Source organism: Rhinopithecus roxellana, chromosome 3 (genome assembly GCF_007565055.1).
Source record: "Rhinopithecus roxellana isolate Shanxi Qingling chromosome 3, ASM756505v1, whole genome shotgun sequence".
NCBI classification, from domain to species: domain Eukaryota; kingdom Metazoa; phylum Chordata; class Mammalia; order Primates; family Cercopithecidae; genus Rhinopithecus; species Rhinopithecus roxellana.
The window spans coordinates 172,274,224-172,417,497 of NC_044551.1; the positions used below are offsets into that span (position 1 = coordinate 172,274,224).

At 48.1% G+C, this 143,274-nt stretch overlaps 1 protein-coding gene and 1 non-coding gene across 9 annotated transcripts; both read right to left on the bottom strand.

Moving 5' to 3' along the window:
* Positions 1-33,978: 33,978 nt before the first annotated feature.
* On the bottom strand, positions 33,979-86,637 carry HRH2 (histamine receptor H2). 8 transcript variants are annotated; one of them, XR_004056439.1, is made up of 4 exons: positions 86,508-86,637; positions 60,700-62,296; positions 53,666-53,801; positions 33,979-36,932 (listed from the first exon to the last, which is right to left on the bottom strand). XR_004056439.1 is itself a non-coding variant. In XM_030927766.1 (3 exons), the coding sequence occupies exons 2-3, from the start codon at positions 61,773-61,775 to the stop codon at positions 36,740-36,742; spliced, it is 1,269 nt and encodes a 422-aa protein (XP_030783626.1). In that variant the 5' UTR covers positions 61,776-62,296; positions 86,508-86,637; the 3' UTR covers positions 33,979-36,739. The 8 variants fall into 8 exon arrangements, 7 of the variants coding, with proteins under 7 accessions (XP_030783626.1, XP_030783627.1, XP_030783628.1 ...); XM_030927766.1 differs by lacking the exon at positions 53,666-53,801; XM_030927767.1 differs by lacking the exons at positions 53,666-53,801; positions 86,508-86,637 and adding an exon at positions 64,237-64,336.
* LOC115896627 lies at positions 41,009-41,115 on the bottom strand. The gene has a single exon (XR_004056541.1). It is a non-coding gene; the product is annotated as a U6 spliceosomal RNA (small nuclear RNA).
* Positions 86,638-143,274: the final 56,637 nt, after the last annotated feature.

Below are 143,274 nucleotides of genomic sequence, written 5' to 3' on the forward strand. Positions count from 1 at the left end.
GGTATGGTGGCTTGCTCGAGCCAATGGGAGCCGGAGTGGAATAGGTGATAGTCACATCTGCCCCGCGACACCCTTTCCTTGCTCCTGAAGGGCTCTTGACCTTGTTGGCCAGGCTGGAAGATTAGAGAGCTGGCAATCAATCACAAGAGATTGTCCTTGGGCAGGCTAAGTGGGCCATCTGTCCTGGCTGAGTCCCAGGGCTGGGCCCATGGTGGAGGACCAGGACATGGCTGGGCCCAGCATGGAGACCAGAGTGTGAGCTGCACAGTCCAGCTCCCCATTATGACTGAAGGTGAGGGCAGGGGCGAGTGTGGAGGACATGACAACAATTCATACCTCAAAGGGTTCTTCTAAGAATTAGATGGTCAGAGATGCTTAAATGTCTAATATGGTTCTTGGAATCTGCTAATAATTGTTTTTTCCAAATCCATAATCAGTAAATGGGTTAATCTGCTGGCAGAGAGAAGCTTCAAACAAGCCAAGCTTTTAAACATTTATTACTCTTTCAGCTTCAAGGTTTTTCAAAAATTATTTTATGCTTCTTTTAAAATTCATCAGCTTGGGGCAAGCTGGCTGCCTTAATAACAGCACTAAGGAAGTGTTGATAAGGTTCTGCCAATAACAGGTACTTCTCCAGCAGGGGAGCAGCATCAGAATAGTTTCTGGAGACTCCCAGTCGGTCTCCTCTTTGGTCTTTGAGCAAGAGCAGACACCTCTAGACCCTCTTCCGTGGTTGTATCAGCAACCTTGATGTCACATGGACCCCACCTTCCCTACAGGAGACAGGGGAGTTGAATGAAGGTAAGCAAGGACCCTGAAGACGAAGGAATAGGCCAGAAACCCACCCTGCTCGTGCTCTGGATTTTGGGTATAGTTTGCGGGCTTAGATGATGAACTTTTCTCACTTTTCCCTCACGTTTGTCATGAGTTATTCTACTCTCAGGCATCACAGAGACAGAGCCAGGAGAATGCAGAGAGGGGAGGGAGAAGGCAGGACTCCCTAGCCCTTCCCTTTCATTCTGGTCTTGAACAGGTCATGGAATCCTGAACTTGGAAGAGAACTGAGAGGTTGTTCAACTGAGCTTGCTGCACAGGAAGGAGATCCTTGCCTGAGAGGTCTCCTGGAGGAAGTGCGGTCATCCAGGGCCCCTGAACACTTCCTTGGTGGTGGAGCTCATTACCTTGTGAAAGGACTCAAGATAGGGGAAAAACCAGTGAGTGAGCAAAGGGGAGAAGTGTGAGTTCCCATTTTGCCTTTGTGGCAAAGTGGCTACGTGGCTTTGGACAAGGTGCTTCCCCTCTCTGGGCTTCCATTTCCTCATGTGTCAAAGCAGAGGGTTGGACTAGCTGATAGTGATAATCTAGAAGTCATCATTACTAGGGTGCTTTTTATGCACTAGATTCTGAGTTAAGTGCATCACATAAATCATCTGTTTAACTCTCCTAACAACTCTAAGTTTCTCTGGAGAACCTGAGTGTCAATAAAGATCATATTAAATCTTAGGTATTTTGTGCATCTGAAAGTTATCCTAGCCACACTTTCACGTATTTGCAGACATCAGACTCTTGATAAAGAACAAGGAATTTCCAATTAGATAGAATATCAGTTAGGATTAGGTTTTGCTGTGACAGAAATCGCAAAGTAGCAGTGGCTTAAACATGCAAGGGTTCACTTTATTGCATAAAAGTAGTCAGGAAGCTGGCAGGCAGCCCCAGCATTCATCAAGGACCCAAGCTCCTTCCCTCTTTATGCTCTGCTGCATAGGACTCACAGTCACCACTGGTCCAACAAGACTCCTGGGACTTCGACTGTCACAGCTCCACTCCAGGCAGAAGGAAGAGAAAGAGAGGAAGGACAGAAAGCAGTGTACTTCTGGCTGAGTCCAGCCCCTTTAAATTATCTTCCTGGAATTTCCACAATTGACTTCCATTTGTGCATCATAGGCCAGAACACAGTCATGTGGGCACTCCTTGCTGCTGGGGGAGGATGGGAAATGTAGTCTTTTAACTGGGCACACTTCTACCCTCAATAAAATCTGGGCTTTGTTCCTAGGGAACAAGAGGGGAAGGAATACTGGCTAGCAAATGGGAATCCTCCCTGCTATAGATGTCTACATACAAAGGACTGTCTGCATAACAATAGCCTGACTAAGTAAACAATTTTGTAGTAAGCTTATGTAGCTGTTTGAACCTAGAACATAAGGGACCAATATCCATACCAGTTAGACTTCTTTCCATTTCAAGTAACAGAAGCTCATCTCCAACTGGTTTAAACAGGGACATTTATCAGTCCACACACTTCATTCCCAGAGGTAGAGCTGGCTCCAGGGTTGCTTTATTCGGCAGCCTAGCAACATCATCCAGCTTGGACTCTGTTTATCTACCTGTTCTCTTGTGCTTGGTGTTGGCTTCTTCCCCAGGCTGGAGGCAAATGGCAACCTTGTTTCTAGGAATCACATCCAAACCCAATCATATCCAGGTGAAGAAAAGAGAATATTATTGCCAGTGGCTCTTAGGAGCTAGACATGTTCTCAAGAGTTTCTTGTGCCTCAGTAGCACTGGATCATACATCTACTCTCAGGCAAAGTACTAGCAAGGGCAAAGGCAAGTAGACCACTTCCTGGGCTGGGATCAGCTTTCCTGAAGTTCATGGCTATGTCAGGGAGTAGTGGATACCTGAACAAAATTGGAATTGTGTGCATATGGGACAGAAGAGCAAACATGGCGGCAGGCAGCCAGCAGTGTGCACTCCAGCCTGGGAGGTGGAGTTAGCATCTCCATTTTGCAGCAAAGGGATTGAGGTTCAGAGAGGTAAAGTAATTTGTTCAAGGTTACACAGCCAGGAGTGGCAGAGATAGTGCCAGAATCAGGGAATGTCATTCCAGATCTGAGAAGCTTAGCATTGTACTCTGCAGCCATAGAAGGGAGAGGGTCTCAGCTGTCATTTCTATCCATGTTTCCCAGACTTCAGCCATTTGTTCACTACCTTTGTGACTTTCTTCTATATTTGCTTTCATCTGCACAATGACTTACTCAATATTTTATTGAAATAATAAAACCATTTTATTGTTGCTAAAAAAATTCACATTTTTTATGTAAAGAATTGCATCTGTAAAGGAAACTAAAGTACTGTCATAGACAGAAAACCAGTGATGCTTGCGAGAAATAGAAGGTACATTATAAAAATAAATACAATAAAAACAAGCACTCATTCTGTTCTACAGGGATACCATTACCCGATGAGCTGAAGGTCTGCTCTGTTTGTTCTTAAGGAGTGAGGAGAGCATTAAAGACTTGCCAGGACCAAGCTGAGGCTTCCCCTTTGATAAAATGAGAAGGAGCTAATGAGAGTGGGAAAGAGCCCTGCTTTCTATGCCTTTCAATGTCATTTAGGGCTCCTCATCTGAAATCATTCCATGTACCATTCTTTAGAAGAGAAACGTTAACTGCACCCTGAACAGTTAGCTGCTGCGGCATTACAAACCACGCCACTGACTCAGGAGCATACAACAAAAACCCCTCATTCCCAGAAAGCTGCAGGTCAGCTGATGCTCTGCTGATTCAGGCTGGAATTGACTGGGTGACTCTTCTGTCTAGGGTAGAACAGGGTTGGCAAACTTTTTCTGTAAAAGGTCAGAAAGTAAACACTTTAGGTGTTGTAGACCACACAGTCTCTGTCACAATGACTCAACCCTGCTGTTGTAGTGTGAAAACTGACACAGACAGACCAGACATAAATGAATAATCATGGCTGAATTTTGATAAAACTTTATTTATGAACCCTTAAATTTGAATAAAACGAAATTTTTGCATGTCATGAAATAGTATTTTTCCTTAGATTTTCTTCCAACCATTTAAAAATGTAAAAACCATTCTTTGCATTAGGGCCACAAAAAAGCAGGCAGTAGATGAAACTGGACTTGAAGATCATAGTTTGCTGACCCCTGGTCTAAAACAAAAGCTGTCGTTGCCTCTTCCAGGGCTGGCTTTATGGGTGTGGGCCTTGCACAAAGGAGGACCCACACTTGATTGAATGCTGTGCAGTAGCTGTCTTGAAATTTTTAATAATGTTTGAACACGGACCCTGCACTTTCATTTTGCAGTGGGACTTGCAAATTATATAGCCATTCCTGGCCTCTGCTCAAAAGATGCCTCTGCTCAAATGATCTCCCGACAGCTGTCTCACTGGCGCATGCTTTCCTCATGGAGAGGGCAGAGGTGCAAAGAGGCCAGTGGAAACACCTTGTCTTCTGACCACATTCTCTTGGCCAAGGCAAATTGTACGGTCATGGCTAAGGTCAAGGAAAGGGGAAATATACTCTGTTCCTTCAATGGGAGGACTCCAAAGTCACATAACAAAGGGCTTGGATACAGGGAGAGGTGAAGAACCAGGGCTGATAACGCAACCTACCACCAACTGTATAAGAGTGTGTTGATCCAGTGTGATGTTTCATGCCTGCAATTCCAACACTTTGGGAAGCAGAGGTGGGACGATTGTATGAGGCCATGAGTTCGAGACTAGCCTGGGCAACATAGTGAGATCACATCTTTACAAAAAGTTTTTTTAAAATAACTTGGTGTAGTGGCACATGCCTGTGGTCCCAGCTACTTTAAAGGCTGAGGTGGGAAGATTGCTTGAGTCCAGGAATTTGAGGTTGCAGTGGGTTAGAATTGTCCGGCTGCACTCCAGCCTATGCGACAGAGTGGGACCTTGCCTCTAAAAATAAAAAAGTGTGTTAATCATTCTGGCTATTTGGACAAGGGAAAATGTCAAAGAACTAATTTCCTGGTGCTCTTATCCATGAGTTTTATCAGTCCCTTGTTCGTCAGCCCAGGCAGAGTCAAGCCAAAAAATACTGTGTGTGTCCTGAGGTTGGTTTCAGGTGGTACCAGTACACGCATTATCGTTCTTTCCCTTCTATGGGAGCAGGTAGACAGCATAGGACTGATTCCACTTGTGCAGATGCAAGGAAGGGAACTAGGTGGCATTGCAAACAGAGGAGCCAGCATGCCAGTCTCCTCCCACAGTACTCAGCCTGCTCCCTTTCCTGGAAGCGCCCTCTGGGGGATCTCAGTACCTTGGATAGCACCTTCAGGCTGCAAAACTGGAAAAGAAAAATGTCTGGCTCACACTCTGCTTGGGAATTCTTTCTAGGTTTTAAACACATTTGAATAAACAGAGTGAGTCCATACACATATATCTGAGTATGCCACTGCCCTGCTTAGGATCCTTTCCTGGCTCCCGAGGCCCACGTTTGGCTTCACATTGTGGCCCTGTATGACCCAACCACAGCCCATTCAGAGTGAGCACCTCACCCTTCTTGGACACACCAGCAATCTTCCCCATAGAGGTCTTTGCAGCCACCATCACAACTTTGGAGGCCACACGTGTGATAAGCCAGTTCAAATACTTTTAAATAAAAATGGAAAATTACTGACTTATGTAACTTATATGGATTGGATATTTTCCCCGCCCAAATCTCATGTTGAAATGTAATCCCCAGTGTTGGAGGTGAGGCCTGGTGGGCGGTGACTGGATCATGAGGGTGGGAGTTTCATGAATGGTTTAGCACTGCCCCCTTGATGCCATCCTTGTGACACTGAGTTCTCTCGAGGTTTCACTGTTTAAAAGTGTGTGGCACTCGTGTCTCTTTTTCTCCTGCTTTCCCCAGATCATCCCTGCTTACCCTTTGCCTTGCACCATGATTAGAAGCTTCCTGAGGCCCCCCCAGAAGCAGATGGCAGCACCATGCTTCCTATACAGCCTGCAGAACTGTGAGCCAATTAAACCTCTTTTCTTTATAAGTTACCGAACCTCAGATATTTCTTTATAGCAATTTGAGGACGGACTAATATAGTAACTGAATATCTAGTGGAGGGAGCTTCAGACATGCAAAGTGCTTACAGATTGCTCTAAGAATATGCTTTCTTCTGTGTTGGCTCCATTCTCAGGCAGGCACACCCTCATGGTGGCCACTAGCCTCTTCTGGGGAAAGAGAAAGCCTCTTTCCTAAGCATTCCAACAAAGGTCCCAAGGCAGACTCTCACTGGCTGATTTGGGTCATGTGTCCATCAGTAAACCAATGGTTGTGGGGCATGGAGTGTACTGATTGGCCAAGCCTGGATTATAAACCCACTCCTGCAGTTTGGCAGTTTGGAGGATGGGGTAAGCACCACAAAATCCACAGGGACCAAGAGTTGGGGGTCCCAGAGGAAAATCAAGGTGTGGTTACCAAGTACAGCAAGGAACAGGGGCTGAGAAGCCACAACAATAGACATCCCCCACCCTTAGGGCTCTTTGTCTGAAACGCTTCCCTTTCTCCTCCTCCTAGCTCGGTCTCCAGTGCCACCCCCCTCTTTAAGACCCCTCACTCCACCCCAGAGCAAGTCACTTGTTTCTCTCTGTGTTCACACCATTCTCCACTGCCAGGTGTCTCTTGGGGCCACCTGTCTCCGGAAGATGCTGGTGAACGTGGCCGAATGCCTCGGTGTCAAAGCCTGTGCTTCCCTGGGGGCTGCATGCTCCTAGCCTGCCTCCCCTGCAGTCCTCAGCTCCCACACCTGTGGGTGTCAGCTCAGGTAGGCCTCTTGACTACTGGTGCGCACACCTTGCTATCCTTCCATCGCCACTGAAAAATATCATCATGCTTGGGATTTTGTGAGTTTAATAGCTTTACTGAAGACCTGAGGGAACACACAGCTCACAACAGCTTTCTGCCATGAAGCTGCCTCCCCACTTGTCCCCCACCCCCTTCTTTTTTTTTTTTTTTTTTTTTTTCCTGAGACAGAGTCTTGCTCTGTCATCCAGGCAGTGGCGTGATCTCGGCTCACTGCAACCTCTGCCTCCTGGGTTCAAACAATTCTCCTACTTCTGCCTCCTGAGTAGCTGGAATTATAGTTCATGCCACCATGCCCGACTAAGTTTTGTATTTTTAGTAGAGATGGGGTTTCACCATGTTGGTCAGGCTAGTCTCAAACTCCTGACCTCTTGATCTGCCCTCCTCAGCCTCTCAAAGTGCTGGAATTACAGGCATGAACCACCACGCCTGGCCTCCCCCACCCCCTTCTAAGAACACCTACTCTTCAGTGCAGCCTCCCGCTGGGCCCAGCCTTGGGGAAGTGGAGTTCTGCTCTCTCCCTCCCTTGTCTCCTCCTGCTTCCCTTGCAAGGCACAGACTGGCCAGGCCAGTCTGCACTTCCGCATCACCCTTCCCACCTTGCCTGCTTCCTTAACTCTGGTGACTCATTTATTTGTGGCAGGCTAAGGGTCTGTTGAGTCTCTCTCTTCCATAAGTAGGGTCTGAGCTCCTTGAGGGCAGAGCTTCATCCAGGTCATCTCTGTGTCTCCATTGCCTTAGACTGGGAACTGAGCACCTACTCAGTGGATGCTGAATTTCAAAACCAGTTTCAACAAAAGGCTGTATTTTTAAAAATCAGCAAGAATTTCTTTGGCTCTGCAGAAAGCACAAAGAGAGTGGGTGAGTGATGATTTCAGCAGAAATGCCATAGGACACACGGGTTCTCAATTATTTATGGGTCTGAGGAGACTGTTCCTAGAGCATTGCAGTACATTCTGAGGATGTCAGGGGAGAATGTGAGTGACTTTGTTCCTTGGAGTCCCCGCACCCCTACTCTGCAGATACCAGGGAGGGGGGCTTTGAGCTGCTTTCTGCAGCAGTGAAGAACTGAAGAGCTCAGTTCTGCTCCTTCCTTGTTACAGTTTCTCAGTGTGCTGGCAAGGGTGACAAGAGGAGGTAGGATGGCCTCTGGAGACAGAGGGGTCTGGGTTAAGTCCTCCTCTGCCCTGGGTCACTCTGTGCTGGCCATTTCCTGGGCTGCCATTTTTTCATCTGTTTGATGGAGATGAGCACCACCCTGTGACGGGGTCCCCAGGGCATTCAGGGAGGCAGAAACCTATGTGGGCTCACAGTTCCCCACTGGGTGCACACAGTAGGTGCTTGCATGGGTGCACACAGTAGGTGCTCACATGGTGGCAGGGGCAGTCCCACTCTCGGGTCTGGCTGAGCTGGGTCCAGCTTGACTCTGCGTGGTTCTGAGTTCTTCGAGTCTCTCAAGTGCAGAGTTTCTGAATGGAATTTTCAAGAAGATTCACAAAGGATTTGCTTTTCACTTGAACCAGAGGATAGAGGTTTTATAATTATCTGCAAGAGATTTCTTCCTGTTTATGTAAGGAAGAGTTGAAAGGTTTTCAGGCACAACTGTTAATGCTTTTCTCAAGAGCAGAGGCTGCATCAGTGCCAAGGACAGGGGTTGTGCTGGTGGTCAGAGACAATGGATGTGCTTTTTTCCAGGGCCAGAGGTTGTGCTGGTCCTGGGAGGCAGAGAGCATGCTGGTCCTGGGATAGAGGGTATGCTGGTTTGGGGCAAGAGGATGTGCTGGTCTTAGGGAGAGAGAAGGCATGCTGGTCCAGGGCCAGAGGGTGTATTGATCTTAGGGCCAGAGGATGTGCTGATCTGGGACCAGAGGGTGTGCTGGTCCAGTAAGACATACACAGCTTCCATAGTCAGAGGTCTTGAGCTTTCACTTTGTGCTTGGAGACCCCAGAAGTAGTTGGGGATGGAGGCAGCCTCTGTCTGGAGCCTGGTGTCCCAGGTTGCTGGCCTTGATTTTCACCACTGATTTCCTCTTTTGGATTCCTTCGAGGATGTTCACATGATGACTACAGAGCCATCCCAGTGTCTGGTACTACATAAGTCCTTAATAAATGATTGTTGAATGAATTATGTGATGGGGAAATAGTCTTGGACTTGGGGCGAGATGAAGCTTGATGCAGATTCTATGTGTGCATGGCTGAGTGTCTATTCCTTCTGAACATCAATTTCCTCCCTGGTGACAGTGGGTGTGTAACACCACTGGCAGTGCTGGGTGTTTGAGGCATAAACAATCACAGTTGAGCAAGCACCTAGCACACGCTGGCACTCGATCCATGGTGGTGTCTTCTCTGAGTGCCCAGCTGCCTTCTTCAGATTTCTGAAAATGAAGAAAGTCTTCATTTTCTTTCTTATTTTGATTTCCCCTAGTTCAGTAGGCTTTTTTCAGGTTTTAAAAAAATCATGGCAGGAACACTTAGCGTGAGATCCACCCTCTGAACAGATTTTTACATGTACAGTACAGTGTTATTGTCTGCAGGCACAGTGTTGCACGGTAGGTCTCCAGAACCTCTTCATCCTGTACAAGTGAACCTTTCTGCCCATTGAACAGCCCCCTCTTCCCCCACTCAGCTCCTAGCAACCACTATCTACTCTGCTTCTATGCATCTGACTATTCTTCCTTATTCTTCCCTAAATAAATAATGTTCCCCTTAAGTACTGCCTTCTAGATAAATAAAATGCTCTTACTTAATTTGATTGTTTTCCTGTTTGTTTAATTACTACCATTAAAATGTTAATGCTTTTTTGTATTTTCTCACGGCAAATGTGATATGTTAGTTCCATTTTGGGTTACTGTATTTGTCAAGTCTTTGACGTTTTGATTCAAATTGGCTTAAGTAAAAGCAGAAATTTATTGGTTTCTGTAACTAAATATTCCAGGGGGATTGCTTCAGCCAAAGCGGAGGCTGTGTTCAGACAATCCAAGGATGGTGTCAGGACCCCCGTCTACCTCCTGGCTTGCTCTCCACCATGTGGCTCTCGCTCGTGGCACAGAGGTCTTCACCCCATCCTCTCCTCTCTACAGCCCCACTGAAAGAGCCCTTCCCTCCATCGCAGACCCTCAGAGTCCCAGAACTTAGATCCAAGCACAGCTGAGGGAGGGTAACACGCTGGCCAGCCCTGCTGGGTCCATGCCTGGAGCTGGGAATGGGCTCATTCCCTTCCAGACCTCATGGGCTCGGAGAGGCAAGTGATGGATCGCTGAATGAAATCAGTGCTGGGTTCGTGGACGCGGAGGGGAGGGTTGTTATTCCTTCTGTTTTACTGGTGAAGAAAACACCCGTGTTCACTACTGTCCTATTGGCAGCTAACTTGGTCCCCTGTGATAAGCTTATTTCCTCTGAAAAATGGGACCTGGGCATTAAACTGTCAACTCCTAAAGCCCTTATGGAATTGGGGTGCTCGTGTTGACTTCTGGGCCTGTCCAGGGGCCTGTGTGGGGCCATCAGCGCAGGTGCTTGGGTGGGAGTGGGCAGGGAGCATCGGGGAAGGCTGAAGTCTGCTCTGTCCTGGCCATGCCCCAGGCACCCTCGAGGATCTAGTGCTGGTCAAGACCTGCCCTGGATCTTCTCTCCCTCATTTGTGAAATGGAAGCAAACAACTCCGCCCTCCCAGAGACATGGGGAGGATCAAACGAGGGATGAGCGCTTAGTAAGTGCCCAGTGAATGCAGAGTTGGCTCAGAACTCATGTAAACTCGGGGCAGGTCACGTCAGCTCTCTGAGCCCAAGCAGCTTCCGCTGTAAAATGAGATGATGACCCTGCATCCCAGGTGGGTCGGGTACGAGGTGCTCACTATGCCTTTGGAGACTGAAGGAAGAGGAGACTTCGCGAGCCATGAATCCCCCCAGTGCCGGGCGTCCCCGCTCCCGCCCGTGCGCACTTGCTGAGACCCTCACTATTGAAGTGAGGAAATGGATGCCCAGAGAGGTAAACTTACTCCCTCAAGATCATGTAATCACACAGCGAAGGGGCAGAGCCAGGCTCAGTTCCAACTGCTTCCCCAGGAATTGGGACAGTGCTCCTTATATAGTCCTAGTTACTCCAGACCTGGCTAAGAGCTGGCCTCTCAAGAGGTCTCCCCAGGGCCCGAGGCTGAGTGAGGGGCTCTCCTGTGTTTCCCCAGCTCCCTGGGCTCTCCAACCGGTTCTCACTACCTGGAATTGCAATTGTCTATCTACGTGTTTGTCTCCCCCACTGGACAGAGGATCAGGTCTGATGTACCCCAGAGCCCCCGGCCCTTGATATGCTGCTGGGGGTGAAAACGATGCTGGGTGAACATAGAAACAATGGCATGGTAAAGAGAGCTTCTGGTATCGCCCCGAGCTCTCTCCATTGGACCTTGAGCAGGGTCCTGCCCTGCTTTTGCCTCAGTCTTCTCACCTGTGAAATGGGAATAACAGCACCTCCCTAGCTGTGTTGTTGTCAGGATTAGAAACAGTGTAATAGTAATATAGTCATAATAGCAGCTGGCATCAGGTGATGGCTTGCTCATTTATTTCTTCCAACAAACTTTTAAGGCAAACACCAGAGACTCTCATATTTTACAGATAAGAAACCGAGGCTGGGAGAGAACTACTTTGCCCAGAGTTGCACAGCTGGAACCTACCGCATGCACAGTGGGAAGCTGATAAGTAGTGTCTAGAATAATAAAGAATGTTCCTGGGGTAACTGAATGAATGTGCCCCTGACCACATGGCCTCCCCTCCTCTGCCATCACAGGCCCCTGAGCCCTTGTTAAGCAGCAGGCTTGGCCAGGCAGTGCCCTGGTGAGTTACTGAGCTGGGAAGGCCAGCGTGCATGGGGGTGCATGAGTGTGCAGGTGTGAGGTGGCCTCTGGAAGGAGGGGGATTTGGAGTGGAGCAGAGGCCTTGCCAGGCAGTCCTGAGAAGCAATCAGGCTCATAAAGTCTGGTGTTTTCATCTGAAGAAATTGCTGCATCCCCTCCCAGTTCCCTGGCTTTTTGTTGCATCCCTCTCAGCAGCAACCCTTTCCTCTTGTGGGAAAAAGCTGCACAGCTGCCGGACCTGTGCCCTTCAGCAGCAGCCTCTCGCTGCAATGGAGCATTCACAGTGCGCTCCAGTGCAGGAAGGAAGGGTGGAGACAGGCATAGCGTGGGGTGGCTTAGCATCAAATAGGCTGGACTCAAGCCCCTGCTCTGACATTCACTGGCTGGCAGACCCTGTCCGAGTCGGGGTCCCTCTCTGAAAATGGGGACATGTCCCTGGGGGCTGCAAGCGACCAGAGAAGACCAGCAGCCCATTACCCAAGAGGTGAAAGACAAGGGGGCTGTGAGCGGCACCCTGGGCGAGGTGGCCGCCCTGAGAGCCTGGGACCCTAAGGTAGGGCCAGGCCAACCTGGGAGCGGGAGAATCCGAGCCAGTGATGGCTTCATTAGGAAGGTGGTGTTGAGCACAGCCTTAAAGGATGGGGAAGAAACTGGGTGGGGGAGGGCGCGGTGGGGAGAGAAGAGACACAGCAGGCAGCCTCAAAACCTTAGACCAGTGCCGGGGGCTGGATTCGTCAATACTTATGCAGTTGCAACAGCTAGAAATGGGATTAAGCTGATTTCTTCTTTTTTTGGTTCACATAATTGAGAAGTCTAGAGTTGGCTTTCTGCATAGCTAGATGCAGTTTTCCAAACGCTGTCATCATCTCTTTTCATCACTCAAGTCTGCTTTCCCCCTGTAGAATCTCAGTGGGGCTCTCTCTCAAAGCGGCCCCCAGCACCAACGTCTTCCCCCACAGCTCCAGAGTAAGTTCCAAGAAAGGTCTCTGCCCTGGCTCGGGCCACGCCCACCCCTGAGGGATGGGGGATGAAAGGTTCTGGTTGGTTTTGACTGGGTCATGGGCCGATCCTTGGGTTAAGAATGTACAAAAGTATTTCCATTAGGAAACCTGGGCTGCAGTTACTGGAAGAGAGATAGTGGATTTAGGGCAGGCAAAAACTACGTCCATGGCAGGGCCTGGTCCTGCTGTAATGCTTCCTGCTGCCAGCTGTCTCTATCATTCCTTCTTTTTTTTTTTTTTTTTTTTTTTTTTTTTTTTTTTTTTTTTTGAGACAGGGTTTCACTGTCTTCCAGGCTGCAGTGCAGTGGCATGGCTATAGATCACTGCAACCTCAACCTTCTGGGTTCAAGCAATCCTCCTATCTCTACCTCCTCAGTAGCTGGATCTGCAGGTACACGCCACCATGTCCAGCTAATTTTTGTTTTTGTTTTTATAGAGATGGGGGTCTCATTATGTTGCCCAGGCTAATCTTGAACTCCTGAGCTCAAGCGATCCTCCTACCTCAGTTTCTCAAAGTGCTGGTGAAACAGGAAAGGTTCCCTTGCCCCCCTCGCAGGGCGTACGATGTAGGTGTGGCTCGCTTCTTCCTTACCCCGCTGCTTAAACCTCTAGGGGAGCAAAGAGATGGTCAGGCTGTGGGGCTCCGACCCCACGGCAGTGTCTAGGGGTGAAAGTTGGCAGCTCCTGAAGCCCGAGTGGGCGTGTGTTACAGGGTGCTCTCTTAGTTCTGCCGTCTATAGGAAGCTTGTATTAACCAGCTCAATTAGACCCTGTACCTGTCACAAGGACGGAGAGCTCTCTGTATCCCGGGTTCTTCCTTGGTATAGTGGAAGAATGGGGTCACATGTGGGCTTGGAGAGTGAGTGCGAGGTTTGATTGAGTGGAAGCAGCTCTCAACAGATGGGGAGCGAGAAGGGAGACGGTTTTCCCTGAAGTCTGGCCGCTGGGCAGCCTGACTCTTCTCCGACGGCTCTTTCCTAACTCTGCGTCGTTCCCCCGGTCGCTGGCCTGCCGGCCTGCCGGTGCCTGACAACGTGCGCTCCCGCCCGCATGCTCTTGAGGACCAGTCTCTTGCGTCTTCTTCCGCCGATGTGTTCCTCACGACGTCTAGCCGCTTGTGTCGCTGCCTTGCTAGGGTCTCAGGTTTTCATAGGCCCAGAATGGGGGCGTGGCGGGCCAGGGTGGTCTGGAGAAATGCAACATTTGTGTGCGAAGGCAGAAGTGCCTGTCCTCATCTAGCTCTGTGCGGGTGGAGCCCTAGCCAGGGACCACACCCTCCTTTCCCAGCACTCCCGGATCACTGGCATTACACTCCAGAGCCAGCACACCCAGCCCACCTTTCCTTCAGACATGAGAGCTCCGGGCTTCCCTGTCACTGTCCTCTGGCCCTTTGCACAGATGCTCCTCATCTTGTCTGAGCTTTCTCTTGGTGACTGCCAGCATGAATGACCAGGTGTGGCAGGCTGAAGAATGGCCCCCGAAGATGTTCGTGTCATAGTCCTTGGAACCTGTGAATGTGTTTCCTTATGTGACAAAAGTGGCTTTGTGGATGTGATTAAGAATCATGAGCTGGGAAGGTGACCTTGACTTATCTGGCAGCCCTGATGTAATCACAAGGGTCTGTTCTTATAAGTAGAGTCAGAGAAGGGGAAGGGATGATGAGCAGAAGTGGGAGGGATGCAGCTGCTGGCTGGGGCCACCAGCCAAGGAATGCAGGCGGCCTCCAGACACTGGGAAAGGAAGGGCAATGCATTTTCCCCTGGAGCCTGCAGAAGGAATACAGACCAATTGCACTTTGATTTTAGCCCTGTGAGACCAATTTTGGACTTCTGGTCGCCAGTACTTTCTGGTCCTACCTCTGTGTTGTTTATAGCAATTAAGTTTGTGATCTGTTATGGCCGCATCGGATCAAAAACTTAATGGCTTCATACCTGACGTCTTACTTTCAGGAGATCGTGCTCCACACTGGCCTCCACTTTGTCACCCACAGATGGAGCCACCTCTCCCGGCTCGCAGCTGTCAGCTGGATTCAGGTCTTCCCTCCAGTGACCCCACTCCACCTGCTGGCTGGCCTGCCACTGTCTGGGACCTACCCTCCACCTTTCTCCTCCACGGGGACAACTCCCATACCTCTCAGCTCCAGTGTCATCTCCCGTGAGAAGTCGGATACGTGCCCCATCAACATCTTCTCAGCACCCTTCTTGGTCCAATCCTGCTGGGCAGAATCACGTGTTTCTCTGGTCTCTCTATTAGGTGGTGAACTCAGTGTATACAGATGACGTCTGCTTCATCGCTATTGCTGGTTCCCAGCCTGGGGCCTGCACACATCAGAAGCTAAGTCAACAATTACTCACTTGAATGGGCCACTAGCCATGTGGTGTGGGCCAGCGAGAAACCCCCAAAGAAAAGCGTGGGGCCTCCCTCTTGATGGCTGGCTGCTCACCCTGAATCTGTTTTTTTTTTTAATTCCTGGTTCGTGCCTCCCTTGGAGCGTGTTGGGTGGTGGGCTGAGTTCTGTGTTCTGGCCCATAAACTGGGCAGAAGTAACGGGTTCCCTTCTGGAGCTGAAGCTTTTAAGGAGCAAATATGTCCCTCATTTTCTTCCCTTCCTGAGTCTGGAAGAGATGAAAACAAGGTCCTTGTGCTCAAGGGGAGGTGGCTGCCAGGGGTGGAAGCCTGGTGTCTGGCTTACTGTGAAGCGAACCCTCCTACCACCCACGGCTGCAACCGTAGGCTTAGGACCATCAAGTAAAGAAGAAACCAAATTCTGATGTGCTGAGTCCTTATTCATTTTGGATCTACTTGCTTCAGCAGCTTATATTACTCTAATCAATACAGGAATTGGCACCTTGAAGCAAGGATGTTGCCATAACAACCTTAAATACATGGCACGGCCCCAGGGGGTGGACAGTGAGTAGCGAAGACTGGAGATCCCGGGTGGAAAGTGGGGGACTTGTGTGATGCAGCCGCAGCGCATCTGATGAGACATTCATTGCCTAAAATAATCTGGAAGGAAGACAAAGGCCAGAGAACCGGCAGCTCTAGGGGAAGAGGCAAAAATCCTGAAAGCTAGTGTGTGTTTCTGCTCATAGAAGCACACACTAGCTTTTGCTGCGTTTTGCTGCTTATAGCAACAAGAAAGACATGAGCTCAGGTAAGATTTGTGTAGTCTGCAAGCAAAAATGAAAGAAAATAGAAAGGTGGGGTCTCTCTGGGTGGGTTGGATTTTCTAGATTTGGACTACTGCATGAGCAAGTAATAGACTTCCATTGAGTTTGAGTGTGCATACACCTCTGGGTCTATTTTTCCAGCAGCTAGCATTGCCCTAACATAGGCAGCTTTGATAAATGCCACTTTTGGGTATAGCTAGTATTCTTCACATCCACTTTGGCTCAGTCTCCTATGGCAGGGAGGGGCCACACTGAGCCACCATTCCCTGGATGGACTGCCCTAGAATCTATGGCATCAACTGCAAGCAGAAGGCTGGGGTCAGAGGGCTGCAAGGTTCCCAATAAGCCCAGGGTCACATAGCTGATGAACTGGGGGAGCCAACTCAAGGCAAGCTTCCCTGGCTCTAGAAACGTGCTATTTAGTCACCTGAGATGTGTAGGGGCCTGTTTTTCACTGGGGCCTGGTGAGTGAGTGTGAGTGTGTATGCCTGTGTGTGTGTATGGTGATGGGTGGCAATTGAGTCCTCAGTGGCCCCAGTGTTGAGATTCTTTGTAAGTAAAGCACTGCTGGACAGAGGGACTGCAGAGGACAGGTATGCTTGCCCAGAAAAGTCTTTACTGATTGTAAAACTGGGGCTCAGAGAAACCAAGGACCTGCTGGAGGTTGCACAGCAAGTGGCTGCCAAGCTGTGATGAACAGCCAGGACTTTGCCTGTCTACAAGGAGGGCCTCCCTCCTTTACTCTTGCTCATTCTGCTCTGTCCTCCCTGAGCCTTGCCTCCCCCAATGGCTTTCACACACTCTGACAGCAGAATCCTGCCTGCTCCTTCTCACGTCTCTACCTTTCTGAGCTCCATGCTGCAGGGCTAGGACCAGGACCAGAATGGGAACCAATGTCAGGGGGACTGGAGTCCCAGCCTGGACTTGGTGTATTGAACTGTCATGAACTTGGCTGATCTTTGGCCATCTGGCCTCTCTGCCCACTTCACTGGCGGGACTTGCCCTTCTGTGTTGCATGTGACACTATCCTGGGGCATCCATCAAGCTGTCCTGTGCTCTCCAGGCCAGGCGCGGGGGTGGCCTGATTGCAGGGGCTCTGCATCATAGAGAGGCCACCAGAAGTCATTCATCACAGTGGTGGCAACTTGGCAGAGAGGAAAAGTGCTCTCTCTGTCCTGGCCCCCAGAGCTGCTCTGGTGTTTGGTAAGCTCAGACCTTCAGTTTTCCTTTATTTTTTCTGAGGTACCTGACATCTTTCCAATAAAGTTCACCCAAGTCAGTGTTCAGGGCTTGCAGCCAAATATGCAGATGATGCATCAACTCCAGATGATGCAGACAGAAACCCAAATGAATAGTGGGAAAGAATTTCCCAAAGCCATCCTCAAAGCAGTGCAGTGTGCGGTTTTTGATCACCTACTGTGAGCTAGCCACTGGGGTTCAGAGAGGCAGCAGTCCCCTTTACAGCCTGGAAAAGCTCACAGAGTGAAGGCAGGGAAAAGAGACAGTGGATGGACGGGGGCCAGTGCCCAGTGGCCAGGAGTCAGGGCTTGGGGCTCTGCTGTGTCCATTGTCTCCCATATTATAAACTTTTAACTATGAATTTGATTGGTACCCAGAAAGGTTTGGTCCTATTTCCTCTCACTCCCCTTAAAAAATAAAATCAACAAACCATTCAGGATGTCTTTAATAGAGACTAAATCAGAATTTTTCATAACCTCACTATGGAGTTGGCATTTGCAACATTTTCCCCCTAAAGCTAAAGTTGGGTTAATATGGAATCATTTGGAAATCAGACAGTGGACTAAATTAACCAATAACCAACCTGCGTTTGGCAGTTTGTCATTTTCAGGGAACCCTCGCAGGCATCATAGAAGCCTGCAGGTTAGAGAGTTATGACTCAAAGAGGGGAAGGAACATGCCTACATTCACTCAGCCAGGGTGGAAATGGTAGAGCTGGGGTTGATCCTGGATCTGCCTGACTCCTCAGATCCACTTTTCTTGTGTTTAATTGAAAGGGGTAGTTGAAACTCCGGAAGCCTTGGAATGCTGGCGCTAGGGGGAGACGATTTCTGAAGGGTTTAGGGAGGGCAGTTTACTCGCAGGTGCTGGCTGGATAGGCATTCGTGGTCCTGCACTGCCCCCTGGTGGATTCCCCGTGCCTGGGCTCCCCCTGGTTTGGAGACTAGCTGGGTGTTGAAGGCTGCTGGCTATGGGCGGGTTGGAGACCTCCCCGGTGCAAGCAACCCCTGCTTTGGGACAGCTGAATGTTTAAGCCTACGAGATCATAAAACAGATGTTCATGTGTTTGCTTATTTGTGGGAAAAGTGTTCATTAATTCACTTCCCTGCATTCTGCAGGTCGAAATGCTGATGACTCCGCACTGCCCTGGCCCCCAGCCTCATGGGAGGATCAGATCCCCAGAGAGACGCCCACTATGCAGGGAGATTGGACCATCCTAAGCTAAGCGCAGGGCGTCCTGGGGAAGGACAGGAGTGGGGAGCGGTGGGCGGGGCCGGGGAAAGGCTGTCTCGGGAAAGTAAGGGAGGGTAGATGGGACCAGATGGGGGAGGGGAGGCAAATCTGCTTTAAGACCAATGGCCCGAAGCTTCAGGGGACCCTTGTTTTCTAGGACTCTGGACTTCATTGTCCCATTTATCCTTTTGTACTATTTTTCTTCAGGAGATATACCCCAACTCATGTAAGCTTCAGGGCTCCACCAAGCCTGGCTCTGCCGCTGGACAGATGGGGATGCATGCGGAGGATGTGGAGCAGGCAGAGCCGCCCAGAGGACGGTATGGCGGGAGCCCTGGGCGAGTGCCCCACGGAACCTGCAGGGAACGGCAGAGGATCAAACGACAGAGGCCGAGGGGCGGGCTGGCGCGGAGGAGACCGGTGGCCTCCGTAGTGAGGACAGTGGGTCCCACTGGAAGGTTTTGAGCAAGGGAGTGGCCAGGCCCTGTGAGTGAGATAGGTCTCTATAGAACAGGAGCTCGCCCACAGGGGCCCCGGCCTTCCTCCGCCGAACAGTCGTCAGGTCTGAAACCAGGGTCTGCAGGGACCTTGCCTGGTTTCAGTCTGTAGAATAGGGACCATGCTGGCCGTGTAGTGCCCGAGGATGGCTGATTTTGGGGGCTGTGTGGAAGGAGTGGAGGGGCCTAATGGAAGGCATAGGCAGTGTTGTCAGCTGGGGGCTCCCCTTGTCCACCCTCATCTTTTCCACCATTACTTAGGAGAACCTGAGCTGTGCACTGGTGCAGCTCACCCAGGTCCAGGCCAGGCTGGGCCTCCTGGGCCAGATGTGCTGGGGAGGCCCGGGAGCTGGGAGTGGGCAGGTGGTGGGATCTAGAGGCTGGAAGTGAACATAGGAATGTAGGGGTGCTCTGAGAGGAGGACTGACCAGTGAGGGGGACCCAGCCCCAGGGTGACAGTGTCTGGTGCAGAAACAGTGCCTGGGGCAGGAGAGGACAAGGAGAGGGCCAGGACCCAGATGCCAGGGCCTAGGAGTCCACAGCTCATAATGTCGTAATTGTTGGCCGTTGGTAGCCCTGGAGTGAGCCAGGTGGCTTAGGAGTCTAGGGCTGGGGCAGAAATCCAATGGGAGGGGCCATTCTCAGAGCTGCTAAGCTTTATCGTCGAATGGAGGACTGGTCTATATCTGGCAGTCTGGTCTCTGGGACACAGGCCCAACCTCTTGTTCTCTCAAGAATAGGATTCCCACCCTGCCTGCAGCCCCCAGGAGGCAGCAGGAGGCCCCCGAAAGGCGGAGAGGAAACGCTTCTCTGGCCCAGCCTGGTAATTAGGTCCCTCAATTGCAATTACTTTTGCAATTAGCTCAGCTGGTAATTGGAGCTGGAGGTGGTAATTTCTGTCCTTCATGGAAGCTTCCTCTGAATTGGGCTCCGTTCATCTGTCCAGGATGCAGAGTTATGATCCTGGAGCACTGTCTCTCAGTGGGAGCTCTGAGTGCATGGCCCTGGGCTTGGCAGGTGATACATTTGGATTCTGCTAGAGCCCCTGAGGTGGGACATTTTATGTATGGCAAGGAGGTGCTTTGTGGGCTTCACAGTAAAGAGCAGGGTTGCTCTTAAGATTTTTGGAGTTTGGGAGGACTGTATCTTACATATCTAAATACTTACAAGTCAAAAATCAAGCAAGCTGTGGCAGGCAGCCCCTAAGATGGTCCTAGTGATTTTTGCCTCCTGATACTCCTGCCCTTGTATGACCACCTCCCCTTGAGGGTGGGCTGGCTGGAGACTTGCTTCTAACCAGTAGAAAACGACAAAAGTGATGGGGTGTCACTTCCATGACTAGGTTATACAAACTAGTAACTTCTGTTACAATCTTATGATGCCTCTTGGCATGCATGCCTTGATGAAGCAAGATTCTTTCTGGCAAGGAGCTGAGGCCAGCCTGGCTGATAGGCAGCCACTGACTGAGCTCAGCCACCAACCCTGCCCTAGTTGGGCCTTCAGATGAGACTGTAGACCCTAGGCTGAGACTTGATTGCAGCCTCCCAAGACACTGTGAAGCAGAAAACCCAGCTAAGAAGTTTCCAGATTCCTGATCACACAAATTGTGAGGTAATACATGTGTGTCATTTTAAGCTACGAAGTTTTGGGATCATGTGTTACACAGCAATAGGTAACTGGTACATAGACACATTATTAAATTAAATAGCTTCTATTTTTTGATCTTGAGAAAGTATACTTTTCAAACTACCTAGAAGGTCAGGTTCAAATCTAGAATCTTCGGACTCCTTGGAGTTCCACACCAGAACGTGGTATGGGGAGGAGAGCTGGACCTTGGCAGAAGGCCACCCTGCTCTGTGTCTTCCCACCTGGGTTCCATCCCATACACCCCACATCTTACACATGCCCAAGGGGGTCAAAACTCCATTCATATGCCCCCATAAGTAGCCACCCTTGGGCCTAGTCATGTTCATGGTCCACTCCTGAGAGGTTGGACATGGGGACAGGCCTGCACAGGCCCAAGAATTGGGTTTTAGCACCATTTGGCCAAGGAAATCTAGGGCCCCAATTCCTGCAAGTGTGATTTAGAAGGGGGCTGGGGTGCGCTCCAGGTGGCCACATCCTTTCTGCCCCATAGACCGTTGACTCCGTGGGGGCCACTGGAGGGACAGGGCCAGGTCTTCCAAAGTAGGGTCCCTCTTGCCTGGGTCTGAGGGTGGTCCTGGGAGGGCTTCCTGTTCTAATCTTCTCAGGCAGGGATGAGGTGTCTCCCGGGATATACCAGAAAAGAGGAGGATCCAATAATACTCAGCCCAGGGGCAGGGCTGGGGCCCACATCTGCTCCCTCTTCCCTGTCTTCCACCTTCACTGGGGCCTGACGTGTGCTAGGCATTTGCTGGCAAAGCGTCTGATGGACACAGCCTCCGGCTTCCCAGTCAGTAAGGAAGACATACCTTAGAGCAGAGCCAGTCCTTCTCCCCAAGCAGATCCATTTAATTAGAATTCATTGAACATATATTACAGACCAGGAACTGGGTATTAAGCAGGGAGAAATTTATCAGTATAGAGGTTATTAGAAAGCTCATGGATTGACAGCAGAGCTGGCCTGGCGGGGAGCTGGGGCTGCCCTTGGAAGCCTGTGCACCAGGGCGAGCCACTTACTGCCAGAGCCCACCACATTCTGTCCTGCACGGAGGAGCTTCTTCCTCCCTCCCTTTTAAAAATTGATTTAGAATAGTTGTACACATTTATGGGGTACATGTAATATTTTGATACATGTGTACAATGTGTGATGATCAAATCAGGGTAACTGAGACATCCACCACCTCAAATATTTATCTTTTCTTTATGTTGGGAACATTCAAATTCTTCTCTTTTAACTATTTTGAAATATGCAATACATTATTGTTAACTCTAGCCACCTTACTAAGTTATTGGACACTAGATCTTCTTCCTCTTATCAGACTGTATTTTTGTACCCATTAATCAACTTATCTTCATCCTCTCTTTCCCTCCCCTTCCCAGCCTCCAGTAACCATCGTTCTACTCTCTGTCTCCATGAGATCCACTTTTTTAAGCTCCCATGTATGAGTGAGAACATGTGATTTTTTTGTCTTTCTGTGCCTGACTTGTTTCACTTGACATGATGACCTCTAGTTTCATTCATATTACAGCAATTTCACTCTTTTTTGTGGCTGAATAATATTCCACCATGTATTGATATGGTTTGGCTCTGTCCCCACCCAAATCTCATCTTGAACTGTAGCTCCCATAATCCCCACATGTCATGGGAAGGATCTGGTGGGAGGTGATTGAACCATGGGGGCAGGTTTTTCCCATTCTGTTCTCGTGATAGTGCATAAGTCTAATGAGATCTGATGGTTTTATAAAGGGCAGTTCCCCCGCACACACTCTCTTGCCTGCGACTGTGTAAGACATGACTTTACTCCTCCTTTGCCTTCTGCCATGATTGTGAGGCCTCCCCAGCCATGTGGAACTGTGAGTCCACTAAACCTCTTTTTCTTTATAAATTACCCAGTCTTCCATATTTCTTCATAGCAGTATGAAAATGGACTGATATATATATATATATAATATAATATATATATAACGTATATATATATATAACATTTTGTTTATCCATTTATCTGTTGGTAGACTCAAACAAAAACTCAATAGCAAAAAGCCCAAATTATTTGTCTAAAAATGGGCAAAATATTTCTCAAAAGAATACATACAAATAACCAACAGGTATATGAAAACATGCTCAATGTCTATCATGAGGGAAATCCACATCGGAACTGAGGAAAGTGGAAATCACCTGGTGACCATCGGACAGTCCCAGAGGCAAAAACTCCTTATCTGAGGAGTTCAGAAAGGAGCAAAGACCACCTGGTGACCATGAGACAGGCCCTCCGGAGGCAAAGCTCCCTAGACCTGGAGAAAATCAGAAGTAATGAGACTTCCCTAGTATCCAAAGTCGGCATCTGGTTCCAGGCCTCTTTCAACTTTTATAAGTAACTAAAATTTCTATACATCTCTGGAAGGCCATACCAAAACTCATTTTACAACCCTCAGCTCCTGCCTTGAAGTCCATAGATGCCCCTAAGGGAAAATTCACTGCAGCGTGCTGTCTTCTTGCTGAGGTGTCCCGCTGCATGCTTTTGCAGCATTCTTCCTGTCTAATAAACTTTCCTTTTTCAAACTTATACTATTGTTGGTACTTTTTTTTTTTTTTTTTTTTTTATGAACCCACGAGTCGACCACTTCCTGGTGCTGGGACTCTGACCTTGCCTGGCAGAAACCACAATGAGATATCATCTCATCCCAGTCTCAACAAAAAGACAAAAAATAATGGGTGTTGGTGAGGATGCAGAGAAAAGGGAGTGCTTGTGCGTTGTTGGTGAGACTGTAGATTAGTACAGCCACGGTGGAAAATAGTATGGTGGTTCCTCAAAGAACTAAAAATAGGACTATCATATGATCCTGCAATCCCACTGCTTGGAGGAGCTTATTGCTAAATCAAAGTTGCTCAAGCCTTTGATTGGGATATTCTGTCATATGTCTGCACCCTAGGGGTAAAGAAGGCTGTGCAATGCAGAGGTTTGCACTCTACACTGGGCAAGAGGGCTTTTCAGGATAGAGGAAAGGATTTAGATGTGAGGGTGCTTCCCTACTGGGGCAGCCCTGATTGACAGCTGCTTGCCATGGCAATAAATACAGGGAATAACAAGGTAGCAGGAATCACCCAGCAGCAATGTACAAAAATGAAACATTTACATTTTCTTCTAATAACATGTCACTTTCGTTTCCTGAGACCACTGGTTTGGAAGAATAATGATGGATCTGATCTTGCCAAATAAAGGATTTTTAATCCCTTCCATTTTTAAAAGTCACATTCTATTTCAATTTGGGGTAAATATTTAAACAATCCCCGGAAACACCTCCACAGCCCTTGCTGCTGTTTATAATCTCCAGCCCAGAACTTCCTCCCCCTTCTCACTGGTTTGTCACCTTCCAGTCCTCTAGCTTGCTTTTTACCAAAAAAAAAAAAAAAAAAAAAAAAAAAAAAAAAAAAAAAAGCTGATTCCAGAATATGAAAAGAGGACTGCAGGATCAAAGCCAATCAGTGTTTCTATGTAACCATATTCAGCAGGCAGTAATGTTATGTCAGCTTGTGAATTGCAATTGAATTTAACACTTGGAAGAGTCATTTCAGGTGGTGTCTGGAAACATTTTAGTGTGTTGCTAAGATGTGGAATAACCCCCCCCAGGTTAAGGGGTCTGTATAAAAAGAACCTTCATCAAACATTAAACCACAGGAATTTTTTTTTTTTTTGACCTGGAAACCTTTACCATTTTGGTGACACATAGGATAAATTAATTTTTATTTACTTCAAAATTATGGGACCTTGAAAACATATATTTACTAAATACTAAATAGGTGCTAGATGAGTTATATGCAACCCTGACTTGGTCCTTGATCCCTTTTTACAGATGGGAAAACCAAGGTACAGATAAAGAAGTAACAGACCCCCTAAGGTTCCCTTAGAACTAGAACTGGAGCCAGAGCTCATATCTCAGGGTTTTGAGGCCCAGTGAGGAGTGTGGTTTCCCCTCAGCAAAGGGCCTGAGGCCTGCAGTTTGCATATCTGTGTTCTTCTCTTATCTGGGGTCAAAATAAAATTTGGCTTTGTAAACATTAATATGCTGGACCTGATTATGGTTTCAGAGCTGGGAGGACAGGGGTCTTAATCCCCACCCCACGGCTCTAAGAGCAATTTTGGCGTGGTTGAGAGTTTCTTGTGCTTGAGATGTTCTCCATGGCTGGCCAAAATTGATACTTCTACATTATCAAAATCAGTATTAGGATCTTTCAAGAAATAGTTTGTGACCTGTGGAGGTGGAGATATGAAAGCCTCAGTGAAACCTCTTCCTCGCCCCTTGGAGTGACCCATGATACCAGCTGGTCAAGGAATTGCTCGAGAGGCAGCTCAAAACCAGAACACAGGAGAGCAATTCTTTAAACCTAGAGTATTGTGTGCATGTGTGTGTGTGTGTGTGTGTGTGTGTGCACGCTAGGTTCTTACAGCCTGCAGCAAGGGTTCAACAAAGCCAAGCTGATTGGCTGGCCGTTGTCTCCAGGATAGCAGAAGGGGATGTCTATGAGCACACATCCTTGTGAAGATTGGTGGGCTGTGTAGAGGGGAGGCAGGTCTCCTGCTGCCTGGATGGACAGCTGACTAGCATCAAGAGCCCAGTGGCCCTGAGTGTGGGCAAGGAATCACACAGATGGCACAGCATCTTGGTGACAGAGGGAGCCAGGAGAGGACATGAATTATGTCCCACCAGATCCTGGAGAGGCAAGGTGGCCTTGGCAGGTGGAGTGGGGTGTCTATAGTCCTAGATCAATCTCATCTTGGAAATAGGGCAGATGGAGCCGGTTTTACATTAAGTAAAAATGATGCACAGAACATGCCTTCTACCTTTGTCCTGAAGAACTCCCATCAGACATTGTAACCACTCAGAATATCCCATATTAAAGATAATTTTTACATAATTGTGAATTGAGCTGAGCTATGGCTGACAAGCTATACTTTGTAGACATCTAAAATATTGCATTTTAGGCCCGGAGTGGTGGCTCAAGCCTGTAATCCTAGCACTCTGGGAGGCTGAGGCGGGCAGATCACTTGAGGTCAGGAGTTCGAGACCAGCCTGGCCAACATGGTGAAAGCCCATCTCTACTAAAAATACAAAAAAATTAGCCACGCGTGGTGGTGGACACCTGTAATCCCAGCTACTCAGGAGACTGAGGCAGAAGAATTGCTTGAGCCGGGGAGGTGGAGGTTGCGGTGAGCCGAGATCCTGCCACTGCACTTCAGCCTGGGCTACAAAGCAAGACTCCATCTCAAAATAAAAAATAAATAAATAAAAATAAAATATTGCATTTTGTAGATTTTAATCAAATGTAGACTCATTTTAAATTTGCATTTTTCTTTTCATACTTTAGAGGCTGTTTTCTTTTCTTTTTTTCCTTTTTTTTCCCCCAAGTCCCAAGTACCTTTGGAAGCTTCTGAAAATCTTGTGCTTATAACGTGTAATGAATAAAATGGCCCTGCCAGCAGGGGGAGTCCCTGCCCACTGGCTGTGGTTAGAACCCAAGATTTCATCGAAGTGTAATGTTCAAAAGGTTAAACACACGACTCATGCAAATAGATAGCCAACACGAAACACAGAATAATTTAACTCATTAATGAGAGTTCAAATAAGAATCTGAGAAACAGCCATAGACCATCACTGAAAGAATGTCTTGGGATAGGATTGCTGAATTAGACAAAAACAGGGTAATGTCCTACAGGACAGTAAACTATAACCTTTGGTGTGATCTCTGCCACTGTACAGAAATCATTTGCATTTCTAATGGGCCAAAAGGAAGCTATTTGCAACTTCTACAAGTTAACATGTAACTTTACAGAGTCTGGGTCCTAATCAATAGTAAACAGTAAGTCAAACACAGGGACATTCCCCTGGAGAATCAGATAGTCCTGGGCAGGCCTGCTAGATAGGTCCCCCCGTGTGACACTCAAAGGACATGCTGTCACCTTTTATCTTTATTCCTAAGTTTTGGGTAAAAGTTCTTAACAATAGAAAGGGGGAGAAAAGGGTTTTTCTAGGTCAAGTCTTTGCTGGGGTCAGGGTTCTCAGGGAGGTAAATGGTTTGACATTTCTTCAGAGCTATGTCTTCCAATCTTTGTTCAATATTAAACTAGCTGGGTCAGGGAAAAACTGATTTTTCTGTTAACAAAAACTATATACAGAAACAAAGTCACTTACCTGTTTATTTCCATGGTCACAATGGAGTCAGTACTCAGAAAATACTCAGCAAAACATTTCCCATTTTGTTTCGGTTTTTGTTCCTTCCTTAGTTTCATTTGGGGATTATCCAAAAATAAGTTACTGGAAGCACAGGAAAGAGTTTTAGCTCTAGAAAAGGCATTATTTTTTACTGGTAAGCAGCCCGATGGCATGAACTACTGGGTTCCTGCATTTCAGCAGAGGACACTGTGGGCCCCAAGCTTGCTCTGATAGCCCGTGTGTGGCACAATGTCCAGAGTGGGCAAATTCACAGAGACCGAAAGTAGATTCATGGTTGTCTGGGGCTGGGGAGTCATTGCTAATGGGTGTAGGGTTTCTTTTGGGGAAAAGAAAAAATTTTGCAAAGTTGCAAAATTTAGCAGTGATGGTTGCACAACTTTGTGAATATACTAAATACATTAAGTTGTGCACTTTAAAAGGCAAATTTTATGGTATGTGAATTATATCTCAATCAAAAAACACTCCAGAAAAGGGTCAACACAACAAGGGACTTTGGAAAATTCCCTAAAGGGTCAAGTGTGGGGATCAATGCACATTTCTCCAGCTATGAGAGGAGAATGATCCTGGAAACTGGAGTTACCATGTTTGTGGTTTATTTCCATGATGTTTCAGGGCTCCCCACCATCTGGCTGGCTCACACTCTAACTCAGCTTGGGCCCATCCTGTCTTTAGTGACATGTTTCAAAGGAGACAGTTTCCAAGAACTAAGAGGGTCCTCTCCCCTCTACTCCCCTCTATCTCTCGTACACAATGCAAGTCTGAAAGACTTAAAATCATTTGAACACCTGCTTAGATCCACCCAGTGCTTTAGCATTTTATGCTGCCTGGGACCTAAATCTTCAAACTGGACATTTCTATAGTATTGTTTCTGGCATTGGAAGGAGTCACAACCACAAGGAAAATCCACCTTAAATAATGTTGTCATTATGTATCGAATGCTTTTATTCATCATCTCTTAATCCTCACCACAACCTGTAAGGTAGATTTTGTTAAACTTGTGCAAACAAGATGGTATCTGTGGCCTCCTGATGCCTTGAGATCTGGACAAGGCTGGTTTGATCTCACTCATTCACTACCCTCTAGGAAGACCACAGCCTTCCCGAGATTCCAGTGACTTCCCAAAGGATCCAGAGTCTCCTGTTTTTTTCTAGCTCTGGAAACCTGCCTCCTCCAGGGTCCCTTCTGTTGTGGTCTATGTGGGCCCAGATGCCAAATTCCACTCCCTCTCCAGATTCCACACCCACTACCAAAGCCAAAATACTCATGAGTGCAATGGGTCTCTCCTGGAGATCTTTGTGCAGGAGGAGAGGTGGAGAAGGGTTTACAGCATATCAGTGTGTACAACTATAAAACGAACATGAGGCATTCAGTTTTCTTCCAAGTGTCATTTTGGGAATGTACATGGTTAACTTCATTCTGTCCCCATCTTAACGACTTTTATCTCTTTTCTCTTTTCTCATCCCTCCTCCTCACCACCTGCCACCCCAGACTGTACCTCACGAACTCCAAATTATTCTCCCACTATTATGCAGATAAATGAATTTTCAGATTCATCCAGGTGCTCAGCAGAACAAAGGGGACCTAGTTAACATTAAAGGGTCTTCTTTGGAAAAGGCAGTTTGGGTTATAAATAGCATAAAGAAAATGTCCCCAGTACCACCATGTCATGGATGAGAGAATGAGACACAGGGGCCTGTGTCAGTCACTTAGATTTCCCTCTCTGGCTCAGGCTCTAGATCAGATGAATGCTGGGTCCCTGGGAGAAGATCCTGGAGTCAACTCAGAATGAGCTCTGTCCCTAAGTCTCTAAGAGAGGTTCAATTTCAATGCCCAGAGCAGCCCTGCCTTGGCACTCAAATCCTGGACTGAGCTCCCAGGTTGGTGGAGGACCTCCATTGCTTTTGGGAAGGGGCAGCCTGCAAGGTCTTGACATTTGGAAGGCTCAGAACTGACAAGTCAAGAATGTACCATTTAGAGTTGGGTGTGTACATCTCATGGCTGGCAACTGCATCCATGTGGGAGCAGGGAAGCCTACATGGGCTAGATCAGGCAGGGCTGTGAATGTCAAGCCCAGGAGCCAGCTCTGCATTCAAAGGTAGTGAAAGCCACAAAGGTGTTTAAGCAGAAGAGCACTCAATGACTTGCACTTTGGCAGTAGCAGTAGCTGATGCTTATTGAGCACATGACATTGTCTAAGCTCTTTGGTTACATTGTGCTGAGCACTTTGCAGACATGACATCCTTTGAAACCTTCCAACAACTCTGTAAGATACCACCAATTTTCCCCATTGGTGGATGAGGGAACTGGAGTGTGACTTGTTCCCTCAGCTGGAATTCAATACCATGACCTGCTGGCTCTGAGATGCCCTTGGGGACACAGGGAGGTGTCCATAGACATTGGACGAGGAGGGAATGAGGACTGGAAGCTAGTGGGGAGTCCAAGAAAGGTAAGGCGAGGCCTGACGTAGGGCAATGGTGATGAAGATGGGAGGAGCGGGCTCACTAAAGACCCTTTCTGAGGTCAGGAGGCTCTTGGGACCTCTCTTGAGCACTGTAGAGAAACCCCAGTCAAGACAGAGGCAATTCCCAATCTCTCTGTATTTCTTTTCCTCTGAGGTCTGCCTGCTCTCTCCAGTTTCCCTGGAGGGGCGGAGGGAAGTGTGTGCGTGGTGTTGTCAGGGGAGAGGGAAATGGAGGAGGCATCCTCAGTGGCGTCTGCTCTGGGCAGGGGCCACATCCCACCCCTACTTTCTCCTCGAGGGGCTCCCCCAGAGTAACAGGGCAGTTCTGTTCCTGAGTCTACAAACTGGCAGCCTTCTGATCAAATGTGGCCTATAAAAAGGCTTGGTTGTTTCAGTATAGCATTTTTTTAAATTACCAACTTTTCAAAGAGAGATTTATCTAATTTATCCTCCTCCTTTCCCTTCTTTCCTCTCTCCCTCCCTTCCTTCCCTCTATCCACTTACTTTAACAAGTATACAGCATTTACGATGCCCCCAGCATCCTTCTTAGAGCTTTACAAATATTAACCCATCTAATATTCCTAAGAAATATCCAAATTTATGTCTTCTCCTGAAAAATAGACTCGGCCCACAGTCCCGGGTGGTAGCATCATCGTCCAGCAGAGTTGCTCTGGTCCGTTTTGGCCAAGGTCATATAAACATGTGTGCAATTAGCATGGCTGGGGTGGAGATCAACAGCAGGGACATTGGATGTAAATTGCCAGGCACCCTCTTCTGTTTGTCTTAAGCCAGTGAGCTTTGGTGGCCCCGAAGGCAACTGAATTAGACCCTCTGGGATGTCTGTGATGTGTCTCTTGGACAGAGGGATGTGCCAAGGGAGGAAGTAAAATGAATTAGTCTGGGAACAGAGACAGGGATCACTTTGACATGGAGGTGAGGCCCAAGCTGGGACTTGAATGATGCCTGGGAAGGGAATTCTGCAGCAGACATGACCGTGGAGTGAGAACATGTGTGAGAGGTTGGGTCCTTGAGCAAGAGAGGAGAGTGCGGCAAAGGGGAAGGGCTGTGAGTGAGTCTGGACCGTTAGGCAGAGCCAGACCACAGGGGGTGGGTCAGTGGTGATGGAGGTAGAGCACTGAGGGGCCCATAGCCAGGCAGTGCCAAGGCCCAGATTTGAGTCTTAGAGATCTCACTGTGGGGCAGGGTAGAAAATCATTGTGGTGTGTGTAGGAGATTGAAGACAACTTCAATAATGCGGAGTTGAGGATCTTTAAAGAACTCATTTCCAGACAGTTGGGGGACCCTGTCTCCATCCTGAGACCCTTGCTCTGCAGGGCTCTGGCGTCAGGCAGATTTCAGGTCGTATCTGGCCTGGCTTCTGTGGCGGATTAGACAGTCATTTACCCCTCACCTCAGTTCCACTGGAGAGTGAAGGGGTGGATTTACTTGCTTCATCCATGGCTTGGCCATGGGACTTGCTCTGGCTCATGGTGTGTTTGCAGATGAGATGCCCAGAAACTTGAAATGCACATGTGTTGCTGGGCTTGCTCTCTTATGTCCCTGCCTTTTCCCGGAGAAGAACATGGCTGGGTGGCCCTACTGGTCCCAGGAGAGCCTGGGAGACACCGGAAGCAATGCTGACCCATCCCAGCAGAGCCTATCCTAGACTAGCTGCCTACAGATGAATGAGCTAAGTAAATGTTTACTGTCACATGCCGAGAGATATTGTGGATGTTTGTTACAGAGCACTCCTGGAGCCATTCTTAGCTGATAAAGCCTCTAATAGCTGGGTGATTCGGGCAGGACTGGCTTCCTCCACAGAGATCCAAGGAGGAAGGCAGGACTTGGTAGAGCTCAGGGAGAGCCTGGGGTGAGCCTCAGGAGAAGTCTGAGTATTTCTTCTACCTACCTTTTCTGTCCTGCACTGGAAGTAGGGCATCTCTAGGAGGACTAGAAGGACTAGAAGGCACAGGTGGGATATTGAGGCTGTGAAGAGACAATTTCTTCCCAGTGTTGCTGGTGGGAGTGTGAACATGCTTTGCTTCTCTAGAAGGCTGTTTGGCAGCATGTATACTCCACATTCAGAAAGACACTTGCAGGTATACTTATGCTAAACACACACACACACACACACACACACACACACACACACACACACAACCAAAAAACCTGAACTTACACATGTGCATGAGACGATCAGCATATCAGTGTTTAAACAGCCAAAAAAAAAAAAAAAAAAATAGAAATAACTCAAATGTCTGTGGCTAGGAAGACAGCTAAACTGTGGGGTACCTACCAATACCAATGCCATAGAACACCTTCCCACAGCTAAAAATAATGAGGAAGATCTTTATGTGCTAGCATGGTTGAAACTTGAAGACATACTGTTGAATTTGGTTCCTTAGGTGCAGTATAACTTTCCTGTTAAAAAAAACCAAATAAATAAAACTGAACCAAATACCATACAGCAAACTAGGGTAACAGTGGTTGCATGGAAAGAAATTGCTAGGGAAAAAAGATGGTTGGCGGGGGTGTCAAATAAACTCTACCTTTCTTTGTAATGTTTCCATTTTAAAAAGAGATTGTATGTCTAGTATCAGTTATGTCCTTAACAATTAATTTCGAGATAAAGGTATAAAGAAAAGACGTGGACTTTGGAGACAAGCAAATCTGGCTGGAGCCCCAGCTATGCTGCTTGTATGGGTTGTTAATTTTGGAGTTGTTAACAGCTTGTGGGGATGCTAATCTCTACCTGGGATGGCTGGTTGCAGAAGAGACGAGCTGGTGCCTACAGAAGGGCTGACATCATGTCTGGGTACAGGAAGGGGCTCATAAAAGTCAGTGGAAAGTGACAGATGGTTTATCTGGGAGCCACGTGGCCCACACTGTGTGTCCCTTTGGGGCCCTATTTCCCTGGGAGTCCTGCCAGGCCCACCAGGTGCATGAGAATCTGGTAATGCCCCAAATGGCCCAGGCAGTGAGGGCTAAACTCAGGCCAGGTCAGTGCAGCGGCTTGCCCGGTGGCATCTCAGGACCTGAGAAGCACTTTGTGCTCTGTGACCTTGAATGAGGAGGTCAGGGATATGGCACTGACTTCTGCAAAGACCTCCAAAACATTGAGTTATGAGCCTAGGTCTGTTGACAGTTGGGGCAGTGGCAGGGTGGGGGTGGGGGGCTCCTTCCATTCACTCTGCAGGCTCGGGCTCCTGAATTCTCACTGGATGCTTGGAATTCCGGTGGGAAACGTGTGTCCCCAGCAATGTTTTCCTGCTTGTGTGACATGGGGAGAGCCACCTGAACTCCCCGAGCTCCATTGCCTCATCTGGACAATGAGGATGATGACCTCACCCTCGACAGTAGTCTTGAGGGCCACACCAAGCATGGTGAACTTCCGGGTGCTTTGCTGGGGCTCAGTTGCTGTGAGTAGAATGGGATTCTCCATCCCACCCAGCTCAGCTGGGATTAGATTCCAAACCACCCCTCAATCTGGCTACCAGGCAACTCCCCGCCACCCACCTTGCATCTAAACCGGGTTTAAACACCCCCTGAACCAGGGTACTCAGGAGCCTTTTCCTCTAGAACCTCACAGATGCTGGGTCCACTTTCTCCCACGCTCGAGTACCGCGCCTCCCTCCCAGCCTCAGCCACACCGCTCTCCACAGAGCTGGTTTCTTCCCTCATTCCCTTGTATCGTTTAGGTGCATGCCCATCTTTCAGGTGGGCATGAGCTTTGATTCCCTTGGGTTCCCAGATGTAGCCTGAGGTCTGCAGTGAGCAGATGCTCATAGAATGTTCCTGTCCACCCCCACCTGCTGCAGGGGCCTCACGATCTGCCCCCGATCCTCCCCCTGATCTATTTTCTCCACCGGAGCCTGAATGCTCTTTTCATAACACACACTGCATCATTTTAGCCGCCTCTGCTGAAAACCTTTCAAAGGCTTCCCGTGACTCATGGGAGGAGACAATTCCTGATGTGGCCGCCAAGCCTCCCGTCTGCCCATGGGGCCTGTTTGGGCCTCACACGCCCTAGTCTTGGTAGTTTCTCAAAGACTCTCTGGTCTCCTTCCCGCTCTACAACCCCATTCCCCTTTGCCTAGTTAGTGATCACGATTTTTGCTTCTCTGATTCCCACTGGTGGAATCTGAGCCTGCTGGCACAGGATTCTGGACGTTGTAGTTCCCAGGCCCCAGCCCTGGCTGCTTGCCTATAAAGAGCCCGGATATTCATCATACCCGTGGCTGTCGCTCAGGGGTTAACACTTCAGTTCAGGACTGCTTAGCATCATCTGCCAACCCAATTTACTACCTTCACCTTCCCCAAGTCTTCCAGCTTTGTCTTTTCTCCCCTGAAATATATATTAAAACTCATTTTCAGCAGAGCAGTTCCTGTACGTTTGATTTACACACAATCTCTTCTCTGCTTCTTGTGAAAATTTGTCAGGGTATGTCTTCGTGGGCTCTTCTGGAGGAATGGAAGCTCAGAATTCCACAACCTCTGGCCTCCTCCCTACCATGCTGGGGAGCACGGCTCACGGCTGACATTGCGGTGATCAAACATCATCCTCAACTCCGGCCTGCCCCCTTCCTTCCTCCTCAAAACCCTTTTGTTGGTAGCTCTAGGATTCATTCTTTGCATAAAATCCATGCATTTTCCCTTGACCTGGTTTTTGCTTGTGCCTCATCCATCCACCCACTCTCTATTGTGGGCTTGTTTGATTGGCAAGTTTTCCATTTTAAAGATGCCTCTTTCTCCCACATAAAAAAAGGTGTCTCTGCATCTGACAACTCCAGGAAGACTTACCAAGCTCCTCCCAACTACCTGGCTCTCCAGGTCCTTCTGATCAGCCCTTCCCTCACTTCTGGTGTGGCCCTTTAAGATAAAACTAGCTTCTGGAAAATGTCTTCTCTTTTTGAGGCAATTTTTAATTTGGCCTTTACCCCAGCATTTTATCATGACTCTTTTTCTAAATCAAGACACCGTATGATGAAGTTTGGGAAGCATTTCCTCACCAGGAAGTTAAAAAATAAAACCGTGAGGCAGCATCTGTTTCGATAGTTTTATTGGAACACGATGGTAACACAAACATGGATTTGGGGTCCCACCACAGATGTTCCTCCTCCAGGCAGCATGCACCCCACTTCTGCAGCCAGTAGAGGCTCCAGGAGGCCTGCAGAAGGCGGAGGCAGCCCAGAGACAGACGTGGAGGCGTCTTCTGCAGTGGCGGGTGGTGTGTTGGCCCCTCGGGCCAGAGCTCTGACCAGCTGAGTCTGTGAACAGCCAGACTGGTTTGTTTTCACTCGAGGTCATGTGGCCATGACTGGGAGACCTGCCTGCCTCAGACTCCTGGGAAAACTTCCAAGGAGGGGGTTCTGGGGATTCCAGAAGGAATTCAGCCAAGAGACTAAGCACCTCTGGGGGTCACCAGGGCAAATCCTGCCTTTAGGTTTATTGGCAGATACACTGCTGAAAGCATCTGTTTTGTCCACTCTCTGCACTCTCTTTTCTCTGCTCCTTCATCCAACACACATTTATTAAGCTCCTACCATGTGACAAACTCTCCTGCAGGGGTTAGACAGACAACGGGCACCAGAAACAGACAGGACCCACAGCCTCCTGAGGAGGAGAGACAGACAATATTCAAGGAATCACACCAACAGCGTGCCAGTGCCTTCCAAGGAGAGCTCTGAGGGGTGTGGCAGGGGCCTGGCCTGGTGTGAAGGGCCAGGGAAGACTTCCTCAAGGAAATGACATCTCAGGGCACTAAAATGGGCAGGAGGAGCCTTTTGTCGTGGAAACAGCTTTGAGCATGGAATGGGCAAAGCGAGTTAATCAAACTAAAAGGAAAAGAACAGCAGGGCCAGAGTGAAGTTGTAGAGGAGGCCTGGTGCAGGGAGAGGCTGGAGAGGGCCCAGCAGGGTCCAAGCACACAGGGCCCGAGGGCCAGGCTGAAGATGATTTTATCCAGCTGTGTGGCACGACCTGGATTGCATCTGCATGGCTCACTCTGGCTGTCGGATGGAGGGTGGACTGGGTGGGGGCGAGAGTGCTGAGAGGTGTTCCAACTGTCCTGATGGAGACGATGGTGGTCAGATGGAGTGACACAGAGTAGATGGGGAGAAGCCAGCAGATGGTGGAGCCAGGGCTCCATGAGGACCGAGGCAAAGGGAGGTGGCAAGGTGGACCCTCAGCCTGTGAAGCCCGGGCAGGCTTTGGTCTGAGAAAGGGACCTGGGGAACAGAGCAGGTGCAGGGGGAAGGCAGGCACGCAGCTGCAGACACGCTGAGGGAGAGCGCCTCTGAAACTCCCAGGTGGAGGTGTTGCGGAGGCGGCAGTGGGTCTCAAGCTCCTGGAAGGAGCCAAGCCTGCAGTTATAAATCTGTGAAGGATTTCGTAACCGAACCTCGTGCCTTGTAACTGGAGTTGTGAGTGCAGACAAGGTCACAGGGGGAGAGGTGCTGAGTGAGAAGAGAGGACTCTGGACTGAGCCTGGGGAACAGCCATATCTGATGGCAGCTAGAGGACGATGAGTTGCAAAAGGGACAGAAAAGGGAGGTCAGGGATGTTAGGGAGGGGGAAGACCACGAGGCATCTTGGAAACCAAGGAAGATTGAGTGTCAGGGGCCAGCCAGGAGATGCCACTGAGAAGCCCTGGGGGCAGAAGTCCCTCCACAGCCCCCTCTCTCTGGGGCTGGCACTATCCTGTCTCTTTGAGACACTTTATGGATCCTGTGAATAGGAACAGGGGGCCTACCCTCTTGGACAGGAGAATCAAAAGCTGCTTAGAGTGGTCAGGAGACGTGCCCAAGGTCATACGGCCACCAGAGAGTGCTGGGGGCCAACTCCATTCACAACCATTACAGTCCCTCAAGCTCCATTCCTCCCTCCATGAAGCCTGGCTGCAGACACTCTCCCCAGCAAGTCCACTACACACCACTTCTTGATGACAAGCACCAGAAAGGGTCATACTCTAGCAGGAAGGGACCCCCATGGCCTGGAGGTCTAAGCCTTGCTAGGAGGAAGGTGGCTGAGTCAAGGAAATATTTGCCCTCTCTCCTGAGAGGCGATGTAGTGCAGTGTCAGCGGTGTGGGTTTGAGGCCTGGCTTTTCACTCATCATCTCATTCATTCACCCATTCAACAAATACTTTTGCATGCCTCCTATGTGCTACGCACACTTTCTAGGTGCTGAGTGGCCTTGGGTAGGTCCCTTACTTCTCTGAGCCTCAGTTTCCATCTCTGTAAAGTTGGGGTGGTGAGTCTTGCTGTAAACTCATGTTGCTATAAGGGTTACAAGAGCTCATGCCAGGGAAGCACCTGGTACACAGTAGGTGCTCATGAAAAGCTATTTCCTTCCTGTCTCTATCTTTACCTTTCCTTTCCTTCATCCTGCAGAACCCAAGAGGGAGTGAGAGACCAATGCTTTCTTGCAATACCCTCTGCCTTGCTCAGAGGACATGCACGTTCCTACACATACGCACCCATGCACACACATGTGCACGCATCCCCGTCTGTCCAACCTTCTCTGCTCATGACTCCCAGGGCCAGCACCAACATGGGCTTTGAACCCATGGGATTCAGCCCACTCGGGCCCAGAGGAGTCTTGTGTGCCTGTCTGGGAATGCTGAGCACAGAATAGGCTGTTCCGCCCTAGGCCTGAGGACCCCACACCCAACTGTGTGTTCTGGGAGCCCCCCGACTCAGTCCAGGGTGAGTCCTTGGTGGCTTTGGAGACTGGGTCCTTAGGAGCTCCAGGAGTCACATCTTGGGGACCAGGAACAGTATCCTCAGTGTCCTGGGGCTAGGTCTAGACAGCCTCAGAGGGCAGCGTCCTCACCGCTTTCTGGGGAGGTCTCTTCTGTGGCTCCTCAGACAGTGGCTCCCCCGATGGTTCCTCCGAGGGGCCTCCCATGTGTCTCTGAAGGAACCTGAGCCCCCACAGGCTCTTGCAGCAGCTCAGGAGGTTGCTGGAGCACGTAATGCAGGACAGTGCTGGCTTCCTGAGGAGACACAAGCACATGCCAGGCTGAGGTGGCCGCAGAGCAAGGCAGGGCAGCCCAGGTTTAGCCTCTCGATTTTGCTTCTACTAAGTTAGGGCCTGGGAAGGGTGGGATGGGGTGGGGAGGGGAGGGGAACCGCCCTTTGCCACCCAGAGCAGCCTATAGGCAACAAGGACTTCTTCCCTCAACCCACAAGAAGGAGTATTCAGGAGACTTGCTTTCAAATCCCAACTCCACTTCTAACATGTTGTATGCCTATGGTCAATTTACTTAGTTTCTCTGGACTTCAAATGAAGATAAAAATATCCAGTTCAGGATTTTTGTTTTGTTTTTGTTTTTGTGTTTTTTGAGACAGGGTCTTGTTCTGTTGCCCAGGCTGGAGTGCAGTGGCGTGATCATAGTTCACTGCAACCTCAAACTCCTGGGCTCAAGGGATCCTCCCGCCTCAGCCTCCTGAGTAGCGGACACTATAGGTGCGTGCCACTGTGACTGGCTAGTTTTTTTAAATTGCCTTTTTGGCCGGGCGTGGTGGCTCACGCTTGTAATCCCAGCACTTTGGGAGGCTGAGACGGGCGGATCATGAGGTCGGCAGATCGAGACCATCCTGGCTAACACGGTGAAACCCCGTCTCTACTAAAAATACTAAAAATTAGCCAGGCGCAGTGGTGGGCACCTATAGTCCCAGCTACTTGGGAGGCTGAGGCAGTAGAACGGCGTGAACCCGAGAGGCAGAGTTTGCAGTGAGCCGAGATCGCGCCACCGCACTCTAGCCTGGGCGACAGAGCGAAACTGTCTCAAAAAAAAAAAAAAAAAAAAAAGCCTTTTTTTATAGAGGTGGGTTGTCACTCTGTTTCCTGGGCTGGTCTTGAACTCCTGGGCTCAAGTGATCCTCCTGCCTTGGCCTCCCAAAGTGCTGGGATGACAGGCGTGAGCCACTGCACCCAGCCCTCACTTTTCCTACTCCTGAAAGAATTCAGTGTTACAGAATACACATAAAAGTAAGCACACATAGGCTGTCTGGTAGTAGGAGCCCCGTCAAAGTGTGCCATTTCCGAGTCTTAGTGAGATGATTCCTGAGCATCTGCAGCATGCCCCGAGTTGGGGAAGAAGTTTGGGAGAAGTCTGAGTTACTCCATCTGGCATTCAAATCAGCTGTGAACACCTCGGCCACCAAGGGAATCAAGCGTACTCCTCCTTCTCCCTTCCACATAGAGGGAAGGGAACACTTGTGCCTTTAGTGTCCATCTGATGATAGCTGTGGGTTTGGAGGCCTGACTTTGAAAGGCTTTGTGAACAAAGACATAGCTGATATCTGCGCTTCCTTCCATGTGAGGGCATGTGCCGGCCAGGCCATTGCAGAAGGTCTGGGTGTGGCCCTTCCTCCCTGAACACCCCACCTGCACCTGGGCCTCAAGGTCATCCCTCTGGCATTTCAGAGCCTGCAGGCGTCCTTTACCGTGTTAGCAGTGTACATATTTGACCAAGCAGGCAGGTATTTGCCCTTGCATTAACATTCCAGATGCAGCCTGTGGCTCTGAGAAGGCAACTCTCATTGCACTCAGTGAAATTATCAAAGAACAGCTAGCTCTAGGCTAGGAAATAACCAACTCCCTTCTTCTAAGGGGCCTAAAAATCACTTAAAATAATGCTATTTTGGAAATACCACATGTTCATAGTAACAAATTCAGACCATAAAGATTAACTAAAATGAAAATAAACATCTCAAGTCTTCCTCTATTCAGTCATATCTCTTTGTTACATGTCAATTTACTCATTAAATATTTTTAAATGAAATGCATTAAGCATCCAAAGAGACGCTATATAAAACACATATACATGGCTTAAGGAATATTGAAAAGATTACCAGTGGAACCACCTGTCAGATTAGGAAACTGAACTTTACCAGCCCCTGATTTGTTTCAGCAAATATTTCTGTATCCCTAAACAATCTATTGTGTTGTTCTGCCTGTATTTCACTTGTATATACATAAAATCATGTTTTATGAACTTTTCTCTGTAGCTAACCTTTTGTTATAGTTTAACACTATATTTTTGATAGGTATAGCTGTAGCTCATTTTCACCGTTGTAAAGTATTTCAGGGCCAGGCACAGTGGTTCATGTCTGTAATCCTAGCACTTTGGGAGGCCAAGGCAGGTAGATTGCTTGAGCTCAGGAGTTCGAGACCAGACTGGGCAACATGACAAAACCTGGGAAACATGGTGAAACTCTGTCTCTAAAAAAAAAATACAAAAATTAGCTGGGCCTGGTGGCATGCACCTGTAGTCCCAGCTACTTGGGAGGCTGAAGCAGGAGGATTGCTTGAACCTGGGAGGCTGAGGCTCCAGTGAGCTGAGATTGTGCCACTGCACTCCAGCCTGGGGGACAAAGTGAGAACCCGTCTCAAAAAAAAAAAAAAGGTCCACTCTGGGGAGTAGGTGGTCCTGTGTGTGGGGGGAGTAGGTAGTCCTGCTCCATAAGGAGCAGTTAAAAACAAACAAACAAAACAAAAGATTGGGCATAAGTTGATAACTGTTTACATCTGTGTGATGGGTTCAGGGAGCCTTACTATGTAAACGTTTAAAATGTGCTGTAATTTTTTAAAAATGATATTTCATTGTATGAATAGACTTCAATTTATTTATGCATTTATCTGTTAAAGGACATCTGGATTGTTTCCAGTTTTTTACCCTTACAAGAAATGCTGCTCGGGACTTCACTGAACCTGTCCCCTGGTGCATAGGTGTTTGAGTGCCAGCTGAATTCTCTATCCTTTTCCACTAGTCTATTTGTCTATTCTTGCAGCATTACCACCAAGGACTTAATTGCTATATCTTATTTTTTTCCTCTTTAGAAAAGACTTGGCTATTCCTGATCCTATTCTCAACTGTACAGATTTTAGAATCTGTACAGCTTGTCCATTTCTATGAGAACACTGCTTGGATTAATGGGAATTGTTCTGAACATACAGATTAATTTGGCAAGGAGAAACATCTTTATTAAATTGAGTCTTTTCCTCCAGAATCTATGAGTCATTTGAATTAACGTTAGGGTATAACAAGGGTATTGCACATAAGATCAGTACACAAAATGCAGTTGCATATATGCAGTCCAGTTCTCTATGTATCAGAAATAGGTAGCAAGACCACTTATAACAACAGCCAAAATTACAAGGCACCCAGGTACTCATCTAACAAAAGACATACCAGGTTTTTATGAAGAAAAGTATATAATCATTGAAAGATTTGTTTAACTCTTCTTCAATGTCTAATTTTCTGATTGTTCTTGTAAGTGGTAGTTTTCAAAAGTTGACAATGTACGTTGATTTTATGCCTGGCAATGCTGCTCAGCTTTCTTATTCATGACAACAATTTGTAGATACTTTCTGGTTTTTGTATAGAGGATGGTTATTAGCTGTGAATAATAATAGTTTTGTTTTTTTCCCCCTTCTTATTTTTTAAATTTATTTTTCTTGTCTTACTGGACTGATCTCTGGTAATATGTTGAATAGAAGTGTGATGGCCATCTCTGCTCGCTATTTTAGAAGTAGTTTATTAGTATTTCCTCAGGTTAAGGAAGTTTCCTTCTGTTCAGAATGTGCTCAGATATTTTGTTTTGTGTTTCAAATCGTGAATAAATGCTTAAACTTACCCAGTGTTTTTTTTTTCTGCCTCTATCGATATAATATTCACAAAGACCTTTTTTCTTCTTTAATTTGTTGAGGAGCGGAATTACATTAGTAACATTTCTAATATTAAAGCAACCTTCTGTTTCTGTATAAATCTAACTTGGTCATAAGGAATTATATTTTTCTTTAAAAATATTGCACGATTATGTTTTCTAATGCTCTGAAATTTTTGTTAACTATGTTCATGTTTCTGATTAGCTTGTAATTTCCCTTTTCATACTTATTTTTTAATCTGTTCTCATAAAATAAATAGGAGAGTTTCTCTTTTTTTCTCTCCTCCGAGAGAGTTTGTATAGGACTGCACAGTGATCTCTTTTCTTTGAGTGTCTGGTAGAACTCATTTGCAAAACCAAATACTATTGGTGTTTTATTCATATTATGTATTTATTTTTAAAATATGGAATTCTCATGAATTTGCATGTCATACTTGTACAGGAACCATGCTAATCTTTTCTGTATGGCCCCAATTTTAGTATATGAGCTGCCAAAGTGAGCCTGTCATTTTATTTATTTTTAATGGTTATAGGGCCATTCAGGTTTTCTATTTCTTCCCAAGTCAGTTTTGGCAAGTTCTGTTTACTTATTCACTTCACCTTAGTTTCTTCTTGTTTTGGGCATAAAATTGATCATAATGTTCTTATTATCTTTTTTGATCTCTGCAACATCTATATTAATATCTCCCCTTTATTATTCATAGTCTTTACTTATGTTGTTTATTCTGTTATCTTAACAAATTTTGCCAGAACTTTTCAAAGTACTAAAGTTTGGTTTTGCTGCTCTTCTCCTTATTAAATCTTTGTCTTCTGTTTCATTAATTTCTTCCTTTGTCTCTACTGTTTCCTTTCTTTAATTGTCTTTGAGTTTATTTTGTTTTTCTTTTTAACTTCCTAAATTGGCTGTTTAAATCATTACATTTCAAATTTGCTTTTAAAAATACGAGCCATTAAGGCTATATATTTCCTTTTGAGTAGCGTTTTAGTGGCATCCTATAAGCTTCGATGTGCAGTATTTTCATTGTCGTTTACTTTAAAATGTTTTCTAATATCCATAATTATTTTTTCTTCATCCCATGATCTATTAAAAATGTTTACAACTATGTAAGAGTTTTGTTATTATTTAATTTTGTTGTAGTCAGATAATTATTCTGTATGAAGCATATTCAATGCCTTGAAATATGCTGATACATACTTCTTAGCCTAACACATGGTCAGCTTTTTAAATGTTCCATATGTGGTTGAAAGGAATATGTACTCTCTAGTTGTTAGATACAGTGTTCTAAGCGTTTTGTGTTTCCCAAATATTAATTACTATTTTATCATAGTTTAATCTGTAAATTTTGATAGAGGTATATTATACATTTTCTGCCCTAACGATTATTTGTCAATTTCTCTTTGTAGTTCTGTCAACTTTACATATTTTTAAAGCAGGGTTATTTGGTACATACAAATTTAAAATGTATCTCTCTGGTGAACTGAACTGTTCATCAAAATATGGTGACCATATTTATCTTTAAAGATGGTATACTTTGGCCGGGTGCGGTGGCTCATGCCGGTAATCCCAGCACTTTGGGAGGCTGAGGCGGGTGGATCTGAGGTCAGGAGATAGAGACAATCCTGGCTAACAAGGTAAAACCCTGTCCCTACTAAAAATACAAAAAAAAAAAAAAAATTAGCCAGCCGTGGTGGCAAGTGTCATCTACTCAGGAAGCTGAGGCAGGAGAATGGCGTGAACTCAGGAGGCAGAGCTTACAGTGAGCCAAGATCCCACCACTGCACTCCAGGCTGGGCAACAGAGTGAGACTCCATCTCAAAAAAAAAAAAAAAAGTTGGTATACTTTTGCTTATAGCTACTCAGATTTCTTTCAGTTAGTATTTGCTGGGTACATCTTTTTTTCCTTTCTATGCTTTCAAAAATTATGTTCTTTATATTTTAAGTCTCGTGTAAAAACATTTGTTTGGAGTTAAAAAACCAAGCCTGACAATCTTTGTATTTTTTTAATTGGCCAATTTGTTCCATTTATATTCACTGTAATTACTGATTTATTTTCATTCATTTCTTCCATCTGTTTTTGTGCTTTACATTTGTCCCATTTTTTTCTAAATTTTCCCCCCTTTTCTTGTTTTAAGTTGATTTCTTTTTCTCGTTCTCTTTCCTCCATACCATATGGAATCTCTACCTTCTGTTTTTTAAGTGATTATCCAAGGCATTTTGACATGCATATTTAGCTTTAAAAAGCCCAGTGGCAGGAGTCCTTCTCTCTCTTACTTGACTTGCCCCCCATGCTGTGCATAAGCTGGGATGAAACACCAAACTGGGATTCCCATGCTGTGTAGACTCTAGTATAGATTACTTTTAATGGCAAAAACTGCAATTACTTTTGCACCAACCTACCACTTGCAAAGATTCTAGTAGGTTTAATCTTCTTCAACCCACTTCACGGCCCCATGGCCCCTCTTTGCCCTGAGCCAGAACACTGGAAGCTAGTGGATGCTAATGGGGTTATAGGTGTGTATAACACGGCATCTGCTGAACAGTAAGTGTTTGTGATAAACACCTCATTTTCACATTTCCATCCTCCATTCCCCTTCTCATGCTAACAGCACCTTGATTCTTCTTTGGAATTCGACCTTCCCCACTTTTTGTCCTTGTGGATTAGGTGGAATTGACCTATTTCCCTTTGCCCTGGCTTCAGGGTTGGGTATGTGACAGTTGGTTCGGGGATAGACATATGACCCAATCCAGCCAATGAAACTGAAGCCTGGAGCTTTTTGTTGGAATAGTAGGAAAGGGATATACTTTTCCACTGGGTCTGCAAAGATGTTAAGATAGAAGCTTGCACCCACTGGTGGCTCTGTGGGAAGACTCCGCCTGAGGATGAAGTCAACACAGTGGAAAGCCGAGTTGAAAGTTGGAGAAAGACAAGTTCCTGAGGACATTTGAGCCCTTGGGTCCAGCCACGCTTGAAGCTACTCTTAGTCTCTTCAGTTCTATGAGTCAGTTACCTATCTCCCAAACTCCATCCTCTTTTAACTGGGTTTCTGCTACTTGCAGTTAAGAGGGTTCAGACTAATCATATTCCTAAATAAATGTCATTTGAATCTGAATATCGTGTTTTTACATGGACGGTGTTATAATATGTTCAGCCACCAGGGGACAGGACCCGGTTTCAGAGCTACTGGGCATGGGTAGCTTTGCTCAGCCCCGCTCTGAGCCTCAGTTTTCTCATCTGTGAAATGAATTAATAATAGCACCCTCACAAGGCTAATGTGAGGACAACGGATGATGAATGTCAGTGCCCCTTCCCATTTCCCTCCACTGCTTATCATACAAATGATCAGACAGAACCACCATCTGTATGTGTTACCCTGCTATTTCTTGCATCTGTGCCTTTGCACAGATTTTGTTATTCACACTGCTTTAAATTCCTACCTTTTCTTCTTTGCTGGTCAATTTATCCTGTGTTTTTACTTTTTTTTTTTTTTTTTTTTTTTTTTTTTTGAGACAGAGTCTTGCTTTGTCGCCCAGGCTGGACTGCAATGGCACCACCTCAGGTCACTGCAACCTTCACCTCCCGGGTTCAAGCAATTGTCCTCCCTCAGCCTCCTGAGTAGCTGGGATTACAGGTGCATGCCCAGCTAATTTTTAAATTATTTTTAGTAGGGACGGGGTTTCACCATGTTGGTCAGGCTGACCTCAAACTGACCTCGTGATCTGCCTCGGCCTCCCAAAGTGCTGGGATTACAGGTGTGAGCCACCATGCCTGGCCAATTTCTCCTGTTTCAATACTCTGCTCAGTATCATCTCCTCTGGGCAGCTGTCTCTGAGGTCTCCCAGAATTACTGGGTCCCTCCTGGCCCCTGCAGCCCCTTTGCCGAGGCACTTATGTCCCTGGATTAGGTGTCAGCTTACTTGTCTGTCTCCTGGACTGAACAGGAGTGTCATAAAGGCAGGCATTGGATCTTTCATCATCTACCTTGTCCAAGTTTATAGTAGGTGTTCATGTGTGTTAACGAAAGAATGAGAACCCCAATAAATCTCGGTTTGGATAGTGATTCTCCTGTCTTCTGACTTCCCAATTTCACAGATGGTCAGAAGCAGTCGAGCTTCTCCCCGGCTGTCTGCAGTAGCAGGTACCCACTTTCTGGCTTCATTTCACCATCTACCTTCTCACCACCAGCCTGTAAGAGTCTTGTGGGCAGGAGCCCCGGAGGGAGACCGTGAGGGAGGTTTACCACTTCAACAAACATCTGAGCGGCAACTGCGTGCTAGGAGTGAATGGGAGGAGGTGTGAGATTCAGAACCAGGAGTCCTGTGTTCTGTCTGAGCCTTCCTCATCCACCGCTGCTGGGTCTCAGACAACTCCATCCCTCTCCGTTCCTCAGTCCCTCTCCACATCTGTACAACAGGAGCAGTCCTGAAGAAGAGGCTGTGAAAGCCATGAGATGAGATGGGAGAAGTGGAATGTTTTGAAATTTCAGGGAATCCTTCTCTTTCTCCTCCTTTGTAAATGTTTTGTCACTGAGGGTCCCTAAAAACTCATGGGACTAAACTCATGAGCTAAAAAGCTCATGCCTGGAATCCCAGCATTTTGGGAGGCTGAGGTGGGCGGATCACGAGGCCAGGAGATCAGATCGAGACCATCCTGGCTAACACAGTGAAACTCCGTCTCTACTAAAAATACAAAAAATTAGCCAGGCATGGTGGCGGGTGCCTGTCGTCCCAGCTACTAAGGAGGCTGAGGCAGGAGAATGGCATGAACCCAGGAGGTGGAGCTTGCAGTGAGCCGAGATCGCGCCACTGCACTCCAGCCTGGGAGACAGACAGAGACTCTGTCTCAAATAAAAAAAAACCCAAACAAACAAACAAAAACCTGACAGTAGAGGGACTGTGTGCTAGGGCTCTGGGTTGATCCTGTACTGAACAACACACAGAAACCCCAGACTGAGAGGATCAGTTTCATCCTGGGAACTGGGTCACCAGGATGTCACTCCTTTAAGAGGAAATGGAAGTGCAGGAGGTTGGGGAGAAGAGGGGTTGGCTCCTACCCTCGGGGCCAGCCACAACCCACCTCACGAGAGGTCTTTCTTATTGCCTTAGACTTTTGCAAAAATTGGGGGCAACCCTTTCCTCTAGGCCATACCTATTTTTTGGTTGTCTTTTTTTGTTTTTTTTTTTTTTTTTTTTTTGAGACGGAGTCTCGCTCTGTCGCCCAGGCTGGAGTACAGTGGCCGGATTTCAGCTCACTGCAAGCTCCGCCTCCCGGGTTTACCCCATTCTACTGCCTCAGCTTCCCGAGTAGCTGGGACTACAGGCGCCCGCCACCTCGCCCGGCTAGTTTTTTGTATTTTTTAGTAAAGACCATGTTAGCCAGGATGGTCTCGATCTCCTGACCTCGTGATCCACCCGTCTCGGCCTCCCAAAGTGCTGGGATTACAGGCTTGAGCCACCGCGCCCGGCCTATTTTTTGGTTGTTTTAAAATATGCCGTGGTGGAAATTTCAGGACACAAAGTCACCTGGAGACCAGTCATGGTGTTCTTTTCATTCCCCCTTGTTTTCTGCCACAAACCAACATTACCCAATATGCCCAAATGACCACACTTCAGCCTTCTGTTCATGAAAGGAATTCTTTTCTCAAGGCCTTCTCCTGGTTTTCTGGAAGTAAGCACAGAGGGTTTGCCTGTCCCCAGGGTCTGCTTTGAAGAAGTGGAGACTGAGGGGCGGTGGGAATGGCAGGGATCCCCCTTTAAGGCAGGGCTCACTTCATCCTGCGTTAACAGGCAGCATGAGCAGGGTGTTGAGCAGGCCGGGGAGACTCCCAGCAAGAGCTTTGCAAACATCTGGGTTTGCTTTTGCACCCAGTGAGGTGAAATGAACCCCGTGGGACTTACTTGAGATCAACAGTTGTCAGTCACAGGCCTTAACCCCTTTTTAATATCTTCCATGATAAAAGGAAAGTGAGGTTCTGGGAGCTTTAGGTCCACAAAGGGAATTGTGATGAGGGAGCTCCTGGGACCCCTATCCCTGAACACTCCTGAGCTACAGCCTTGGACCTGACCTGGAGGCTGCCAGAGGGAGGGGTTGGCTGTGACTCTAGCAGGATCCCTGAATTTGCTGGTGAATGAATAAATGCCTGGCAAGAAGTAGCATTTACTAAGTGCTCATGTTCTGGGGCCTGAGCTAGGTGTTTTGCATCTTTTTTCTGTTTAACTTTCTCAATGGTACGATAAAGCTAGAACAGGTGTGTGCATTTAACAGACCATGAACGTGAGGCTCCGCGTAAGTAGGAGCTGCCCCAGGTCATGCAGTAGCAACGTTCAAATCTGAATCCAGGGCTATGTGACTTCAAAGCACGCTTCCCTCCCATGATGACATGCTGCTTCCTGTGGGGCAGGCCAAATGGATCAGGCAAAACGGTACAGAGGGATAATACGAGGGACACGGAGATGATCTGGGCAGGGCTGCCGGTCTCCAGCAACTCAAGGGTGAGAAAACGTTTGGGTTAATTGCTGCAGTGTAAAAACAAAACTGCCTGTGTGATAACAGGAGCCTGTAAGTGAGCGTCTGCAGGTAGGTGTGCCAGTGTATGCACAGGTGTAAACTACACACAAGGGCCGGTCTGCTTGCACACAAGAGCGTGTGTGTGCTCCAGTGCCTGAGTGTGCATGGGTGCGTTGCCCGTGAGTGTGAGTGGGCATGCACCAGCAAGACTGTGTGGCACAAAAGCCATTTCTGGCTCTGGAGTTCACGGGAGGCTACATGGAGCAGGTGGCATTTGAGTTGGGCCTGTTGCCATGAGGGGTGTTTGGGAAGGTGGGTAAGGCTCTTTAGGCAGACAGCAGCCTGAGCTCTGAGGTATTCTCTGAGAACAGGAAATGGCCTATCTCAGCTGAAGAGGAAGAAGCATGGGGCGGAAGAAGATGAGAAGGGCAGAAAAGGATTCTGTAGTCGGAGCATGAAGGTCTTGATTGAGGAATTTGTGTGTGATCTGGCAGGCACTGGGGAGCCACTGAAGGCTGTAGAGCAGGGGGAGTGTCATGAATTGAACAACGACTGGACTCAGTCTGTGACCCGGACAGCCCTTCTTCAAATTCTATGACTGCATGGGGTGGTGAATACCCCAGTGAGGGAATGGGGAAGGGAGCTTGCCTCTCTGGCAAAGCATATTCACTCACTGCTGGGAGAGATGAGGTTGCAGGGGAGTGGGTCTGGGCAATTTTCATGGGCATCCTCTTTAAAGGTAAAACTTTAGGCAAAATGTGTGACTCAGCATGGTCTTTGAGCATGCACTGGGTGCTCAGCCTGGGATCCCCCACCCCACCAGCAGTCATGCTAGCAGGGACTTTACAGAAGAGGGGACTGGCCTTCCCTGGGGTTGAGCACCCTGACTGAAGTCACACAGCTGGTGAGCAGAGGAACTGGGCTCCTGCCACCTCCGCTAGGCGCAAAGCCTGGGCTGAGCCCTAAGAACTACCACGCAAGGCTACCATCCACTGAGCTCCTGCTGCACTGCGGCCTGTCTCTAGCATTTTCTATGTCTTAACTCAGTTCCTTCTCACCTCAACCCCATAGGGCAGGTGCTGAGATTCTCCTCGTCTTACAGAAGAGGAAGTTAAGGCACAGAGAGGTTAGAAGACCTGGCAAGGGGGTCACACAGCCAGTAGGCGGCGCTGAGTGTGTTGCAGCCCGTCCGGTGGAAGAAGTGAAGGTGTGGGAGCCCTACTTCCTGGGAAGTCCCTCCCCCACCTCCCTGCCATCCACTTCCTGCTACTGACCTAGGATTGCTGGTAATAAAACCACAAGAGTATGCATGGAGGAGGCCCTTAACATCCACACTGTCGCTTAACTTTTACAACATCCACATGATCGATATGATAGATATTTATCCTGTTCTTATCTCTAACAGATGAGGGCGTCTTGGCCCAAAGAACTTCAGTCACTTGCCCAGGACTCACAGTAAGTGGCGGAGTCTTGAGAAGTCCAGGTCGGCCCCACGGCAAAGTGGGGGGCTCCCCGCCTTATAATGCACAAGGCCGAACTCAGAGGGGGCCCAGAGTTGGCCCACACTGCTCCAGAATCGGGGTCACACTCAGGTCTCCCAAGTCCTGGACTGTGTTTGCCCTGCCCAGCTGCTTGAACTTTTCAATAACTGCCACTTTCAGATGGGCTGACTTCACGCACCCTCTCCTCAAAACTGTGAAATGTTTTTTTCAAACTGAAGGAAACCCCCAGGCCACTGCCCACTCATGCCAACGGCGGCTCACACACAGGCACTTCTCAGTATCAGTCACGATCCCTCATTACGTCCCAGCTCTGAGAGGCAGGTGAAGTGTCGCGCCCATTTAGTAGATGGGGAAACTGAGGTTCAGAGAGGCCTACTGTTTGCCCCTGGGCCTTGAGCAGTGCCTGGCAGAGCTGGGAATTGCCTGGGCTTGTTGAATGCTGCGTCCTGGGTGTAGCCCCTGAATCGCCGTGCCAGTTTCTTTGGTTTGAGACCTTTACTGGCTCTGTAGCCTCTGAATGGCTCAGGCCTTGGACCTGGGGACCTCTCAGACGGTTCCTTCTCAGCCCCTTCCAGGATTCCTCTCCCCTCTTCCCTGTCCCCTCGCCCATCCTTAAATGCTGGTGACCCCTTCTCCTTGCGGTCTATGCCCTCTGCCTTAGTCTGCCGCCCCCACAGCACTTCTAGGGTCCTCTTGCTGATGTAGTTTCGAGGAAGTAATAACCTGATGGGGCTGGCAGAAGGGAGGCCCCCACAGCCTGTCTAGAAAATAGCGAGGCGAAGTGTGGCAAAAGGCTTCAAATACCCCTCCCCTTTAGCCAGTAATTATTTCCAGAAATTCCGTTTCTAGGGAAATAATCTGAAAGAAACAAAGTGTTCCCTGCATGAAGATGTTTATCATAGAGAGAAGAAGAGACAACAGCCAGATGCAACAGTAGGGAAGCGTTTTCTCGCACCTATTCCCGCGCGAGCTGGTGTACCCCTGGGGCTCACCGTGTGCTGGACACTGTTCTCCAGCCTCTGTATTATTCTTTCCTTTAATCCTTGTAACAGCTTTTTGAAACAGGTACTAGTAACATCCCCTTTGACAAGTGAAGACACCGAGGCTTGGAAAGGTTAATCGGCATGCCCAGGGTCAGCCAGCTCCCTAAGGTCTGACTCCACCAGCCTCAACCGTTACCAGGGTAGCGATGGTTAGTAGTCACCATTACCAGGTAATTGTTGGGAGAGGGTCAACGTGCTGGGCAGCGTGAGATGCTTGTCAGGTGGGGCAGGCTGGGCTGGACTTTGCAATGCAGGGAGACTGCAGGGCTCCTGGCCCTGGCTTCTCTGTGTCATCGGCACTGGCCCTGCCACTCAGGCAGCAATGGCAGGTGAAGGCAGAGACAATTTCTTAAGTCCCAAACAGAAACGGTGGAGAGAGAGTCAATGTGCTTTAGGTTTGCAAGAGCCCCTGTGAGCCATTCCCCACCACCCAGGGTGAAGGGGGCACCACCTGGGGAGTAAGGTGGTAGGCTGAGTTAGATGCTAGGCTGGGCCCTGCTCCCTACTCCCAACACTCTCCTGTTGGGTCAAAACCTGGATGGCAGGGGAGCGGGAGTCACTAGAAAGTGAGTTTGGGGGGTCTGAAAGCACAAAGGCTGTGCCTCACTTCCCATCTAGAAGCTCAGAACAAGGCTGTCTCAGAGGAAGGGGCCCCTGCAGGGGAACAGAAATAGCAGCTAGGAGGCCTCAAGCTGCACCCCAGTTCCTCCTTCCTCTCCTCCACAGGGGCTGCAGGAGATCATTAAAATCTCCCAGAGCCCACAGTGAGCCTCAGCACATGGCTGAGCCTTGGGGACTGCCTGCTAGGGTGTCCTAGGGGTGGGGACCCATAGCAGAGGCAAAGGCCTGCAGGGGGATGTAGCTGGCTTTGGACAGCGCCAGGGAGAGCCCAGGAGCCCACCAACTATGTTCACGTGGCTGCCATGGAAAGAGAAGCTGACAAGACAGGTCTGGAGTAGCCCAGAGAATGCCACTGGGGCCAGACAGCCTCTGGGGACTTACACTAGGGGGATGCAGGTGGGGAGGGGAGAGAAGCCCGTACGGACTGCGTGCCATTTCCAAAGCCACCATGTTTACTACTGGAAGTGGCTGAGCTCCCTGACCTGGAAAATTTCCCTGACCTAGAAAATTTAAGTTTTTCCATCATCTGTGAAGTGGTAGCCTATAAGGTCCCAGAGCAGAATAAAACAAAGTATCTTACACCTGGGCACGTCCAGGTGTGCGTGCCAAGCTCCACTACTGGGGCATGGGCACTCACTCAACTGTTCCTTCCCCAGCCCTGGGAGGGAGGCGCTGGAATGATCAACCCCATTTTTCAGATGAAGAAGACAGAGTTTGAGAGAGAGGAAGTCACTTGCCCCATGTCAGCTAGCCAGCCAACTGGGGAGGTCAGCCTTCAGAGCTCTGGCAACAGACCACCGCCATGTCACAGATGGCTTCCCAGTTTGTGAGAGTGTCTCATAAGGGACGAGTGAATGGGGGAGACAGCAGGAAACTCAGCAGCCACAAAAGGGAGAGACTTGCAGCCTGCTCAGGAACGAACACCAGGTGGAACAAAAGCAGGGCAGAACAAGAGCGTGTGCATCCTCTTACCACCATGATATTAAGGCCGTGTCTGCACCCAGACCACGATGGGAAGGGAGCGTAGAGCTGTGACTTCAGGGACTAGGAAGGATGGCAACAGACATGGGGTTCTCTATGACTTTCCATTTTATCTTCCATTTTCACAGTAAGTTTTAAAACTGTGTCTCCAGATTCAGCATGAGAAGGAGAAGTTCACTGAATCCTCTGGGCATTGGGGACAGCCCTGGCACCCACCCTGACAGTCTGTACCTGGGTGACAAAGGGATGTGGTCAGTCCTCACATGAGGAGGGACTGAGTGTCCTCCATGGACCTGCGACCTCCCGTCTGTGAGGCCCTCGCTACCTTCTGCAGCTTTCTGCATGGATCAGAGACAGGAGAAGCAGGCACACTGATGGCTGTGTAGCACCACCTGCCAGTTTGGGGCAGTCGGGACCACCTCGACTTCCTATCTCCAGGCAGGGCGGGGAGGGAATGGTCCTCCTACCCCAGGAGAGCCTCAAGGGCTGTGTACACCCTGCAATGCAGGCACACCCCCTTCCACTCTCTGAATGCTCTGCCACAAACAGCCACTGCGAGTGTAATGAATACCCCAAAACAGGGAGCCCTGTGACTCACCACTGCTGCTTCAGGGACAGGGACAGCTGCCAGAATGCTTAGCTCTCTTTTACAGATGGGGAAATTGGGACTCAAGAGAGGGATGCGATCTCTCCAAGCTCACACAGCCAATCTGTGGCAGGGAATGAGGAAGTCTGGTCTGGTCTTCTGTCCCCATGGCTGGGGCTCTCTCAGCAGTCCCGCCCTGTGCCCAGCCTGCACCCTCACCTGCCCCTGACTCCTGAACCGGCAACTCAAGTCGTGACAAGGACACGCTTTACTGAATTTGCCTCCACACTTCGAGAGACTCATTAGTATGAAAAACACGTTCCTCACCACCCTTGCCAGAAGATTCTTGACACAACACAGTTGGGGGGTTGGCATGCACTCTCCGTTGTTAAGTATTTATATATAGTTAGTGTTGGAATGGTCCCCGGATACCGATCCAAGTCTCCCGTTTTCAGATGGGGGGCACCAGGCTTAGGGTCAGGACCCCCCTGGAACAATTCAGTAGCACAGCTGAGACATGCATCCACAGAGCCTGCCCTGAACTTTCCAGCTGCTCCTTGGCAAATGGGCCATGGGGAAAATAAATAAATAAATAAAGGCTGCCACTTACTAAGCATTTGCTCTGTGCCAGGTGCTTTGCATAAATCGGTGCTAAATCTTATCCTAGTTCTCTCAGGGAGGCATTTTTATTCCCATTTTGCAGATGAGCATGCTGAGACTCAGAGAGGGCAAGGCACCTGCCCAAGGTCACACAGCCAGGGGCTGGAAATGACACACATTTCTTCCCCCACGCCAGGGCTGGCAAACGACAGCCCACAGGCAAATTGAGCCCACCACCTGTTTTTGTTGAAATGGTTGAAAAATAATAGAATAACATTTTGTGACCCTGTGAAAATGATATGCAGCTCAAATTTTTGTGTTCATAAACACAGTGTTATGAGAACACAGCCATCTCCATCCATTTGTGTACGGTCTGTGGCTGCTTTCACCCTACAAGGGCAGAGCTGCGGCACTGCAACAGGGATCAAATGGGCTGCACAGCCTAAAATATTTGCTATCTGGCCCTTTGCAGCAAAAGCTTTCTGACCCCTGCCTTTTGCTGGGCTGTCTCCTGAAGGGTCTGGAAAGTATGCAGCCCCCATACGGTTGTACAGGCCGTTCTCTGCACAAAGGCATCAGGTGAAGGGGGCAAGGGCCTGCAACAAGCCCTTCCTCTGCTTGCCAGGCTGTGCACCCCGGGCCGGGTCCCCTGGAGGAAGGGCCTTTTCCTCATTTGTTCGCCTTTCTGTGCTTTTTTTTTTTGGGGGGGGGGGGGTGGAGTTTGGCTCTGTCACCCAGGCTGCAGTGCACTGCAACTTCCGCCTCCCAGGTTCAAGCGATTCTCCTGCTTCAGCCTCCCAAGCAGCTGGGATTACAGGCACGCACCACCACTCCCAGCTAATTTTTGTATTTTTAGTAGAGATGCAGTTTCACCATGTTGGTCAGGCTGGTCTCAAACTCCTGACCTTAGGTGGTCCACCGCTTCAGCCTCCCAAACCGCCAGTATTACAGGCGTGAGCCACCACGCCCAGCCACCATGCTCCTTCTTAAGGGTACAAATGTACTAGCAGTGGCCCCGAAGGCATGGTGCCCCTTCCCACCCCATCTCGGTCCCTGGGAAGGTAGCACCTTCAGACCAGCTCAGAGGGAGCCAGGAGGTGTAGATCAGGGTAAAGGCAGGGCAGAGGAGGGGAAGGAGGGGTTCACAGGTAGAAGCCAGAGTCTCCAGATGGCTTCCAGTCACCATCCCCAGACCCATGTAGGAAGGTTCTCTACCTTTCAGTGACTCCTGGGGGGCCACGATTTATTCTCCTTGACTTTTGAGGCTGTAAAGGGCTTCCCACCTCCTCTCTGCTCTCCTTCCCCTGACTTCCTCTCCAGGAGTGGGAGGGGCTCTCACTCCCCAAACTCTCTGAAGAGACAGAAGAGGAAGAGGATTAACTGTGTGCTGGCACCGTTGCTCCACGTGGCTGCTGTGCAGAAGTGCAGGCCCTGAGAAGCTGGGCGGGCAGGGATTTGGGCCCCGACGGCCCACGGTGCAGCCTCGAGCTCTCCACCCAGAGCCTGCAGAGGCCACGAGCCGCCCTAAAGCCCGAACACTTGGGGAAGGAAAACTGGGCCCTTGGAGGGAAGAAAGGGAAGGAAAGAAGAAACAGGGGAAGGAAAAATCACAGCAAAAAGGATGGAAGAAAGAGGCAAAGGAAGAAAAGGCGGAAAACAAAGATAGCACCGTGGCAATGTTACACTAAGTGAGGGAGCCAGGCACAGAAGAGCACCTGTTCCATGAAATGTCACACAGGCAGGTCCAGAGAGGCCGAAAGCAGATGCATGGCCACCTCGGGGTGAAGGTGCAGGGAGTGGAGCGCAGGGAGGGTGGGGGTCAGCTCCCAGGTGCAGGGTTTCTTTTGGGGGGTGGTGAAATGTTCCAAAATGGATTGTGATTGTAGATGCACAACTCCATGCATATACTAGAAACCACTGAACTGTCCACTTCAAACAGGTGAATTCTATAATATATCAAATGTAGCTTGAAAAAAACTTACAATAAAATGGAAAGAAAGAAAAAGGAAGGCAGGCAGGCAGACAGGAACAAGAAAATGAGATGGATGGTGAAGAATGAAAATTCTCATTTGCTGAAGTAGCTGTCACATGCCAGGAATTACGCTAAATGTCTGTGCCCTTTACGCCTTTGCTGACTTTTCCAAGTAAGTCTGATGATTATCAGCATTTTACTGTAAAGAAGCTGCAGCTCAGACTGGAGAGTGACTTGCCCGAGGTCATCAAACCAGTAAGTGGTGGGGCCATAACTCATACCAGGCAGACTCACCCTCCAGCACCCCAGGAGAGCACCCGCAGCAGCTGTGAGACAGGGATCCAGCTTCACAAGGCAGCCAGAAGGTTCCCGAGTGGCAGGGCCAGCCGGGGCCCCTGACTGTGGCGTGAGCTGCCCTGGGTGTAATGCAAAGGGCACTCATAGAGGCCAGGCAGGAACACTGAAACCACGTGCTAAAGGGAGCATTTCAGTAGAGCTGAATGTGTAAGTGAACAAGCTGGGGCTCTTGAAGGGGTGAACACATTCAGGCCCTTAAGGAAACTTATCTTCTGGGCAACAGCTCTTCTTGAGAAGTGTGTGTATCAGACACGTGGTTTGCAGCCTCATCTTCTGAGATTGGATTTGGAGCAAAAGATAAAGTCAGTCTTGCTCCTCAAGCTGTGCCCCTGACTTCTGGCCAAATCAGGACATGCCGTGGTGATGCTGTGGACGCAGCCCAGGTTGTTGGGAACTCCGGATTCCAATCCTGACTCAGAACTCGCTGTCTATGCTATTGGCCAGAAGTCGCACCACCTTCCCGGGTTCATCTGTGCTGGAGCTGGAGAGGGGTTAGGCTGTTCCCACCCCGCGGTTCTGTGATTCAGAGCTGGTGCTGGGTTCTGCCAGGAAGCCTGCCCCGATGCCAGTATTTGCAGGGAGGCTTATTGTGCCATCCAAGCTAAAAAGGGGAACCAGGAATCTCTGAGTTCTTATGAGGTTTCTGGAACTTCTCTCTTAGAGACGTGGTTTCCTGATCTCTACAGTGGGGGTGGGTTCACTTCTCAGGGTTCTTGGGGGCCTATCACAAGACATTCACTCATTCCTTTATTCAACCAGCAATATTCCTGGGCCTGTTCTGTGCCAAGCACAGTGCCACGTGTTAGGGTCCAGTAGTGAACAACACAGACAGGGGCCTGTCCTATGGAGCTTACGGTCTAGGGGGAGCAGACGTTAAACCAGTAGGGTAAGTCAAGAGGGGGAAGAAGAGGGTCTGGGCTGAGGGGAGCCTGCATGGGGTTAGACACCATGTGGGCTGAGGGGAGCCAGAGGGGAGGAGAGGAGGTCGTGGCAGGGCAGGGCCTTGGAGATGGGAATAAGAATTTGCTGTTTTACTCTAAGCAATAGGAGAAGTGGAGTATAATCCAACTTACGCCTGAAAACCTCACAGAGGGAAGAAAAGCAAATTCAGGGAGCCAGTCAGGGGCCAGCTGGGATGCTGAGCTGATGGGGGGACAGAAGAAGAGCTGGAAGGATTGCGGAGGCACCAGCTGTGACTCCAGCCCTCCAGGCATCAGGAGTACTGAAGCCACAGGCACAGGCACAGGCCCAGGGACTGTGTAGGCATGAGGACGGGCCACGCCCGGAGACTGTGATAGCCCAGGTGCTAATGAATATTATCTCCCGCCTTGGGAGATTACCATGAACAAGTGAATGGGTGGGGAAAGGGCTGAAAGAGACCTAGGCAGGGGTCCAGAAACACAGGGTTCTCCTCCCAGCCTCTCCTGAGTTTGCTTCACACCTCAGACAGGTCACTTGCCTCCCTGTGCCTCATTTTCCTCATCTGGTATGTGTAGGGCTAGCACTGAGGTGACAGTCAAAAACAGGGCCAAGTTCAAATCCAGAGAGCATTTCATCCTAGAGTCTAGGCTTTGGGATCAGAGAGACTCGGGCTCAAATTCTAGCTCTGCCACTCATTAAGGCTGGCGGCCCAGGCCAGCTCCTCTGTTTCCGGGAGTCCCCTGCGGGTGGGGGCCACACTGTGAGAATGCCTGCTGTAGAGTAACATTCCTATGAGAAGAGGGCCTCAGACTTGCTCACTGCTCTACCGCAAACAGTGCTGGCAGGTGGCAAGTCCTTGGTAAATGCTTCTCATTGAGCTCTGGGTGGTTTATTCTGGCTGGGGCAGAGGGTGGTGGATGGGGCCGGGGAGGTGGCAGGAAAGGCAGCAAGATGGTGGGCAGGGACCAAATCAGGATGGGTCAGAGGGTTGGGACTTGTGGGAGGCTGGATAATGGCCCCCAAATGCGTCCACATCCTAATCCCTTGAGAGTGTTACCTTACGCGGCAAAACAGACTTTGCAGATTCGATGATGTTATGAAATGTGAGCTGGGGTTCTAGAGTAGCATGGGTTGGTTACTCAGGCGGGCCTCAGTGCAATTGCAAGTGTCTTTCTAACAAGGAGGTAGAGGGAGAGAGCTGGCTACAGCAGAGCAGAAGGTGACGTGACCTTGGAAGCAAAAGGCTGGAGTGATATGAGAGGGCCCTAAGCCAAGGCATGCAGGCTAACTACAAGTGGGGAAAGGTAAGGAAAGGGAGGCTCTCTGGAAGCCTTCAGAAGGAACCAGCCCTGCTAACACCTTGATCTCAGACATCTGGCCTTCTGAACTGCAACAGAATAACGTGTGTTATGTTTGGCCACTAGGCTGGTGGGGATTTGTTATGGCAGTCACAGGAAATGGACACAGGGCTACCTATGTGCAGGCGGCCGTGGGAGGCAGAGGAGGGTCCTGAGCAGGGCACTACACTGAGATTCATGATTTAGGGAGCTCACTGTGAGTGACGGAGCAGACAGGGAGCGGCTGGGAGCAGGGGTATCTGAGATCAGACAGGGGAGAGGTGATGAGGGGTGATTAGGGGCAGATGGTATCTGCCCACAAGGCAGCCAGCAGGTTCTCAAATGGTGGGACCAGCCGGGGCCCCTGACTGTGGGGTGAGCGGCCCTGGGTGTGCTGCAAAGAGCACTCTTAGAGGCCGGGCAGGAACGTTGTGGGGTGGCTGCCAGTTGGCCACAGGGAAGGGAGGACCAGCCAGCTTGGCCACTCTATCTTCTGGAGTCACCCCTTGGCCGATGGTGCCCCACCCCACACAGGGCAGGCTGGCTCAGTTCCCTTTGGAATTCTTGGCTCAGGCAGACAGCCCAGTCTTGGCAGTGATAAGGGCTCTGGGTCAGTGCGGGTTTGTCCCCAGACGGAGAGCTGGAAGGACATGCTATCAGCCAGCAGGGAAACTGGGAGCCGAGCTTATCGAGGGACACACGAGGCCCTGATCGCCCTGGCAGTCTTGGTGGGAGTATCAACCTCTGGCTGTTCTTGGCTACCTCCACCCTCCATGCCCTCAACCATGGTGTGGGGCCCTCTGACTGGCTCCCCAACCCTTCTCTGCCAAAGCCCTCTGCCCCTGCACCACTGGAGGACAGACCACAGCTGTGCTCTCCAGGAGCATGGGCCCTGGACTTGCCTCTGGCCCTGCCTCCATGGCTGCATGCATGACCCTGGCAGGCACCACCTCTCTGCTGGCCTTGCTTTCTTCACAGCCCCTCACCCAGGGTGCCCGCAAGGATCAGAACAGGAGATGGACACTCATACCCTGCAGCATGCTGGGCACCCAGAGGACAGTCTATGGCAGGTGCTGCTATTTCTGTTGTTGCTCAGATCACAATTTTGGGTTGTGTCCCTTGGGGCAGTTTACTTGACTTCTGTGAGCCTCAGTTTTCCCATCTGTAAAGTGGAGATTAAGCAAGTCCCTGCTTCACAGGGTTGTGTGGAGGAAGAAGTGAGGCCCTGAGTCTCAAGGGTCCAGTCCTGCCTTGGATGAAAGGGTCTTTCTCATTTGCATTTAAAAGCTCAGAGGTCTACTCTCCGGGATGGGCTCCTGGGCCCACGTGCCAGCCCCATCCGGGCTTCAATCCTTGGCATGTGTGGCTCTGAATCTGACCAGTCAGTTTCTTAACTAGACCATGAGCAATTGCAGGTGGCCGAGGGTGGCAGGGGGTAGGAGATGCTCTATCTCACTTCGTGCCCTTAGCACTTGGTGCAGGGGTGGGAGTAGGATGCCCCCGAGGAACAATGAATGCCTGGAAACAATGTCAGACATCGAAAAGGGGCCAGTAGTGGGTGCTCAATGAATGTTAGCTATTGTTGTTAAGTGCTTATTGAATGAAGAGGTTCCCTTAAGGACTCCACTGAAAAGGCGGCTTATTAACCCAGGGCTCCAACAGGTAACGGCAAACACAAAGTAATACACAAGACTAAACCCAGGAGCGGCAACCACCTTCTAGCTGAACCACATCCCCGTATTTTTTTCTTTTTTAAGCTTTGTGAACTGAGTAGGCTCTGCACTCCAGCTGCCTCCTGAATAAGAGATTGCGCAAGGATATGGTAGGTGGGCGTTTTGCCCATCAGGACTGGAAGCGGAAGTTTCCAGGTGTGCACTTGGAGGGTGGATTTGAGGGGCAGGGTCCAGGGCCTGAGGCCACAGTTCAATGCAGGAGCAACAGGCTTGCTTCAGATGGACAGTGGTGAAGGAGCAGAGGGCCCCAGATCCAAGTCTATGGAGGGACACTCCACCCCTGGGAATGGAGGTGGCAGCTACAAGGACCAGAGGGACTATGCAGGGGTCTCACTAGGCAGTTTTGCCCCCACAACTCCAGAACCTGGAACCCTTGTTGGTGGGTCTGCAGTATCCACACAAGCTTTTCTTGAATCTGATGCTCAGTGCTCCAGCGTGGACTTATGTCCTGTTGGGAGACGGCAGAGCATGTTTGTGTCCCTTCGCTCACGTGAGCTTCAGGCAACTCTGGAAGGCAAGTAGGAAGCCCGGTGAGGGGAGATCAACTCTCTATGAGATGAGGAAACCGAGGCCTGAGATGGGGAGGAACTTGCTCAGGATACAAGGTGAGTGCCGGCAGAGCTGAGACCAGGGCTGTGCCACTGATTTTCCATAACTTCATCACCATAAACCCAAAAAAATCTCATTTCTACATCCCCAGTATTCATCATAATTCCTGGCATGTGGTGGGAATCGGATGAATGTTTGCAAATGAATGAATGAACAAATGAACAAACAGATGAATGAAAGGGTCAGTTCCACAGACCAGCATCCTGGAAGGCAAAGCCATGGTCTGTGGGAAGAGAAAGGAAAGTAACATTTATTGAGCAACTTCTACGTGCCAGGTGTCCTCTGAGCATCCTTTCATTTGCTCCTCTCAGCAGCGAAAGCCCAGACCAGTAAGCTGCCTCTCCCCACAGTGAGCTTCCTCGGTGCCACTCAGGTCTTTGGTGTGGTTTCCCTTAAGATCCTGCATTGGCTTTGTCACCAGTGAATTTATCCAAATCTCATTCTGATTCTGTGCATCTTTTCTGCCTGGTGCCCTCAGGAGGGGGAATCCTGTGGTCCTCACTCGCATCTCCCACACTCTGAACATCCGAGAGTCTGCAAGCTTTTAAGACCTATGGCCTCCTTGATTTTGCTTTCTTCTCTTTCCTCTCTCATGAGTCAGTGCCACAACCCCCTCGTCTACAGTCTCATCCTCTGGTCCACATCTTAGGGGTACCCAGAGCCCTCTTTCCAAAGCATAGATCTGCTTAAGTTACCCTTACCCTTGCTTCTAACTCTTTCACCTTTCCTAAAATCTACAGTATCATGCCCAAACTCAGCCACCTTCAAGGCCCCACCTTTCTGACTCCACTGGCCTCTTTCCCCACCAACTTACACACCCCCACGGTAAGAGCTGATGCATAGTAGGTGCTCAATAAATGCTGAACTGAGCTGAGTTTCTCATTTAACCCCACAACAGCCCATCAAGTGGCAGCGTTGGTGACATGGTGTTTTGAGTGCTATCCTGGAGGGGTTCGTTGAACACTTACGACTCCTTAGTGGCAGTCAGGCTTCAAACATAAGACTCCTAATTGTAAGGACAATGTAGCTAGGAAAAAGGGCTCGCGAGTTCCAAAGTCAGGTGGCCACTCTTCAGGCCCCAGCTGTGTGGTCTTGCCAAGTCCTCTGAGAATTTTAATATGCTCCTTTAAAACGGAGCTAATAAGTTCTCCCTCTGGGGGCCGTTGGGAGGATTAAGCAAGAGGGTGTTTACAAAGTGCTCATGAAGAGTGCCTAGAACAGAAACCAGCACCATCTAAACAGCAGCTCCTTAAATCACTCCCATCAGTAGCATCCCCTCCCGGTGCCCCCATCCTGTGCACCAACGGCTAGGGCTGTTACCTGTCTGTGGCTCCCTGGGGGGCTGTGACTTCTGTCCCACTCCACACCTGGAGCTTCAGGGGTTTCTCTTCCTGTTGCCTGGGTTCTCGGCTTTGGGTCCTGGACAGCTGAGAGGCATTGGACCTCACAGAAGTTTTGTGGGAGTTGCGGTTGGCAAGCCTGCAGCAGAAGAGCTGCTGGTACCCGGTGCGGAAGTCTCTGTTCAGCGCAGCATACAGGATGGGGTTCAGGGCTGAGTTGGCGTAGCCCAGCCACAGAACGATGGCTTCTAACACCTCATTGATGGCATCATCCCCTCTCAGCCCACGGTACACAAACGCGGTGAAGTAGGGAAACCAGCAGATGATGAAGGCCCCCATGACGGCGGCCAGTGTCACTGTGGCTTTGTGCTCCCTGATGGTGGCTGCCTTCCAGGAGCTAATGTGATTGATCCTCTTGGCCTGGTCCCGGGCAACCTTGAAGATGCGGTAGTAGGTGATGCACATGATCAGCAGCGGTAGGTAGAAGGTGACCAGCCCATCCACCAGCCCGTACACTTCATTGACCTGGACTTTGCACTTAGAGGTGGTATGATTACCCTTGCTGGTCTCGTTCCTGCTGTTCCACCCCAGGTGGATAGACAGGAAGGACAGGGTAATGGAGATGACCCAAATTAAGACCAGAGAGATGGCGACCCGAACCGGGGTGACCAGCACAGGGTACCGCAGTGGGTCCATGACAGCGCAGTACCGGTCGAGGCTGATCATGAAGAGGTTGAGAATAGAGGCTGTGCAGAGCATCACATCCAGGCTGGTGTAGATATTGCAGAAGACCTTGCCAAAGCTCCACTTGCAGGACAGCTGGTAGATGGCAGAGAAGGGCAGCACCAGGAGGCCGAGGAGCAGGTCAGTGACAGCCAAGGACACGATGAAGCAGTTGGTCAGGTTGCGGAGCCGGCGGTTCAAGCCCACGGCCAGACAGACGACCACATTGCCAGCAATGGTGATGAGGATGAGGACCGCAAGGACCACGGTGATGGTGATCTTGCAGGCGGTAGAGTCTAGGCAAAAGGAAGAGGCTGTGCCATTGGGTGCCATGCTGGGACCCTGTGGCTCGGTCCCCTGACCAGGGCCCCTGGCTGCTTCTTCTCCACTCCCAATGTGACAATTATGCCAACCACTGGACTCCAGGCTCCCAACAGAGCCAAAATGTGTCCTTTTTTTTTTTTTTTTTTTGGCTGGGGGGTGGGGAAGGCTTCAATGACTGACTCTGGGCTGCTTTTCTAGAAATAAATTAAGCAACACCTTCTAAGGTGTTGGGAATTAATATGAATGAAGAATAGAGAAAAGCAAAGCCTTGAAGCCAGGTTCATGGATCAAACTCCAGTCCTCAGATGATCCCTCGAAGAGCTAGCTTCCTCCCGGGACTGGGGTAGGTCTCCACTCCCCAGGTTTTGCATAGAATCCGAGGCACTGTCTGGCGGTGGCTTTGGTGTCATGCAGGATGGGTCATGTGGAGACACAGCTGTATCCCTCTCCATAGCTGGTGCCCACTCCCATCTGCGTGATGGAGTCAAGTATTGGGGATCTCCCTCTCTGAAGTCAGTGGAGAGCAGGAGCTAAAAAGGCAAAGGTTGGATGTTAAGCACCTTGAAACCAGATAGAAAGCATGACCCGATTCAAGATGTATCCTTGTACTAGATCTCAACCTCTTGGCAAGACCCCAGGAAGTATGGGGCCAGTCTGGATACCTCTCTTTGGGAGGGACTCGGGCAATCAGGATACATAATGGAGAGGTAGAAGGGAGGCAGGATGCAAGGGGCTGGATACTGAGACTTGTGAGAAGAGTTGGAAAAGCTGGAAGTGCTTGTACTGAGAAAAGAAGGATCTAGACACGGACTTTCAGCTCCACTAGAAGAGTGCCTGCATCTGTTTGTTCCTAGTGCCTGGCCCCACAGACAGACATTAAGCATCTGATGAATAAAGGATAAAATGAATGAATGAATAAACAAATGTAACGAATCTACTCCTCTGAAGTGCTGAGAACAGTATCTGGTGCTGCTGTTTGGCAAAATGTCATCATACTCTAAGGCGGTGGCCGACAAACTTTTTCAGAAAAGGGTCAGGTAATAAACATGTTCTGCCTAGCAGCCTGTGAAGGCTCGGCTCTGCCTTTGCAGTGAGAATGCAGCTATGCAGATGACGTGCAGACAGAAGAGCGTGGCTGCACTCCAACAAAACTTCAGTAATGAACACTGAAATTTAAATTTCATATCATTTTCACGTGTCACAAAAATCTCTTTTTGATCTTTTTCCAAAATTTAAAAATGTAAAAACCATTCTTAGCCACAGGCTGTACAAAGCCAGGCAGAGGGCCAGATTTAGTCCGCAGTTCGTCACCTGTCATCCACGCCACCCCTGCTCTGAACACATCTCTAAATCTTACTGGTCTTACTTGGCAGAACACGTGATCCCACATCCAGGTCAGCAGGGACAGAACTCACTCAATCCTTCTAATGGTTGCATAACAGTCTGTGGGGAGGCTCACCATGAATAGGTTTATCCTAACATCCCCATATCACCCTCTCACGGGCATTTGGGTGGTTTCTCCTTCCTCCCTTCCTCCCTTTGCACTATTGAAGTAGTGCAAACACTACTTCAATAAAGTAACTGCATGTGCAATGCCTCTTGATTAAATAAGAGCCCCCGGTCACCAGATAATCTCCAAGGCTCCCTCCCAGTGGTGGCTGTATATGATTCCAACTGGCGAGAAACAAGCTGAGGCCCTGCTCCGCGCCCCGGTCCTTCCCTACCAGCTTCTCCTGGTTTTTCAGAGAGCAGGCAATCTCCTGAGCTCTGAGAGTGTGCAGAAATCGAGTTGACGGCGGAACCTCCTCTCATAAGCAAGCTAATCTCCATAAAACATAAATTAAGCCTCTCCCAGGCTCTTGCCTGGAGCAGTTTGCAACCTGAATACGAGAAGCATCATTTAATCATAACGATTGTGTTCGTGCAGGGATCAGGGTTCCCGATCACCTTCTGCCACCCTCCCTGGCTCAGCCACCAGTCCTGGCAGCTCAACCTCCGGGTATTATTTTTAGCAGATCTTTTCATTATATAAATAGCCCAAACAGCATGGGTCTCACCGCCACACTTAATTAACTTTGGAGGGGGTAGCAATCAGGGTATTTTTTTTTGAGAATCCCTATTTCTCATCAAAATTTTTTCTGACTTACCACAACAGCCGGGTATAGGTATTTTGGCATTAGGCTGACATTTGAGTTATGTTTGGAAGAGGGGTCTTCAAATCTGAGTGAACCAGCCTCTCCTATAATTAGAAAATCCTTTCCTTCTCTCCCCTCCCGCCCCTCCTTCTCTTCCTCGGTCCTTTTCAACACATATTTCTTTGAAAACCCAGAATGTGTCAGATGCTACTCCAGGTGCTGGGAGGACAGTGATGACCAAAACAGCTGTGAGTCCTTTCTTAATGGAGTTTTCAAAGAAGAACCACTTCTGCTGTATTCCTATTTAAAGCCCAGCTCCCGTAAGTTCTGGTCACCTTTTTCGAGGGCAGGTGATTTTGTACAGCGCTCTGTCTCCCTCCCATCCTCTCCTGTCCCATGTGGGCAGAAGGATTGCCTTAGAGGGCCACGTCATCCCCTTATGGAGCAACCTTCAATGGCTTCTCTTTGCCTGTGAGGAAGAATCATGTCATCCTTGTCACCATCATTGTCACCATCATAGCTAACAAAAAATAGTCTCTCAAACTGTCCTTTCAAACTTCTAAAGTGATGACAGGCTTATTCCAGTAAGCCAAGTACCCCTGAGGTGTACAGAAAGGGCCAAAAATCAGGGCCACTGCACACCTGCACCCCTGCACCAGGAAGTGATTGCTGCTGACCATTTGGTATGTGGGGGCCTCCTGTGTTTCTCATGCCTCTGCATGCACATGGACACACCCCAGACACTGTCCATACACAGCATACATGCTACTGAGCAACTGCTTCTCCTTCACTTCTTTTAAAATTTCCAATACATAATGGATGGCCCTCTAGGTCACTTAGATCTAAGCCATCCTTCAGGGAGCCCAGCCCATGGCAATGCAACTGCTGTCATGAGGATATGTGCACAAGGATGTCCACTGGCAGATGTGCAATGGCAAGAATGGAAAACAATCTGAGCTGCCATCTGCAGGGGGAAGAAGGTTCAACGAACTATGGCACAACTGTCCTGCAGGATCGCCCTGGGCAAAGTGACACCACACATAGTACATAAAATATTACTGAATCCTCACAACCCCACGAGTGAGGAAAATCATTATCTCCGTTTAACGGTTGAGGAGACTGAGGCTCAAAGAGGCCAGGTGATGTCATGCCCCTAGAAAGCGGCAGAGACTGGATTCGAATTCAGCTCAAACTCCTTTGGCCTGTATTTAATGCCCGTTCTTCGATCAGACTTCAACCTGTCTTTCCAACAGGGTCTCACCCAGCACTCCAGCATCTGCCTCTTAATTTCACAGACTCTCAGGCAACCAAGCATGTCCCCAGATGCAGCATGCCTTCTCCCTCCTGTCTCTGCCTTTGCGTCCCCTATGCCTGGTGCTTCACTCTTCCTTGTATTCACTTCAACTACTCTCCTTTCAAGGCCCAGCTCAGGTACCTGTCTCCTTGAGTCCTCCTAGATGCCTAAAAGCAGGAGTAACCCCTCTGCACTTTGTACCGAGTTAGATTGTACAGCACCTGCTGCCTTGTAGCGTTGATCTGGGTCTGCGGTATTTAATTCTGAAAAGTGCCAGGCCCATTCTGATTCTGTGCCTTTGCACATGCTGTTTTCACTGCCTGGAAGGCCTTTCCTTACCTAGAGAGCTTTTACTCTTTTGTCAAGCCCTGGCCTCCTCTGTCACCTCCTCCAGGAAGTCTTCCAGAGGTAACTTCTCCATCCTTTCTCACTTCTACCTCCCTTGTACTCACCTCAGGCAGAGGCTTGTGCTTTCTGAGGTGGACAGAAAGGGGGTGTTTTTTTAATCCCATTGGGCAGAGTGTTGAGTTTTCAAGGCCCTGGGAGCGCTCTCTTCTTAGTGGAGTCCTTGGTGATTCACCATGAGAATGTGTCTTCCCAGGAATTGAGTTGTGGTGAGACACAAAATACCACTCTTCTCTTCTATCCTTCCAGCTGGTGGTGAAGAGGACCAGGGCTTGGAGGGTGAAGCTTTCCACAGAAAGAGGTAGAACTTGGCAGACAGCCCCAGGTCTGCCTGATGCCACAGCCTCCCTCTCACTGGCCCCAACCCATCAGACTCCAGAAGAAATGCCGCTGGTGTGCACTCGGTTTGAAAACCAGAGGGGCGAGGCCATCTCGAAAAGCAACCAAGCTGGGGACTGGGATGTGCTCCCCCTCCGAATTTACCAAATCAAGTCCAATACCTTCTTTTCCCTTTTCAGCGGGAAGTGAAACCCCTTTTGTGGTTTAAGTACTTAAACCCCAGACACAGCCCTGTGGGAGCCTGGCAATTGCACCCAAGCGGCCAGCAATTTGGGGGAATCAGTTAAGGCCTGATTGGCCTTCTCACTCAGACTGAAAGATAAATCTGATTTTCCAGGCAGTAATGTACAACAGGAAAAGAAAATAGCATCCACGCAGCGACCACTGTGCCTGATGCCCCTGCTGGGCGAGCATCACAGCAACCCTGTGAAGCAGGTGGTTTGATCCTTACTGTACAGAACAGACACCGTGAGGAGTGAAGGGGAGCCTCTGGGCTGAAAGCAAGGACCTGGACATTGGACAGATCTGGGTTCTAATTCCAGCGCTGTTGCTGAAATAGCTTTGTGACCTTGGGCACGTGACTTCCAACTCTCTGAGCCTCAGTTTTCTCATTTGTAAAATGGTGATGCTACTACCTTCTCCTTCACTTGATGGCTGTGAAATAAAGAGAGTAAAGGGATGGAAAACCCTTACTGCCCGGTACGTGGTAGGTTCTTACCAGTAACATTTTTGTCATTGGCTAAAGCTGCATGGCCAGCAAACAGCATTCATGAGCATGACACATACCAAGCAGCTTCCAGGTGAGGACACTGTGCTGAGGACTGGGCTACAGCAGTGAGCACACAGCAGACACATCTGGAGCACCCATCACAGGGGTGGGAGGAGACACAGTCCGGGACCTACGGTGGAGCTGCTTATTGATGGCAGCTGTGCTAAGGGTTATCTAAAGGGAAATAGCGCCACCAGAATGTATCATGGTTTCGGTATGGAAGGCTTCCCCAAGGAAGCAATATTCGAGTTGAGATCGGTACAGATGGGAACAAGGTAACTGAGTGAACACGGGACAAGCAGATTCCAGAGAGAACAGCCGCTGTGAACGTTTGGAGGAGAAAGGTGGTGGGTTGTATCCCAAGAGCCCTGAGATGCCTCCGGCAGGTGGAGGAGAAGTTCGAGCAGAGGGTGATGGGATTGGAAGGTGGGAAAAGGGGCACAGGGTCCCTGACCTCCTGCTGTGTATCAGGGTTCGGGGGTGTGGCAGCTGGGGGTGGGCCTGAGCAGGTGGCTGCCCGGCACCGCCCAGTTCCTCATTCTCATGAGCTATTCATTCTCAGAACTTTTCCCCTGTAATCGACCACTTCAAATGTTCCAGGTGCCTGTTGAATGTATTGGAAAGTGGCTCCAGCATCAGTCCCCAAGGAGCCGCCCAAAATGGGCTGGGAGGGGTTATTTTGGGGTTGCAAGGAAGTAGAGAGTTATTTTAGTGTTGCAAGGAAGACAAGCCTCTCCAAGCTTAGAGTGGCTGCCCCTATACAAGCTGCTGACCAACCTGGCTTCAGTCCAGACGGTCAGAGCTGAAATGATCCCTGGCCTTCCCAGGGAGCCCTTTCTTCCCACTTAACATGGCAGGACAGCTTCATTTAAGAAATGCTGGTCAATATATTGAACAGATATCTGAGCTCATGTTTCTCGCAGCACTATTCACAGTAGCTAAGATATGGAATCAACCTACACGTCCATCAGTGAATGACTGCATAAAGAAAAGGCAACAGGACACAGTGATTCACACCTGTAGTCCCAGCATTTTGGGAGGCTGAGGTGGGAGGACTGGCCAGGAATTTGAGACCAGCCTGGGTAACGTAGGGAGACCCTGTATCTACAAAAAGTTTAAAAATTAGCTGGGCATGGTGGTGCATGCCTGCAGTGCAGGCTACTCGGGAGGCCCAGGCGGGAAGATCACTTGAGCCCAGGGGTTCAAGGCTGCAGTGAGCCAAGATCATGCCACTGCACTCCAGCCTGGGCAACTGAGTGAGAACCTGAAAAAAAAAAAAAAAAAGAAAGAAAGAAAGAAAGAAAAGAAAAGACGGAAAAAAGAAACAGAAGCAGTGGTATACAGACACACACACACACACACAATGGAATGCCATTCAGCTATAAAAAAGAATGAAATCCTGTCTTTTGCAATATTTGACTTTCTGTGTCTGCCTTGTTTTAGTTAAAATAATATCCTCCAGTGCAACTGGAGTCAAATATTGCATGTTCTCACTCAGAAGTGGATGGTAAAAAATGTGTACACGTGGACTTAGCACATAGAATGCTAGACAATGGAGCCTCTGAATGGTGAGGAGGTGGGTGATAAGAAATTACTTAATAAGTACAATATACATTACTTGGGTGATGGAGATGATAAGTTTTGACTTGACCAGTATACAATCTACGTATGTTACGTAATTGCACTTGTACTCCATAAATTTATACGAATAAAAAAAAAACCTGGAAAAAAAGTGTTGACGACCCATTATGTGTTAGGAGTTCGGGCTCCTTCTTGCCTTTGCCCAGGAGCCCAAGGCAAGCCCTGGAGCAGGGGCTGGGGATATATGTGAACAGGTGTGGTGGTCCCAATCCTCTAGAAGTTCAGACACGCAGGAAATGGCTAATAAGAGCTGTGGGTGGAGACCACACAGGCGTGGGAACTGGGACACTGGTGCTTTGGCTCTGAGGGCAGTAGCAGGCAACAGCTCCGTGTGTGCGCAAGTGCGGGAGCGGATGTGTGTGGGCCAGAGTGTGTACTCCAGCACACACACATGCATTTGTGGAAGGAAGCATTTTCTTGGGTCTAGAAAACCCATTAATGTTAAAATCACTCAGAATACTGACCCGGCAGTTGCACTTCTAGGAATCTGCCCTGTGATTCCCCAAAGCACTGCTTGTGTTGGCAAAGTCTGGAAAGTGTAAACGTACACATGACAGAACGTGGTGAAGCTGTACAAAAGACTTAGCTGGGCTGATGGGAGGGCCTCCAAAAGTGTGCCGATGCTAAGTGCGATATGCACAAGGGGTACACATGTGTGCATACCCACACATCTACACGTTAACATCGGTCAAGGACCGGCTCAGGCGGGCGGCAGTGAAAGGGTAGGGATGGCTGCCTCCGGGGAGGAAATGGGAGCTGGGAAAGGATGGGAGAAAGGCTTCTTTTCCACCATGTGTCTCTTGGGACCTTTTCAATCTTTTCACCTTGTGTATGTATCACCTACTCAAAACCTAATAGACATATAGTTTGACTGGTGGAGAATGGAAGGAGAAAGGTATGCTGAGCAGAGGGAACAACACGCAAAGGAATGGAAGCTGGAGGACTAGCTCATGCTTAGGAGTGGGACAGGGCCATACGGTTGAGATGGGCTCCAGGCTAGGATTGGGCGAGGGTTGATGCTTGGTCCACTCAGTCGTAGACGCCCCTTTATAAAAAGTCCTCTACTTCCAAGCTCATAGCCCTCAGGGCTCATCCTCTCCTCTCAATCATTGCACAGGTTTTGCAGTCCAACTGTCCTGGTCTTTGAGCATGCCACGGCTTTCTAATTCCCCTCTTGTTAGGGTAAAAATAGCAACACCTGCTATGTCCTGTGTGATTGGCCCCACCAACCTCTCCAGCTAGTTCTCAAGAGAAAAATGTAGCTGGGGATGGAATGCTTGGGAGTTTGGACTTAGTTCTGAAGGTAATAAGGAGTCACTGAAGGTTCAGTCCTCAGCCCTAAGATCACCCAGGGAACTGGCAGCAGATATGGGACCCCATATCTCTAGATCTCAGCCAGTTAACAACCCATGAAAATACTACTACAAATTGGCATATAAGGAACGCTTACTTCATGACAGGCCTGGCATTATCTCATTTAATCTTCACCACAGCAATGTGAGGAAAGAGATTTTTCTTTTTCCCACTTACAAACACAGACACTGAGGCTCAGCAAAATTAAGGAAACTGTCCAAAGTTTTAAAAACAGTAAGTGGCAAAATCAGGATTTGAACCCAGGTCTGTCAGCCTCCAGAGTCCCCGTTCTTGGCCTCCACATATTTGGCTTTGTAGGTAGAGAAAGGGCTTGGGCTTTTAAAAGAGATGGTGTGATTGCAGTTGTATCAACAGCACAAGACACTTCCTCCCTTGTGGTAACATCCAAACGTCTTTCATCTTTGTGGTTGCAGGTGTCTAACTCCTTCCTGGCAGGACATTTGGTCAGAGTCCATAGGCAGGAAAAGACTTCTGGTTGAGGCTGTTCATCGGAAAGAAAGTCTCGAGCCTCCCAGGAGCGCTGGTCCTGCCCCTTTATTTCTTCTGAGTCAGGAGGGGTGCAAAGGCAGAGCTTGTTCTTGCTTCTGTCCTCAAGCACGTCTTGTCCCAAGCTCTGCAGCCCCCAGCGGCACTCCTCTGCATAGGCTGAAAAGTGAATGGATCTGAATGTTGTCTGGAATTTGGAACTGGGGGCGGGTTCTGTAACTGGTGGTGTTGGCACAGACTAGGAAGAGTCTCACTACCCATGAGACATGTGTCCTCCAGCTCAGCGCTAGATGGCAGGGTCAGAGTGGACACTTTATGATGATGAGTGTCATCCCCTAGGCATCATAGTGAGGGAGAGGGGGACCTGGATTTGAAGCAAAGATAACATACAATATACCATGTTAAATTGTGCAGTGTTGGGGAGCATTCAGTACCTTCACCATGTTGTGCAACCACCACCTCTCTCTGGTTCCAAAACATTTTCATCACCCCAGAAGCAGGCCTTGCTCCCATTATCAGTCGTTCCCGCTTCCTCCCTTTCCCTAGCCCCTGGCAGCCGCCGACCTGCTTTCTGTCTCTGTAGACTTGTCTATTCTGCATATTGTGGGCACAAAGTGCATATAAATCATGAAGTGAGGGGCTGGAAAAGGACCCCTGATTCTTTTTTCTAACTTGCTTCTCCCCAGCCTCCAAACACCTGGTTGCTCAGGTTATACACTTAGGCATTCTTCTTCTTCTTCTTCTTTTTTTTTTTGAGACGGAGTCTCACTCTGCCACCCAGCCTGGAGTGCAGTGGTGCGATCTCAGCTCACTGCAAGCTCCGCCTCCCGGGTTCACGCCATTCTCCTGCCGCAGCCTCCCGAGTAGCTGGGACTACAGGCGTCCACCACCGCGCCCGGCTAATTTTTTGTATTTTTAGTAGAGATGGGGTTTCACTGTGTTAGCCAGGATGGTCTCCATCTTCTGACCTCATGATCCGCCCACCTCGGCCTCCCAAAGTGCTGGGATTACAGGCGTGAGCCACTGCGACCGGCCCGCATTCTTCTTGATTTCCATCTCTCGTTCACCTCTGACTTCCAACCCATCAGCAAACTGTCGTTTCTGCCTGTGAAATGCGCTCATGCACACGCACACCTACTCTCCTTTGCAGCTGCCCCTGTCCTAGTCCTAGTTCGAGCCATCACCCTCTCTTGCCTGAAGTTTTGAGACAGGTCCTCACCAGCCTCCCTGCTGCTGGCGCTTGAATCACTAGCACCTGCCTGCTACTACCTCACCAGTTCTGTCCTGTTCCGCACTCTTACCGCCGGCTCAGAAGGCCACTTGTGATCGGCATCCCTGGCAACCTGCTCCATCTCCAATTTTTTTTTTTTTTTTTTTTTTTTTTGAGACGGAGTCTCGCTCTGTCGCCCAGCCTGGAGTGCAGTGGCCACATCTCAGCTCACTGCAAGCTCCGCCTCCCGGGCTTATGCCATTCTCCTGCCTCAGCCTCCCAAGTAGCTGGGACTACAGGCGCTCGCCACCTCGCCCGGCTAGTTTTTTGTATTTTTTAGTAGAGACGGGGTTTCACCGGGTTAGCCAGGATGGTCTTGATCTCCTGACCTCATGATCCGCCCGTCTCGGCCTCCCAAAGTGCTGGGATTACAGGCTTGAGCCACCGCGCCCGGCCTCCATCTCCTCTTTTACCACCCGAGGCCTCAGTGGGTGCACACTGGTTCCCCTAACCTTGCTCTTATTCCTCGGATACTACACACCTGCTCCTCCCCAGAGCTTGGTCTGTGACCTTCTGATGACCTGGACATTCCCGTCTCGGTACACACATCAGCTCTGCAGAGGGGCCTCCTGGACCCCTCCAAGGCAGCTCAATTCACCCTCTTTAACATCCCCCCCATGTGGCCCTCTTAGCATTTAGTGTGTTTTTCTATTGGTTCACTATTTGTCTCTCCCTACTGGAATGAGAGCTTGGCGAGGGTCAGGATCCAGGATCCAGGATCCACTCCGCCTTGCTCCCTAACAGGCACTTAATGGGGAATCCATTAATACTCAATTGGCTAAATGCATTTGAAAATAACCATCATAACAATGTAATATCCCATTTATTGGGCACTTTGAAAGTGTCAAGTAATGTTTGAAATATTTTAAATACATCATCCCATTTAATCTCTTCAACAACCCTATTATGTGGGTGCCACTATCCATCTCTATTTTATAGATAAGAAAATTAAGGTTTATGATGTTTTGTGACTTGGCCAAAGTCCTCCATCCGCAGTGGGCTGGCGAGTGTGGCAAAGGCCTGGGGAGGGAGTTTTCAGGGCAGGGGTGAGAGGGGATAGCTGAATAGTCTGCCTTGGTTCTCGGGGAGGTAAGATGTGGATCGCTCATGTTTTCAGGGAAGCCCACATCCCTGCCACCCAGGGGCAAAACTGGGAATACGGATCCTGAGTTTGTGTCTCTGGTGTGACTCTGACTTGCTATGTTACCTCAAGCAAGTTTCATACCCTCAGTTTCCTCAGCAGAAAAATGTGGAGATGGGCTTAGAATATTTCAAAGGTCTCTTCCAGCAACTGTATGTGTGTATGTGGAGGGGAGAAGACAAGGAATCATGAGCCCTCCGTAGTAAAATAGAGCTCTGGGTGGAAATAAAACACAGTGCTCCTCATGTTCAGGGAGCCCTTCTGCAGCACCCCAGAGAGGCAGTCATTCTGCCTGTCCTTGCACACCTCCATCGATGGGCGGCTTACTACCTTACAAAGTGTTTGCCAATGAGTCACAGCCATTTAAGGACATTTACAGAGCTCTACACCCTCTTTCTTAGGGAGGTCACACCTCACTGCATAATAAATACATTGCAATTTATGCACTTTGCAAAGAAAATATAATTTGTATATGGCTATTTGACTTAGGCAGCTGACTCTGACCAGCTGGCATAATGTTACATTTGCAGATGTTCAACTGGACATTTAATACTGGCAATTTTATCGTTTTCTCTTTGTATTTTATACCTGGCACTTTGGGTGTATGTGTGTGTGTTTGCAAACTTTTTTGTGTGTCTCTGAAAAGCTTTGAGGTTCAGAGAAGAAGTCCAAGTTCCTTTTTCCAGGCTTGCTGTCCCCACCATCATCGTCATCACCTCCACCATCAGTAGCAGCTGTGGCCACATGAACTGGATACCAGTGCTGCCGGTGACTAAACGTCTCTCCCTCCCTCTCTGTTCTCTCCCCCAACCCCTTTCCTTGGAGGTTTTGCCCTTCTGCCAAGGTACAACTTTCTCTTACAGGCAGAAGTCCTGCAACCAGCTAGGTCACCTTAAAGATAGCAGCAGCAAACAGATAACCCTTGCCAGGAACATTTATACCCGTTGATTATCTTACGCAATCTCTGCTCTGCTGAGGAAAACCAAGCCCATGCAGTGCCCCACAAAGCCTGGGGCACTCCATCTGGCTCCTGGGAACTTTCTAATATGGATCCTCAACTTCTCTTTCCCTCACTCAGAGGCTTCTGTGCACAGAACTGTCCTCCAGTTCCCCAAAGCACGGCCCCATCCCCACGCAGCACTCTCAACAGACATTAGACGTCTGGTTATACATTCTTGGCATCATTGTATACACTTAGCACACCTTGCCATTAACCCCATGTGTGCCATTCTTTCTTTCTCTGTTGGCCCCTACCAGGTGAGTGTAAGTGCCACAGGGCAGGCCCCATGTCTGTTTGCCCACCACTGCATTCAGATGAGGCTTGGTAAGCATTGCTACAGGCCCAAATCTGGATATGGCCTGGCAAAGCAAATCAAGAACCAGCCCAGGCAGCTGTCTGCCTGGAAGAGATTGTTGTCATCCTGATGTGGCCAGTCTTTGGCCAACAAGGAGGGTGGGGATTAGGCTTAATCATGTAGACTCTCCACGGGTCTCTGGTGGGCTCAAGGGTCTTGAGGGTTCTGCCCCAGGCAGGTGGTTGCATTTGCAGCCTGGCTGTGGCAGTGCTCTCAGGCACACTGCTGGTCCAAGGGGAAGTTCTGGGATTTCTGAATGATCTATTAGTAGGACTGAGGACAGGAAATAGCCTAGTGGTCACTGTGAGTGGAAGAGTCCCTGTCCAGCATTTCCGATGGATGGCCAGGTTGCCTCTCCTTGATTACCTCCAAAGATGGGGAGGTCATTTCCTTCAAACAACATGTGTCTCCCCTAGTTTTCAAATTTTTGGACAGCAAAGATGGAATCAATGGCCACAGGCTGAATTCAGTCTACTGAGGAGTGCTGTTGGGTTCAAACAATGTTTATCAATATTTTTTAAGGGCCAACCTTTAACAATCAGGAGATTTCATGTAAGAAGTCTAAGTTTCCAGTTACTTTTAAACAAAATAATAATTTTGTTTGAGGCAGGGTCTCACTATGTTGCCCAGGCTGGTCTTGGACTGCTGGGCTCAAGAGATCCTTTTGCTTTGGCCTCCCGAGTAGCTGGGACTACAGGCCTGGCTCCAATTACTCTTGAAAAACAGCCCTGGCCCTCATTCCCACCTGTCCCCTTTGGATTGAAGCCTGGTGCTAGGAGCCTGTCTGGCCAGACACAAGCCCACAGGGAGTGACACCGAGCAGAGCAGTGACACCACCTGCCTGGCCTCGGAAGCATCAGAGTTTGTCACCCCGAGGGAGCTGCTCCTGTGGTTAGTGAATTTGGGCTCCTTGGAAAAGCAGCATCAAGTTACAGAAGTATCCAGTCTCCCTGGTTCTGCTCAGTCCATGAACGGTAAAGGCAGGATTCCTTTAGTGGAGCTCTAGTGCTTTTTGAAAGCATTAAAAGGGACATTGCTTGGATCCTGATGTGAACAGAATCATGGTACAAAGGCATCTTGAGGCAATCGGGGAACCTTGAACGTGAATCAGGCATTGGGTTATGTTAAGGAATTGTGTTCGCTCTGTCGTTCTGCTAGCTGCAGCCATGGGGAGGTGTCGTGCGCTCGCCAGTTAGAAATAAACACAAACACTGAAGCTAGGCACGGTGGCCCACGCCTATAATCCCAGCACTCTGGGAGGCCAAGGTGCATGGATCACTTGAGGTCAGGAGTTTGAGACCAGCCTGGCCAACACAGTGAAACCCCATCTCTACTAAAACTACAAGAATTAGCCGGGCGTGGGGGTGGGTGCCTGTAATCCCAGCTACTCAGGAGGCTGAGGCAAGAGAATCACCTGAACCTGGCAGGCAGAGTGTGCAGTGAGCCGAGATGATTGCACCACTGCACTCCAGCCTGGGCGACAGAGCGAGACTCTGTCTGAAAAAAAAAAAAAAAAAAAAAAAAAAAGAAATTCTTCCAAGCACAGTGCTATGATGCCTTGGATTTTCTTTAAAATATTCACATGAACAAACAAAAAATATTATGTGGTGGCAGGGATGAAAGACAACTGGCAAAATGTTGAAAATAGTGAGGCTGGGAAAGGGGGATGTAAGGTTCATCATTCTCTCCTCTCTACTGCTGTGTCTCTTTGGAATCTCAAAAACAAATGCATTCAACAAAGCAGGGGCCAGGCGCTGTGGCTCATGCCTGTAATCCAGCACTTTGGAAGGCCGAGGCGGGAGGATGGCCTGAGTCCGGGAGGTGGAGGCTGCATTGAGTTTTGATTGTGCCACTGCACTCCAGCCTGAGCTGGAGGAGACCCTACCTTACAAAACAAAACAAAACAAAAACCAAGGCAGGGACCTCCTGGGGAACTGTGCGATCGGCTCTTTGTGGACATTGTTGCACTTTGCTCCCTGATTCTGCACTGAGTCCTGCCCTCAACATTCCTTCCATGCTGGGGAGCTCCCCTCTCCTCTGCTTCTCCCACCCTCTTTCTGGATTTGGACAACTCTGCCCTGACCTTGCTGCCCTTCCCTAAGAGTTTTGAGTGCCTGTCACCCTCGCTCTGCTTCTGGGAGCACGCAGTTCTTCCCGGACAGCCGGCAGAATGGCTGGAGTCCTCCTCACTGACCACCCTGGGCCCTTCCTCCTAGCCGGCCCCTCACCGCGACTCCCATCTCAGTCTCCAGCACCTCATGAAAAAAGGCATTGTTCACAGCAGCTGCAGTGAGTTCTAGTCCAGCTCTGCTGCTACCAGTTAGTCAATTTTGGCCAGATGGCTTTGCTTTGAGCCCCAATTTCCCTTCTTGTAAAATGGGGCTAATAACCCAGCCTCACAAGGGAGTTAATAGGTGTATGGGGTCAAGATCAAGACCCTTCTAGAGCCAACTTCCTGAGTAACACTCCCCTGTGCCCCCACCCTGCAAGCAATGGCGGGCAGCGGGGGTCTCTGCCTCAGAATTCTCAACTGGAGGAAGGAAATACCTGCAGTTCCCCACTGTCTGACTGCTGTGCAGAGTCAGTGGGCAAATGTGTGCCAAGCCCCAGCACTCACTACTTTGTTCACACACCGTGAGCGTGAATACTGCATGTGTGTGATGCACAAGCCCATAGCACAGTGCTTGGCCCACACTGGCACCTACCTTCCTCCAGCTTCCCAGGTGCCTGTGTCCCGCCCGCCCTTCCCCTTCCAGAACCTCATTCCCACACAGTCCCAGCCCTGGGGCACCAAACCATGGCTTTTCAGCTCCTGGCCTAGGTGGCCCACTTTCTAGGGATGCTCACTCTGCCCAATTACAGATATTTGAAACAACTGTAGATATAACCATATTCTCAACAATAGGCAATATTGGGAATGACCTATATGTTCAAAACTAGAATAATGGTTAAATTATGTCACAATGAAATTACTATAGCTATTACTATCATTTCTTGGAAACTATGAAATAATGAGGGGAAATGCTTATATTTAAGTCAAAAAATAGCAGGATTCAAATTGTAAGGAGACAATGATTGTAACTATGAACTCCTAATCTGTCAACTTCCAGGGGATGCGGGGGGACAGCAAAAAAAAATTTACGCCTAGTAGGACAGACTGGATGGTATTAGTGGTTTTATTTTGGATGGTCATACTGGTTATTCTGTCTTCTTTACACATTTCTTTTGCTTTTTCTTTTCTTTACTTTTTTTTTTTTTTTGAGATGGAGTTTTGCTCTTGTCGCCCAGGCTGGAGTGCAGTGGCGCAATCTTGGCTCACTGCAACCTCTGCCTCCAAGGTTCAGGCGATTCTCCTGCCTCAGCCTCCCGAGTAGCTGGGATTACAGGCAACTGCCACCACACCTGGCTAATTTTTGTATTTTTAGTACAGATGAGGTTTCACCACATTGGCCAGGCTGGTCTTGAACTCCTGATCTCAGGTGATCTGCCTACCTCGGCCTCGCAAAGTGCTGGAATTACAGACATGAACCACCTCGCTCGGCCCGCACATTTCTTTATTCAAAGTTTTCTACATTGAGGGTGAAGTCTTCAGTGACTAAAAAACAACATGTAAGGTGCAAAATAGTATGTATAATATATTCCCCTTTGGGCCAAAAATAAGACTATACATTACATATATATATGCCTTTACTTGCAAAAAGAAAATCTGAAGAATAAACCACAACAAATTAACAAAAGAGACCTCTTCTTTTTTTGAGCAGGGACTGGGCAGATGGCGGCCAGGGTGCAATGAGGCCTTTCGTTGTGCACCTTGTATATTGTACTTTTGAACCACATAAAGGTCTTATCTACTCAAAAAGTGAAAAGAAAAAACATAACTATCTAATCAGTCTTTAGAAGAGGCAGTAGGGTCCCAAATGAGCTCTGTGGATATTTGTTAAAGGTGCTACTTCAAAAAAAAGGGATCTGGAGGCTGGGTGCAGTGGCTCATGTCTGGCTCATGTCTGTAATCCTAGCTCTTTGAGAGGCAAGGCAGGTGGATTGCTTGAGCCCAGGAGTTCAAGACCAGCCTGAGCAATATGGTGAAACCTCATCTCTACAAAAAAAAAAAAAAAAAATTAGCAGGGTGAGGTGGTGCATGTCTGTAGTCCCAGCAACTTGGGAGGCTGAGGTGAGGAGGATCCCCTGAGCTGGAGAGATCGAGGCTGCCGTGAGCTGAGATTGCACCACTGCACCCCAGCCTCAGTGACAGAGTGAGACTCTATCTCAAAAAACAAAAAAAGGAATCTGTGCCTTAGTGCGACGGTCATGTCAACTGGGGTCTCTGTTGAGGACTTGACTGAACTCGCCAATCTGTACTGTGACTGAGAGGGGCTGGGGGTGGCAGGGCTTCCAGACAGCCAAATGAGGCCCCAGATCCCACCTCCACAAAGCCTTCTCTGAGACTGATGCTTTGAGGAACACAGTTTGGGGGCTGCAGGGCAAGGAACTCCTACTGGCCCAGCCTCTAGGTAGCAGGGCAGAGACAGGGATGAGGCTGGTCCTGGGGTCCCAGATCCCAGGGCCTCAGGGCTCAGGCAGGCAAGTGAAACATGGCAGGCTCCACCCACAGTGGGGGTGTAGCGCCCAGCTGGAGGGGCAGCCACTACGCAGCTGTGGCCACTATGGGCTCAGTGCCATCAGAGCTGCACATTCTCCAGAAGCTGGAAATTTGGATGTTAAGTAAAATCTTCTGGGTTTGAAATAAAATGTCCTAACTTTTCAAAGAAATCTCATTTAAAACTGTTGGCTCATTTTTTTTTCCTAAACAAAAATATCTTGTGGTCTCTGCAAAAGTCCTCTGCCAGCTGCCATCTATGATCTTGGCGTGTTCCTGGTGTTCTTGGAGAGCTAGGTCAGTTTCCAGGATTTCCTTCTTCCTTTTCTAACCAATCTTCCCTATTTTATAATTGCTTTGTGAGCTTGGCCTCAGTTGACATCACATTCACTGGTCAATTGTTTGGTGGAATCTGCCTTCCCCCTGTTTGACAATCAGACTGACAGGCACCCATCTCTGGCCCTGGGAGTGTGGTAAGGTGTTGAGAACTTTCTAGCTCTAGCAATGAGCTTTCTTAGGGCAGCGAGTGTTCTGTGCCTGGAAGCAACAGTCAGTGTTCCTGTAGCCAGGACCCCTGCTCTGGGTTCTAACAGTCCTCTGATGCCAAGCAGGGATGCCCCTCCTGCCCATTCCAGCCTCAGTTTCCCCTCCCATCTTGCCATCATACCGTCTGTGCTTGAGGCATCCAGGGCCTCTCACTGTTTAACTCTCTTTAATTCTCACCCTTCTGCGCTTGTGCATATCCAGATCCCTGGGTCTGGACCTCCCTCTCCCGCTGCCTCTACTCCCCCTCTCCAGCCACCTGGAAAATGCCATGCTCAAATGCCATCTCCCGCAGCTCCTGTGCCTCCTCGGTCATAGCAGGAACCCCAGGAGGCTGGCATCAGCTGTTCCCATGTCATTCATTACTTAGATTCCTTCCTTTCCTTCAACCCATACCCTCTTCAGATGATTTTACCTCTCAGCTTTGAAGCTGTCCCTTCCTCTCCAGCTGCAGAGTACTGGCCTTCATCCCTGCACAAGATGAAGAGAAAGAGCCAGGGCATCCTGATTAGGTTCCTGGCCTCCTGCTCTCTCCTCAGCCCCACCCTCCTCTGTCTGTCTGGAGAAAAGGCATTTTAGAAAATGCAAACCGGATCGCCTCTATCCTCAGCTGAAAATCCTTTTGTGCAGGCTGTGTGCGATGGCTCATGCCTGTAATCCCAGCACATTAAGAGGCCATGGCAAGAGGATCTCTTGAGCCCAGGAGTTTGAGACCAGCCTGGGCAACACAGCGAGCCCCTGCCTCTATGAAGAAAAAGATAAAGCAGCCATGTATGGTGGGGCTCTCCTGTAGCCTCAGCTACTTGGGAGGCTGAGGTGGGAGGATGGCTTGAACCCAGGAGGTCAAAGCTGCAGTGAGCCGCGATTTCACCACTGCACTCCAGTTTGGGTGACAGGAAAAAAAAAAATCCTTCTGTGGCTCCCACTGCCTACAGGACAAAATCCAAACACCTCAGCTTGACACTGAGGACTTTTCAAGGTTTGCACCCTTGATTCCTCTATTACCTGCCCCCACTGCCCTGGGGTCTCAGGTCAAGCCTAATCATTCTGAATGCTCTAAACACCCCTGGACATTTTACAGCTCTGTTTCCTTGTACACGCCCTTTCTACACCTGGAATACCCAGATGCTCTGTGTCTACCTGCTGCATTCCCGTGCACCTGTCTGTCTTCCCCACTATGCTGGAGTCTTTTCTCAGGTGTCAGATGTATCCATTGCTGTATCTTCAGTGCACTGCCCAGGACTGACTGAGCACAAGCAGGGCCCCAGGAAGCATTTGGTGAGTGACCGAATGAGTGAATGAGTGGCCCTCATGTTCACAGAGGCTTTGGCTCTTAGATCATTCTCCCAGGAAAAATGGGCAATTCTAGAGCCCAAAGTGGCCAAAGTGTCCAGTCCTTGCTGGAGTTGGAGGTGTTTGCAATCCTTCCTCCTGTATTGGAGGTTGGGTGCCAGGTCAAAGCTGCCACAAGCTCTTGCAGACTGTCCCCAAGGGGCTGGCAATAACCAGCCATGCTGCCTGCTCCAGTCCGTGACCAACTTGGCTCCCGCCACGCTTCTCTCACAGCAATAGCGCCAGGTCCGCACCCTCCTGGCAGTGCCGTCACACAGCATCAGATAAGGGCAGAGCTGGAAAGGCCCTTTGCAATCAGCTAGTCCCACTTCCTCTGGTTTTCAAATGGGGCAGCTGAGGCTCAGAGCAGGGAGGTGGTTTGCCCAGGGTCACACAGTGAGTCAAAGGTGTAGTCACACCTGGAGTTCTTCAAGATCTTATCAAACAGGAAAATACGATCAAAGAAAACTTGAAGTGTGCTAGAGGGGGGCTGAAGAAGTGTCCTTGAGACTGGGAGGACAAGGAGGGCCTCTCTGAGGCTGATCCTTGAGCTGCTGTGCAAAGGGCAAGCTGGGCAGAGGAACTGGTGAGTACAAAGGGCCGGTGGGGAATGAGCTGGCCCTTGTGAGGCTTTAGCCAGAGCTGAGTGAGGAGAAAGGCAGACAGGGCACGGGCAGGGCCTGATGGAGGGCACCTGATAGACTTCTATGGAGTTTGCCTTTCAGTCCAAGTAAGGAATGACTCAATGAAGTTTAAAAGGCGACTCTGATCTGAACAGACAGTTTTCCAAAGAAGATACACAAATGGCCAAGAAGCACACTGAAGGATGCTCAAATTCATTGGCCCTCAGCGAAATGTAAACCAAAACCAGAATGATACCACTTCACAACCACAAGGATGGCTAGAATCCAAAAGACCTAAGAAGCTTTGGAAAGGACTGGGACCTCCACGCACTGCTGGTGGGAATGTAAGAGGGTGAAACCTCTTTGGAAACAGTTTGGCAATTCCTCAAACAGGCGCCAAGTCAAAGCTTCATCACCGTGTGACCCAGCCATTGGACTCCTAGGCATATATTCCAGAAAAGTGAAAATATATGTCTCCCCAAAAGCCTATATGCAAATGTTCACAGCAACGTTATTCATTGTAGCCCAAAAGCAGAAACAACCCAAATGCCCCTCAACTGGTGAATGAAGGAAATGTGATCTATCCATATCATGGAACATTATTTAGCCATAACAAGGCATGAAGTGCTGATACATGCAACAACATGAATGAACCTTAAAAACATGGCAGGTGTAAGAAATCAGTCACAAAACCTATTGTGTGATTCAATTTTTGTGAAATGGCCAGAATAGGTAAATCTATAGAGAAGTAAAGTAGACCTGTGGTTGCTGAGCCTTGAGTGGGAGTGGGGAGTGGATAGAGGATGACTGCTAATGAGGACAGGTTTCTTTTGGAGACAGAGAAAATGGTCTGAAATCAGGTAGTGGTGACGGCTACACAACTCTGTGTGAATATCCTAAAAATTATGGACTTGTCACTTGAATTGGTGACTTTTATAGTATATGAATTTATCTCTATAACGCTCTTATGTTAAAAAAGACCACCCTTGTTGCTTGAGGTCAGTGGGGGCAGAAGGGAAGCAGGCAGGCCAGGTGGCCGATAGAACAACCTCAGGCTCAAAGGACCAGTGCTTTGAAGGCACTTGGTAAACACCTGTGGGTACCTGAACCAGCTGATCCCTGGTCAGGAATGCTCTTCTCTTCCAACCCAGGCTTTCTTAACCTCCGCACTATTGACATTTGGGACAGGATAATTTTTGGTGATGAGGGCTGTCCCGTGTATTGTGGGAAGTTTAGCAGCATCTCTGGCATCTACCCACTAGATGCCAGCACTCCCCCTCCCCAAGTTGTGACAATCAAAAATAGCTCCAAACGTTGACAAATGTCTTCCAAGGGGCGAAAACGTCCCCAGCTGAGAACCATCGTTCCAACCTCCCTGGCTCACCTGGTGAATTCCTACTCATTCTTCCTGATCTAGTTCAAATATCATCCCCTCTGGGCAGCCTTCACCTGCATCCCCTGAGGCCTCACAGTTTCCTAAACACCCCTGTCAAAGCCCTGAGGACCCTGCTTACACACCACTCTCCCCACACCCCACTGTCTGTAAGCTCCGTGTAGCAACGGCTTTTTTTTTTTTTTTTTGAGACAGAGTCTCACTCTGTCGCCCAGACTGGAGTGCAGTGGCACAATCTTGGCTCACTGCAACCTCTGCCTCTCGAGTTCAAGCGATTCTCCTGCCTCAGCCACCCAAGTAGCTGGGACTGCAAGCACCTGCCACCACGCCCGGCTAATTTTTGTGTATTTTTATTACAGATGGGGTTTCACCACGTTGGCCAGGCTGGTCTCGAACTCCTGAACTTGTGATCCTCCCGCCTTGACCTCCCAAAGTGCTGGGATTACAGGTGTGAGCCACTGTGTCCAGCCTGCAATGACATCTTATATATGCCTGGGTTCCCAGTATCTGGCACAAACCCTTACACTTTGGAGGTCATTGTTGTGCCATTTCTTCACCTCTACAGTGCAGGGATGCATTGCTTTTTACAGCATCTCTGTGATCCCTGCTTACATGTTGGTTGGTTGAATCTGTCAACCCTTCCTGACCCTGATTAGGAGTGTAGGCTGTGGATTTAGATGGCCAGTGTTCGAATTCTGTTAGACATTGGGCAAGTGGCTGAACCATGTTACTCTTAGTTTCCAGTCTGAAAGTGAGCCCCATAGTGTTGTCATGAGAACATAGTAAGAATACAACAAATAACAGATATTACTGATATAAATAATTTTGTATTTCTTCTAAGGGGCCTGCCAGGCCTCGACATAGTTGCCCCTATTACTGACAAGCCTTCATGTGCCAGCTGCATCCTGGGTGCTGGCAAGGAGGAGACAGGTTACATCGTCCCCATCTTTAAGGAGTCCTGGGGGAGGAGCATACCTGTAAACTGTGGGGTCCTAAAAGATCTGGTTTGAATGGAATCTTGCAGGAAGAGTAGGATGGGGTTGCTAAGCAAAGGAGGGCATTGCAGGCAAGAGAAATTCCAACTGGGAAGTTTGGAGGTGGGCAAGAACACAGTTCATTCTGCCAGCTGGATGTGGATTGTTGTAGGTGGACCAGCAGAGGGTGGGTGGGTGGGGTAGCTGGAGGCGAGAAGGCTGGCCAGAGATTAGACCATCATGAGCCATGTATGCCAGTCTGAGGACTTTGGTCTTGATCCACTTGGTAATGAGGAGTCTTGGAATATTTCTGAGCAGGGGAGCAGTAGCCTCAGCTCTGTATTACCAAATTGACAATAGGATAAAGGATGCATCAGAATTGGAGGGGACAAGATAGGAGACAAGAAGATGGTGAAAATTTCAACCTGGAAAACACTACTTGAACCCTTTTAGAGACAATTCAGTCTTTATTGTAGGCCTGAGACAGGGCACCCTCAGATACAGTGCACCCTTACTGAACCATAAGTTACCTTTTTTTCAATCAGGCACCCTCCTCCCTGCTCTCAGAACTCGAAGCCAGGTAGTCCACTAATTATTAAAGAACATGCTCATTGCATAGAATCTGGAAAGTCAAGAAAAAGTAGTCAGGGAACACATCTCCCACAACCCCAGCATCCATGGGCAAACACTGTAAACACTCTTTAGCCTATTTCCTTCCAGTCTTTTTTCTAAGCTCTTGCCACATATTTGGGATCCTGCCATCTGTATGCCGATGCAAAACATGTTTCCATTCACTAAAAACTCTCAACTTTTGGTGGTCACATGTGTGTCCCATAATTTTATTGATTCCCTACTGTTGGATATTTAGGTACTTTGTGACTGTTGATGAATATCTCTGCACATGAAAGAGGCTCTGTTCATATCTCCATCCTTTCATTTGGATGTACTCCTCTTCTTTAAAACATTTTTTGGCAAAGGAACCTCTCTAGCGTGCTGGGACACCCTTTTCCCCATCATCAGGGATTTCTTCCTCAAGTCTGAATTAAATCTTTGGGACTGGAACTTAATCCTGTTTCCCTTACTATGGGGTGCTGGCGGAGATGGACCACAGCTGGTCTTGTTTTTCCCATGGAATGTTGCCTGGGAGGGTCAGTAGTTAATCATCAGCCGAGAATGGAGAGTGGGATGTGCCTGTGAGCTCAGGAGAATTAGCCTAGACTGAGATAAATAAAGACAAGGTTAACCGGGACAAGGTGATGGAGGAAGCAAAGAAATTGGTGGACTGGGGTGAGTCAGTCTGATATCGGCATCCTATGTAGTACTGAGTAGTGACCTTCCTTCCTTCCAGACCCTGAGAGAAATCTCTTGGAAAGAGTACCCCAACCCTGCTGCCAGCCTTCAGGCTCACTTTCTCCAGTGCTTTGTAGCAGCCCTTCCTACGACACATGGAACAAGTAGCCAGTGCTGATGGCGCACATGCCATGTGCCAGGCTCTGTGCTATGCCACAACTTATACAGTCATATTTTGGGGCCAGCACGATACAACCAGAAGCACCCTGGAGGCGGGCAGACCTGGTTCCAGTCTCTGCACAGGCACTTCCTACTGGTGTGACCACATGGCAATCATTTACCTCTGAGAACCTCAGTTTCCTCATCTGTAAATTGGGATTTGATGGCACCAGTTTCCCAGGATTGCTGTGGTGACTCTAACCAATGCCAAACTCGTAATGTACCAAGTACCAGGCCTGCAAGGAGCAGGTTCTCGAGATAAGTTATTTTCTCATGATATTGAATTCTCCTTATATCCCAGCTCAGATATAAGGAGAAAATGCCACCATCCAGACCCAGAGATGTCAAAAAATGTAATATATCCAATTGCCTTGGATAACCTCCAGGGACAGGAAACTCATTAGTAGGGAGGAATTTATAACTTCCTTTTATAAATAAGGAAACTGAGGTGCTGAGAGATTATGCCAGGAGTCTTCACAGGACAAAAACTGCCATCTGAGAGATGTCATGTCTTAGAAGAGCATCAGCCTCAGGATAGGTGTGGAGTGGAGGCCGAAGCTTCTGGGCCCCCCACGTTCCCTAGGCCCTGCCCTGCTTCATGTCCAGCCTGGCCACCACCCAGCTTCACCGACTCACCCTCTCTGGCAAAGGACACAAAGGGGACCTAGAACATAGAAATGACTTCCCAAGAGGCAACCATGTCCAGGACTGGGCCCACCTGAGCTAGGGCATGACAGCTGCCACTGGGGGCCACCACAGCACACAGGCACTTTCCTGCCCAACCTCGTTCACCTCACAACACCTCATGGACAGTGTGGGGGGATTAGCATGGCCCTGAGGAGGAAACTGAGGCTCTCAAGCTCAAGGTCAATGCGCAAACTGGGATTCCTGTCAGAGGCCACTTGCTCCGCTCATCCCACAGGCGAATCCACGTCCAGATGTCCCCAGCAAGGACTCCCACCCGCTAAGCGCTGCCTGTCGTGGCTCCAGTCAACGGTCGTCGGGCAGCAAGCAGCAGCCCAGCGGGATGAAGCCAGGTCCTTCTCCTTCCCTGAGACATAGAAGCCCCCTCCCCACCAGCCCTCGCCCTCCGCTGGCTTCCCTTTAGCAGAAAGTTGCTCCATGCTCCGACAGACACATCGCCGCGAGAAAATGCCACCACCCAGACCCAGGGACAAAACGGGGACTGTTTCGGCGCAAGTGGACTTTCCAAATCCACCCCTCGCAGGCAAAGAGGACATAAAGCCGAACCGCGTCCCGAGCACCGCCGCGGACTGGGACTGCCTCCCCAGCCCTCAACGCCCCCTTGGGGAAGGCACAACCCCGGCGGTCACAGAGAAGGAAACTGAGGCTCACAGGCCAAGCGGAGGCATCTGCCCAAGGTCAGGCACAGCCAGGGAGCGGTGGGGCCGGGTCTCGAACCCGGGTTCGGGGCCACGACCGCCGCCGGGGATCCCGGAGCAGCCCCTCAGGCGGCTCCGCCAGCTCACGACGGGTCCCCAAGCCCGCCCGGGACCCCACCCCGAGCCGAGGCCCCGCGGGGAGGCGGCGGCCGCGTTACCTGGTGCTGCTGCCGCGGGCGTTGGCTCCGCACCCGGTTCGCCTCGGTCCCGCGCCCGCGCCGGCTGCGCTCCGGGCAGGGATGGAGCGGGCGGCGCGCGCACGGCCTGCGCCCCGCGCCTCGCACCCACTTCCTCGTCTCCGCCCCCAACTCGCTCCTCCTTGCTCTTAACGCTCCTTCCCTTCCTTCCCTCTCCAAGTCTCTCTCTCTCTCTCTCTCTCTCTCTCTCTCTCTCTCTCTCTCTCTCTCTCTCTCTCTCTCTCTCTCTCCTCTCTCTCTCTCTCTCTCCTCTCTCTCTGCGCGCACACACCCACATTTTCTCCTCCAGTCTCCCTCTCCCACGGTCTCACCCACTTTCTATTTTCCATTCTCCTTCACCCTCCCTCCTCATCTTACCGACTCTGACACTTGCCCCTTCCTCCTCCTTTCCGACACACTGCCCCCTCTTTCTCTCCCTTTCCTCATTGGGCGCCCAGGGCCCAGCTAGAGTCAGGCTAGAAGGGGGAAATAACTAGTTTTGAGGAAGAGCTTGAATAATTCTGGAATCTGAAATCTAGAAACACAAATGCAGAAATTAATTAGTTCAGGGGTTATTAATTACCAAAAAAAAAAAAGTCAAGAAACTTCAAAAACCCTAGAGTGGCTTTGTTTTGGTTGAAGGAAGGGATGAAGAGAGAGAGAAGTAAGGAAGTGCACTTTGGGAAAAGGGGTTTTGGGGTAAGGAGAATAATGCCCACCTTCCAGATGAGAAAACCAAGGCTCAGATGGAAAAACCCGTCTCCTGAATATCAAGATATTAAGGCCACTGTGCTAACCACACAGATCTCCTTGGAGGGAGCCTGGGTGGGCAGGATGGTGAGAGATTTTCGCCAGGCCTGGACAGCAGCCCAGTGCCGGGGAGGCAGGCGGTCAGCTGGGCTCACCCGGTTTGCTTGGGGAGCCTGGTGTGTGGAGGGGGATTTCCGTGCAAGCTTGGCAAAGGATGGTGAAAGCGAGGAGGGTTCAGCTAGCATGCATTTCAGACACATGCCACTGCTGATTGATGCACCACCTCAAGCCATTCTGTCACCACGGACCAGCCCTGTGCCAGGGGCTGTGAGGCAGAGGACGAGGGGCCATGGTCCCCTAGGTCTCAGTTCACAGCTTCTGGGGAGGCTATTGCTGCACTATGCATCCAAGTCATTGTCATCTTGGAATGACAAGAGCCTCCAAACTGGTCTTCTGGATGCCTCTCTTGCTCACCTGCCATTCACAAAGCAGCTCAGATAATCTCTGAAAAGTGTAAATCAGATCGTGCCTGTCTACTTCCCTGCTTCCAGACCTCCCGTGACTTCTTGCTATAGTTCAAGTAAAATCCAAGTTCCTTGTCACTGCTAAGAGGCCTCACCCTACGTGGTTTGCTAGAGCCACCTCTCGGATCTCATCTCTCACCACTCTTTACCTCTCTCTCTATACCTCAACCACAGTGGCTTCTTCCCCGTTCCTGGACTAGGCCAAGCAGACCATACCACAGGCCATTTGCACAGGTTGTTTTTTCTGCCAGGAAAGCTCTCCTCTGTTGCTGTAGCTGCTCGAGCGTCACCTCCTCGGTGAGCCCACCCCTAACCGACTTATCTGAAGGAGTCACCTTCTTGCCTATAGTGTTTTTCACAGCAGCCCCTTTTATTGTAATTAACACAATTATCACTGCCTAAAATTAATTTGTTTTTCTTTTTTCCTTTTTTTTTTTTTTTTTTTTTTTTTTTTTTTGAGATGGAGTCTTGCTCTGTTGCCAGGCTGGAGTACAGTGGTGTGATCTCAGCTCACTGCAACCTCTGCTTCCCAGGTTCAAGCGATTCTCCTGCCTCAGCCTCCCGAGTAGCTGGGACTACAGGCGCTCACCACCACGCCCAGCTAACTTTTGTATTTTTAGTAGATATGGGGTTTCACCATATTGACCAGGTGTGTCTCAAACTCCTAACCTTGTGATCCACCTGCCTCAGCCTCCCAAAGTGCTGGGATTACAGGCCTGAGCCACCATGCCTGGCCTATTTTGTTTTTCATTTGCTTATATGCTTATTGCCTGCTTTAGCTCACCGGCATACAACTGGGGAAGGATTGCAACCTTATCTGTATTGTTCCCTGTGTCTCTGCAGAGCCTAGAACAGTACCTGGTACATAGTAGATACTCAATAAATATTCACTGAATGAGTGAATGAAAAAAATGCTATAACAAAGAGGTTTAGAAAATGAAAAAGTTGATTGACCCTGACAAAGGAAAAAGAGGATTATCTTCAAAAAGATTACTTTACAGGCCAATCCTAAAAGAAAAGCAACATTTTACAAACTGGAGAAGAGGGGAAGGACTGTGCAGGTTGAGGTGACAGCACAGAGAAAGGTACTGAGGCGTGAGGTTCAGCACAGCTGCAAGCCAAGGTATGGGGAGCACAGACAGAACCACGAGACAAGGCTGGAGAGGCCAGTGGGAACCTGATCCAGGGATGCCTGGAGGACTCAGATGGCAGTTTGGACTTGATCCAGTTAGCAATAAGGGGGTTATGGCAGGTCTTTAAGCAGGGGATAGCTGAAAAGGCTGGGATGTGTGTCCTAGAGTAGAGAAGGCTCCAGTGACCTTCGTCTCTTTGAAGGAACTCTGTGCAGAGGGAACAGATGAGACAGCAGCACTGAGGCTAATGGTAGAAATAGAATGAGATGCATTTCCACTCAGTAAATAATGTGTTTTTAAAGGAGCTGAAGAGGAAAACGGGCTCCAGGGTGGTGGAATCACCATCCACGCATCTTCAGTGCCCCTTCCGGAAAGAGGTTGATGTGCCTGGGACTTGTGTAGCTGCTGATGTGCTGGTAGAAATGATGTGTATTTCTTCTGAGCAGAGGCTTTAGGGCCAGGAGTGCCTGCCATGTTCCTTTCCTAGTCTGCCACAGGACTGGCACCATTCAGGTGTTGTGCCAGGGAGAGGCTGCTCCATCACCTGGGTCCCAGAGTGAAACCACAGAGGCCCAGCTGGCCCCCAGGGAACATGTGGTGTAAGTAAGAGATACTTACATTACATGCTGTAGGCCATTGCAGTTTCTAGAGTCATCTGATATTGCTGGATAGTCACGGTCCCTTGGTCTGCCTTAGTGAGTCACAGGCTCACCCAGGCTGGTTCCAACACTCACTAGCTGTGATGGATTTTCAAAAACGAACCTGGCAATTCAGCCCAGGCTTCTTTGCAATGGAACAGCACCTCCTATGGAGAGGTGGAGTGTATTTCATTGCTCCTTGAACTTCGGACTGACCTTGAGACTTGCTCCAACCCATAGAACCCAGTAGAAGTGATGCAGTGTGGCTTCTGAGGTTAGGCCTTAAGAGACGTGGCAACCTTGCCTTTCCCCTTCTCAGAACAATACCCAAGACCACCACGCTGTGAAGCTATCTAGGATGAAAGACCATGCGGAAAGAGGTGCTCAGCAGTCGCAGCCCTCACAGCAGACCCACTAGCTGAATGCAGCCACATGAATAAGCTCAGGTGGGGCCAGCACAAGAACCACTGTTTAAAGCTGGTGGAGTGGTTTAAAGTGGTGTAAAGCTAGCTCGAGTGGTTTGTTATGCTGCAGTGAATGACTAGGTAAGTGGCGCTGGGAGAATCAGCAACCATCTTGAAGACCATTTCCTTGGCTAAAAAATAAGCATAACAGTAACGTTATCCTTGTAAAGAGACTGTTTTAAAGAGACTGTCTCTTGTAAAGAGACAATGTCTGTTGTAAAGTGTGTGGATGAGGCTCAGATTTTTTTAAAGAAAGGATATACAATTCATTTATTCATTCAACAAACGTGTATTGAGTACCTACTGTGTATGTGTCAGGCCCTGGGTCTACTCTGGGATGCAGCAACAAGCAAGATAGGCAAGGACCTGCCATGCTAGAGGTAGATGAAACGAGCCCAATAATTCCAGCTACAGATAATTGCTTTGGGGAAAGCCAACAGGGTAAAGTCATTGAGAGTGACTGGGCTAGCACTTTGTTTAAGATACTTAGGGAAGGATTTTCTGAGCCTGTGACATTTGCACCAAGCCAGGCATTTGTAGAGAAGTGGGAGCAGCCTCCCTGTGAAGGACCAAGAAGTGCAAATGCTCCAGGGTAGGGCAAGCTTGGCCTTGACAAGAAACAGGGACAAAGTCAGTGTGGCTGGGTGTATGAAGAAGAGGGACAATGGCCAGAGATGGGGTTGGTGCAGGGCTTTATAGGCCATGGTAAGGTGGTGGATTTCATCCTAAATGCAATGGAGCTGTAAAGGTTCTAATAGGGTGGTGATATCCTTCAAACACTGTAAAGTGATTTCCTGCTGGAAGCAGTTCATGGTTGGCCACCCATCTGATCAGGACAGCACTGTTGACCCTGTCCAGCTCTCAAAGTTTCCAATTCTGTGCTAGATCTGAAAACCTCTGGAAGCTCCTAAGCATCTTCATCATAAAAGGAGTCCTTGTTGTTACGAATAACCAGAATTGAGGCTCCCTGCCTTGCTGGAGGGCTTTGGGATCTGATGGCCCGAAATCCCTTCTGGCTCTCTGTATGTAACAAGAACCATCTTTCAAAGGAAGCCGAAGAGGCCTCTCATTCTGAGGAAACCCAAACCACTATTGGACCAAAATAGAAAAACGTATTTTCTTTGGAATGAGTAATCCCTGCTGAGTCTGACTGCTTGAAATCGGAAAACAAAACAAAATAATAACAACCAAAAAACCCCATAAACCCAACAATTAAGATACTGAATGACATGGTATGGTAATAACTTTTACCCAAGTGGTTTGTGGAAAATTCTGATAAAAACCTACTGGTTTTTGTCATTGGTTATTTCTTGTCTGCATCCTGTGCTGTGTGGTAGCTCTGGGTTTGTGGTAGGGCACCTGAACTGTGGTCGGGCTGTGTGGGTGCAGATTTCCTGGCTGTCGTGTGCTGAGAACCTTGAGAGAAGTATTGGAAAGGTCTGGGGCCTGGGAGTCCCCAGATGGATACAGCTAATTCCTGCCCCACCCGTGCTATTCTGGAGACCCCAGACTTAGCTGCTTCCCCCAGCATCTCTGAAATTACACAATGACCCAGTTTTGGCTTGCAAGGGGAGGAGGGAACATCGTTTGTTGACTATCTACCTGTTTTCTGTATACTGTGCTAAGTTCTTTGGTTACATCATCTCTAGTAATTCTCATCACAGCTCTGTGAGGCAGATACTCTTATTTCCTCTAAGTTACAGATAAGGAAACTGAGGCTCAGAAAGTCAGATATGTCTCCCAGGTTCCACAGCTAGCTGGGGGATTCACTTCACCAGGTTTCTGCTTTTAACCACTCTGCTCTCCTGGTCCACTCAAACAACAAAACAGACTGTTCTATGGGGACCTAGAGTAGAGAATGATTCAGCCGGGGGTGGAGAGGGATCCAGGAGGCAACTTTTATAGCGGATCTGGAAGCCTAAATAGGACTTTGTTCATGGGAAGGGTGGGGAGGGATGTTTCAAGCAGAGACAAAGCATAGAAGGACATTAAGTATGAGGTGTTAAGAGGGAAAAAGGGACAGTGGTATTGTTGAGTGATGGGATGGAGAGGTGGGTTGGGGTAGAGCATAGAAGCCCTTGAACATTCTGCTAAGAAGCCTGGGCTGCATCCTGGTGGCAATAGAGGGTGGTCAGTGCAAAAGAGAATGTTCATCTGAGAGATGGTGAGCGGGAGAACATTCTCCCTGGTGACTGATAGAAAAAGGAACAAACTCAGGCATCTTCTGATGTCAAGGAACAGAGATGCCTGGAACTGGCTCAAGCATGCAGGACTTTATGGAACTGAAATTCAGGAGGTCATGAAAAAAGGCTGGGACGCACAGCTTGGTCTCATGGAACCTGGACAGTCTTCCGGCAACATCTATTCCTTTTTTCTGCCTCTCCTGGAAAATCATCTTCTTTGTCTCCTTGAGCAGACTCATGTCCCCAGTTCTGAATCCCCTATACTTTTCACTTCCATGGTATTGCTACTGGGGCTCTGCTTGGGCCTCAAAGCTACGTGACTCACAGATCCATGGCCCAGCACAAGTTGACTACAGCTTTGAGTCTCTTAATTCAGATCATAAGAAAGATAAGATCTGAGGGAAGTGACTTGTAAAGTACCTAAGAGAAAGGGAAGGGAAGTAACATTTTCTTGAGTGCTTACTATGTGCCAAGTGGGCACATGAAATATCTCAGTTAACCTCACAATAGCCTCACTGAGCAAAGGGTACAATCTCCATTTTTGCAGGAAGGAGAGTGATATGGTTTAGATAGCTTCCCCTCCAAATCTCAGGTTGAAATATAATCCCCAATGTTAGAGGCCTGGTGGGAGGTGTTTGGTTCATGCAGGCAGACCTCTCATGAATGGTTTGGCACTCTCCTCTTGGTGATGAGTGAGTTCACATGAGATCTGGTTGTTTAAAAGTCTGCGGACCTCCCCCCACTTGCTCTCTTGTTCCTGCTTTTGCCATGTGATGTGCCTGCTCCTGCTTTGCATTTCACCATGATTGTAAGCTTCCTGGGACCCTCACCAGAAGCTGAGTAGATGTTGGTGTCATGACTATACAGCCTGTAGAAGCAAGAGCCAATTAAACTTCTTTTCTTTGTCAATTACCCAGCCTCAGAAATTTCTTTATATCAACGCAAGAATGACCTAATACAAAAAATTGGAACTAAAGAGTAGAGGTTTGCTGTAAAGATAGCTGATGATGTGGAAGTAACTTCGGAACTGGGTAATGGGCAGAGGTTGGAAGAGTTTGGAGGGCACGGAAGAAGACAGGATGATAAGGGAATGTTTGGAACTTCAATTGGCTAAATAGTTGTGACTAAAATGCTGATAGTGATGTGGATGGTGAAATCCAGGCTGATGAAGCCTCAGTTAGAAATGAGGAACCTGGCCAGGCACAGTGGCTCACACCTGTAATCCCAGCACTTTGCAAGGCTGAGGTGGGTGGATCACTTGAGGTCAGGAGTTTGAGACCAGCCTGGCCAACATGTTGAAACCCTGTCTCTACTAAAAATTTTTAAAAAAATAGCTGAGTGTGATGGCATGTGCCTGCGGTCCCAGCTACTCAGGAGGCTGAGGCAGGAGAATCTCTTGAAACCAGGAGGAGGAGGTTGCAGTGAGCTGAGATCATGCCACTGCAGTCTGGCCTGGGCAACAGAGCAAGACTCTGTTGAAAGAGAAAGGAAAGAAAGGAAAGAAAGAAAAGAAAGGAAGAAAGGAAGGAAGGAAGGAAGAAAGGAAGGAAGGAAGAAAGAAAGGAAGGAAGGAAGGAAGAAAGGTAGGAAGGAAGGAAGGAAAGGAAGGAAGGAAAAAAGGAAAGAAAAGAAAGAGAAGAAAGAAGGAAGGAGGAGAGGAGAGGAGGGAAGAGGAGAGGAGAAGAGAGGAAAGGAAAGGAAAGGAAAGGAAAGGAAAGGAAAGGAAAAGAAAGGAAAGGAAAGGAGAGAAGAAAGAAATGAGGAAACTATTGGCAACCAGAACAAAGGTCACCCTTTATATGCCTTAGCAAATAACTTGGCTATATTGTGTTAATGCCCTAAGGAACTGTGAAAGTTTGAACTTAAGAGTGATTACCTAGAGTATCTAATAGAAGAAATTTCTGACCAGCAAACCCTTCAAGATGTGGCCTGACTGCTTCTAACAGCCTATGCTCATCTGTGGAAGCAAAGAAATGAGTTAAGTTGGAACTTATATATAAAGGTAGGGTAAAAGTTTGGAAAATTTGTAGCCTAGTCATGTGGTAGAAAAGAAAAGCCCATTGTCAGGAGAGGAATCCAAGCAGGCTGTGGAGCAACCACTTACTAGAGAGACTTGCATGATTAAAGGGAGTCAGGTGCTGATATCCAAAACAATGGGAAAAGTCCCTGAAGGCATTTCAGAGCTCTTCTAGGAAGCCCCTCCCATCACAGACCCAGAGGTCTAGAAGGAAAGAATGGTTTCCCAGGCCAGGCCTGGAACGTCCATGCACAGCTGCAGGACACTGCTCTCTGCATCCTGGTAGCTCTAGCTCCAGCCTCAGCTCAAAGGGGTCCAGGTACAACTTGGGCAGCAGCACCACAGGGTGCAAGCCATAAGCCTGGCCAGTTTCCATACAGTGTTAAGCCTACAAATACTCAGAATGGAGGCATGAAGGAGGCTTGGTGGCTTCTATCTACATTTCAAAGGATGTATGGAAAAGCCTGGGTGCCCAGACAGAAGTCTGCTGCAGGGGTGGAGTCCCCACAGAGAGACACTATTAGGGCAATTCTAAGGGGGAAATGTGGGGTTGGAGACCCCACACGGAATTCCCACCATGACACTGCCTAGTGTAGCTGTGGGAAGAGGATCACTGGCCTCCACCCCCCAGAGTGGTAGATCCATTGGCAGCTTGCACCCCAACCCTGGCAAAGCTTCAAGCATCAACTCCAATCTTTGAGAGCAGCCATGTAGGTTACACACAACAAAGCCAGAGGGGCAGAGCTACCCAAGGCCCTGGGAGCCCACCCCTTCACCAGTTTGCTCCAGCTGTGGGACATGGAGTCAAAGGAGATTATTTTGGAGCATTAACAGTTAACAAATGCACTGCTGGATTTCAGATTTGTGTGGGACCTGTTGCCTCTTTCTTTTGACCAATTTTTCCCTTTGTGAGTGTTTATCCAATGCCTGCACCACCATTGTATCTTGGAAGTAAATAACTTGTTTTGACCTTACAGTCTCATAGGTGGAAGGAGATGAGTCTCAGATGAGACTTAGGACTTTGGAGTTGATGTTGGAATGAGTTACAATTTTAGGGGACTGTTGGGAAGAGATTATTGTATTTTGCAGTGTGAGAAGGATGTAGGAATTGGGGGTCCAGGGGTGGATAAGATAGTTTGGATATTTGTCCCCTCCAAGCCTCATGTTGAAATGTAATCTCCAGTACTGGAGGTAGGGCCTAGTGGGAGGTGTTTGGATCATGGAGGCAGATCCCTCATGAATGGCTTAGCACCATCGTTTGGGGATGAGTGAGTTCACACAAGATCTGTTTTTTTTTAAAGTCTGGGACCTTCTCCTCTTGCTTTCTTGCTCCTGCTCTCACCAAGTGATGCACCTGCTCCCCTTCATCTTCTGCCATGATTGTAGGCTCCTGAGGCCCTCACCAGAAGCCAAGCAGATGCTGGTGCCAGGCCTGTACAGCCAGCAGAACTGTGAGCCAATTAAATCTCTTTTCTTTATCAATGACACTGTCTCATTTTTTTTTTATAGCAACACAAGAACAGCCTAATATAAGAAATGACTTGTCTAGGGCCTAACAGTAAGGAATTAGCAGAGCATGAGAGTTAATTTTATTTGTCACCTTGGATGGAGCCATGATGCCCAGATATTTGGTCAAACATTATTCTGGATGTTTCTGTGAGGATGCTTCTGGGTAAGATTTCCATTTATGTTGGTGGATTTTGAGTAAAGCAGATTGCCCTCCACATTGTGGGCAGACTATTCAATCAGTAGAAGAGCTAAACAGACCAAAAAGACTGATCTCCCTCAAGCAAGAGGGATTTCTTCTTACAGAATTTGGACTTAAACTGCAGCATTAGTTCTCTCCTGGGTCCAATATATATCCTATTTATTTTAATTCTCTGGAACACCCAGACAAATAACCAGAGTAGGAACTCTTAGTCACCTACTAGAGCAAGAATGGGAGAGAACATTTTGGGCAGCTGGGGGGACATGTTGACTGACACGGGCATCCCAGGACTGGGGACTTTAGTAAGAAACTAATAGCCCAGAATACAGGGAAAGCCAGGTCTAAGAATCAGCCCAGGCTGAGCCCCTGGGAGCCTGGCTGGATCATTAATTAGAGGCCTATGAGATAAGGGACTCAGAGGTGAGGCTAAGGAGGTGAACCTAAGGCCCAGCCAAAGAAGTCTTTGGCAGTTTGTTCCTGGTCTAGGCAGAGACAGAGAGCACTGATATTCACTACAATGATTCCCAACTCCCTTCGCCCCTGCTCTGTACCCACTTCAACTGCTGGAAATTTAGAGAACAGCTTTCCTAGCCTCTGTTGCCGCTAGGGGTTGTCATGTGACCCAGTTTGACCAATGTGATGAAGGGACCAGGAAATTTCCTCTTATAATAAGAAAGGCAGACACCAGGCACACCTTCTCCTGCTGCCCCGATGGCTTATCCCATGACCTCCTTCCTTTGATCCTGCAGGTGAGGCAGCCGTATTGTGACCATGAGAACTGAAGAGAAATGGACTCAGAACCCAGATATTGTAAGGCTCCTGGAGAAACCCTGGAAACATCTATTTATCAATGTTTTTGCTGGTGAGCTAATGAAACACCCTATGGTTAAGCTACTGTGAGTCAGAGTGTTTGTTATTTACAGCTGAACACATCCTGATTCAAGGAGGAAATACGTATGTGCAGCAGATATGACTTCATCTCCAATGTGCTGCCCCTCGAGAGTATGGTGCCCGAGTTTTCCTCTGTTTTTAGGATATTCTTTCTCTGCATCCTCTACCTGCTTCCCTCTCAAGCTTAGATATTGTCTTCTCTGGATAGCCAACTTCCAGTTTCTAGGCTGGATCACACACCCCTCCACTGAACTGTCTCAGTTCTGCGTACACTTGCTTTCATAGCATATGTCACATGGCAACTTTTCCACAAGACGTGTGCTGTGTGAGGGCAGGAAAGAAGAAGAGAAAAGGGAGTCAGTGATATCGACCTCTTCAGGAGACTTTCACTTTTATCTCATTGCCCAGACCTACCACACGGTAGGCACCCAGCTGCAAGGAAGGCTTGCAAAGTGACAATTTCACCCTTCCAACTTCTATAGTGGAAGACAAGCAAAGGAGAAGAGTACTGGGAATGGAAGCATGGGTTGGCCACCAAGCAGCATCTGCCACAAATGAGAAAATATTTTAAGTTCTTTGATGTTTTAGCCATAACATTATTTTTATTTTTTTCTAAATGGAAATATTTTATTATTTTTTCCTAATTCTAAAAGCAACAAAGCTTGTTTTAAAAATGGAAACCATATGGGTTATGGAGTGAGGTTCCTAAAATCTTTTTCCTTTAGATATAATCTTATGAACAATTTAATCTATATATTATTTTGGCATAAAATATTTTTTGTCTAAGCAGAAAAATATTTTAGACACTTGTTTGTAAAAGTGGGTTATATAACATATACTGTTTTGTTATCTACTTGTTATTTTTAACTTAAGACTAGCATGGCCATTGTACATAGTTATACAAATAGATATGACTTAACCCTTTTTGCCAGTGGGATAATTTCGGTATTAGTTATCTATTGCTATATTGCAAATTACCACAAACTTAGTGGCTTAAAGCAACACATATTTATTATCTCCCAATTGCTGTGGGTCAGGAATCTAGGCTTTGCTTAGCAGCATTCTCTGTTTTAGGGTCTCTCATTAGACTGAAAAGTGTCTTCCAGGATTGAGTTATCTTCTGAAGGCTTGACTGGGGAAGAAGGAATCTTGCTATGGTTTGAATGTCCCCTCCAAAACTCATGTTGATATTTAATTGTCATTTTGATGGTATTAAGAGGTGAGACCACTAAGAGGTAATTAGACCATGAGGACTCTGCCCTCATAAATGAATTAATGTTATCATGAGAGTGGCTTTGTTATTGTGAAAGTAGGTTATTGTAAAAGCAAGTTTGGTTGTCTCTTCCTTGCTTGCTCTCCCTCATGTGTGCCCTCTCACCCTTCTACCTTTTGCCATGGGGTGATGTGAGAAGAAGGCCCTTGCAAGTTGCTGGAAACTTGATACTGGATTTCTCAGCCCCCAGAACTGTGAGAAACAAATTTCTTTTATTTGTAAAATATGCAATCTGTGGTATTTTGTTATAGCAACACAAAACAGACTAAGACATATCTGCTTCCAAGCTCACTTACATAGTCAACAGAATTCGTTCCTTCTGTGTTGCTGGACAGAGAGCCTGAATTCCTTCACGGCTGTTGGTCGGAGGCTGTCCTCAGCGCCTTTCCATGTGGTCCTTCCCTACTTCCTCAGATCAGCAAGGCAGAGAATCTGCCAGAAGGGTGGAAGTCCCAACCTTTTGCAATCGAATCACAGAAGTGGTACCCACTCAATGCTGCAGTACTGGCTGGAAGCAAGTACTAGGTTGTACCCACAGTTTAAGGGGATGGCATTACACAAAGGCCTGGACACCAGGAGCCAGGGTCATGGGGGCTGCTATCTGCTGTGGTGTCCTACTTGTTCAACTATTTTGCTGAGGCACACTAAGGTTGTTTCCAGTTTTTTCACCAGTATAAACAATGTCATCATCCTTGCACTTATATCTTCATGAACTGGTTCAAGATTTTCTTTTTACTTTTCTTTCTTTCTTTTTTTTTTTTTTTTTGAGATGGAGTTTCGCTCTTGGTGCCCAAGCTGGAGTACAATGGCATGATCTAGGCTCACTACAACCTCCACCTCCTGAGTTCAAGGATTCTCTTGCCTCAGCCTCCTGAGTAGTTGGGATTACAGGCACGTACCACCATGCCCGAGTAATTTTTTGTATTTTTAGTAGAAACAGGGTTTCACCATGTTAGCCAGGCTCAGACCCCTGACCTCAGGTGATCTGCCCACCTCAGCATCCCAAGTGCTGGGATTAGAGGCATGACACACTGCACCCGGCCTGGTTCAAGATTTTCTTTGGAAAATTCTTCATGGTGGAATTTCTTGTTCTAAAGACAAATAGATTAACGGGTAAGTGGCCTCCCAAAGGCTGACCAAATGTGTATGTTCAACATCTGTATGTGAAAGTGGACCATTTCTTGTCACACTCACTAATACAGCATTTAACAATTTGTTAAACTGGCTGGGTGCAGTGGCTCAAGCCTGTAATCCCAGCACTTTGGGAAGCCGAGGTGGGCAGATCACAAGGTCAGGAGTTCGAGACCAGCCTGGTCAATATGGTGAAACCACATCTCTCCTAAAAATACAAAAATTAACCAGGCGTGATGGCCGGTGCCTGTCGTACCAGCTACTCAGGAGGCTGAGGTAGGAGAATCACTTGAACCTGGGAGACGAAGGTTGCAGTGAGATGAGATCAAGCCACTGTACTTCAGCCTGGGTAACAGAACAAAAAATCAAAAACAAACAAGCAAAAAATCTTAAATATTCTTCAATATGATAGATGGAAACTGGAATATTTGTGTTTTAGTTTGCAATTCTTTGTTTCTCAGTAAGGTTGAAAATATTCTGTAATGTTACCAGCTACCTGTTTTGGTCAGGATTTTTTGGTTATCAAGTACAAAAATAGCCTCTTTTTTTTTTTTTTTTTTTTTTTTTTTTGAGACAGGTTCTTGCTGTGTCACCGAGGCTGAAACACAGTGCTTGACCTCGCAGGCACAAGCAATCCTCCTGCCTCAGCCTGAGTAGCTGCAACTACAGGCAGACAGCACCATGCCCGGCTAATTTTTAAATTTTTCTTTTGTACAGATGCGGTCTAACTATGTTGACCAGGGTGGGTTCAAACTCCTGGCCTCAAGTGATCTTTCTGTCTTGGCCTCTGAAAGCCCTGGGATTATAGGCATGAGCCACTTCACCGTGCCAAAAAAGCCATTTGAACTAGCTTATGTGTAAGCCATCGCACCCAGCCTGCAATTTTTCTGTTAGGACATTGCTCTTTTTCCTACTGACCTCTCACATATTTTGCAAATTATATCTTTCCTTTGTCTTTATGCCTTTTACAATACAAAAGTTTTAAATTTCAACGTGGTGAGACCTATTGGCCTTATTTCTCACTTCTGACCCTCATGGCATTCTGAGAAAGGCCTTTCTCAACTCAGGGTCATAAAACCTTTCTTTCTTTTATTTTCCCTATGACTTTAACAATTTTTGTCTTACATTATTTGAATATCAAATCCATTTCAAATTGGTTTTTACCGTCAAATTAATCATCTCTCGAATAATCATCTCAACACCATTACTTGGCTAGGCCCTTCTTTCCCCACTGAACTGCCTTGATGTCCCACCTCCCACTGTCTGTAGTGGTTACTGGCAGGGACTATTTGAGTTGGACACACTTGGGTACTGGGTCCCGCTCTGCCACTCACTGGTTGTGTGACCCTGAGTAGGTTACTTAAGGTCTCTGGGCTTGTGCCTCCTCCTTGCAAAGTGGGGATCATCAGGGTTCCAAACTCAGGTGATTGCTGTGGAATGAATTGATCCAGTCCCTCCCAATCACACAGTAACCATCCTCAAGATTACTGTTTCCTAATTCCCCCCAACCCCACTTGAAGAACCTATGTCTGGGCTGTCACTGGTTCCCTCTGTCTGCTCCACCCCAGAATTGCACCATTTACAACCTCCGGTTCTGTAGCCCGTGTTAGTATCCTCCAGTCTGGAAGCTTTTAGAGGACAAGGATGGTGCCTCAGAACCTGGTATACAGTAGGTGCTCAACAAACATCCACAGAAAGAATGACTGAGTAATGTGAGCTCCCCTCCTTGTTATATTTCTTAGACATTTTCTTGGCTATTCTTGAGCATTTTTTCTCCCAAATTAATTTTAATTAATTTGTCAAGATCTTCTCTCGGGCACTAATGGAATTTTTTATTGGCATTACAGCAAATTAATGAGGTGATTTGAGGCGAATTGGCCTTACAGCCCCAGGAACGTGAGCTGCAGTGCATTTACCCAGCCCTTCTTTCATGAGCTTTGCTAAGCTGCATCGTTTCCTTGTTATTGGCCTGGCCTGTTTGCCTGCACGTTTATTCCTAGATGTTTTGCTGTTTCTCTTGCTTTTATGAAAGATGTCTCTTCTCCATTGTAGTGGCCGAGCAGTTAGCATCTTGGGTGCAATCAAGATCCTACCTCTTTCTGGCATCAGTGGTTATGAGCACACAGCTTCAGAGTCCAGTAGATCTGGGTGTGAATTCACTTAATGAGTGTATAATCATGAGAAATGACCCTCCACCTCGAGTCTCAGTTTCCTGGCCTGTGACAGAGAAAAACTAACATATATGCTGCAGTCTTGCTGTGAATATTAAATTAGATATTTTGAGTAAAGCTTTTAGGGTGGCACCTGTACAAATACACAAGAAATGTCTTCTATTACGGTTATTTAGTAATATTACTGGCACAAATATTTTATAACTCTAAACAATGTACTATCATGCTGGGTGTTTTGTTGTTACTATACACAAAAAGTATTTCTGATGCCACACCCCCCACCCCATCTCTTTGGTAACTAGGGGACTGCACTATTTTCTTAGTGCTCTGCCTAATGATCTTTCAGATTCTTGAAAGCAATGTGGATGTTGAGTGTGGAGATGCAGAGAGAGAAAGAGAAATTGCTCCAAGACCGGGTGAAGACTGAGGATGGGGACAGGAAACATTGAAAGGCATGAGTGAAAGTAACAGGAAAGGGTTCTTGGGGGGAAAGGGTGAGAGAGACAGCGAGAGAGAGCAGGATGGGAGGAGACAGTAGAGAAGCGTCAAATGTGATGTGGACTTTGGAGGGAAATCCTCAGCTCTGCCCATTGTCTCTGCTCCTCTGACTTTCTGGCCAAGCGAGGAAGTTACGAGCACTGCCCTTCCAACCCAAGACCTCTGCCTGGGTCTCTCCAGGAGGTCCTTGATCCTCAAGACAGAACAGCTGGACCAACAATCTCAGCACTACAGCTGCCCGCAATGCATCTATGGAGGCCGCAGGTCCCCTGCAGGGCCCCAGATTCCCAGGCCTCACAGAGGCCTGAGCCCATCAGAAAGTGATGTGCCTCCCTGTTGCGCCGGGAGGAGGCTGGCAGAAGGATTGGGAAACCAGCCATGAGGACCTGCATCTGCTGCAGGGCGTGGGCATGGAGAGAAAGGCCAGCAGGCTCCCTGCCCCCCAGCCCTCCCCAACTGAGCTTCTCTAGCAGTCTCAGCGTGTTTCCCTACCTCCGGGTGGGATTCTGCAGGGCTGGAAGGGTTCAAGCATCCTTTGAAATCCAACGCTAAGTTCTTATGACACCGTTTATTACCTATGAACCCTGTGCATGAATGAGTGTATTCTCTCATTCTGGGCCACCAAGTAAATTTCCTGACACAGCCCCTGCAGGGCACGCATGTTAGAAACTGTCAAGGCAGGAAACAGTGCGCTGCAAGTGGGTAATTTGAGCAGTATGTGAGAGGGACTTTTTACAAAGGTGCAGGCAGGCTGAAGAGGAGCCACAAAAGACAGTGCCGCACCCTTGGTGGTTACAGCCAGTCACATTTGCCCTTAGGGCTGGAGTGGACTAGCCCCCAACCTCACTCCCTGCTTCCCTCCTGGCAACGCTGCCTGTTGGCTGAACACAACAGGAAGCCAGGGGACGAGGGAGCTCTTTGACGTAGCAGGCTTTTGGGGTGGAGAGAGGGTCTGGCAGGACAGATGGACGTTATCCATCATGGCAGGGAAGCCCTATATCAGTCTCCAGGAGAGTGATGGCAGACATGTGTGGCAGGTGCCTGGCTCTTTAGCAAGCCGTTTATCTGTATGAATTTATTTAATCCCCACCACAACCCTTTGAGATAAGTGTGATTAATAGCAACATCTTTACTTTACTCAGGTAAAGTCCAGACAGGTTAGCAACTTGCCCAAGTTGCCCTGCTACGGAGCGGCAGAGCTGGGACCTGGATCCAGGTCTCGTAGCCTGGGGTCTGAAGTCTGAGGTCTGAGGCCCTCCCCTGCACTGCTCCCTGCCCCTTGTCGGGGACCCCTAGAGGAGCTCCTCCTGCACGTCAGGTGTTAACTACCTTCCCATGAGGCTCTGCCCTGTAGAATGTGCTAGGTTGGCACGCATCCAATGTTAAGGCAGAACCTCAACTAGGACAGAAGCCTACTCAACACCTTACTCAGGGGGATCCACTGGAGATGTATTGAGCTGGCAGCAAGTGACAAGAACAATCAGGTTGCCTGTGACAACTGATGGCTGGAAGGTCCTGCGTGTACTTAAACCAGCATTTCTGCTCTCAGTCCTAGTGACAGCCTTGGGTCCCAGCCTCGTCCTGTGTCCCAGAATAAGACAGGTAGCCAGGCCGCTGGCTATACATCCCAGCTCCATCGCTTTCCAGCTGGGTGGCCTTGAACTCACCTCACTCTTCTGACCTGCAAATTGGGGAGACAATAGTTCTATGTTATGGGATTGTTGTGAGGCTGAAAAGAGTCAATGTGAGTAATGATAGCAGTTCTTGGCACATTGTATACACTATATGTTAGCTGTTTTTGCTGGTGTTCATCATCATTATGATTAGACAGAGATCAGCCCTCTCATCATAGGCTTCCAGGGCAGGGCTTCTCAACCCCAGCTGTGCATTAGGAGCTGCTGAGATGTTTCGAGGATGTGTGTGCCTGGGCCGCCCAGCAGACAACTCAATCAGAATATCTGCTAGCGGCCAGGCACGGTGGCTCACACCTGTAATCCCAGCACTTTGGGAGGCCAAGGCGGGTGGATCTCGAGGTCAAGAGATCGAGACCATCCTGGCAGACATGGTAAAACCCTGTCTCTATAAAAATACAAAAATTAGCTGGGCGTGGTGGCACGTGCCTGTAGTCCCAGCTACTTGGGAACCTGAGGCAGGAGAATTGCTTGAACCTGGGAGGTGGAGGTTGCAGGGAGCCGAGATTGTGCCACTGCACTCTAGCCCAGGCAACAGAGCAAGACTCCCTCTAAAAAAATAAAAAATAAAAAATAAAAAATATCTGTTAGTAGGTAAGTGGGGACCCAGGCAAGGGTAAGAGATGGTTCCAACTTCCAGGAGCTTAAATCTAGCAGGGAGCACCAGAGGAACTACAGGGCTGGGTTGGTTTCTTCATTTGAATGTGAACGGTAAGGAATGTTGAAATCAAGGGCATATTTCACAAGGGAAAGGGAGTGAATTTGAACAGGGCTGAGGATACATTTTGCAGGATAGAAAGGAGGTGGGCAAACAGTTGACAGGACAACAGCAAGAAAGTGGAAGGGGCATGCCAGGGGCCATGACCACTGCCTTGGTCCTCTGCTAGGGCTGGGTGTAGGGATGGCGCATGGTAAGCATTTATTTGGTGAAGGAATGAAAGAAGGAGCCTTTAAAACATAGCATTCACAACGCTAGATTTCTGTGTATTCTGTTTCCTAGGCCTGCGTAACAAAATACCACATGCCGGGTGGCTTAAACAACAGAAGTGTATTGTCTCACAGTTCTGGAGGCTGGAAGTCCAAGATCAAGATGACAGCAGGGTTGGTTTCTTCTCAGGGTCATGAGGGAGACTCTGTTCTGTGCCATTCCTCTAGCCGCTAGTGGCCCCCTTGGCTTGTAGATGATGTTCCCCCTGTGTCTTCACATCTCTTCCCTCTATACATGTGTCTCTGTGTCCAAATATCCCCTTTTTATAAGGACACAGTCATACTGGATTAGGGCTCTTCCTAATGACCTCATCTTGATCATCTTCAAAGACCCTATTTCCAAATAAGGTCACATTCACAAGTATTGCGGGTAAGGACTTCAACATCTTTTGGGAGTACACAGTTCAACCCAGATCATTGCTATCTCGGCCACCCTAAGAGCTTAGACATTTATTCATTCCTTTCATACCTCTATTGAGCATTTAAATGTGTGCCGTGCCCTGGATGTTGGAAAAGAAAAGGCTGGGAGGGCTGGTTCCCTGGCATCAAGCAGCTCACAGCCTAGAGGGGCAAACCCAAAATAGGTAGAAGGGAAAGGATCCAAGAGGAGGAGGACAGGGGAGAGAGTGGGGCAGGGTGCAGGGGGTAGGGGTTGCTGAGAATAGTCAGGCTGTTCTCAGGGCTCGGTTCTAAATCCTGTATAAACAAGCCCTCAATGAATGTATTTGCATTTATTATCCAAGTTCACTGGCCTCAAGTTCCCCAGGCATTTGAGGAGGTTCTTCCTTTTTCCTTAGTGAACAGGAGGCTTTTAAAAAATAACAGACTTCTGGCTGGGTGCAGTGGCTCATGTCTGTAATCTCAGCACTTTGAGAGGCTGAGGTGGGTGGATCACCTGAGGCTGGGAGTTTGAGACTAGCCTGACCAAAATGGTGAAACCCCGTCTCTACTCAAAATACAAAAAAGTAGCCGGTCATGGTGGTGGGTGCCTATAATCCCAGCTACTCAGGAGGATGAGGCAAGAGAATCCCTTGAACTAGGAGGCAGACGTTGCAGTGAGCCGAGGTCATGCCATTGCACTACGGCCTGGGCAACAAGAGCGAAACGCTGTCTCAAACCAAACCAAACCAAACCAACCAACCAAACAAACAAAACAGACTTCCAAACACTTTCCAAACAAATTCTCCTAATAAATTCTTTTAAAACTTCTGTCAGAATCTGAGCCTTGCATCGAGGTATCACAAAAATCTCTTTTCCCACATTCTAACTCTGGCTCATCTCTTGCCCTAGGAAAAGCGTGAACACCCCTATCTGGTTCTACCCCATCCCACCATTCAAAGAGTGAGATCTTTCCTTCCAACCCTCAGCCAAAATTCTCCCAGTATAAGAAACAGTTCTGCCCAGAATCAATGCCGCATGGGAGGTGGTGCCGGCTAAGTTGTTGGTAACCTTTTTGCGTTCTATTTCCTAGCAGGGCCAGGGAGTTTCCCCAGCTTCCCAGAATGTCTAATGACGCAGGTAGATTGGGAAGCATGTTAAGTGGGGACCCATGGGCATTTCTCAGTTCTCTTCCCTCCCTGAGCTGACAGATGGAATGCCAACTCAATCCATGTTAGAGTTGCTGATTGGAGTATGGAAGAAATGGTCATTCCCGGGGTTGAGTGTTGCTTCCGGCCCAACCACATTGCTGTCTTTATTAGCGTAAGGCTCTGGTCCCAGGACATCCCACACTACTGGGCTCCCCTCTGTGACAACTATTCATGGACTCCTGGCTTGCAGGCAGCTAGCCAAGGCCTGCATTGCACAGGCGGCAACTTCCTTCCCAAGCCCTTGACTTTTCCGGGGTTCTAGATTGTGACTTCCCTCTTCTTGTGTTCTTTCTTTTGGTGATAAACAGTTTTGGTTCACCATTCACTGAGCTCTGATCCTGCCACAGCCTTTGGATAGAGGGAATGGGGGCTCCTACCCTCACAGGGCTTATGGTCCAGTGCGGAAGACAGAAAACAAGCCAACGGTTATAATAAGGCAAATACGAAATACAAATAAATACAACAAAGCAATAAAAGTTACAGAGTGTGATGAGGTACTATGATAAGGGAACATACTGTTGAGCAGGAAAGGGGTCCCAATCCACACCCCAAGAGAGGGTTCTTGGATCTTGCGCAAGGAAGAATTTGAGGTGAATCCATAAAGTGAAAGGAAGTTTATTGAGAAAGTAAAGGGTAAAGAATGGTTACTCCACAGGCAGAGCAGTGGCTTGGGCCGCTGGACTAAGGATACATAGAGCTATTTCTTGATTATATGCTAAACGGGGTGGATTATTCATGGATTTTGCAGAAAAGCGGTGGGCAATTCCTGGAACTGAGGGTTCCTCCCCTTTTTTGACCATACAGGGTAACTTCCTGAGGTTGTCATGGCGTTTGTAAACTGTCAGGGCACTGGTGGGAGAGTCTTTTAGTATGCTAATGCGTTATAATTAACATATAATGAGCAGTGAGGACCACCAGAGGTGACTTTTGTAGCCATCTTGGTTTTGGTAGGTTTTGGCTGGCTTCTTTTTTTTTTTTGAGACGGAGTTTTGCTCTTGTTGCCCAGAATGGAGTGCAATGGCGTGATCTTGGCTCACTGCAACCTCCACCTCCTAGGTTCAAGTGATTCTCCTGCCTCAGCCTCCAGAGTAGCTGGGATTACAGGCAAGTGCTGCCACGCCTGGCTAATTTTGTGTTTTTAGTTAAGACAGGGTTTCTCCATGTTGGTCCGGCTGGTCTCAAACTCCCGACCTCAGTTGATCCGCCCGCCTTGACCTCCCAAAGTGCTGGGATTATAGGCGTGAGCCACCTCACCTGGCCTTGACTGGCTTCTTTACCTTATCCTTTTATCAGCAAGGTTTTTGTGACCGTACCTTGTGCTGACCTCCTATCTCATCCTGTATCTTAGAACGCCTAACCTCCTGAGGATGCAGCCCAGTAGGTCTCAGCCTTATTTTACCCAGCCCCTACTCAAGATGCAGTTGCTCTGGTTCAAACACCTCTGACAATACCACTGCAAATGTTGAAAAAATGGAAGTAACATAGATGTTGCTGTTCAAACAATGCCCTGCTATGCAGCCATTAAAGAGGGTGCTGATTAGCTCTAGGGACTGGCGTGGAAAGGTGCCTGAGATACGCTGCTGTCAAAGGCCACCAACCGAAGACCACCAGGAGCACAACTGTAGTTGAAAGGTAAGTTTATTTGGTTTGCTGCAGCAAGGGAGAATGATTTCTGAGGAACCATAGGAGTGTGTTAGTAATTGGAGGGGGTATCGGAGGTGAGGTGATTGGGAGAGTTTCATAGAGAATTCGTTTGACTTGGATGGTTCTAGGTGAGAATAAGGAAGCAGGTTCCAAATTGGGTATTGTCAAGGAGCAACAGCAGTTCAGTGATTGGGCATCTTAATGCATTTTATCTTGGAGGCAGGAAAAAAGTAGCAATCATTCATTCATATGAGTCAAATGAGGGAGTGTTTGGTAATTTATGTGGCCACAGATTGGCTTTGTCTCTGTCTTCCTCGGTGCAGCATGGCCTAGTCTGAGCTCCAGACCATCGGGGCTCAGTTTATGTTCTGTGAGCATTGAGCATTGTTTATGTTCAGATGCAAACATCACGGTCTGGCTGCCAGTAGAACCATCTTTTACTTTCTCATTGTTAATAGAAAAAAAAAGGTGTCAAATTTTGGGGAAAGTATACACACACACAAATATGAGGATCTATGTAAAAATATGTGCATATGACAGAAATTAATGATTTATTAATAGTGGTTTTTTTGTAGTTGATAGGATTTGTGGGGTTTTTTAAAGGTCTGGAAATTTTACATACAAATCAGTGTTACTGGAAAAAGTGGGAATATTTAGCAACACTGAGCTTAAATCATTTTTTTTTCTGTAACAAAATATACCAGGGTTTTGTGGAAAGAACAGTATTGGAACCTCCCAATTCATGTTCTCTGCTATTTAAAATTAGGAAATCTCATTGGGATGTCTCTGACCTGGATCTGCTAGTAACCCCCGAAGAATAATTTTTCAGTAAAAAGTGAGTCTGAGTTCTTGTGGCTATAAGCCCCTGTAGATCCAGCCACCCTGACTTGGAGTCAGGGTGCTTGAGGAAAGAGCTGATTATAGGAATACAGGAATGTACCCCAACAGAGCTGAACTTTGGGGCAGCATCAACAGGAAGGGTCTGACCAGTCCGGTGCTTTGCTACACTAGACAAGTGTCCACAGGACTGTGTAAGACCAGTGTTCAACAGCAACACCTTCTGCAATAATAGCAGCAGCAGCCTATGGGCACAGTAGCTCACACCTGTAATTCCAGCACTTTGGGAGGCAGGGGTGGGCAGATCACCTGAGGTCGGGAGTTCGAGACCAGCTTGACCAGCATGGAGAAACCCCGTCTCTACTAAAAATACAAAATTAGCCGAGTGTAGTGGCGCATGCCTGTAATCCCAGCTACTCGGGAGGCTGAGGCAGGAGAATCACTTGAACCCGGGAGGTGGAGGTTGTGGTGAGCCGAGATTGTGCCATTGCACTCCAGCCTGGGCAATAAGAGCAAAACTCCGTCTCAAAAAAAAAAAAAAAAAAAAAAAAAAGAAGCAGCAGCAGCAGCTCTGATGGATGATGAAATCCTCCCATTTCTTTCTCCCCATGGTGTTTTTCTAAATTCAAAATCTTTTTATAGATTTAGGGGGTACAAAGGCAGTTTTGTTACATGGATATATTGCATAGTGGTGAAGTTGGGGATTTTAGTGTAGGTATCACCTGAAAAGTGTACGTCATGCCCACTAAGTAATCTCTCATCCCTCACCACCCTCCCACTTTCCACCCTTCCAAGTCTCCAATGTCTGTTATTCCACATTCTATGTCCTTGTGGACACATTATTTAGCTCCCACTTATAAGTGAGAACTTGTAGTATTTGACTTTCTCTTTCAGAGCTATTTTACTTAAGATAATGGCCTCCAGTTCCATCCATGTATTTGCTGCAAAATACATGATTTCATTCTTTTTAATGACTGAGTAGTACTATGTTGTGTATATATACCACATTTTCCTTATCCAATCTTCCATTGACAGACACTTAGGTTGAGTCCACATCTTTGCTATTGTGAACAGTGCTGCAGTAAACATATGAGCACAGATATCTTTTTTATGTAATGATTTCTTTTTCTTTGGGTAGATTCCCAGTGGGATTGTTGAATCAAATGGTAGTTCTATTTTTAGTTCTTTGAGAAATCTTCATACTGTTTCCCATAGGGGTTGTGCTAATTTACATTCCCACCAACAGTGTATAAGCATTCCATTTTCTCCATATCCTTACTAACATGTTATTTTTTTGACATTTTAATAGTACTCATTCTGACAGGTATAAGTTGGTATCCCTTTGTGGTTTTAATGTGCGTTTCTCTAATGATTAATGATATTGAGCATTTTTTTCAAATGCTTCTTGGCCACTTGTATGTCTTCTTTTGAAAAAACATCTGTTCATGTCATTTGCCCACTTTTTAATGGGGTTATTTATGGGATTTTTTGTTGTGTTGTTTACGTTTCTTGTTCATTCTGTTTATTTGTTAGATGTATAGTTTGCAAATATTTTCTCCCATTCCGCAGGTTGCCTGTTCACTCTGTTGATTATTTCTTTTTGCTGTGCAGCAGCTTTTTAGTTTAATTAAGTTTTATTCATCTATTTTTTCTTTTTTTTTTCTTTTTGCGATGGAGTTTTGCTCTTGTCGCCCATGCTGGAGTGCAGTGGTGAGATCTGGGCTCACTGCAACCTCTACCTCCCGGGTTCAAGCAATTCTCCTGCCTCTACATCTTGAGTAGCTGGGATTACAGGCACCCGTCACCACGCCCGGCTAATTTTTGTATTTTTAGTAGAGACAGGGTTTTGCCATGTTGGCCAGGCTGGTCTTGAACTCCTGACCTCAGGCGATCCACCCTTTGGCCTCCCCAAGTGCTGGGATTATAGGCGTGAGCCACCACCCTTGGCCTCCATTCCTCTATTTTTGTTTCTGTTGCATTTGCTTTTGAGGTCTTAGTCATGAATTCTTTGCCTATGCCAATGTCCAGAAGAGTTTTTCTCTGGGGTTTTCTTTCTTTCTTTTTTTTTTTTTTTTTTGAGACGGAGTCTTGCTCTGTTGCCCAGGCTGGAGTGCAGTGGCGCGATCTCCGCTCACTGCAAGCTCTGCCACCTCCCGGGTTCACGCCATTCTCCTGCCTCAGCCTCCCTAGAAGCTGGGACTACAGGTGCCCGCCACCACGCCTGGCTAATTTTTTGTATTTTTAGTAGAGACAGGGTTTCACCTTGTTCGTCAGGATGGTCTCGATCTCCTGACCTCATGAGCCACCCGCCTCAGCCTCCCAAAGTGCTGGGATTACAGGCGTGAGCCACCGCCCCCGGCCTCTTCTAGTATTTTTATAGTTACAGGTCTTATATCCAAGTCTTTAATCCATCTTCAGTTAATTTTTGTATATGATGAGAAATACGGGTCCAGTTTCATTCTTCTGTATATGGAAATCCAATTTCCCCAGCACTATTTATTAAGTAGGGGGTACTTTTCCAGTGTGTGTTTTGGTTGCAACTTTGTCAAAGATCAGTTGCTTGTAGGTATGTGACTTTATTTCTGGGTTTGTTATTCTGTTCCATTGATCTATGTGTCTATTTTCTATGTGTACCAAGTTGTTTTGGTTACTAAACCCTTGTAGTGTAATTTAAAGTCAGATAAAATGCCTCCAGTTTTGTTCTTTTTGCCTAGGATTGCTTTGGTTATTACAATCTGTTTTTTGGTTCCATATGAATTTTAGGATTGTTTTTTCTAATTCCACAAAAAATGACATTGGTAATATGATAGGAACTGCGTTGAATCTGTAAGCTATTTGGGGCAGGATAGTCATTTTGCTGATATTGATTCTTCCAATCCATGTCCATAGCATTTTTAAAATTTGTATCATCTATATATTTCACCAGTGTTTTGTAGTTTTACTTATAGAGATTTTTCACCTCCTTGGGTAAATATATTCCTAGGTAAATTTTTGTAGCTGTTATAAATGGGATTGGCTTCTTGATTTGGTTCTCAGAAGACTGATTGTTATAGGTGTATAGAAATGGTACTGATTTTGTACACTGATTTTGTATCTTGAAAATTTACTGAATTCATTGATCAAATCCTGGAGTCTCTCGGTGGAGTCTTTAGGGTTTTCTAGGTATAGGATCATCAAATAGAGATAATTTGACTCCTCTTTTCAAATTTGGATGCCATTTACTTCTTTCTCTTGCCTGATTACTCTGGCTAGGACTTCCAGTACCATGCTGAATGGGAGTTGTGGGCATCCTTTCCTTGTTCCAGTTCACAGAGGAAATGATTTCAACTTTTCTCCATTCCATATACTGTTGGCTGTGGGTTTGTCATATATGGCTTTTATTATTTTGAGGTATGTTCCTTCTATACTTAGTTTGTTGAGAGCTAAGAAACACTTTGGGGTGCTTGGGCAACTTATGGAATGTGGAAAAACCTCTATGGGCAAGTTGGTGTTCATGTGCCTAGAAAAATAAAAGAGAGATGTTTTAAGCTGGTGAGATACGTAGTACCAGGCTTAGTAGTAGAAATGAATGGATCCACCAGGTGCGGTGGCTCACGCCTGTAACCCCAGCACTTTAGGAGGCTGAGGCAGGCAGATTACTTGAGGTCGGGAGTTTGAGACCAGCCTGACCAACATGGTGAAATCCCGTCTCTACTAAAAATACAAAAATTAGCCAGGTGTGGTGGTGGGCACCTGTAATCCCAGGTACTCAGGTGGCTGAGGCACGAGAATCAGTTGAACCCGGGAGGCGGAGGTTGCAGTGATCCAAGATTGTGCCACTGCACTCCAGCCTGGGCAACAGAGTGAGACTCCATCCAAAAAAAAAAAAAAAGGAAATAAAAGAAAAGAAAAGAAAAAAGAAAAAATGAATCAGAAGACCCAGGTAGCCTCCAGCAAGCAGACTCCAAGGAATCACTAAGCAGATAACCAAGGCCTCAGGCTTTGTAGCCTTCTCTCCCGACCCAGTAAGTGCGTGACCATCTAGGTCCTGTGAGAAGTACCCAGCCAGTTTTTCTCTAGTGTGGTCAGCCCTGACCTCTTTCCCAAATGAACAAGACCCCCACAGGAGCTGGCTCCTCCACCTATCTGACCTCATGTCATAATGCTCGCTTCTTCCTTACTCTGCTGCAGTCACACTGGCCTTCTTGCAGCTTCACGAACATGCAAAGTTCATTCCCACTTTGGAGCCCTTGCATTTGCTGCTCTCTGGACCTGAAACACTTCCCAGAGCTTTTTATGTGGCGGGATCCTTGCTTCCCTGACCACCCTGTCTAAGTGGGCGGCGCCTCGCCCCTCTAGTTGCCCTCCATCCCGTTTCACTGTTTCATTGTCTTCCTTGCATATATCACTCTTGGAAATGTCCTTGTTTGTTCTTTTATGTGCCCATTTATTGTGTATCTCTTTTCACTAGAATCCAAGCTCCATGTTTGTCTGTCTTGTTGTTTGCCAAATCTCTAGCATATAGAACAGTGCCAGCTGCAGGGCAGGAGCTCAGCAATTCTTTGTTAAAATGAATGTTGATTCCTTTAACCCTTTCAGCAAAGGCCAGTTCACAGTGGCCCATGACCTCGATTGGCCTAGAGGACCCGTAGGTCACCTGTGTCATGTCTGGTGGAGATCTGAACTTGGAGCTGACACCATCACTGCCTTTTTTACTTTCCTGTCAGTTTTGAGCCTGTTTCCTCTTCTCTGAAAATGAGCTAACCATACGGGATGTTGACCCACTCTAAGCAGACAGGAGGTCAATGTTTTTGTGTTTGTGAAATCTGAAGGGAGTGGGATGCATAAGTTAGCAGAGTCCAAGAAGCAAAGGGAGAGAAAGCCAAAAAAAGCACATTTCCTGGTCTCACCTTCTGGGAAGACTTGGGTGGGCTTAGTGCCAGTGGACACCTCAGGGGACAGTGGGGTCCCAGCATGGGAGGTCCCCAAGAAGCAGAGTCAGGAAGGCTCTGGTGCTGAGTAGGATGAGCTGGTGTGTGGGCATGGGGCCAGGAAGGCCGGAGCCTGGCAGCAGGAACAGCTTGGGCTGGAGGCTTGTGTCGGGAACCGCAAGGGCAGGAGGGAGGCAACGGACATTCATGGTCCCTGATGGTCTTCCAGATTTCAGGTCCTCTTCTTTTGTTCTGGGACACCTGGCTTAACTCCCCTGGGCAGAACTTACTGCTCCTTCTTCAATGCTCCTATTAAATATTGCTCATACGTCTTTGACCAGTATCTGGTTGTATAGTTGACCCTCAAACAACCTGGGATCGAACTGCGCAGGCCCACTTCTACATGGATTTTCTTTTCTTTTTTTTTTTTGAGACGGAGTCTCGCTCTGTCGCCCAGGTTGGAGTGCAGTGGTGCGATCTCTGTTCACAGCAAGCTCCATCTCCTGGGTTCATGCCATTCTTCTGCCTCAGCCTCCCAAGTAACTGGGACTACAGGCCCCCACCATCACGCCTGGCTAATTTTTTGTGTATTTAATAGAGATGGGGTTTCACCATGTTAGCCAGGATGGTCTTGATCTCCTGACCTCGTGATCCACCCGCCTCAGCCTCCCAAAGTGCTGGGATTACAGGCGTGAGCCACCACACCCAGCCTCTACATGGATTTTCTTTTTCCTCTGCCACCTGTGAGACAAGGCAAACTCGTCCTCTTCCTCCTTCTCCTCAATGTGAAGATAACAAGATAAAGACCTTTATGACAATCTACTTCCACTTAAAAAAGAGAAAATATATTTTCTTTTCCTAATGATTTTCTTAATAACATTTTATTTTCTTTAGCTTACTTCGTTGTAAAAATACAGTATATAATACACATGAAGTACAAAATATGAGTTCATGGACTGTTTTTGTTATTGGTAAGGCTTCTAGTCAACAGTAGGTTATTAGCAGTTAAGTCTTGGAGGAGACAAAAGTTATAGGCAGATTTTTTTTTTTACTATGTAGGGTCTTGATATCCTTAGCCTTCACATTGTTCAAGGGTCAATTGTATTTTCACATGTTTTCACATGTTTTTCCTTCCTTCTAGACTCTGGACTCTTGGAGCATAGCGTTGATGGCTTTTTTATTTATGTTCCCAGGCAGAATTAGGCAGTACTCCTTCTCCAGTGCTCCCACTGAACATAGCCTGCAGGTTTGTGACAACAACTATCTGGTCAATTGGAATTGTTTATTCACACAGGTGGCTCTTTGTTGACCCATAGGGCAGGGGTCAGATATTTTCATCTTTATGTCCCTAGCTCTTAGCACATCCAATAAACACTCAATAATAGCTTATTGAATGATAAAAGAAGAGTAAATATTGCCTGGAGGAATTCTCGTTCTCACATGCACCCTATGGATGTTCTCCACAGAGTTTATTATTGCTCAGCCCATGAACTCCCCCTCTGTAACATTAGATTAAAAAGACTTGCCGCTGCATTTCAAAGAACTTCTCTCCCTTCCTATAAGCGTAGGAGTCATTATCTATTGGGCTCCTATATTGATATATATTAGCTCATTTAATCTGCACAACACTTCCTCTGATGGCTGGAGAGTGCGAATGAAGCACAAAGAGGTGGCGAGCCAGGATTTGAACCCACGTCCAGGAGAGGCCAGAGCCAGGCACGTTTGCCTGTGTTAGGACACCCAGAGGCAATAATAAACCTTTACCCAGGGCTGTGGCAGGATCAAATTTAGTGACAGCTGCTCGGATTATCTTCTGCCCTGCCCCAAGGTGGGTGGGAGAAAGCCGTTCCAAACCCTCAGCTGGGAGCCTGAGCAGATCCAAGATTAACGAGGATGAGGTGGGGTGGCATTTGGGCAGACTTGTGCGATGACAGCCAGTATGGGAAACCACTGGACACAGGTTCCAGAGGCCCCTCATTGCCAGCTAATGGTTGGTGTAGCTGCTAGGGTCCCAGGCTAGCAGGCAGCAGGCCCCCCCGTGACCTTGTCTGCCAGAAGGAGACATCAGCTACACAGGCGTACTGCCTTTGGGATACAGGCAAGATGCAGTCTTAGGGGCCACAGGACAGCCAGAAGAAAACCTATAATCTAGTTTCTGTCTGCCTTGACCTTGAGCAAGCCCCCCATCACCTCCAGCAGTGGGTGCCCCACACCCAAAAGCCTGTGGTCCTCCAGCTCTCCGACTGCAGCGTCTCCTCTTGTCCAGGGGATTTTCCTACAGTCCAAATTGCATCTGGTCTGCCCCCGTTAGAGCTTCCGTAAAGTCTTTCTGGGTTTTGCTAGAACCTTTTTCCCAAGACTAGCCTCCTTCTTCTCTTCCCTAAACCTGCCAGGTGGAAACCTTTGGCAATGGCATGGGCTGAGCACCTCGTCACTGTGAATATTCAAGCAGAGGCTAGTGAGGGCCTCCCTTTGTGACTACAGGGCCTGCAGTTCTAGGGTCTTCCTTATGGCTGGTATCAGTGAGCCCTACAGAGGGAACTGTGTGAGCCCCAGAGCTGGCCCATCTTTCCTTGGAAGCTGTCCGTTGCTCTCCCTGGCCTCCATCTCATCATCTGTCCATGGGGATGTTGACATCACCTCATAGGATTATTGTAAGGATAAAATGAGAGGAGGTTTATAAAACCCCTAGTGCAGTGCAGGGCACATACACAGCACATGTTCCTCTGCCGTTTGGGCCACCACAGCAGCTGGTCTGCTGCCTTGTGCCGGAGCCCTGGCCATGGCCTGAGCTGAATTGCGTGAGGATGGACAGGAGGCTGGTGCCCACTGGGAAGGCAGCTCCTTACTTTCCACATTGCTTCAGTTTGCATTTGTTCTCTAACACTCCCTCCCTCTAGCCTTTGCTTCTGTGGTTCCTCCTCTCCGTATTTACTCACAAGCCCATTCAACAATTATATACTGAATTTCTGACCCTGGTTTTATGTCAGGCACTGTTCAAGGTGCTGGGAACAATACAACTGTGAATAAGACAGCGCTCACGCAGCTCGTATTCAAATCAGGAGAGAAATAAAGACAATAACAGAAGGTATCTGCAACAGTGTGAAGTGCCCCAAAGAGTGTCAGGCGTGGTGACTGGACAGTGTGACAGAGTGAAGATGCAGACAGAGAGGAATGGCAGGCCACAGAAACCAGCCCTGGCCAATGGACGCTGAACAGGAACTGAACAGGAATAGGCTGGTGGGATCCCCAGGAATGAAGAGTGAAACTCGGAAAGGAGGCAGGTCCCAGGGAGACCTCAACCAGACCAGTCATAGGACAGGCTGTCGCCCTTCCTCTCTGCATGGGCTAGCTGGGCCTCCTTAAAACATGGCTACAAAAGGCTCTAGCATATGTGCTCTGGTGAACCAGATGGGAGCTCCTTCTCCTTTTATGACCCAGCCTTGAAAGTCAAAGGGTGTTACTTCTGACACATTCTGTTGGTCAAGTTCCTAAGGTTGGCCCAAATTCAAGGGCACCCTACCAGTTGTTAATGAGTGACAAGAATATGTAGATTTGTTTCAAAACATATCTACCCAAGTCCTGACAGACCATGGACTTGAGTGCTGTCACCACAGAGAATAAGTTCTGACTGTCCTTTTGGAGTAGCTGTGGCTGTGTCACATGCCACCCCAAAATTCCCATGAGGCAGGGGAGAAAGGATTTCCACCCTTCTTTGGCCTCCCTGATGTAAAGGCTGGTTTGATGCTGAGTAGCCAAGAAATAACAAGTGTCTGAAGAGGTAACATCTGATTTGAGATCTAAATCATAATGGAAAAGTTGGGAGGAAGGGAAGCATTGTAGACAAAAGGAACAGCAAGTGCAAAGGCCCTGGGGCAGGGATGAGCTTGAGGAGTTCTAGGCACAGAAAGAAGGCCAAGTGGTGGAAGTGCAGTGAGTGAGGGAGAGACCAAGAAGAAAGGTGGGCGGGAAGCTGCCTTGTTTTTCAATGCTGCTGCTGTGGCTGTGGCCCCAAAGCTGCTTCCGTCCTGTCTCCTTCCTCCCCAAATTCAGACAAGATTGCCAGGCTCTGAATTCTCTCTGCATCTGAGTTGCACTTTCTCACGAATACCACATACTTTCCAACAGATCTGGAAATGATTTATGGGCACGCTTGACTCAGAGCCCTGGAGGGGAAGGATGGGAGTGTATTTTCATCTCTGTGTCTCCAGGGCCAGAGGCAGCTTGGCACAGGAAAGGTCTCAGGTTGCCTGAATGATTTAATCAGCTGCCCACGACAGGGGACAGCAGACGTTAGTAACGTAGGAACCTGTGTCAAAAAGTGTCAATGTTTCCAGCTTTTACGTAAATATTGTACCAACTAAACAATCAGAGCAACAGGCTATGTGCAGCTTGTGAGAAAGCCCCTGGTATTCTCTGTTTGCTCAGTTTGGGGGTCAAATCTCCCATCTGGGAAACTTCTGGCTGCTGGTAGACATTGCGGAATCCCTGTCCCATGGTTGTTGCTCCATCTTCCTTGCTAATGAAACCTCAGTTTTCTGCAGCTGGCAGGCGATGAAGCATAATTTGTCTAAGCAGATCATGTGGTCTGGTTACCGAGGGCTGAGAGACAAATTACCCCAAACCGTAGTGGCTTGAAACCATAACAATCATTTTATTATCTCACATGGTTTCTGTGGGTCGGGAATTTAGGAAGGCCTTGAATGGGCTGTCCTGGCAGTTTCAATCAGACATGGCTGGAGAAGGAACAGTGGGGAGCTGGGGCACTTGGGGCTAGCAAGCCTCTCTCTCTCTTCACGTAGGGCATCTCTATGTGGAATCTCTGCATGGGCTAGCGGGGCCTCCTCACAACATGGCCGCACAAGGCTCTAGCACATGTGTTCTAGTGAACCAGATGGGAGCTCCATCTCTTTTATGACCGAGCCTTGGAAGTCACAGGGTGTCAGTTCTGACGTATTCTGTTGGTCAAGTTCCTGAGGTTGGCCCAAATTCAAGGGCATGCTACCTGTTAATGAGTGACAAGAATATGTTGATATGTTTGAAAACTACCACATCATATCAGTCTTACTCTTTTGCCACTGATTGGTCAAGAGTTGGTGTGCAACCTATTTCTGGCCAATGAGACATAAAGGCAAGTCTCTTGCAGTTTTTCAAGCATGATTTTTCCTGTTCCTTTTATGCCATCTTCTTTCCTCCTCTCTTGGGATACATTCATGATGTTTGGAGCTGTGGCAGCCAAATTGCAAGCTGATAGAATAAGAGGGACAGAGTGGGAAACTGGGAAGAGCGTGAGTCCTTGATGACATGGTTGAGCTATTGCCTCTACCCTGGAATAATTTAAGACCAGACATCTTGATATGTGAGAATAATAAACCCCTGCTGTATAAGCGCCTTTGCCTGCTGTTCCTTGCAGCTGACCATATGCTAATGCTGACTGGTGTAGGAATTCAAAGCACAGGCTTTGGAACAAGACCTTTCTTCTTCTTCTTCTTTTTTTTTTTTTTTGTTGTTGTTGAGACGGAGTCTCGCTCTGTCACCCAGACTGGAGTGCAGTGGCATGATCTAGGCTTACTGCAAGCTCCGCCTCCTGGGTTCACCCGCCATTCTCCTACCTCAGCCTCCTGAGTAGCTGGGACTACAGGCGCCCGCTACCACGGCCGGCTAATTTTTTTTGTATTTTTAGTAGAGGCAAGATTTCACCGTGTTAGCCAGGATGGTCTCGATCTCCTGACCATGTGATCCGCCCGCCTTGGCCTCCCAATGTGCTGGGATTACAGGTGTGAGCCACCGTGCGCAGTTGGAACAAGACCTTTCTGTGTTTAAATTCTAGTCCTACATTTAGTCACTGTGTGATCTTTGGCAAACCACTTCACCTCTCTGAGCCTCACTGAATAAGGAAGGGAATAACTCTGCCTTACCTCACTGGGATGTTGGGAGGATTGATGAGATCTTGTACAGCACACATGGCACAGCGTCTGGCATGTATTACATGCTCAGTAAATTCCAGCTAATGATATGCAGTGATTTAAACCCACATGGCAGGAGCTATCGCTTTCATGATCTCAACAATTTCATGAGATGTGGGTGTTTATATCCTTATTTCGGAGACAGGGAAAAAAAGTGAGGGTTAAGAAGGTGAAGTGACTTGCTGGAAATCACATGGCTGGTGGGGGTGGAGCCAGGGTTTCCAGGTCTGGCTGAGTCCATCTGTTCCTTCTCCACTTTGGTTTTGTTCTGACTCTTACTTTGTTTCCTGCAAAGCTGTCTCTGAGATCCATGGTTTATACCATGTATCAAGCTTCCCACAGTCAGCCTCCTTTCCCATGCACTGCTGTCAACTCTGTTCTGCTGTGTCCTGCCCAAAGCTGCCTTCTTCTCCCCAGCCCTATGGGCACCACCCTGTCTCTCTCACTGGGCTCACAGCAGTGCCTCTTGAGAGCTGGTTTGGAGGTTCCAGCAGGGGAGCACAGCTACTCTTACATGCTTAATGGAAGAATGGTCCTCCTCTCTCAGGGAAGGTCTCCCCCTTTGACTGAGCATACAGCTTTGGGAGGGACACACATGGAGGGGTGAGGGAGGAAGCGGACACCCACTTAGCCAGACAGATCAACTGAATCAACTTTGGCAATCCAGTGGGGTGATAGATGTCACCACCAGATCGCCCTCCATCCTGCAGTGTCTCTTGAATGGTCTCCTTGTGCCCAACTGTGGTCCTCTGAGTCCAGAGGATTCTTCCTAGAACATAAATCAGCTTGCATCTCTCCAATGGCTTCTCAGTACTCTTGGAGTAAAGAGCAAACTTCCTGCGGAGGCCTCTCAGGCCTGCAGCCCCTGAGCCCTGCTGTGCTGTGACCCTCCCACCGCAGCCTACCATGCCCCACACGCTGGGCGTCTCCCTCTTCCCTCTGCCGGCTGCCTCTCCCTGTTCTGGACTCCCTAGAGGACCACTTCTGCCCACTCCTCCCTTCTCTGATCTCGTGTGACTTTACGCCACACAACTTTTCAGTTTCACCCTTCACTAGTTTCTTGAGGTTTTTTAAAATCACATCCCCCCCTCCCCTGGGCTGTGAGCTCTGTGTGGACAGGGAAGCAGTGTAGCTTAGTAGATAGAAGGACGGGCTCTGGACTCAGACCAAATTCATGTCCCTGTTTACTACTCATGTGGGCCCTCCCTACAGGCAAGGGATATACTTGTTTTCTGCCTTAGTGTCTTTGTACATAAAAAGAGGGTGATGAGAGAACCCATCTCGTTGGGTTGCCGTGGAAATTAAATGAAGCAAATCCACATGATATTATTAGAGAGGAACCTGGGTCATAGGCAGCGCTTAACAAGTGTGAGTGACTTCTTATTCTGCTGGCTGCACTGCCCCTCCCACCTGGCACTCAGTGCCCCCACCCACGCGGTAATTAGAACTTGCTGGTTGAGGAACGAGTGGATGATCTGCCTTGCTCCTTCCAATAGCCCTGTGCAGTGGGAAGTTGGAATTATTTCCCTCATTTTGCTGAGAAGGAAAGAGTCCAGCGTGTGCTAGCAGCCTGCCTGTGGGCCCAGAGCAAGTCGGGGGTGGAAGCAGCAGTTGAGCTCAAGGCTCTTGACTCCAGAGTTCTGTCCATTGTTCAGGGGTGGATGGGGTCCTAGAGAAACCCTGCCGAGGCCTCAGCCATCCTCAGCCAGTCAGCAGCAGACCACCAGGACTTGGCTGTCTCCTTCTTCAGGGTCAATGCCAGAGGTCCTTGGCTTATCAAGATGTCCCTTTCCCCCGTTCTCCCTGGCTCGGGGTCAGCTGTGATTAGGAGGCGTCTAGCCCTGTGTGCAGATGTCCTTGGGGACCCAGCAGCCAGAAGCAGGTGGGTGCAGGCCCTAATCAGGAGGAACCCCATACCGAGACCCAGATTCCATAGCATTCCCTGAACAGCCGCAATGTGCCTGGCCCCACGCTAAGAGTGCCTGGCAACTGTGTGGCTCCTGCTCCCCAAGGTCCCTTCCCTCCTGGATAGAGCAAGCCTCTGAAACACAGATCTAACCTCATCCCTCCTCTTCCCACACCACCTCAGCTCCCTGGGCCTGGCATTCAAGGCACTTCTCCTTATTCATGGCCCTGTCATTCTGAAACTCTTATGTACTTGAACACTTGTCTGTGCTCTTACTGCCCATCTTCCTCCTCCACACCTTAAACTCTGTGGCTTGTTCACTGCTATATCCACAGTGCCCCATGCAGTGTCAGGATCTTTTAGTGCTGTATGGATACTTACTTAATAAATGAATAAACGAATGAACAAACCTTCTGTCCCCTGTCTACTGTCCAGTCACATCCCCTAAAGTGTCCCTGATAACATGGTTTGGCTGTGTCCCCACACAAATCTCATCTTGAATTTTAGTTCCCATAATTCCCATGTGTCATGAGAGGGACCTGGTGGTAGGTAATTGAATCATGGAGGCAGTTACCTCCAGGCTGTTCTCATGTGACCTGGTGGTTTTATAAGGGGCTTTTCTCTCTTTTGTTCAGGACTTCTTACTGAGGCCATGTGAAGAAGGATGTGTTTGCTTCCTTTTCTGCTGTGATTGTAAGTTTCCTGAGGCCCTCCTCAGTCCTGCTGAACTGTGAGTCAATTAAACTTCTTTCCTTTATAAATTACCCAGTCTTGGCTGAGCACAGTGACTCACACCTTTAATCCCAGCACTTTGGGAGGCCAAGGCAGGTGATCACGAGGTCAAGAGATCAAGATCATCCTGGCCAACATGGTGAAACCCTGTCTCTACTGAAAATACAAAAAAAAATTAGCTGGGCGTGGCGGCGCACACCTGTAGTCCCAGCTATTCCGGAGGCTGAGGCAAGAGAATCGTTTGAACCTGGGAGGTCGAGGTTGCAGTGAGCCGAGATTGCACCATTGCACTCCAGCCTGGACAACAAGAGTGAAACTCCATCTCAACAAAATAATAATAAAATAAATAAATAAATAAATAAATTAGCCAGTCTCGGGTATGTCTTTATTAGCAGCATGAGAACAGACTAATACACCTGCCATGGCCCGTCCTGGGTCTTACACTTCAGCAGTACCAATCCACACCTTGGCCAAGGCTGGTCTCTGCCTGGCACGACCTCCCTTTTTTGACCTGTTCTTTGGTGAAGTCTCAGCTCTTTCTTGACCTTCCCTCACCCTGCCTGCCCCACTGGTCCGTCTTCCTGGTTCCTCCCTGCATTCTCCATGGCCTCCACCCCATGGATGACCTCCATCACAGGGCTGTGGGAACCATTAACTAACCTGGATTATGAGCTCCTGAAAAACCCATGTCTGATTCATCTCCTGAACCCCAGAACTGAGCCAGGTCCTTGGACAGTGTAGACACTTGGTAAACACTTGCAGACTCAGTCTTTCAGGTGAATTAGTTTAATCCTCACACACCCTGGGTGGCAGGGGTTCTTTGTGTTGGAACGTGTGCCTGCCACCGGTCAGCAGCAAGGGCGCTGTTGGGCCCCAGATGTAGAGTCCAGTGGTCCAGGACTGAGGCCATGGAGTCGGGCAGACCTGGGTTTGAATCTTGGCCCTGCCATGTGCCAACTCTGACCTCAGGACAGTTTTCCTACTGTTATGTGCCTCAGTTTGCCCACTTGTCAAATGAGGACACTAATAGGGTCTTTCTTATAGGGTTAAGAGAGTTAAATGGGACAATTTTTGTAAAACACTTGGCAAAAAGTCTGGACGTAGTAAGTGCTCAATAAATGTCTGCTGCTATTATTGTTACTTTTTTTTTTTTTTTTTTTTTTGAGACAGGGTCTTTCTTTGTCACCCAGGCTGGAGTGCAGTAGTGTGAACGCAGCTCACTGTAGTCTCAGCCTCCTGAGCTCAGCTTCCCAAGTATTTGGGACTATAGGTGCATACCACCACCACACCCGGCTAGTTTTTATTTTTATTTTTTATTTTTTTGTAGAGAGAGGGTCTCCCTATGTTGCCCAGGCTGGCCTTGAACTCCTGGGCTCAAGCAATCTTCCCACCTCAGCCTCCTAAAGTGCTGGGATTACAGGCAGGAGCCACCGCGTTTAATCTGTTGTTTTTATCCTGACCACGCGTCTTGTGCTCTCTTCTACTAACCAGTACTCAGTTGCAGCTACACGAAGTAAACTTCGCCAGAAAATAGAAAACAACAGCCCTGAGTCAGATTGTTTTTGGCCTTTGGCTGCTGAGGCAAAGGACAGTGACATTCGAGATAAGCTCTGCCTATGGCTCTGATTGGAAAGCTGGGCAGTTGAATCTCTAATGATGATAGTGATCTCTGACTCTGGGGAGGAGTTGGGAGGAATAACATGGTTGTCTCTGCAGAGTTTTCCCCAGCCCGGCCCAAACTGTCCAAGCAGCCACATCCCTAGGACCTGCCCCATCTGGGCATCCAGGAGGTAAGGACACCCGACTGTGAAAACAGCACAAATGGAAATGACCTCTCTCATCAATACCAAAGCCTTACCAGGCAAAACAGGCTTTTTGTGGAGACAGAAAATTGTATTTAGCAATCACCTGCTCTGTGGCTGGAGTTTTGATGTCCATGAGCTCTCCGGATTTTCCCAACCATTGAGCCAAAGGACCTGTGGGAAAGACTTGGTGCTTGCCAAATAGCACATAGCTCCAGAAATTCGTGTTAAGTATTTGGGAACCACGTGACTCATTCTGGCCAGTAGCTTGTGTGTGGAAGTAACATCGATCACTTTTTGGCCAAGGCAACTGAAAGCCAGCATACCCCCTCCATTGCTTTCCTTCTCCCTGCCCTGGTGACCTTGGACAACATGTACCCTAGATGACAGAGTTGCAAGATGGAGCAGCCCTGTGAGTGGGGATGTGAGGGGCAAGTCACCTCTTCTATGTTAGGATGTAATTTGTTACCCCAGCAAAGCCTAGAGTAGTCCTGATTCATGTAGCATTATTTTTCTTGTTTCCAGATAAGGAAATAGAATCTTCTGAATTTGAAGCTGTTACCCCCCAAAAAACAGGGTTGGTTTTTTCACCTGGTGAGTAACAAACAACCCTCCATGAGAATACAGGTTTTGATCAATAGGAGTTTTATTACTTGTCACAAGTCAAAAAAAGCACTGGGCGTATTCTCCAAAGCAGTGTCTCCCCGAGGGAAAATGAGAGGAGGGTTTTATGGGGTGATGGAGAGGGGAGGGGGGCATCATCGCACGTAGAGGAGGGGTCCCAGTGGCACAGATGCAGTGAGTCCTCAGGCCAGCATATAGGTCCCATGTTACAACAGTGATGCTATAGCTCCTCCATGGGTAGAGACTTCAGCGTGATGGTGAGGAATGTTCACTTGGGTTCACCTCTAAGTTGCCGGGGTCTGTCAGATGTTGCTTCCAACTGACTAGGTGACAGCATTCCACATGGAGTTTGGGGAAAAGCAGGCTGCAAGGCAGAAGGCTGTAAAACAGGCTGATTGCTCAAGTTGATGAGTTGATTAAATTCCTATAGTCCCTGGAGACCCTTCCTGTCTGCTTACAAAGCGATTTGCTCTAGATCATCCAACTAGCAAGTGGCAGAGCTGGGAATGTGTTATTGGCAGTTGGACTTACATCTTTTCAAGACTCATTCCAAATCAGAATTCTACGTTTCTCTAGCTCAGGATCTGAAGTTGGGGTAAGTCAAGAAAGCACAGCCAGAGGTCTTGGGCAGTGGCCAGGTGAGACAGGGGAATCTGGGCAGATCCATCAGAGGACATAGGTGGGTGAGGGCTCCAGCCTCGGCCCAGGAAGTGGGGTTCAGACCTTGTACAGGAGACACACCTGACAGCAATAACTCAAGCATACCCTGAGAATGACCCTATGTTCTAAGAAGAATGTCGGTTCAGAGTTTTGAGCTGGGGAATCGGGGAGTAGCCAACCCAGAGATTCGCTCCTTATCTACAAAGAACATCTGAACCCCTGGCCCATTCCTTGGAATGAAGGCCATACAGGAGATGGAGGCCCTTTGTTTTGGGTTAAATAGAGGTTGCTAGGTAGAGTGTGCTGAGTGAAGATTGCTATATAAACTATATGTTTTTTACAAATGGCAGTGGTTCTCCTGTCCGGTCCACTGCCCTTAGACTATCCCATATGTAAGCCCTCAAAAAACCCTATGTGTTATTCACTGGCTTCGGGTCTCTTCTTTGGCCTCTTGGACATGGTGGCATGCCTATTAGAGTCAACAGGGGTCCAGCTCAACTGATCTGAAGCTCCGGCTCCGGATCAGAAGGAGGTTAAGGGAGGGTTTGTGGTTATCTAAATATAAGCAGAATAAGCCCCCATATGGCTAAGGGATAAGACTGGCTCTTGCCAAGGTCATTTCCAGGGACCAGATGTCTCCCAAGTTCAAAGGAAAAAGTTCAGAGCTTAGAAATTCAATTAAGACTTTGAGGAGGGAGAAGAGGGGGCTGACTAAGGAAAGTGTGCTATAATAAAAATGTATTTTTATTCCCATTTCTGGCACTGAGCTCCAAAAATCTTTGGAATTTTCTGAGATCTAAAAGTGTCTTTGTTATGCTAATGAGGTTACCTATGGTGGGCCCCTAGATAGTTTTAGGATGGGGATTGGTTACTAGAAAGATTAACCATGAGATTAGATGGTTGGCATTTTGGGCCAGCCCAAGCTCTGGGGAAGGAAGGGGGTTGGAGGTTGAGTTCAATCATACAGCCAGTGACTTAACCAGTCATGCCCACAAAATCAAACCCTAATAAAAACTCTGGACACCAAGGCTTGGTGGAGCTTCCTAATTGACAAACACACTGATGTGCCAGGAAAGCGATGTGTCTGGATTTCACAAGGAGAGGTCACAGAAGCTCTGCACCCCTCTCTCCAAACCTTGCCTTGTGTCTCTGCACTCCGTTAGTCCTTCTCTGTATCCTTTGTAATAAAACTGTAATTGTAGTCTAGTATTTTCAATGAGTTCCATGAGAACTACTAAACCTGAGGGAGTCTGGGACCCGTGAATTTATAGCTGGCTCTTTAGAAGTGTGAGTGGTACCTGAAACGTGTGGCAGCATCTGCAGTGGAGGCAGTCATGTGATGTCCCGAGCTCTTAAACCTGTGAGTCTGATGCTAACTTCAAGACATTTAGTAGGTGTCAAAGTATTGGAGATAAATGAAGGCACAATTATTTGTCCATCTGGAAGAAGAGTTTGAACAGATTGTTTGCAAGGAGCCCAGACAAAGAGATCAAGTGTCAGTGTTCTCAGCCAGAGATGCCAGCATCTACTGCTTTTGGTGGGTCTCCTTTGCATTGGTAATGGGAAGGACTTAGGTTCAGCTAAAAGACACTAGCCACTGCGGACATCCAACCACTGTCCGTGCATTTCTTGTAAGATCATCCTTGTCATCACCATTATATTATCACTATCACCCACACCACCATCATCCCATCATCCTTGCTATTATCATCACCATCACCATTACCATTATCAACATCACCATCATCATCACTGTCTTAGTCCATTTGTGCTGCTATAAGAAAATGCCACAGCTTGGGTAATTTATAAACAATAGACATTTATTTCTCACAGTATCAAAGCTTGGGGAATCCAAGATCAAAGCACCAACAAGTTTGGTGTCTGGTGAGAGCCCAGTCTCCACTTCTAAGATGGCACCTTGTTGCTCTACCCTCCAGAGCGAAGGAATGCTATGTCCTCACGTGGCAGAATGGATGGAAAGGGCAAAAAGAGGTGAACTCCCCCCATCAAGCCCTTTTACAAGGGCACCTAACTGCCAATCATGAGAGCACAGCCCTCATGACTCAATCACCTCCCAAAGGCTACACCTCCCAATCTGCATTCGAGATTAAGTTTCAACATGAGTTTTGGCAAGGACAAAAACATTTAAAGCATAGCAACCACTATCACCATCACCATCCTCATCCTCAGCATCATCATCCTCACCATCATCACCACCATAATCAGTATCACCATCATTACCCTTATCATCACCATCACCATCATCTCCATTACCAACATTATCATCATCACCATCATCATCCTTACCATCATCATCCTCACCATCATCAGTATCACCATCATCCCCATAATAATAATCACCACAGTAATAATTATCATCATTCACCATCACTATCATTATCCTCACCATCACCATTATTATCCTCACCGTCACCACCGTCACCATCACTGTCAGCATCATTCTCACCATCACTATCATCACTGTCACCATGATCATCATCCTCACCATCACCATCACTAACATTGATCTAGTGCTTACCATGTGCCAGATCCTCTCTTGAATTTCTGCCACACATTCCATAGCAGTCCAGTGAGGTGGAAACCATAGCTATCCTCGTTTTACCTGAGGAACTTGAGGGCAGGAAAAGTGAAATGACTTCTCTGGTAAATGCCAGTGAGGGTCCACCAGGATCTACAGCCCAGGCTACCTCATTGCAGAGCCTGCGCTCACAGGTAATTTCTTGTAAGCTGCTATGCAGAAGTCTTCCTGCTTCCTCCCCTTACCCTATTCCAGGCTGCTATAGATGGACTGTGTCTCACCCAGAATTCATATGTTGAAGCCTTAACTCTCAGTGTGGCTGTATTTGGAGATAATAAGGAAGTAATAAAGGTGAAATGAGGTGATCATAAGAATGGGTTTCTGATCCTGCAGCATTAGTTTCCTTATAAGAAGCAATACCAGAGCGCTGTTTCTCTGCACCTGCTCAAAGAGGTTGGATGTGCACACAGTGAGATGGCGGCCACCTACAAGCCAGGAAGAGAGGTCTTATCAGAAAGTGACCATGTGGACACCTTGATCTCAGACTGCCAGCCTCCAGAACTGTGAGAAAACACATTTCTGTTGTTTAAGCCACCAGTCTGTTGTATTTTGTTACGGCAGCCTGAGCAGACAAATACACAGGTAGAGTCAGTGAAGGGAAGGAGATGGGGAAGGAAGTGTTATTTCCCTGAGCACCTGCTTATGGCTTGCCAAGTGCTGACCAATCCATCAGGCACATAGGCATAGACCTAAGGCCCACGATACTTTTAGGGACCCTCAAAATATTTTAATTTCTTCTAAAAAATCATAAGATAATTTTTTCATGTTAAAAAAAATTTCTAGGGTCCACAACCTCTGCTATGGAAACAAGGACGCATGAAGGCACAAGTACCTGGAGCTCATGAAAGTCATGATGAAGTCCTGTATGTCCCTGGCTTTGATCAGGCATCAGCACACCATGGCTGGGGGGCCAAATCCAGCCTACTGCCTGTTTTTGTAAATACATATTGCCTATGGTTGCTTTTGTGCAACAAAGATAGAGTTGAGAAGTTGTGGCAGAGATTGTATGGCTTACAAAGCCGAAAAGATCTACTCTCTGCTCCTTGGGAGAAAAAATATTGTCAACCCCTGCTTTACATTCATTAATTGAGTTAATCCATGCCCTGTGAGGCTAGACATTCTATCCTTATTTTTCTAGATAAGAAAACCAAGGCTGAGCAAGGTGAAATGGCTTGGCGCAGATCCCATAGATTTGCAGCAAGGAAATGTTTTTTTTTTTTTTTTTTTTGAGACGGAGTCTTGCTCTGCCACCCAGGCTGGAGTGCAGTGGCTGGATCTCAGCTCACTGCAAGCTCCGCCTCCCGGGTTTACGCCATTCTCCTGCCTCAGCCTCCCAAGTAGCTGGGACTACAGGTGCCCGCCTCGTCGCCCGGCTAGTTTTTTGTATTTTTAAGTAGAGACAGGGTTTCACCGTATTAGCCAGGATGGTCTCGATCTCCTGACCTCGTGATCCGCCTGTCTCGGCCTCCCAAAGTGCTGGGATTACAGGCTTGAGCCACCGCGCCCGGCCAAGGAAATGTTGACTTCACAAAAAGTTCTTGTTCTTTCTGTCGCAACCAGGCCCAGTCAGGGTGTTTGTTTGGTTCCCTTCCTTCCTGAAATTGCCCTCTTTTCTTGCTAACTACACAGAATGAAACTGCAACAATTAAGCAAAATTTGTTACCACAATTAATTTCTGTTCAAGCAATATTTTCTGTGCCAAGCCTGTTCCTATACTCGGTGCCATCGATGGAAAGACAAAGGGCCGGGTGTGGTGGCTCACGCCTATAATCTCAGCACTTCGGGAGGCCAAGGTGGGTGAATCGCTTGAGGCCAGGAGTTCAAGACCAGCCTGGGTAACATAGAGAGACCCCCATCTCTACAAAAAACAAAAAATAAAAATAAAAATTAGCTGGGCGTGGCGGCGTATGCCTATATTCCCAGCTCCTCGAAAGGCTGAACCAGAAGTATCACTTGAGCCCAGGAGTTGAAGGCTGCAGTGAGCTATGGTGGTGCCACTGCACTCCAGCTCAGGTAACAGAGATCCTGTCTCCAAAATAACAATAGTAATAATAATAATAGAATGGTAAAGACAAAGAAGACACACCCTCTGGGAAATGGTATAGGACAGTGACTATTACATAAGTGTTAGTCCTGGCCAGAGTGGCCCTGATAAGCCATTTCCCCCTCTCTGAGCCTGGTGGCTTGCTTTTCTAATAATGCAGCCGTGGTTGTTAAGAGTGGGGCTCTGGAGGCAATAGACTAAAGCTGGAGTCCTGTTGTGTAACCTCACCTGTTGTCTCCTCTGTGAAACTGAGATGCAACAACTCTTACAGAGTTGTTGTGAAAAGCAGAGGAAGTCAACATGAAAATGCCTTTGAATGCTGCCACAGAAGGGGAGCTTAATGATGATTAACCACTGTTGTTATTATTATTATGATTACCCACCAGGACCACTTGGATTTATTTTTTATTATTTATTCTTAATTTTTAAAAAATTATTATTTATTTATTTTTGAGATGGAGTCTCACTCTTTCGCCCAGGCTGGAGTGCAGTGGCATTATCTTAGCTCACTGCAACCTCCACCTCCCGGGCTCAAGTGATTCTCATGCCTCAGCCTCCTGCGCAGCTGGGACTGCAAGAACCTGCCACCATGCCTGACCAATTTTTTGTATTTTGGTAGAGATGGGGTTTCACCGTGTTGCCCAGGCTGGTCTCGAACTCCTGAGTTCAGGTGATCCACCCGCCTCAGCCTCTCATAGTGCTGGGATTATACAAGGGTGAACCACCATGCCCAGCCAGACCACTTAGATTTCTGAGCATGGTGAGAAGGCCTCACATTGGGGTGTGCTAGAGACTTGGGATCTAGTCCCAAGTGTTTCTGACTAGCCACATGGCTCTAGATAAGCCCCTTCCTCTCTCCAGGCCTCAGTTTCTCCACAAAATCACCAGTTAATCTCCACCCAGCATTAATTTTCCCTTTTCTTCTAGACTGTCCTCGCTGCTCACTCCCTCCTAGGCCTTGTTTCCCTCAAGGATTGCCTGGGGTGGGGCCTGCCCTGTGGCCGCATTGCCCACTTGGTGACTGCCACTGTGGCCTGCCCTCCAGTGACTCAGATGTGTACGTCCTGGGTAAGGTCAGAATCCAGGTGCAGAGCCCACCAGAGCCCAGAAAGGCAAACAGGGAAGGAAATGAGAAGAACAGGTTGTAGCTGACTCAGCACCAAGGTATACCTGTTTGCCCAGAGGATCAAACAGAACCCTCCAGAATTTGGAGATTACCCCTCCACAACGGGGGCCCTGAGGATGAAACACAACCCTCCAGAATATGGAGATTACCCCTCCACAACGGGGGCCCTGGAAGATCAAGCACGTCAGAGCTCGTGGGTGTGCAGTCGTGTGTACAGTTCACGTAGCTCATTCAGAGCCAGGTCTCTTCTCTGTTCATGCCACTTGCTTCCTCAAATCCTCCTTCTCAGTGGGAATCCTCATTCAGGGTCTCCAAGAAAGTCTCCGAGGACTCTCCTCAGTGGGAACCACATCTGAACCTGCTTCTGGCTTCCAGCTGCAGGGGCTGCCTCCTGCCCACCCACCTTCCTAGCTCTGTGCACCCAACCACACTGGCCTCTTCTCTGTTTTTCTGTAAAGCCAAGTTTGCTCGCACCACTTTGGCTGATAATTTCTCTTTTTAAAGCCTGGCCCCTTTGATTCTACTTCTCCGGGAGGTCACCCTAGCGAAAGCAGCACTCCCCAGACACTCTTAACCTTGTTCTGTATTCTGCAGGGCACCTTGACTCTGGGAGGCTCCTATTTGTGTATTTATTGTCTGTCCCTCTGCCCCAGTGTAAGCTCCATGAGGCCAGGGCCCTTGTTCCTCCATAGTGACTGCCTTCGCAGGATCAGGGCAGCGCCTGGAGCATAGGAGGTGCCAGTCACAGCTGCTGAGGGACTGAATGAGTGCATTCACTCACATCTTAAAACTGTATCTTTCCATCTTTTTTTTTTTTTTTGGCAGAGTCTTGCTCTGTCACCCAGGCTGCAGTGCAGTGGCACCATCTCGACTCACTGCTACCTCTGTCTCCTAGGTTCTAAGCGATTCTGCTGCCTCAGCCTCCTGAGTAGCTGGGATTACAGGCGCCTGACACCACGCCCGGCTAATTTTGTATTTTTAGTAGAGACGGGGTTTCACCACGTTGGTCAGACTGGTCTCAAACTCCTGACCTCAGGTGATCCACTCGCCTCGGCCTCCCAAAGTGCTGGGATTACAGGCATGAGCCACCACACCTGGCCCCATCTTTCCTTTTCTGTGAGAGGAGGCTGAGGCCTAGGGAGAGCCATAATGTAGAGAGATTTTCTGAGGGATCTAGCAGGGTGACTTGGACCCCAGGCCACGTGGCAGAGAGGTTGAGGGAGGAGCGCAAGCTTCCGAAGCAGGCACCTGGGTGTGGGGCCTTCCTCCGCTTTACTAGCTGTGTGACCCTGGGCAAGTGACTCACCCTCTCTGAGCCTCTTCTTTATCTGTGAAATCATCACTCAGGTGGGTGGTGTTCTGGAAAGATAGAATCTGATGAGTGAGCGTGAGTGCGCTGTGTGCTGATGAGGGTGCGGGGATGGTGGCGGTGGTGTTTGTCCCAGACTCTGTGCTGCTTTGCCAGAGGTGGCTGAACCAAAAGGCTCTCAGGGGCTGCAGACCCCGCACCTGCCTAAAAAGCAACTCACAACTCCACCTGGGGTCTTCCGGGAGTTTGCAACCATGACCTCTAAGAAAACATAAAGGACTCTGGGCTGTATATATTTTTTAAATTGTATAATAGTAAAATATATAGAGGATTTATAATCTTAGCTATTTTCAAGTGTACAGCTCAGTGGCATTAAATACATTCACATTGTGTGCCGCCATCACCACCATCTATTGCCAGAGCTCTTTTCACCTTCCCCTGCTGAAACTCTGCACCCGTGAAACGCTAACTCCCCATTCTCCTCCCCTCACAGCCCCTGGCAGCCACCATTCTACTTCCTGTCTCTATGAGTTAGACTATTCCAGGTATGTCGCATAGCTGGAATTAGAGTATTTGTTGTTTTGTGATAGGCTTATTTCAATCAGCATAATGTCCTCAAGGTCCATCCATGTAGCATCCATCAGAATTTCCTTCCTTTTTAAGACTGAGTACTATTCCACTGTGTATATGCCCCATAATGTTTATCCACTAATCTGTCGTTGGACATTCAGGCTGCTTCCACCTTTTGGCTATTGTGAGTAATGCTGCTATTGTGAGTAACGTGGCTGTAGCTGGGCGCGGTAGCTCACACCTGTAATCCCAGTTCTTTGGGAGGCTGGGGCGGGCGGATCACCTGAAGTCAGGAGTTCAATACCAGCCTGGCCAACATGGCAAAACCCCGTCTCTAGTAAAAATACAAAAATTAGCCAGGCATAGTGGCGGGCGCCTGTAATGCCAGCTACTCGGGAGGCTGAGGCAGGAGAATCGCTTGAACCCGAGAGCCAGAGGTTGCAGTGAGCTGAGATCATGCCATTGCACTCCAATCTTGATGACAAGAGTGAAACTCCACCTCAAAAATGTATAAATAAGTAAATAAACATGGCTGTACAAATAGCCCTTTGAGGCCCTCCTTTCTTTTGAATAAATACCCAGAAATGAAATTGCTGGATCATATGGTAATTCTATTTTTAATTTTTTGAGGAACAGCCATACAGTTTTACACAGAAGCTGCACAATTTCACATTCCCACCAATGGGTCACAAGGGTTCCAATTTCTCCATATCCATGCCAACACTTCTTATTTTCTATTTTTTTGATAGTAACCATCTTAACTGGTGTGAGGTGATATCTCATTGTGGTTCTGATTTGCGTTTCCTTAGTGATTAGTGATGTTGAGTTTCTTTGCATGTGCTTGTTGGACATATGAATATCTTCTTTGGAGAAATATGTATTCAAGTCCTTTGCCCATTTTTTAACTGGGTTGTTTTGCTGTCGTTGAATCATAGTTGTTTGTATATTTTGGTTATTAACTCCTCATCAGATATGTGATAGGCAAATACTCTAATTCCATAGTTGCCTTTTCACTCTGTTGCTTCTGTCCTCAGATGCATAGAACTTTCATATTTTGATATAGTCCAAGTTATCTATTTTTACTTTTGTTGCTTGTGCTTTTGATGTCATAGCCAAGAAAATATTGCCAAATCCAATGTCATAAAGCTTTTCTCCTGTGTGTTCTTCTGAGAGTTTTATACTTCTAGACTATTTTAAAAGCCAAAAAAAAAAAAAACCATGGTAAAATGTAAAACGATCTCAGTGCAGCTTGGGGCCCTCTGACTCAGATGCCCAAAGCCAAGAGTCTTGTGACTGGAGATCATTTGTGTCCAGTTTGTGGGCAGAGCAACGCAAGGCAAGCAGTGGACATGCTGTCCGAGAGCTCCTTGCATCCCCACTTGAGGGGCCTTGGTTTACCCATCAGTAAAATGTACCCGCTTCATGGATTTGTGAGGATTAAATGAGAAGGAATGTAAAGCAACTGACCCTTACTGAGTGTCTGAGGCCCTGATCTCTCTGAGCTGTGCAGGGCCTCAGTTGGGTCACCAAGAGAACTCTTGAAGATTTCAGACCAGCCCAATCTCTGCAAGCAATTCTTCCATGGAAGTGCAGCCCAATAATAAAATAAGGAATTCTCAACTTTACAAACAGCATTAGAAAAGATTAAAGAGGATCCGATTCCTAACCCACTGGACACTTATTCATGCCCGTTTTCCCTCCATCCTCAGCCAACCCACAGGGCTCCAGCCCCTTCCTCCCCCAGCCTCACCCAATGCCCTCCACCCAGCAAGTACACGCTCTCTTCCCTCCTCCGCTCTCTGAACACAGATGAACTCCTTTCTGATGTGCTCTTTTCTTTGCCCTTTTTGCTAGGCCTGGATCATATAAAGCTCTCGTGAGACCTGGAGAAGCAGCAATGGCAAAACCAGCATTGTCTATGGGAGGGGCCAGGATGTAAAAACAATCCAGGTTAATACGTTTAAAAACATCCAGTCAGTCAACATGGGTGAACTTTGAAAACGTTGTGCTGAGAAAAGGAGCCAGTCACAAAAGCCCACATATGAGATGAACGTCCAGAACAGGCAAATCTAGAGAGACAAAGTAGATTGTTGGCTACCTGGGGCAGGGGTAACAGCTAAGGGGTACAGGGGTTCTTTTTGGGGTGATGAAAATATTCTAAAACGGATTGTGATCATGGATACACAGCTCTGTGAATGCACTGAAAATGAAATGAAAATGAAAATGAAAACCGTCACTTAAAATGGGCGAATTGGATGGTGATGTGGTTTGGCTGTGTCCCTGCCCAAATCTCTTCTTGAATTGTAGCTCCCATAATTCCCATGTGTTGTGGGAGGGACCTGGTGGGAGATAATTGAATCATGGTGGGGGGTTCCCCTATACTGTTCTCATGGTAGTGAATAAGTCTCATGAGGTCTCATGATTTTATAAGGGGAAACCCTTTCCACTTGACTCATTCTCTCTTGTCTGCCGCCATGTAAGACCTGCCTTTCACCTTCCACCATGATTGTGAGGTCTCCCCAGCCACGAGAAACTGTGAGTCCACTAAACCTCTTTTTCTTTATACATTACCCAGTCTCAGGTATGTCTTTATCAGCAGCGTGAACGTGGACTAATGCAGATGGTATTTGAATTATATCTCAATAAATCTGTTAAGAAAAATCTCTTCATCTACCAAAGATACATCTATGCTCCTAGAGGCAAAGTTGCTGATCCAGGGTCACAACCAGCAAGTGACAAATCTGGCAACCAAGACTAGTCTGCGTGGCCTCAACGGCTGCTTTATTCCTCTCCCCTGTGCTACCTCCCTCAAGGATAAGTGAGGAGGCAGAAGTCTGGCATTGTCCTTCTAAAATCAAAGGGGTATTAGCGAATATTTTAACAGTATTCTCTATGAGTGATCGGATGTGCTTTCTTCTTTGTTCTTTCTGTATTGTTTGAGTATTTTAATATTTTTTATTAGAAAATGTTTTAAAAAGAGTACATTATTCAAGAACTATAGGTGACAGTAAGTTTCATGGGGGTCAGTAGTAAACAATTACTCTTGTCATTGCTTTGCTGAGGTGGCAGGTGCTTTTTAATGTGGCAGGCAAGAAACCACTTTTGCAAAATGACATCAATGAGAAAATTGTGGCAGTGGGGGAGAGCTGATTTAGCCAGCCGGCCTCGTGCCTTTAGCCTTCGAGCTGCCTTTGATTATTCCTGGGCTAGCTTTGGAAGACATTTAATTTACAGTTTAAATGATAACAGCCAGTCCGGGTACGGTGACTCACGCCTGTAATCCCAATGCTTTGGGAGGCCGAGGCAGGTGGATCACTTGAGGTCAGGAGTTTGAGACCAGCCTGACCAACATAGTGAAACTCCGTCTTTACTAAAAATTCAAAAATTAGCCGGGCGTGGCAGTGCACACCCATAATCCAAGTTACTTGGGAGGCTGAGGCAGGAGAATCACTTGAACCCAGGAGACGGAGGTTGCAGTGAGCCGAGATCGTGCCATTGTACTCCAGCCTGGGCAACAAGAGCGAAACTCCGTCTCAAAAAAGAAAAAAAACATTGATGACAGCCCTTCCCCAAAACTCAACCACCTTCCTAAAGCTAACGAGAGGTCGCCAGACTAGAGAAGAGGAGCCTGAATTCTGTTAAGGTATAGACATAAACAACCACCAGCCATCATTCCACAGGTCATAAGATACGGAACTCCCCAGTCACTCCTGCAAATAGCATCACTATGGTAGAACCTAAGTTTGGCCTTTTGGAAATATCTTTTCAGGTTTTTTGCATGTCTGACACCTAGGGTTCCACCAGGATCCACCCTCCAATGGTGGCTCCATCTGGACCCACCCACTCTCCTGTGGCCCCACCCAGAAGCGATTCAGGGCAGGAGGATCATTTCCTACACCGTTTGGATTATACCCCCCAACCAGTCAACAGCCACCCCACCCCTTTCCCCAGACTACCTGTGAAAAACCCTAAGCCCTGAATTCCAGGGAGACCGATTTGAGTAATAAGAGAACTCTGGTCTCCCGTTCAGCCCGCTCTGTGTGAATTAAACTCTCTCCATTGCAATTCCCCTGCCTTGATAAATCAGCTCGGTCTGGGGTGTGAGAAAGAGAACCCACTGGGCGGTTACAAGCACTGGACTTAGTGTATGATGCAAGATGTGGAGGCAATGGTTGTTCTCATTTTACAGGTGAGATCATTTAGGTTTCAAGAAATGAAGTTGCCTGTCCAAGGAGGCACAGCAGGAGATGGCAGGGCCAGGATCTACCCCCAAGTCTGTGGGTTCCAGAGTCTGTTTCTGGAATTTAGGTATTTCCCATGGAGGCATATTGTCTAGATCAGTAGACACAAGAGTCTGGCCACTGGCCACACTCATTGGCCATGGTGGTTAGTTCCAGACTCTGCCCTTGTGGAGGAGACGAAGTAGAGAGGAGACGGCACAGGGAGCCATGCTGTACAGGAGCAGTTGGGGGTCTGAGGAGGAGGGACTGGGGGCATAACACTGTCACTGCTTGGTCTTGGCCAGATGGTGCTGGGGAGTGGGGGACTTTGTGAGGCCAAGGAGGAGCGACAGAGGGAGCTGTGACCAATGGTCAAACTTGGATGGGAGATAGGTTAGGATCTAACTGTCCAGAGATGAGAGTGGTCAGCCTTGTGAAGTAGTGAGCTCCCCATCACTGGAGGTGTGCAAGCTGAGGTTTGATTTCAGCTTGTCAGAGATGACGAGGGGTGGCTTTATGCATTGCGTGGGGGTTGGATTCGATGATTGTATTAGTCAGCTCGTGCTGGGTAAAAGTCCCTCCCTACCCCCGCTCCACCAAATCTCAGTGGCTTACCACAGGTAGTTATTTCTCATACGTTGGTCTTCAGGTCAGCTGTGGTTCAGCTGGGCTTGAGTTCTTTTCAGAAAGAAATAGGGGATATGGCAACAAGCTAGCACCGAAGCACAAACGTAGCCAGATTCCCCATGGTGGGCAAGTGGCAGATAGATCTTAGGATAATAATTTTGGAATAATATTCAAGTTGAAGCTGTTGCCTCTGCTGTGTGATGTGCAATCACTACTCTCCACAGCCCTAAAACTTGAGTAAAAATCTTTCATGTACAGAAGCTTGTGTTCCTGGCAATGGGGGAGTGAAATGATCAGTCCAGCGTTCAGCATGGGAGAGAGTGGGAAGCAAAGGTAGCATGGAGAGTGAGAAAAGGAGATGAGCGCCAAGGCTGACTGAGGGAGAGGGAGATGTCTAGAATGGGGGTGTGAGTTAGTTTCAAGGAATATGCTTAGCCCAACAGGCTGGAGGGGACTCAGGGCCTCCAGGTGGCTGCCGTCTGACTTACCTTTGGGGTAGTTTTGTGCTCTATGGAGAATCCTTTGCAGCTTGGGCTAGCCATCAACCTAACGCTGAGACAGAACAGTGTCCTCACAGTGTTGGGGAGTACAACCTGGGATTGGGCAGACCCTCAGAATAGACCCCAAAGCCAGAATGGAGTCATTGCAGTCTAAAATCAGCCCTGGAGTCTTTGTGGAGTCCCTCCACTCTGGGCTGGCTGTTCCAGGCAGAGTGTCAAGGCAACTGCAGTGTTAAGGGAACTTTCTAGAACCTTTCGGCCAAGCAAGTCTCCTGAGGCAAATGTACAAGAGGCAGGACAACCCCAGGCAGCTCTGTATCTGGGTAAGTCAGAATACAGTGTGACTGAGTTGGGAAGAAGGATGCACACGGTCCAGGGAGGCTGGAAGGGAGAAGCCCCAGGAGTGCCCCAGGAGCCTCCACACAAGCTACCTGTGAGCAGGGCCTGGGAGGATGGAGTGGAGTTTATCTGATGGCAGCAGGGAGGAAGGGCTTCTTAGGCGGAAGGAGGAACGTGAGGCAGAATCTAAAGGAGCATGACACACAGCCTCACTAGTTAACAGGAGCTTTTTATCTCTTTTCCCATGTATTTCTCTTTCCTGTTAAAAATGGAAAATGTATTCAGATGTATGCTAATTACGCACCCCACACCCGGAATAGAAAAAGTCGTAGGCAGAGGCTGCAGAATCGTCACTCCTGCGGTAGCTTCTCGCGGTGAGAGATCACAGAGGCTGTGGCTTCTGAGGAAGGTCCTCAGACCCCGGTGCTCTAAGCCACCCTTGGGGCAGCTACACTCGGCAGAAAAGTCGCAGACTGTGCAGCCTCATGGAGCAGGGTTCAAGGCCTGATGCGGGCACTTTTAGACTGCGTGACCTTGGACAAGTCATTTTGCCTCTCTTAATTTTCATTTCCAAAATCTAAAATAAGGATGCAGGCCCATCCTCCTGTCACTGTGTCTCCTCCAGGGACAAGCGCTTGGACTGTCTCTCTGAGCGTTTGCCAACTGGAGGCCCAAGGCCACCTCTTCCTTGATCTAGAAACTGCCTAGCTGCTTGACCCAAAGCACAAGAGCACCTTGATCCGTCTTTCACTCTGTTGTTAAGGAGACCTTTAAGAAGGTGAGAGCAGCCAAGCAGGAAGCACACCCATCTTCCCTGCTAGAACTCAGGCCAGCTTCCTGGTGACCTCTTACCAGGGTCAGCAGCACCAGCTCCATCAACAGGACCTGGATTCCTGTGCCCCTGGCTTCAGGGGGATGCCCAGCATGGAACTGTCTCCCTTTGACCCCACACAGAGCATTTAAAGCGGTCTCCTCTTTGGATCTGGAGGGCTCTGGAATGTGCAGAGCCTGGGCTAAAATTCTGGTTCAGCTGTGACACCTTGGGCAAGTCCACTCACCTCTCTGAGCCTCAGTTTCCTCACAGTTAAAATGGGGATGACAGCATTCACCTTACAGAATTACGATGAGGGTGACATTAAATGAGATAATATATGCAAAGTGGCAGATGTATAGTGAGTGCTCATAAACGGCAGCTATTTTTACCTCCGTGAATGCACCTTCAGACTCTGCTAGGTTTTTCGGAAGCTCTCATTCCCTAAGAACCCTGTCCATGCTCTAAACCCCAGCTCAGAGTTTGTGATCTTGTTTGCCTCTCCCTGCACCCCTGTTTTTCTTGCTTAACCTCTTTTAGCAGATGAGGAAACTGAGGCTTAAAGAGGTGAAGTGTCAGAGCTGGGATTCCAGCCCACCCTTCTGATGACAGATTTCGGGCTCTCTCCCCGTTCTGTCACTCCAGTAGGCAGCTCACATTTGGGGCCAGGGTCCCGGAGGCCCTTCTGGACTCAAGGAAGGATGTCAGCTCCAGGAGAGGGGGCCTGGGGTCCAGCAGTGCCCAGATTCCAGAGCACTTGGCACAGTGGTGCCAAGATTGTGGGAGTGCTCACCCAGGGAGGCAATGAGGGGTACGTGGCCTGAGAATTTAACGGCAGTAATAAAATCAACTGAAAGTCAGCTTGCTTTTAAAATTATAACCGTGTGCCTGCAATTCTAAACAATGTTCATGATCTAATACCCCTCCATGAAAAGAAATTGTTGGTCTATGTCTAAACAATTGCTGTGGCTGTTATCGAGAATTTGTGCATGTAAGGCATGAGATCTAATGTATTATGAGAGTAATGTATATCAGCTTCTGATTAGCACATTTTTATCACTTACTCTTTAAAAATATTATTCTTCGTGGAAAATAATTCTTCTTCTTCTTCTTTTTTTTTTTTTTGAGACAGAGTCTCACTCTGTTTCCCAGGCTGGAGTGCAGTGGCATGATCTCGGCTCACTGCAACCTCCACCTCCCAGATTCAAGCAATTCCCCTGCCTCAGCCTCCTAAGTGGCTGGGATTATAGGTGCACACCACCACACATGGCTAGTTTTTGTGTTTTTAGTAGAGGTGGGTTTTCACCATGTTGTCCATGATGGTCTAGAACTCCTGGCCTCAAGTGATCCATCTACCTTGGCCTCCCAAAATGCTGAGATTACAGATGTCAGCCACCATGCCCAGCCTCTACATGGAAATTAATTCTGAGTGTTCCTTGTCACACAGTCAGCCTTGACAAACTCAAATTCAGCTGTACATTCTTCTTTTGGGTATAAATTTGTAAAGATGCAGAGCTGTTCGAGTTCACTTTGGATGAAGTTTGTCTCTACCCCGTGATACTGTATATTCCTGTGTTTGAACAATAGATTTGAAATAAATAATAGCACAGTAATTGTAAAGATGAAGAAACTGACCTTGAATTTCTTTAACTCTGTCATTCTGCATAATCACTTAAAGCTCTTATTTGTGTTTAAAATTTAAAACAGCAGAGCAAAGTACACACTATGAGATGTCATATTTTTGTTTGATAGTGTAACTTTCGTTTACACATGAAAAATATGTTTCATGATTTCATTATTATTTTATTTCAGAGTATTATAATTTAATATTCCCCTTGTATAGAGAAGGGGATCTAAAAAATTATCTACTCTGGATCAGATATGGTAGATATTCCCTGTCGAGGAACAACCAGACTGAACCCAGTTCCCTGGGGAGCTGGAGCAACCTCTGCCTCCCTGCTCAGATCAGGACTGACTGTCCAGTGGTCTAGGGGACTGAGGCCATGTGCTGTGATCTCATGAAGGAGGCAGCGGCCAATATGACATGGAAACACAGACTTTGGAATCAGAAAGACCAGATCTGAATTCCAAATGGCTGTGTGGCTTTGAGTAAGTTACTTCACTTCTCTGAGCCTCAGTGTCATCATCTGTAAAATGGGAGATGCCAACAGTAACTATCTCCTGGTTTGATGAGAGGGTTCAATGAGATACTGTTGCCAAATTCTGCCCGGCCCACAGTTGGTGTGCAAGGACTGGTGGCCACTGGCTTTTTTGTTGTTTTGTTTTGTTTTTTGTTTTTTTTGAGATGGAGTTCTGCTCTTGTTGCTCAGACTGGAGTGCAATGGCAGGATCTCAGCTCACTGCAACCTCCACCTCCTGGGTTCAAGCAATTCTCCTGCCTCAGCCTCCTGAGTAGCTGAGATTACAGGCGCCCGCCACCGTGACCAGCTAATTTTTTGTATTTTTAGTAGAGACAAGGTTTCACCGTGTTGGCCAGGTTGATCTCAAGCTCCTGACCTCAGGTGATCCACCTGCCTCGGCCTCCCAAAGTGTTGGGATTACAGGTGTGAGCCACCGTACCCGGCCCAGTCATTGTTAATGATGTAATTTCCGTTCATCAAGGGCTGGCAAGGAAGGAAAAGATTGGAAGTGAAAGTGCCTTTGCAAAAATTATGACAGTGGCAGACATTTGACCTGACTGTATCTTGCTTCTAACCCCCACTCTGTCCTTGCCCATTCCTAGATGTATACTGAGCTGACTATGGGAGGAATTTAGTTTATAGTTTAACTTTGAAAAAAACGATGACAACAGCCCCTTCCCAAAACTAACCACCTCCTTCCTTGGGGATTGGACTTACTTTGTAAAACTAACATTAGCCAGAAGATCAGAAGTTACAGCTCGAGAGTCACGCAGCCAGAGGCCACAAGATTCCGAACCTCCCAACTGCTTCTGTAGATGGCATCACTATTGTAAGACCTGAGATTGGTGTTCAAGGTATTGTTAAGGCCCTGAATTCTGATGGACCAGCTGGCACCACCTAGACTGGTATACTGGCTCATCTGGTCTTGGACCCCCACCAAGGGACTGACTCAGCGCAAGAAGACAAGCTCCAGCTCCCTATAATTTCATCCCCGACCCAACCAATCAGTGACCCCATTCCCTAGCCCCCTGCCCACCAAACTACCCTTAAAAAATTCTGGCCTTTGCAATTTCAGGGAGACGGATTTGAGTAATAATAAAACTGTCTTTCCACTTAGCTGACTCTGCATTTATTAAACTCTTTTTTGTTGCAAAAACCTTCTTTTCTCCAGTGCACTGCCTTTTCTGGGCAGCAGGTGAAATGAACAATCAGGCTGCTGGCCCATTTCAGAAGCAGAACAGGGTGTGAGTGGGGGCATTTCCAGTGTGACCCCCGGCAGCTGGGATGAGCAGAAGAACACAGGTTCTGTTTATGGACTCAGGTACAAGATCTGGAGGGTGTGATTTCTCAAGTGAAACTAGAGATGGAGAGTTTTCAGTGAAATCTTTCATTTTAAAATGTTGGTTCAAATACTTCTACAACACTGTGAGGGTCAAACAAAACAAATGTGTGGGATGAATGTGATCCATGGGCCATTGGTTAGCAACCACAGTCTCAGAAAAGATGGGTCCCGAAATACAATGAGAAGAAAGTTTGTTGCTCTGAGAAACATCAGTTAATCTTTCTTTTCTTTTATCTTTGGCTCTCTAGCTCTGCTTTTCCTCTTCCCCTGTTTTGACTCTCCTCTACTCTCTATTTCATCTGTAAATGTCTCAGTAGTTATCTCTGAAAGATTAGCACTCTTTATAACGTAACCATAATACCATTATCATACCTAAAATAATAGCAATATTT

What these genes read in the sequence shown, in the direction of transcription:
- HRH2 (XM_030927766.1), bottom strand. Translation starts at nt 61,775, where the DNA reads ATGGCACCCAATGGCACAGCCTCTTCCTTTTGCCTAGACTCTACCGCC. An exon ending in CCCCAGGGAGCCACAGACAG is followed by an intron (nt 36,933 to 60,699) that starts GTAACAGCCCTA and finishes GTGTCTCCTCAG; the next exon opens with GAAGCCAGCACTGTCCTGCA.